The sequence below is a fragment of the Amphiura filiformis genome, chromosome 14 (genome assembly GCF_039555335.1).
Source record: "Amphiura filiformis chromosome 14, Afil_fr2py, whole genome shotgun sequence".
NCBI classification, from domain to species: Eukaryota; Metazoa; Echinodermata; class Ophiuroidea; order Amphilepidida; family Amphiuridae; genus Amphiura; species Amphiura filiformis.
The window spans coordinates 31,045,833-31,190,011 of record NC_092641.1 but is presented as its reverse complement, the minus strand read 5'-3'; the positions used below and the strand labels follow the sequence as shown (position 1 = coordinate 31,190,011).

The following is a 144,179-nucleotide window of genomic DNA, read 5'->3' as shown; positions in this document are numbered from 1 at the left end:
TCGTGGATATATACTGAAAAATGTTATAAAAAGAGGATGTTAGGATCACGAAATACTCCTTTAAGCTATAAAAAATTATTTTAATATCTTCAAGAGAGATGTTATAGGCCTTCTATATCAAAGGCCTTACCAAAAGCAAAGAGAATTTTGTGCTAGAACTTACTTGACAATATACCGTATATGGGATATCGCTATTCAGTTTGAAAACGTATTAAATGAATATGCAATCCCAATAGTTGGGGTCTTTTTGGTTTTAGGTATATAAAATAGGCCCACTTTCTTTTTCTTTGAACAACTAACTGCATGTAGCCTACGCTTGAAACAGTGCCAAATTGACTGTTGCTTTTGCTTGAAAATATAACAATTGAAAAGTTACACACAGTCGCAATATTGTTCTTTGAATTGAAATATGTCATGCTCATGACACCACAAAACATAAAAATGACAACCATATAAAATGTTAATCAATCACGCATATTTTTCTTCCATACAAAAAAGTTACACATTGTCCTTGTTCGTGTGTCACACGTACAGACATACATTAACCTATTCACCATTATTCGTATTGTTATCAATCTTTTCTACTTTGAAATTTTGACTTGTATGTCTAGGTTGAAAAAAGATGAAGCGGAAAATAATAGAAATGATAAAATATGATACTCAAAAGGGCGAAAAGAATACTGAAGAATATTGTTGCTTTATTGCACAAAGGAAGCGTCCGTCCCATTACATTGGCATACTGATACTCCGTGTATATAATCTTTATGATTGAACTTATACAAAAATTACAAAATTGGCAAATATAATGACTATTCTACTTAGCATTTGAAATCTACGTGGTGATTGCAATCAAGTGAGTACAAACATGCCCAGTAGTGGTATATTGTTTCTTGACACAAACTACGAAAAAAGACTGAGAGCAAAGGGTAAAGAATACACTAACTATGTGGTTCAAAAACGCATACAAAAAGTCCGGCATACAGAATGACCCCCACCCACAAAGCCCCCGAAATGCTAATCGGCATACTTAATACAGTTTAACCCGTCACACTCATTTCCATGTACAACTTAATTATCATCACTTTTCATGGACTTGGGTGGGTTTTGTATTCATGCATTCAAATTGATATGACTTGGGGGAACAAAGTCGCATCGTGCCGAATGAAGTATCAAAATAACAAAATTATCCATCTATTGATTACTTTATTTGGTAATTTAGGTTTAGTGTCTTCAAGATACTGCTTTTGCTCTAGGATGATTTAAGGAAGCCCCATCATGCACTGCAAAATTGTTATCACTAGAGTCTCAACCGCCACTTTACTTTTCAAATCCCATTGAATTCTGTGCAAAAGATGTTGTTTTAGAATTGCGTGTGTGTCATTATTACTTGGTCGATTTCAGAACAAAAGTGATGTATGCATAAAGTATGATTCACACCTTCTGTAGATAACATAAAATATGAAATCGACCAGCATTTTGAATGCGTTTTTATTGTAAATATATCTGTCCAATTTCAAATTTAACCATGCACGTCTATGCAGTGGGCAAGCAGTGGTGTCATGTTTACTCACACATAAGCTAACCGCAAGTAGTGTTGGGTAGTACTTAAATCATCCTCTGGCTTTTGCTTAAGTGTCCGGATATTTTTTGTGCTCAGTTTATTTGCGGCACACAAGGAATTAGTCAACAGAATGTATTCACGGAAACCGGCGATTCAATCGTGAAGTTAATTTACGCTACAACTCCATAGCTAGACATTCTTTTTAATTCCACACAATGTACAACTCACACTACCTGTATTACAATACTATGACTTGTGTTAGTCCATTGTAAAATAAAATAACACCATCACTCGTACTTTGTTAACTAAAATTGGAAAAAGGAAGGCTTACGGCAAAGTTAGAGGGTTGACATTGAATTTGAATGAATAGCAACAAATAGTTACTGTTGTAAATTGATACATGTGATCAAGACATGAAATGGAAGTTAATCAATAACTATGCCAATGGTGTTGACCCGTAGTGACTTTGGGGATAATTTCATTCAGTTTGGAGAGAGCGAAAAATGTTAAGCAAGAAGGTAGGCGAGAGGGAAATATAGAGGATATAATGGGGACTACGGAGGTTATTTTATTTGTGTGGAATTAGTTGTGGCAGAGGTTTAATATTGAATTAAATATCTTCGCCTCGTCAAGTTTAGTTTTTCTGATTTTCGTGCAGATAAAAATGTCATCTCTATTACAAATACTGACTTCATGTGAGTATGAATACCACCTTATGCATAAAAGCCTACAGATCTGAGATCTGAACATTCACTTTCATCACTTTAATTTTGTATTATACTTCTATACGTTTGTTAAAAAAAGTATGTGGCATACGCAAACGTGGAAACTTGTGAAAGTCAAGCATGCTTTATCAAAGACTATTATGATATTTCAACAAAAATAACATAATACATGGTGTGTTCAAGTTAGGTTTATTTTTCCGGGTTTTATCTTTTCAGAAGCATTGAAGACAACCGTCTTACTTTAATGTTGCTCTTCCGGAAGTACTATAAATACTTGCAGGAAACGCTCAACACCAATCCACATCAGCCGGAGCTAATCGGCATACGCCCAAACTTATTTTACCTTTATGATATAGACATCACATATATACTTGTCTAGACCAATGTCGGACCAGGGATTTCGACGAGCTAGCTGGATGAATGGCGGCTATATGCAAATTAGGAGATTGATGTTTACATCCGTGACGTCATTTTTGTCAAAATTATTCGTTGTGCCGAAAAATGACGAACATTTGCACTTTTCTTTATTTTTAATACTGTTATATTGTGAAGTGTCATATATAGCTGTTGTGTTAGTCCAATATGTTAGGAAAAGTTTTACCTGATGACCCCATGTTGACATTGGCTAAACATGCTAAATAAGCCGTATTTTTGCTCGAAATGGTGACCATTCTTATCACCATTTCGCCATTTGATCATCTTCTACTCTTCCCAAGAAAAATCATTATAATACCAAATCTACACACCATGGAATTCACCATATCACGTCCAAGCTCACATTGGGCGCCCCATTCCTTTTTTAAAGGGATTTTTATTTATTTTCACAGACGACTTGGCATTTGAGGTCAGTTGGTAGACTTTCTTACCAGTCGTTTATGTCACTATAGTGCGAAACTTCTTGCCACCATCGGTGATCGTTTTTGTTTTTGTTTATTTGTTGTTGTTTTTTGGGGGTTCCCAATTTTTTGCTTGCTGATCGTGTGGTTCGGTGGCTTCTAAAATCCGGAGGGTAATGACACCGGGCACTACCTTAACATTATCTGAAATATTACATACTAGCGGGATACCCGCGCTTCGCGCGGGTCCCCGCTAGATGAGTAAATGGGAGCGATCACTAAAACAGGAGGAATTACTGAAAAGGTAGAATCATTGAAAAGGTAAATTTTATTTTTCTAAATCTGTTCCTTCTTGCATTTCCATTTAGCTTCTTTCTTTCTTTCTTTCTTTTCAGTTTCTTCTACATGGGTCTAGTTTGTTCCCATTAAAAAATTGCTATTTAGCTTGGGATTTTCCGTTTCCATGTTATTTATTTATTTAGGCCTAACCGCATTCCCATTATTTTCTAAATCTGTCCTTTCTTACGTTTCCCTTTTAGCTTCTTTGTTATGCTGCTTAGCTTGTGATTTCCCGTTTCCATGTTATTTATTTAATTCTGTTTTCATTATTTTGGCTTCATTTTTCTTATATTTCCTGATTAGTTTTTAATTTTAGCTTTTTTTCTTACGTTTCCTGATTAGTTTCTTTCCTTCCTTCTTTATTTTGCTCCCGTTTCATTTAGTAACCCGTATAATACCCGTATCTGTTTTTTGTCTTCCCTTTCTTTTCTTTTTTATTCATTTTATTCTTTCTTTCTTTTCAGTTTCTATTACATAAATCTATTTTGTTCCAATAGATATATGCTGCTTAGCTTGTGATTCTCCGTTTCCATGTTATTTATTTATTGAACCTCGTTCCCATGCATTATTTTATAAATCTACCCTTACTTACATTTGTCCTTTTAGCTTTAGGTTTTTTTTCTATTATTTTGTTCCCAATTTTCATATTTCCTGCTTATTAAGTTATAGTTTGTGATTTCCCGTTTGTATTTAATTCTGTTCTCATTATTTTAGCTTCCTGTTAAGTTCATGAATTATTTATTTACGATTTTTATCATTTTGGTAATCTCTTAACCAAACCCAGTACCCCTTTTTGTCCTACTTTCTTTTCTTTTCTGGCACGGAAAGTTGGCCTATAGGCATATGCGTCTTCCTTTTATTCATATAGATTTATTTATTTATTTACTCTCATCCACAACCCTGTACCCATAACCCATCCATAGTAGGCCTACCTTTTCAGTTTTGTCCTACTTTCTTTTCTTTTCTATTTCTCTGGCACGGAAAGTTGGCCTATGCATATGCGCCCCGTACGTGCGAGTCACATCCCTTGTACGCCAACGCACTAACACCAACGCGCTGCCAGTTAGTTACGGTACGCGCTACCACTGAGTTTTGACAATAAGTGATGACGCAAAAAGACCAGATTCACGCGTCGTAGCCTTAATTTCTTGGCTGCCAACCTTGATGCAGTGGCAGAAAATGGGGCGCGTAGCTCTGCGTAGGGACGAAAAGCTCGTAAGATCATTATTAAATTATGCGCTGTTGTGCATCTAGATAGCCTGAATCATTTCTTGGCCACCTCGCAGTTGGCAGAAAACGGGGCAATGTTGCTCTGCGTATGGTTTTGTAATGGAAATATTATTACGCGGTTCACACTGTCCTTATTACCCACAATGCCACTGCGATCGATTTTGCATAGCAACACGACAGTTTTTTATGTTATTCTCTTAGTTACCACCAATTTTTGCAAAAACGAATGTCCGATGGAAAAATGGCAATATGTACCCGATCAATATACCACTAAATCAAAGCCGAAAGTCTAGGCAATTCGGGAGAACACTCGCGCACAAGATGGGCAACCTTCCTTTTATTTATATAGATTAATTAATACAATATTTTAAGCCATACCACATATAAATAGCTGAGACATAACTCTTACATGAGTCAATGAAACACCCTTTAAGTTATATGGCCACACCATTGTCCATGAGAGTAAAAACAACAGAGCTATTGTCAAAGCAATTAGCCTGTATTATCACTTCTATTAAATGTACGATACAGTTTCATACATCAGTGTGTTCATTTTGTCATCCTATCTCAAATTACAGTCGGTACATTGTCCTCACGTCAGACCACACTAAAAGCTTTGGGTTTTGATATGCCCGCTGCGTCCCATTTACTCAGCAACCATTTGGAATTTGACTGAATAAAGTTTAAGATTTTTAAAGAATTTTTCCATATTTTTACATTTTAGTAGCCGTACATAAAATGCGCTCATATAAATTTGTTTTCTGGCCAATCAAACTACGTACACGGTACAACCACGCCTGCATTTCGGTCAGTAGTTCTTTGCGACTATTTCTTCATTAATCTTACTATAAATAGGGAAATGTTGTATGTATCTATGTATGTATCTATGTATCATGGAAAGGCTCCGTCAGTTTCGATCCAAATGTCGCCAAATTCATACGGGAGATCGATGAATATACGGGAACGTGTTTAAACTTTATTTGGTTGAAAACGGTCAAGAATTGGCCTCAAAATCAGTGAAAATGTGGTACGTTGCTATGCTGGGTAAACAAAAAAGGGAGTCAGTTGTCAAGCTAGCCCGTGCGCGTATCTAATGCCAAGCCGCCCGCGTAGCGCAGCGATAGCGCGCGGGTAACGCAGCACTACGCCATGTCGCGAGTAAAAGACGCAGAGTCGCGCAATGAATGATAATACGGGTGAACGACCGACCGTAGGCGTAATAAATACGGGGAAAAGATGTGTGTTAAAAAGTACAAACAACATGAAGAGGTAGGCCTACTGTAATTAAAAAAAGAAAACAAAATGAGGACAAACAGGTAGGCCTACGAGTATGTGGGTTAGCCTATAGTTAGTCACAGTAAGAAAATGAAAACGGGAATAAACTAGGCTAAAGAAGGAAAGAATAATAAAATTTAATAAAATTAGATGATTTAAATAAAAAAAGCTATTAAACTGAGGACAGAACTAAATAAATAACATGAAAACGGGAAATCACAAGCTAAGCAGCAAATAAAAAATGAAGTCAACAGGGAAATGTAAAGGACAGATTTACAAAATAATGGGAACGGGATTGAGTAAATAAAAAACATGGTAAGGGAAATTTGCAAGCTTAGCAGCAAAATGTTTTTAAAAGATGGAACAAAATTGGCCCATGTAGAAGAAACTAAAAAGAAAGAAAGAAGCTAAAATGGAAACTTAGGCTTAACGAGGGTCAGACTCAGATAAATGAAATTTACCGTTTCAATGATTCTACCTGTTCAGTAATTCCTCCCGTTTTAGTGAACGCTCCCATTTACTCACCTAGCGGGGACCCGCGCGTAGCGCGGGTGTCCCGCTAGTCATGTTAATTATCATCGCTGAAACATTAAGACCGTTTTGTCGCACGCCATTAATGAAGCGGCGACAGTGAAGTCCGATTGTGTCTCTCACACTCAGTTCGTGTTACAAGCGGTGTATTTCCTTTATGAGGTTTCAAAAAAATCTCATGAAAGAGACAAACTTTTGTATAATTTGCATTTTTAAAAGTCAAAGTTCAATTAGGAGCTTTAGTTAATGAAGTACTATGCAAAATACATGAGTACAGCAACGGAGTAGCCTACTTTAAAATAGTGCATTATCACTGATTATCGACAATATAAGTGTGGGTTGTAAATAGATTCAGGCTCAAGCTTCTTCATCTTTTATTTCCATGTCATTAGACGGTTTTATCGTCAGAAGAAATATGCTTTAATTAATGTATAGATGCGCATACTTAAAATGATCCACGATTCAACTACGCGACTTTATATTTGTAAAGCTATTTCAGAACTCTAATAAGATGTAAAAAAGTTGTAAAAAGAAACTCCAAGATCACACCATTGCCAAATTATCAGATTATGTTGTTTTCATTAAATTCATGTCTCTTTAACGCATTTTAAAATTCAATTGCTTTTCCTGATAAAGCTTTTAAAATTGAATAAAAACAATAAGAAAGCTGAAACAAGCAAGTAACTAAAGAATAATTAAGAATACACGTCTGAAATAATAAGATAATAATTTATCTGACTTAGATTTTGTTTTTTAATTGAAAAACGAAGAAAAGTAGACTAATTCTTGTTTTATAATTCTGTTTTTGGAACATTTGCAAAGAAATTTGACAATTAGGTATCAATTTAATTAAAATGTCGCTAAATTAAGACACAAATAATACGTCAATGTAAGTTCAGCTGTGAAATGCCTCGTTGTGATGCTCGAGATCGTATGCGACCCAGTCAATCAAAAGGAGTACAAAGTCGTCACAGTTGTTTCTAAGTTATGAGCCAATTTACTATTCAAAATTTTATGTTTTTTATTGTTTAAATACCCAATGTATTCACCTATTACTTGGTCTACTTACGTCACATTTTGATGAAATTTACATCAAATCAAAACTGATTAAAAGTTCTTTACTGTGATGCAAAATCTGAAAATTTACTATTTGCGCCTTTAACCTCATTTTGCCTGATCGGATCGTATAATACCTCTGAGGCGTTTCTGTTTCAGGGCACGTGGGACTACGCACCTGCCAAAACTTACGTGTATTTTCTATCTTGATCAAGAGTATCAAGCAAAGGAATACTGTTTTGATAACTTCTTCAAAATAATGGCTGTAAGATATATGAACGATTTGCAAAAGCTGGGTGCACAGAACTTTCTTTGATTATCTTCGCGCATTTATTTTCAGAGTAAATAGGAGTGATGTTGGAATATTAACAATATGTAAATTTGATTGAAATGTGATATCACTATACCTTAATAAGAGATAGATATGATGTAAGATTCTGGTATAAAAATTCTATAATAGATGTATAGTCTATATTGGCTGTACAATAGACTCGTCAAGTTATGAAAAACACTGACTTAACCCACCACTAATTGCAACAGAAGGCATTGGAAAAACAGAAAATAAATGTACACCAACTATAGTTTGCCCACTCCGAAATACAAAGTGACAACGCGCGCGTATACAGCGCGTAAACAGCGTGCAGTGCTGCGTCTCTGCTGCAGGTATGCGTGCCTTCAAAGTCGGCACAATTTTGCGTCCGCGTCGGTACTTTGTACTTCAGACTAGACTGACTATACTTAGAGGAGTTCCAATTTCCAGACTTTTTGACCACTTACGATTGCTGGAAATCCAGACTGTCAAAGTGTCTTAATACGAACAAATCCTGCAAAAAATAGTTCACAATCGAAAATTCCGTGACTTTTTATACATTGCATTTCCAAGCTTTTCCAGTAACATTGGCAACTGGAATTCCGGTCGTTTTTAGGAAGCAAACCTCGAATTCGTCTGTGGCGTTGTCTTTTTTAAAGACAATTCTTGTTAAATATTCACTAAGATCGCAAATATGCTCATCTGAAAGGACACAGTTATTTAATCCCATATGTTTGTACACGCATAAAATGACCTTTGAATGTCTTTGGTACGATACATTGGCACAGAAACTCATACCCTACAACTTGAGGTGGAATTTTTAGCAATGGTTAAAAAGGGTATCGAACGATGCTACTGGAAAGGAGGTCGTTTTGCTAGAGCTGCACAGATCGCCTCCTGAAGTATATTCATAACAAAAGAACATTTTGTGTATAATTTTAACTCTTTAAACCCTATGCTATAGTAGTAGAACAACAAAGGTAGTATTGAAACAAAATATTAATTAACATGATTAACTATAAGGAAATTTCTCCATTCGACCATACAACAAAGGTGGCATTAAAACAAAGTATTAACAAATTATCCTTTTCTATGCAGCTTAATTTGTAAGTACTTGTATTTTACACCAAAAGTAGCGACAAATCTGAAATAAAATCATATCAAACAAATCTAATCTCCATTGTAGGTGTATTTATGAAACGCTTAATTAAGCTATCATAAAACCCCGACAGTAAAGAAAAATGGCATGGCTAGCCTAAGTACCTCTCCTTTAAAGTACGGTATACATATGAATCAATTAAGCCACCAATTGCTGATGATGGAAACACAGCTTTGCCCAAAATATTTATTATAAATTTTTCTTTTTTTGTAAAATTTTGAAAATTCATGACCATATTTGAAATCAGAATGGAAAATGGATTAAAATGAGTACAAACAAGCCTGTTATTGGTGCAGTGGTTCTTGAGATATTGTCTTAAGGTTTGGTGATATGATTGAACGAAACCTATGTTGGCATACGCGTCATACCTACTTTATAAGTTGCTATCATTTTAATCGGTCGCACCTGGTATTGCCTGCGATTAATATCAATTTTTAATCCTCATATTCCTCTGGCACGCGCCGAAAACAAACACAAGCATGATAATCTTTAACATTTTTGTCTTAAGGGTGAGTTTTCAGGGTTATCAGATATCGAGCTGCAAGGTATGGATACTGTTATAGGTGGTGCTGAGGTGTCAAAAGGGAACAATGCACATACGTGGTTGATGACGGTAAGACGCTTTTGAATAGGAAATTGTCATGAAATTACTTGACACAGTGTGAGTATACATAGTAAATTCATGCGGAGAACAGTTTCAAGATCAGAAATACCACTCATTTTTATGTAAGTCGTGAGGTCAAAACTAAGAATCATGGTAGCTAGACATGCACATGAAACCAAATTCAAACGATTTATTTTCTTTTTCTTATAATCAGGTCGGTTGGGAAGAAGGAGGTATAACAATAGTTTTATTGTTCTAAATTTGTAATAATCTCTAATCAGTAAAATATTAAGCAAGTTAGATCATCCTGAACAGAATTATTCCACAACTCATAATCACATGTAATGCACAAAATTAAGTCAACGCTAAGTTTCAAATACTGTTTTGATTTATATCAAAGACACTTTTGATAAAATTTTGATTTAATATCAAATGTGAATTTCTTTAACCAAATATTTTTCATACCTTTGCTTTTGTAGTTTATTATTGGCACTATTGTAATTAAGATAAAATTGATTCAAAATATTGCACTTGAGATCAAATCAGTCAAATCTATATTCGTCATTATTGGATCCATGTAATATTTGTCAGCATTAAGTTATTTTATAAAACAATGTAATATTTGTCAAAACGTTTGGTTTGGTAAATTAAATTTGACATTTCATTGTAACAATATTTGTCATTCAAAATGAAGTCATATATGAATGATATTGATTCATATAATATAATCACAACAAAAGTCCTTATGTATACCACACACTATGGACCACAATGGCCTCATCCCAATGCCATAGTTCAATAACCTCAATTAAACAATCGTAGTGCAAAATTTGACCTCAAGTTGCAGAGTATGAGTTTTTGTACCCAAATTTTCAAAAGGTCATTCAATGAATATGCAACTGTATTGGGGTTAAAGAACTGTGCCCTGATAGATGAGTATGTTGTGGATCCTTACCGCATACCTTGAAATAACACACCATATTTGGAGGTTAAACCACTTTTGTCCTACCAGAAACCAAAGAATGCAAACTTTGAAAAGATACATGCACTATTGTTCCTATTCTACCAGTAAACAATAATACAATAGGTTTATAGTGTAGATAAATAGAGCCTGCTATTATTTACATGATCAAAGGACAACTTTCATTACAATCAAACACGATTCAATTTCAACTTGTGAGAATTCTCGATTTGCTGAACGCTTTGGTTCATGTATCAAAGGAGAGCGGTTGTTGAAATTTCCACTTAAAAGAAGTGTCCAATTTGAAGTTGGAATTTTACGAGTTAATCATGCATGGAGTAGAATTTTACTGATTGAATCGGAGGTTTTCGTATCACAAAGTTGGATGCTTGTGAAAACGTTTCTATAAATGTGTTTGTAGAGTGAAAAGTGATTAATGAAAAACATAACGTTATATCGGTGCAGAGATCATTTTCTTTAATTTCATAGCTAAAGTGCTTTAAGGGAAGGGGTATGAACGTTTGGACAGTATTTATTTTGGGACATTAGAGCACATCAGACATATCGAATTGCATTCTGAATACGAAGCATGTCATTCTGATATCAAATAATTTTGATTTTTTGAAATTCGCAATTTAATACACATTTTATGGCAAATCATTAAAACTTGATATTTTTGATATTTAACAGTACTCGAAATAAACTTTATAAATCTGATGATTTATACTTAAAGTGTATGTAGGTGGGATGAAAAGCCGACGATCAATTGAAAATTTTGACCTTTCGTATTGAATATATGGATTTTTTTTTTTAAAACACCAAAAAAATTAGGTCTTTTTGGGAAAATATCCATATCTTCAATATGAAAGGTCAAAATTTTCAATTGACCGTCGGCTTTTCCTCCCAGCTACATACACTTTAAGAATATATCATTAGATTTATATAATGTACTTCGAGGACTGTTATAAATAAAAAATTAGAAAAATATCAAATTTTTATAATTTGTCATAAAATTTGTATTATATTGTGATTTTCAAAAAATGCAAATTATTTGATATCAGAAAGACATGCTTCGTATTCAGAATGCAATTCGATAGGTCTGAGGTGCTCTCATGTCCCACAAAAAATACTGTCGAAACGCAATAAACGCTCATTCTAGCATTATTTTCATGCCTTTGTGGCTGCAAAAGGTAACATTAAGAGTGTCATCGATTTAGTAAATAATTCAACGTTGTTATTTTTTAATTGATAACGTGACAAATCTCAGCATTCAACTCTACATTTGAATTAAATATTTTGAATGAGAAAGACAATCAAGAAATTCCAATAAACAATGATAAAACAATTGAAATTTATTTTTTACCTGAGAGTTTATTATTATTGTTACAATTAATATCAAATATCATCATGATCATTATTATCATCATCATCATTATTATTATTATTCGTTATTTCAAGGATAAGGATTTTACTTTTAATTCAATAGCATTTCATTTCAACTCCAGTTATTCTTTGTCCGTATTATCATTCAGTGACGTGACTATAAAATTCCTCCGGACACTGCACTGCGAGTAACGAATTCATGTATTCAACACGGTCAATGTCATGTAATATAGCAAAGTGCTTTCTTTCCGACTAAATAACTTCCTCTGAATCCTCTCTAGATAATAATTACAAAATCCGTAGATCATACTAAATAAAAGAAGTACAATACAAAATATTTAAAAAAATTGTAAGCCTACTAATCTATAATTGTGCTCATTTAAATAAATTTTTGCACAAAAAAAATGTGTAATTCCGGGGTAAATGGAAGTATGCGTTGTAGAACATTAGCCATTAGCGAAAAATGTTCGCATATTGATGGCAAATTCGCTAACCTCCATGCCACAAGAGTAGCTGAAAAATGACCTTATACAATGTCGTGTATGAGTTTTTATAGCCAATTCATTCAAAGGTCATTAGGGTTAAAGAACTGAGCCCTCTGAAGATTGGGTTGTGATAGCTTCAAAGGTCTTACACAATGATATCCCCAAACGAAAAAAAATGTGACCCGATGAAGTCAATTGAGGAACATGTCGTGAATTTGTCGTTTTGCAACCAAGATGACGAATGTATTATCAGATTTTATTTGATGTAAATTCTATCCAAATATGTCGTAAGAAGACGAAGTTATATATAGTTGAAAACATTTGGTATTTAATTCTTTTCGCGCGGATGTCGATTGTAGAGGACAAGTTCAAAAAAATTCTAAAAATTCAAAAATTTCAGAGTTGCACATTTTCATGGCCATATTTGGAATCAGCATGAAAAATGCATTAAAATGAGTACAAACAAGCCTAGAATTGGTTCGGTGGTTCTTCAGAAAGCTCGTGATATTTTGAAAAAATATCTCAAACTTTTTATGTTGAAGCCTATGGCTAGTACGCATAGAACATACAGTTTTGAATAGTAGGCCTATATCAGCTTTATAACACAAAAGCAACTTTGACGACTTTGTTCTTATTTGGTTTGATCGGGTCACAGATGTCTGTAGCGAGCATGATATGATGTAACATGATAGCAAAGAGACATTGACAATAACCAAGAAAATAATAATATATATCGACACAACAACTCTCATGTTTCTTGTGGACATCGAAGGCTAGGTTCTTATATGGATTTTTGAAAATGAGAAATACGTTTGTTGTATGTAGCCTACTGAGAATACGATATAACATGGTTACATATTATGTGGTTTTTACAGTAGGGAAGAGAGAAATGCGTAATAATCAGGTTTTTTTAATGATTTGTTGTTTCTTCCTTTGTTTCCTTAATTTCTGTTATTTTTTACACGGGCATGAGCCTGCTATATAAAGAAAACAGAGAAAGAGACATTTGACTGCATATATCTCTATTTAGATTTCGATGCAGACTATCATGGCTATAAAAAATAGCGAAACCATCAAATATTTTCATATTATGCATGACTACGTATATACATTGTTTTGTCTCGTGAATTTGTTTAATTGTAACCATTACCATAATATTTAGGTACTAAAATAACAGATAAATCATGCTTTACATTTGCTTTGTTTTATATCTAATCCATCATTTCGACATGCATTTAATTTATGTCTTTCCCATCCCATTGTGAGCAGAGTAGCATTGTTATTATACTATTGTTGTTATAATCATGATAATAAAGAATCTTCTAGTTCGTTTATTTTTTGGTCAATCACTTTTATCTGTATTATACAGGCCCTGACACCTGGCCAAATCCCCTTAAATTCAACTTTCATTAATCATAAAAAGGCAAATGCCACTAGGCAAATTCACTACATTATGAGCGACATAATGTAAACTGATGGAAAGTACATTTTCTGTCAAACAATTATTTTACACCATATCCCGACACACCCCAATTAATATTTAGCCCGTGCCGTTTATGCAGACCTCTACCATACCAGTCCTGGAATTTTGCGAAAAAGTATTCCATATTAAATGTCAAGTCTGTATTATCAGACTTTCCACCACTACAGTTCCAATGCTTTTTATAGCATGTAAATTAAGTCTTAAGCTTACCACTATGTAAATAATTATGACAACCAATACATATGTGTTACAACTGATAATAAATTTCAAATCAAAATTCACAAGTTCGTTGTTTGTGTTCTTCATCAACATTCTACATGTGTATATAAACCACTAATTTAAAAGTCCGTACAATAAATAAAATTTATATAGGCCTATCACCCTTCCCCAATCTAAACAATTTTCAAACACATTTCAGCACAGCCTACTACCATAAAGTTTCCACTCAAACCTGTTACAAGACCACTTCTGCATCGAGGCTGGCTTTCCCTTTTAGAGGGAATTTTATTATGTATAGTATATCTATATTTCAATATGGCTAGCAAACACAAGTATATAATAGTTTAGCCGATCTTCGCACGGAAAGACATCGCAAACAAAGTCGTTATCATGAGGAACATCGGTAACAAAGCAAGATTGTTTTAAACAGTCCGACACGGGCGACACTGCAGATTTGCCCTTTTTGCTATTTATAAACTTCATCGTTTCAAATTCATGTCACGCCCCTAATAACACACCTACTAACCCAGCAATAGATCGTATTATACTCCTGAACATGATGTTGAAGGAGCAGCATGTATGCCTCTATTGTGATGGCAATGTGTACCAAATGCATGCTAAAAATCGACAAAATTGCCCCCTTTTAAAAAATTGTTTATACACCATGTAGACAAATCAAAGCGGTTAGCTATTGTGAAATTACGTAATTAACATATTAATAATGTAAAATGTAAAATTTGAAAGAACACAAGCTTTATATACTGGTCCACATGCAGTTATATAGATAATTTTTCGATATTCTATTTGTTTTAAAGCCGACAAATGTTCTATATTCTGGCTTATTGTTTAAACACATAGCTTATGTATAGGAAGCGACCTAGATCTCGAGATCCACGCAATCGAGAAGAGATGTATTTAGATAAACTGAGGTAAATGGTGAAAAGCTCTTTAAGTCACGCGGAGAATATAGTTTTAACCCTTTCTCTGCTTGATATTTAACATCGCTAAATGCATAATCAAATTTTAAACAATACATTGTTCTTGGGTGAATTTTATAGATTTATGAACGTATATGGAATCTACATGAAAAATGCATTAAAACGAGTACAAACATGCCGAGTATTGTGTCACAGCTTTAAAGATATAATTTAGTATATTGAAAGTATCAGTGTATCAACATATAAACTGGGTTTTAGTGATCTACATATAGCCGCGGAGGACAGCTTAAAGGCCATAGCCAATAATAGACGTCTTCTTGACAACTTACACTAACATGCTCATCTATCAGGGGCACAGTTCTTTAACCCCAATACATTTGTACATTCATTGAATGCCCTTTGAATATTTGGGTACTAAAACTCATACTCTGCAACTTGAGGTCAAATTTTGCACTATGGTTGTTTAATTGAGGTTATTGAACTATGCCATTGGGATGAGGCCATTGTGGTCCATGTGTAAGATGGTTTGCAGTATTGCAGTGCTTGTATATTTTCGTGCTGATGGTAGTATTGGAGTTCACTCGGCATGGAGTTGATGGGTTATAGGGTCTATATGTTGACTTGTGGATATTCTACTTAACATGATCATTTAAACATCGCTAAGTATATGCCTAGACATAAGAACAAACACATGAAATGCCTATTGCATGCATTTGAAAAGTATGCCGAAAAGGTGAAAAAGTTTTTTTGCATTTAACTTATATCTTGTGATACAGATGTCAAAGCGAGTTGCACATTGTGACAGGATGTACATAATGGTTATCATGAAAGCGTGCTTAACATGATAATAATATATCGAAATGTATAGGATTTGTTGTTGTTGAAAATTTGAGGCACCTGAATTGTGCGATGACTCTCATCACACACATGTATCCACGCAAAGTGACCGGTTAATATCTATGCTATAAAACAATCGACACAAAATTTCGTGTTTCCCCTCGCGCGCGTCCGCATAATTTCGGACCCCCCCCTTGTTGTCAGACAGAAGTTCGTGGTAAAATTTCGACCGGTATAAATCGTAATGCCCGGGCTTCGAATTCCCGCCTTTTTTCACTATCTCAATTTATTATAAGTCAATTTGCCCGAGCCTCAGTTCATAAAATCAAAAAATTTAAATCAGTAGAGATCCCTAAATGTCAAGCATAACTCGCAGCGTTTATAAATGGGGTAACAAGTCGTTATAAGTATTTAATAATAATTGTGTTGATAACGTATTCTGCACTTGTAACCATGTTCACCTCTCAATTTCTGCGTCTTTTGTTTCTCTTAATGGCAGATGCTAATTGGTACCTTATAGGCTAATTGTCTTACAGTTTATAACATATATTTTCATTCCCTCAGTCCTTCCCTAGTGTATTAATTACGATTTTAAGGCGCAAAATCAAATTAAGAGACTAAATCAATTACTTCGTCATACTTTTCTACTAGGCAATTTAATCTCTATAATTTATGCCTAAAATAATAATCTTGAACATATAATGTTAAAGAAACCTTAAAGTATACTTTTTGATAGAAGCAAGGCATCTTGTATCAGCAATATTTAATCGAGTAAAATATCTTGTAATTTGAAATCAAGTAGAACATTATAATACCGGTTTCGGTTGAAAATACAAGACGCAGAAAATCCGTAACTGGTAGTACAAATACTCCTGGTGCTTGCCGAGTATTGTGACAGTCTACATTGCGTTAAGGGATCTGGAATGAACGTTTTGAGCGTTTCGACAGTATTTTTTGTGGGACATGAGAGCACATCAGACATATCGAATTGCATTCTGAATACGAAGAATGTCTTTCTGATATCAAATAATTTTCATTTTTGAAATTCACGATATAATACAAATTTTATGACAAATTATTAAAATTTGATATTTTTCACATTTTTGATATATAACAGTCCTCGAAGTAAATTTTATAAATCTAATGATATATTCTTAAAGTGTATGTAGCTGGGAGGAAAAGCCGACGATCAATTGAAAATTTTGACCTTTCATATTGAAGATATGGATTTTTTCCCAAAAGACCTTTTTTTTTTTGGTGTTTTGGGAAAAAAAATCCATATCTTCAATACGAAAGGTCAAAATTTTTAATTGATCGTCGGCTTTTCGTCCCACCTACATACACTTTAAGTATAAATCATCAGATTTATAAAGTTTACTTCAAGTACTGTTAAATATCAAAAATATCAATTTTAATGATTTGCCATAAAATGTGTATTACATTGCGAATTTCAAAAATCTAAATTATTTGATATCAGGAGGACATTCTTCGTATTCAGAATGCAATTCGATATGTCTGATGTGCTCTAATGTCCCACAATAAATACTGTCCAAACATTCATACCCTATCCCTTAATGATAACGATGTTATCCACGATTTTTTACCTCTAAGCTATGACGTAATATAAAAAGCGATATCAAATAAAGACAAAACATTTTTATTTCCTGTCGGCAAAATCTCACTCAGATTTGAAAATAAAGTCAGTTATAATAAAATACCTTTATACAACAGTTATGGAAACCCCGAGCGAGTAGTAGATATATTCGTAGGTTTCTTTATATGAGCACGGCTGGTTTTATGTTCCGTAAACTGCATGCTTAACACTTTATAACTATATGTGCCGATTTTGTCTGCTTAAAGCGAATAATGTTAACAAAATTTGATATGTTCATGTTCATTTATGAAATCAACATGAAAAATGCATTCAAATGAGTACAAAGATCCCTAGTATTGGTGCAGTGGTTCTTGAGATCGTCATAATATTTGATGACATACAACTAAAAATATTTTCAAATTTTGTATGGTAAACTGGTTAGCAATTGTATGCATTGTGTCAATCATATCTGGAGCGAATTGCACTGTATCTGTGCCTTGAGTATCGTACAAATGTCATAACCATGATAACACGATCCAACTGCTATTGCCTGTCAGCCGATTTGAAGTGTCTATGTGTGTGGAAAGATGAGCCTTGTCGTGGTATCTTTCTTTTGCTAATGAAGACAATACTTGAACTTAAAGTCAGAGGAGGGTTTTCAAGAACTCTTCGTGCTGCATGAATGTGAACGTAAGATATTTTCCCATAAAAAGAACACAAGGTTTTTTTTATTTCCTTTTATGATACAACACTTACAACAATATATTGTTAATGCTTAGCCTTTACCCGTCTTAAAACCCCTACAAAATATGAAGAAAAGATTAATTTTATACGGCGATGAAATTTCTGGATTGTTTTCGAAAGGTTAACCATAAACAGGAAAAAGGACATTGGTATTGTGCCCTATTTACTTACGCACGTTTAAATATTTACCCGTGCTCACCCCCACACATCCCATACCCCACAATCGGCATTTATCAATATTTTAGACTTTCCATAGTTGGTTCACCTCGCAAAAATACACTATCATCCACACCCACCCCCACCCATCATACACACACCCCACACCCACCCCTACCCCAACATACCTCTTCCCACCGACACCTATCAACATGACATGCTTATACGAGTACAATTATGATACTAATGTCGACTTTCTATACTTTGGATCACCTTGCAAAATTGCACCACATCCTTTAAAATATGATACCAATGTAGACTTTCCATATTTTTGCTCACCTCGCAGAAATACACTACATGTACAAAACATGATGACAAGACCCACACCCAACACCCACCACACCACCCCACACCACCCTCACACACACACCGACGCTTAATAACATTAAAAGTCAGCTTACACAAATAATGTCGACTTTCCATACTTTGGATCACTTGCAAAATTGCACCACATGCTTAAAAATATGATATTAATGTAAACTTTCCATAGTTTGGTTCACCTCGCAGAAATACACTACGTTTAACAAACCATGATGACAATACCCACACCAAACACCCACCACACCACTCTCACACACCCACCGACACTTAATAACATGACAAATCAGCTTATTCAAGTATGGTAGTAATGTCGACTTTCCATACTCTGGATAACCTTGCAAAATTGCACATGCTTGTAATATGATACCAATGTAGACTTTCCATAGTTTGGTTCACCTCACAGAAATACACTACCGGGTACATATTCAAAGATACAAAACACGATGACAGCACATTACCCATACCACATACCGCACATCCACCACACCCGCCCGGCATATTCCAACCAACACATACTAACATTTGACATGCTTATACAAGTATGATATTAATGTCGACTTTCCATACTTTGGCTCACCTTGCAAAATTGCTCCACATGACTTACAAGCCATGCATGACACAAGTCCATTGAATTTACAAACACACCACCCCCACACCCCACCCACCCAACACCAACATCTAACTCCACTCGTCTACACACAAAACGAACTACAACCAATCTTCATCAAAGTCATCTCCAGAACGGATAGTACAACATTATGATGTAGTTCACACTAACAGGGCACAAAGTTAACAAATCAAAGATAAACCCTGGCATACAGGGCAAAGACACACTCACAACACACACACGGGAGACAAAAACCAGGCACACAAACAATCAAACAAACATTTTTGCCAGTAGCAATACTTGTCTATACCCCAAGACACATAAAAAGTCAATATGACTGATACAATGTGCCTCAAATATCTCTACAGAGGCGTCATCAGTAGGAACATTTCAAGGAGTTCTCGCCCTGCTAAGGTACTTTAAACATCTCTATGCGGATATTGAATCTATAGACATGCAAAAAATTACAAACTTTTTCAAAAATTTCAATATTTTTAATTGTCATGGTCATATTCAAAATCTCCATGAAAAATGCATTTAAATGAGTACAAACAAGCCTAGTATTGGTTCGGTATTAGTTAAGTAATTCTTCAGATCAACCTAATATATTGAGAAAGATCGACAAAATATGGCGGATTTTCATTTTGAATCCTATGGCAAAGCTTTACTTTCAACCTATATTTATAGTGACGGAAGGCGGATGTGAAGCATTGATGATGATTTTATTTGGCATAGATCAAATCATAAAGTGGAATACAGGATGATAGTCAAGATATAAGATGGAGCGTGTACTGGCAACATGCATGACATTTGAAGGATTGGATACGAGTGACGTTGATATCATGTGTGTATGGGGATTGTGAAGTATGTATAAGGAGCAACAAGGATTTATGGATTGTACTTGGAGCTTCTGATATATGGTGTCTCAATCATAGGTTATAATTACCAGTATTTGTCATCGTGGGAATCTTGGAGCGGCTTTAAATTAACCTCCCACTTGATGTTCATTACATTGGGTTATTCCATTTAAAATCCACACTACCCCTGTGGAAGATTTAGTTAAAGTCTTCCACAGGGGGAGTGTGAGTTTTTAACGCAATAGACAATAGGGTAACTTCCATTTGAAAAACGCACTCCAGTTGTGGAAGATATAGGTAAAGACTTAATACAGGGGGAGTATGGGTTTCAAAATGATTACCTCTGACTAATTACATTTGAAAAACATACTCCCCCTGTGGGAGATATTTCCAAAATCTTCCACAGGGGTAGTGTGGATTTCAATTGGAATAACCCATTAATGCAATTCAAAGTTATCATATGAACGCTGACATTATGCGAGGGAACTTTGTTGTATAGCCATTTGCTATATAGCTTTATACGATCTTATTTCATCTTCTGAAATTGTCTATCCTGATCATGGTGGTGCATATTTGGAGTGGCTTTATTGACTATTCTTATAACGTAAACAATATTTTTGATTAAATTGAAAAATACAATTATGTACCGAATATATATGTTGTCTGTGACAACTTTTATGTTCAGGTATACTTCATGAAAAGTCACGTGAGCATTTGTAGCATGTGTACGATTTCTGCTTAACAAATTTAGTCACTTCTTTATTTATCTTACAGAGATGTCTGAGGACTAGCATAATAATTCGAGGATTATACCCAGAAAGCCTTTAACTCACAATGTTTTTCTTATGAGTTAAGGCTTTCTGGATCTCAACCCTCGATATTATTGTCATCGCTTATTTGAATATGAAAGTACCGAACATAATTATAATTAACATAATCATATACCAGACTGAAACAAAAAGTTTAAAACTCATAAATTGTAACATCTTTGAAACAATGTGTCACAACTTTCAATCATTCCTCAATAGAAGCTATTCAATCGCTAAACACGACACAAAACTTTAGGTTCTATATACTTGTATAGAAATATGTTGCCAAATACTGAGTGTTTGGAAAAGAGCTAAAATCTCAACACTTTTGCAGTGGATTCCCAAAATAAAACGGTCATTGCATTATTAGGAGCAACATCTAATATATCCGTATAATTGCTTTCAGATACATGCAAGCAAATACAATTTCTACTAATGTAAACTAAGCTGTGCAAAGTTCAGAATTTATCACAAGATATATACCGTGTACTTGAAAGAAGAATTCTTAAAAAAAATAATGAATAACAAAAGAGATACAAGTGATGAACAACCCAATTTATCTAAAAAATACAATTTTGTGTTGCTGGAAGGAGTATTGGATACATGGACTGTATGTGTACAAAACCATTCTTTCAATTACCGTCATCATTTTGCAGAAAAAAATATTAATTTGTCAAATTGCACTAAGCTATTCCAGTTGAAATCCATACACCCCCTATGGAAGACATTACCCTGATCTAAAAATGATCTTCCACACAGGGAGTGTGAATTTCAAATGGGGTTTATACCTGCATGTGTGACTCTATTAGACATCAACACCCCCTGTGTGGAAGATTAAGGTCATGTCTTCCATAGGGGTGTATGGATTTAAACCGGAATAGCCCAATTTCTTGATAGCAAGAACACAAGAAATTACACAAAATCGTATTTTTAATGGTGAAATGTGATCTGTTTTAAGTCGTAAAAGATCATATTGTAAACACAGTGGATATAAGTTCTTCCTCTAAAAAGCAAATACAGAGGAAATAGATTCTTCCTCTAAAAAGCTCCAAAACATCGTCTGCTCAGTGCAAGAAGTTGGTAAGTACAATAGCTGCCATGTGTAGATGAGTACAATGTACTGTGTGCATAAATTGGCAAATGTTCACAGGGCAGCTATTGCACTTACCCACTTCTGGCACTGAACAGTCGATATAGTGAAATAGATATACACTATATCACTAATTAATTGCACGTGAAATATATTTACTTATACCTGGTATCCCAAGTAAGAACGCAGGATCTGCAATGAGATACCAAAACTGGTACTGTCTTTAACTTGGGCATGCTGTGAGACAGGCAGATACCTTTGAATCAATGTGTTCCTATTGGGCTATTCCGTTTAAAATCCACACACCCCTGTGGAAGATTTTGAAAAAAAATTTCACAGAGGGAGTATGAATTTCAAATAGAATGAACACATATATTAGGTAGCTCCATTTCAATTTCATACACCCTCTGGGAAAGATTCAACCTGAATCTTCCACTAAGGGAGGGTGAATTACAAATGGAGCTGCTAAATTGTGTTCATTCCATTTGAAATTGAGCTCCTTCTGTGAAAGATATTTACAGGGGTAGTGTGAATTTCAAATGGATACGCCAAATTGTAGAATATCTACAAGTAAATACCGAAACATATGCTGCAGATAGTTTTAAATCAATGTGCTTCTAAATAATGTAAGCTTTAGTGTCTGCATGTCAATTCCAAGTAGATACCGTGTCATTACTTGGCACGCAGATATGTTATAGAATCAATGTGCTCCTAATTATACGTCAAATTATCTACAATTAAATACCAAGGCAGATAATGTAAGCTAATGTATTTAAAGTGAGAGGTAGATACTTTTGACTCAATGTGATAAACTTCCAAAGCAGATGTTGTGTCGTTACTTGGCACGCGGATATGTTTGAATCAGTGTGCTCCTAATTTATATGTAAAATTGTTGAATACAAGTAAATACTTTTTTTTTATTTTTTTATTTTTTTTTTTTTTTTTTTTATTTTTTTAAATTTTTTTATTTATTTATTTATTTATTTATTTATTTATTTATTTATTTATTTATTTATTTATTTATTTATTTATTTATTTATTTATTTATTTATTTATTTATTTATTTATTTATTTATTTATTTATTTATTTAATCAATATGTTCCGAATTACGTCAAATTGTAGTATCTACAATCAAATACCAAAGCATTTACTGTTTATTTACTTGGGATCTAGGCATACTAAGTACCTTTGAATCAATGTCATTCTTCAAAAAATCTAATTACATCAAATTGTAAAGTATCTCCATATAATCGTGACATAAAAATGTTACTACAGATTTGTGTAAATTATAAATGATTTGTTCTATTCTAAAATGACGTGCAAATTTCGCATGTTTGTTAAGGAGTCTGATGTCACATAGGATCGGTAAATGTAAAAATGAAAGCTGTATCATTTGTTGGAACGTGGAATACTTGTTTCTTTATATGCACACATACATAAACCTCTATTTCCGTATGATGTCTAGAAATTGTTCAGAAATATTTGGGTTGCCTTGGAGGCTAAAAGTGTAATAGATTGTCTGAAGTGGAGATGGCAGTGTATGTACCCAAGTCTTTCCATTATAGGGCATTAATGTTCCCCCTTCCTTTCAGCATGTTCAATTTAAACTCTTTCAGGACTTGTAACCATATACACTGTTAAAATCACGGTGTCTAACAAATAGTATCAAAAACCCAAGAATCTATTATTTCAAGATGACGTTTAAACAATATGTATGACGTATTATAATACGAATATGCATGACAACATGTACAGCCAAATTACGCCTTTAGGTATAATACAGAGCCAGCAATTAATTTCTAGATATTTTTATACCAGTGCCGGAACCCCTCTCCACGTTGAGAACAATTCGCAGCCCCCTATTCCTCCCCCTTATACCGCCCAGGGAACGGGAATGACGACACTGAATATTATTGTAATTGAAAGTAAAAACTAGTTATTATTTCCTGTAAAGGTATGTGGAGACGTGCTAATCATGCAGGAGTTGGCCACCAATGGGCTATTCCAGTTGAAATCCATACACCCCCTATGGAAGACATGCCTTTTATCTTCCACGGGAGTGTGAATTTCAAATAGGGTTCCCTGAATGGGTGACTATATTTAAAATCTACACACCCTGTGTGGGAGATTAAGGATATGTCTTCCATAGGGGGTGTATGGATTTCAACTGGAATAGCCCAATATCGCACCATCTCTCACGTTCACTGTGTGAGCATACTCCTTCATCTTATAAACTCACTCCCCCTAAAATGCCCCTTCCCTCAAGGGAACAGATCAGTAGACTCCTTTTATTTAAGGATATCAAATTGGCAAACAACATGCTCCTATCATAGGTATTTGATTTGAGCAAATACCCATCCCTGCTCCTATACAAAGTGTATTCCTTCTTACGTATAATCGTTATAAATATTCCAGTGAAGCTACCAAGAGGCATGGACATCCTTCAATCTTGGGCTCCCATCCAGTCAATATAAGAAATTGGGAAATTTCACATTTTCAATTTGTTGGGATTTTGCACCCGTCCCCCATTCACTTCCCCCTTGTCCGCCTCTCCCCCACAAAGCAAACATTCTGGTACCGATACCTGTAAGAATCCAACTTTAAAACATAGCCTTCTTCCCCTCTTAAATTTGGCTTTCCTCCTCTCGGGAATTTCCACATACTATACATCTTTCTATACCTGAGGGTTTATGAGACATCAAGTTCTCTTTAATAAACAGTTAGACCTTCTTACATTGTCTTAGATAAGAAGGGTAAAACGCTTTATACCCTCTTAACTCTAAGGGTGTTGATATTCTGCAGACGACACCTCTGGGTTCAAATTTTTATAAAAGTTTTCAAACAATTGCAGAATTTGACATTTTTATCGTCAAATTTTGCTTATCAGGAAATTTCCACTTTTGGCCAAAAAGTGGCAAATTATAGGCACATTTACAGATTTCGCCCCTCCTCTTTCCCCAGAAAATTGTAGTGTCGCCCCAAAGGTAAACGAAAACTCCTCTATGGAATGCACAATTATTATTATTATACAACTTCTATTCCTGAGGATTTATGAGACATCAAGTTCTCTTTAATAAACAGTTAGACGTGCTTACCTTGCAGGTAAAGTGCCAGTAATATTAGTTGTTTCTCTGGTGAGAGAACCTCCATTATGACCCTATCATCTGCGTCTTGAAGGAGTTAAATTAGTTTCACTTTAGGCATATGACAGTCTGACCTTCTTAGATAAGAAGGGTAAAACGCTTTATACCCTCTTAACTCTAAGGGTGTCGATATTCTGCAGACGACACCTCTGGGTTCAAATTTTTATAAAAGTTTTCAAACAATTGCAGAATTTGACATTTTTATCGTCAAATTTTGCTTATCAGGAAATTCCCACTTTTTGGCAAAAAGCGGCAAATTATAGACACATTTACAGATTTCGTCCCTCCTCTTTTCCCAGAAAAAATTGTAGTATCACCCCATTAGTAAAAATATTACTCCTCTGTGGAATGTACAATTATTGTTATGCAACTTCTACTCCTGAGGATTTATGAGACATCAAGTTCTCTTTAATAAACAGTTAGACGTGCTTACCTTGCAGGGAAAGTGCCAGTAATATTAGTTGTTTCTCTGGTGAGAGCACCTCCATTATGACCCTATCATCTGCGTCTTGAAGGAGTTAAATTGGTTTTCCTTTAGGCACACGACAGTCTGACCTTCTTAGATAAGAAGGGTGAAACGTTCCTATACCCTCTTAACTCTAAGGGTATCGATAAGCTGCAGATGACACCTCTGGGTTCAAATTTTTATAAAAGTTTTCAAAATATTTCACAAGTTGACATTTTTATCGGAATTTTTTTGCTTCAGCATCAAAAGATACATCGACGACAGTACAAACATAACAAGTCTTGGTCTTAAAACAGCCTTTTTGAAATATTCCGGGAATGTAGTGCAGATTCTGTTCAGACGATCAAAATGTAATTAAGGTTGTTTCGCAAATTGCCGAATTAGCATTTTGTACCAGTAAATCATTCTTTAGCATCACAACTGTAATTCACATAAGTACAAACATTTCCAGTACTGTTCCAGATGTAAAATGTCAAATCTTAAATCCACTGACCATAAACTTCAGTCTCATACTAGACCTTACAGCGATCCTATGAAAGCCTTGTGTTAACGTAATGAAGTGACATACTCCATTTAGATAAGGCTTTTAAGATGCCAAATTGATGCGATACAAAATACAGGTTTCGTATCGTTTTCATCCAAGAGGTTTAACAGCTATTTCGCGATGAAGTGAGATAATATTCCCGCAAGCGAAGAATCATTCTCCAATAATATAAACCTGCGTATCATCCAATGTGTTGTATATATCACTAGTTGCGTACATTTCCATCCATGCATTCCATCCAATTTTAATTGAATGCAAAATGAACTTACTCCAAGTTAGAAATATATGACTTTGTTTTTAATCCATTAGTAGAGTCTCGCTATAAGCATTTATGAATAATCCAAGTTATACATTGCTATGTACAGAGAGCAATGTTATCACCAACTGCTTAGTCCAAACCTTCAGTGCCATATGAACATTTGGCGATATATGAACGTTATTCAGGAACGGCGATATGCGGGCGCTCTCCTTAACTTCGAACAGTGTTAAAATGAACTTGGCTTTGCGTTCGTTCATGTGTGAACGACATGCCTCGTAGATCATACTGATCCATGACTGGTCGTTGCCATGAGGTCGATTTCATGGTATCCCACAATGCAGTAGTAAATGAGCTATTTTTCAACACCCATGCATTTGCATTCTGTTTTATATGTCAAACCCTGTGATCAAAAAGCTATGGTCGTTTACAAGTAACATCTTCAGGTTGAAGTGGTACGTGCTGAATGATTGATGAAAACACGAAAACTTGAAAATATTGTAGACTATAGAGCACATCTTTACACGCACCCTTGAATCTGCTTTTTATCCAATTCGACAAAAAAAAGGGGGTCAAATTTGGACACGGGGAGTCAAACAACAAGTTGGAAACCAACCCCAAACAGAGAGGTAGGCCTACGTAACCAAGAAATCAAGCGCATAATTAAGAAAGCCTCTATAAGGAACGAAATTCCATTCAAATACAAGCAGAGATTTTAATCTGAATACATGGAGTTCCCACACAAACGTGATTAAAACGTGATAAAACATTTTCACCAAAAAAGTTTTATAAAGTTTTAATGATATAAACTATCGAGTTTCTATGAAAGATTAGGAAAACATTTTAAGATAAGTTTTATCATAAAACAATGTTGTTTAAATGTTATTGTATAACATTTTCTGCCAAACATTAATAAAAAAAATGTGTTTTTGATTTTAAAAAGATATGTTTTGCCAACATAACATTAGAAAAAAAGGAATAATGCAAAACAAACTACAAAGATAGATGGATAAAACCGACTCAAATATTTTCGAAGACCATTTATGGTACTATCTTTTATCAAAAAAAAATGTTCCTTTTATCTAAACTCATCATTTCGTTTAGATTTGCTCTATACAAGAGGTTAAATCAACGTCAATCTTTTTATCCTTTTTACAAAATACAAAATATAAGTGACATTGTCTTTGGACAAGGAAATTGCCTGTCTCTGGTTTGTTTACATTGCATTTTTCAAACAAACACCTAAGGGCCTATATGTCCTTATGTAATTTATTATTGACGTGTGTCTATTTCGCGCAAGCACACGCGTGCATAACCCGAAACCAAAATTATAGGGTGTATTTTGTCACTGAGATAACTCACGGTATCGCATTTCGTTCCCGGATTTCGTTAGCCCGTTCAATGCTGTATAATTAATAGTAATTTCGGACTGCATGGTGAAAAGGAGTTTTTTCTACTCATATATATTCAAAGTGAACGTATATTACATGATGAAATAATAAATTATGATGCAGTAAGTAGGCCTACCGCGTATGATTTTACGAAACAACACATTTTGAGAGTGAAATTTCGTGTAAAGAAATGGCATTTCTAGAAAGATATTCTACTGGGAAAATATTTCATGAAAAAAGAAAACGAGGATGGATGAGCCTCTAAAAAATATAAATTCACATATTTTAATTTCTTGAGACTTCTCAAAGTGTTGGTTTACTTAAATGATTGCTTCTATGGATGATGGTAAAAAACACTGTAATGTCGCTAGTACCAGCTGAATAGATGTACGCGAGGCATTAAACAAATAAACGCAGCTCAACTTCGGCAAATAACACGGACCATTTCAAACCCAGTATGTGTGTTTGCCAAAAGAAACATCATCAGTCACTCGTATCTAATGAAGACAACAATTAATTTGACAAAAAGAAATGTGTGAGATTGTGCAACTATCACGTCTATATCTTTGTCAGTACATTTTGTAGGAACCATTTATAAGGTTCATCACCAACTAACAAAGATTGTATCTACCTTTGATCGAATACAGTTTCACCTGGTTATTTTACTGTAATACATTTTATTGTCAAAGTTTTTGACTCGCCGCTGTGCAAGAGCAGATGGTATTCGAAAGGTGTTTTGCAGAAAACAAAACTGCAGTCAACTCTTTAGTTTGCAAGAGTGGTTGTGTATGTCTATTTTGTTCAGTTGATTTCATTCATATCTGAAAAGATTTGGCTGGACAAATCTGAAGCTGAAATCTTTAGTTTGCAAAAGTGTCGGGCTATTTTGTTAAGTCGAAGTGTGACTAATTTGTTACATCGAACAGAAAGATGTGTAAAAATTATTATATTATTTACGTGGTGTGCGACTAATTTATTTGTTTGAATAAAATAATCAGGAAATATATTGTTGCTATGCCACAGATGTGTTCGTGCCACTTTCTCTCCCAAACGCATACGTTAAGTTGCATTGCGATAAACCATTATGTCAGTACCGGGTGTATGGTACACTGGGCAAATTCTATAGCAATGTTGTCTTTCCTGTTTTTGCATTAACTTTGACATGAAGATTTTCAATACAAACTATACGCGTTTTCTTTGTGTATGTGTACAAGATGTCGCGTGGCTGGGTTACTTGTGTGGGGTGGATGTGCTGGGGGTAAGTAGGGGTGAGGGGTGTGGTGTAAGGGTTATTTGTACGTTATACTACTTTGGGGTGTGTGGGGGGGGGGGCACTGATCAGTGATCGGATTATAACAATTGTCCTGCATCTAAAGGTAGGACTGTTACCCGGCCAGAAATTAACAACCATGGATGCTGCTATGGGTGGGGTGTCGGGGATGTACGCATTATATACCTATAGGTGTGTGGTGGGGGTGGGGTGCAGCCACATCGGATTACCAAGTATACAGATATATAAATTCAGAATAATTTACTGCAGTTTAATTCTGAATTCCTCCAACAATTGCCGACCAATTAAAAAAAAGGTGTCGGTTTCAACTAATTGTTCCAGGCTCGTGCGTGTCGCGTGCGACGTCGTGTGCGGCGGAAATAATAAAACCAAAATTACAAAGTCTCCTGAAGAGTTGCAAATTATTCCCATTTATTAGCTACACGAGTTCTTTTAGCTATTAAAACACAATGAGGCGTCATGTTTCATGTTAATTTGCAAAACAAAAAGACACATTTGCATGCATGTTTGTCAAATGAACCACCATAGGGAGAAACAACAGTGAATGATACTAGCTGTAATAACAAGGTAATTCATGGGTGATTTGTGATCCTGTCGTGCTCGGGCATTTAACCGTCTCGCACGCGCCCAAAGGTCACAAAAGTTCGAGTAAACTTTTATCGTCCCACTAAATATTCTTCTTTATTTCTTGCAATTGCACCAAATGTAGATTGTTTAACCTTTGCAAAGCAACGTTTGAATGACATTTCAACTCAAAATGAAACAGTTTTTCTAAAAGAAGTGCTGAAACAATTATTATAATATTATTATAAGCCCTCTGTAACGTTCTGGCAACACATGACGTACATGCCATATGAGTTGATTGCGCCTTAAAAATTACCCATGCACTGTCAACACATATCAACCAAAAGGGAAAAAAGTTATCCCAAAATTCCGCAAAATGTCTTCAGAAACACCAATACGGTTTTATATTACGGTATTCGTACTTTTCATGAATTGATTTTCAAGAATTGCCTTATAATTATGATGATGGTTGTAAAAATGATTTCGCTTTTAATTTGTGCATTATTTTGTCTCATGGTGGAAACGGCATATCTTTCCCCCTATATTTCCCTGAAAAAAAGTAACGACATGCGGTATTGAACAAAGACATGCCTGTTGCACGCCGCAGTCGCGCGCCCTGCGTATCGCCAACAATTAAAAACTCACACTCTTCAAATATGCTTAATTAAGCAACCTTGGTCAGTAGAAGATGAATGGGAATTTAATTGGGCATGATATGACGACAATTGACGGGGTAAACAAGAAGCCAACAGTTGAAGAACTATATAGCTTTACCCTTTTTTTTACAAAAAATATAAATTATTAATGGTCTCCTAATTTGGTAGTTTATGCAGCTTGCGGTCGGAGTCAATAGTTTCGGATCGTGGCTCGTCTTTGACAGAGTAAATTGAGCGTAGCTGACAGTGACGAGAGCGTTGGTATACAGCGATAAAATTGACAACTAATTCTAAGACAAGTCAATACCCCTCAACCATGTTTCACGTCAAGCATATACTCTTCAATATCAAAAGAGTAGATTTTATTTTGAAATTTTTTCTCGTTATCGGCAATGATATTATATGAGGCATTTGAAAATCTTGAACTTAACTTGTTTTATTGTGTGCACTAAAAAATCAGCGCTCACTAAAAAATTTCATAACGCAAATTCACAACTTCTCATATAGATAGAGTACATGTCATTAGATTTTTAAAGTTTACTTCGAGGACTGTTAAATGTCAAAAATATCAAACTCTCCTTAACATTTGTATTAGGCTATATCGCGAATCTAAAAAAAAAATCAAAATTATTTGATATCAAAAGGACATTCCTCGTATCCGGAATGCAATTTGATGTGTTTGATGTGCTCTCAAGTCCCACAAAAAATACGTAAAGACGTCGCTATCCGAGCCCTTAAAAGTAAAAACAAATTATTATTTAAAAAATGTTCGGCATGTTATTTTGATTTCGCTATATATCATTGGGCTATTCCATTTAAAACCCACACTACCCTGTGGAAGATTTTGCCAATATCTTCCACAGGCGGAGTATGAATTTCAAATAGAATAAACACATTTGCAGCTCCATTTGAAATTCACCTTCCCACTATGGAAGATTCAGGTTGAATCTCTCTCAGGATGTATGAAATTAAAATGGAGCTGCCTAATGTGCTCATTCCATTTAAAATTCATACTCTCCCTGTGGAAGATATTTTGCAAATCTGTGCAGGGGTAGTGTGGATTTTTAATGGAATTGCCCAAAGACTATACACTAATCAAAGGAATGAGATTTGGAAACCCAATTTGACCGTTTTACACTTCTACTCCATCTCTCTATCGGAAATCCACCAAAAGCGTATGTTAAGGGCTGGGGTATGAACGTTTGGACAGTATTTATTTTGGGACATTAGAGCACATCAGACATATCGAATTGCATTCTGAATATGAAGAATGTCATTCTGATATCAAATAATTTTGATTTTTGAAATTCGCAATTTAATACACATTTTATGGCAAATCATTAAAATTGATATTTTTGATATTTAACAGTACTTGAAGTAAACTTTATAAATCTGATGATTTATACTTAAAGTGTATGTAGGTGGGATGAAAAGCCGACGATCAATTGAAAATTTTGACCTTTCGTATTGAAGATATGGATTTTTTTTCCCAAAACACCAAAAAAAAAATTAGGTCTTTTTGGGAAAAAATCCATATCTTCAATATGAAAGGTCAAAATTTTCAATTGACCATCGGCTTTTCCTCCCTGCTACATACACTTTAAGAATATATCATTAGATTTATATAATTTACTTCGAGGACTGTTATATATCAAAAATTTGAAAAATATCAAATTTTTATAATTTGTCATAAAATTTGTATTATATTGTGATTTTAAAAAATGAAAATTATTTGATATCAGAAAGACATGCTTCGTATTCAGAATGCAATTCGATAGGTCTGAGGTGCTCTCATGTCCCACAAAAAATACTGTCGAAACGCAATAAACGCTCATTTTGGATCCCTTAATCGTGCAAAATCTTTTTTATATCAATTTAAATTGTTTGTCCGTTATTCTTTATTATTAGTTATAACCCCTGTCAACACAAATTTCCCTTCTCTGAATACTAAGGGTACAAACCAAAAGATCGATGACGTCCTATAAACGAAACTAGTTTCATTTAGGGGGAGGGGGTAAAAATACTCGATTACGTTTGTACAAAAACATCGGTCTGAAGTATGTGTTGTTATTATTATTATGTCAAAATTTTCAACATTTCATTATTACGTTTCTGGCAGGGAGGGAGGGGGTCGGCTGAGAAACGAAACTACTTACGTTTATAGGACGTCATCGATCTTAAATAAATAAATAAATGTCGGTGATTTAACGTGCGCTACACCTAAGTACCAGCACACTTCAACAATTATTCCGCTGCCATTAGGATATATCAGAATCATTTCCGCTTCCACAAGTCCGCAACTGATGCGCAGGTACTCTCAGCTGACTTAGATTGTGATTACCCCAGCAGCTCCCATTTTACACCTGGGTGGAGTGAAGCAATTGGGAATTAAGCCATCTTGCCCAAGGACGCAACACACTGGCCGCGGTGGGGGTTCGAACCCACAACCTTTCGATTATGAAGCTCGCGCCCTAACCATTGGACCACCGTGCTTCCCTTTTGGTTTGTTCCCTAAGACACCTATCGATAATTGTCATTGTCCTACCCCACCTGCCGTATTTTCCGTGGTTGCAAACTTTCAACGTACCCATGCTTTAACAAACGATCCATTAAACATGTTGAGGGCGGACTCTCACAACAAGTGGATATTTTTATGTGAATTTGTTGTGATGATCTGCCTAGAGATCCGCTCAAAAAAATTTGACATGTCCCATCAACCATCATACGTGTATATCTTTACTTTAAGCTACAATATAGCCTGAATTACATTATTAAATTTAACTAGCCCAAAATGTAATATTTTCACCATTTTCTGATACAACTTTCATGGAAAAGAAAAATCACAACAAACTTCGGTAAAAGTGGCAATTTACAAGCAATTCCATCACTCAAACGGTTTTCAGCCTTGCACAAATTTTAGCTCTTATCTCAATAAAAATTCCTTTAAAAAAGGAATGGGGCGCCCAAATTATGTGAGCTTGGACGTGATATGGTGAATTCCATGGCATGGTGTTTAGATTTGGTCCCGGGGATTTGGTATCATAATGATTTTTTCTAGGGAAGAGTAGAAGATGATCAAATGCAAGAGAAATGTGTTTGATTGGGGAAGGTGTATCACAGGACCGTTTTGGATGAAATAAATTGAATCAAGAAGCTGTCGTGTCAATTTGCGATTATGTGGGGTGGGGGAGTTCAATTTTGGGGCATATTGTAGTGATGATATTGCTTTGGATATTGAATATTGTTGAATTTCGTTATGCAGGGGGTATATGATGGATAGTATAGAAGACACAAATAAGTAAGCTCCCCCTGGCAAAATATTGGGGGGGTTATCCCCCACCCGGGATCTACCCCTATGTTGACCAAAAGAAAAGTTTTTATGAATGTATAACGTCCGTGATACATATACATCATAACGTCTGTGATACATATACATCATCTACTTGCTAATACACTGAAAATCTAATAGAGATGAAGGATAAAAGACAATTACAGAACATTCATTCTTCATAAAAGTACGTAGCTATATGGGTATACAATGTTTACAAGATAAGAACGTTAATGTTTTGTACATGAACATAACATCCTCGACACATCTAGGATCCGCATAATTTGTTGATTAATGTCATAAACAGTCACAAAAGATTTATGGTCTGATCATATTATCATTTTAAGGGGGACCCGATATTGCATTTGGAAGAACCAGGCTTTTCAATTACTATCAAAACTGCTGGGTACCAAACTTTTTGATACAGCTTGTATAGTAATTTGTTCTAATTTCCATGCAAAACGAGCCAGTTGTTTCATCCTTAAAACAAATAGGCTACACCATAATTTCCAATTACCCCATGCAGATAGATAAGACCTTGGTAAGATAAGCATGTTAATTGTTATGTCACTATCACTATCTTGATCTTGATAAAATGCCTGACTTTGAAACTTTGGGTACAAAAACTCATACTCTGCAAGTTAGGTCAAATTTTGCACTATGATTGTTTATTTGAGGTTATTGGACTATGCCATTCAGATTAGGCTATTGTAGTCCATAGTGTTGGTCACCGTCTATCGGGTTCTAAGAGGCGGTAAACTGGTTACAAAGGTCAAAGTGGTTACAAAGGTCAAAGGTCTCGATTTATTTGGTGTTTTTACAAATCCATTAATTTTGTCTTTTAAACAAAGAATATACGCACACCATTTCATCCTGTGCATAACAGAAAACAATAATAAAATAAAATCCAAGCATATTGTGGTTTTATTTCTGAGCAAGGGCATAATTTTAGCAAAACAATTGCGGAGTAAATCTAGTAAGAGTGAAATTAGAAGCTTCTCACAAACTCATGCCTATATTGTGGGCCGCCTCCGTAGAGGGCGCCCCAAAAAGCACATCAGAATTTTTAAATCCACGTGAAGCCACGACAAAAAAGTTCAGTACTTTCATGTTACAAATAGCATGCATCCTTTTGTCCTGATATGAAAACATGGTCGGACTAGCTGGTAGTTCTATAGTATCAGATATATTAATTTTACAGGTGCGAGTGATCAGCATATGGTACAATGCATATATAGGTACCGCGTGAACGTTTTCATGGTTGTAGTGCAGGGCGATTTATATAGTCAAAAATTGTAGTCAATCTATTGCTATGGTAATTAATCCGATTATTACGTCATATCTACAGCGAATACAGCGATCGAGCCGTGGCGTTTGGTCAATTTTGTGCGTATTCCATTAGTTGAGAAAACAAAAACTGAACGCGGTAAAGAAGTTTTGTGGTACAAGCTTGCTGACGCTGGAAACAGATTCTGAACCATCGTGCGGTTTAACTGTAGAAGAAAATTGGAGAAACACATAATAAATTAGGCTGGATGTCATTTACAAATGCAGATGGGAATGTTGCCAAGAGTAACATCGCGTGATATTTTTTCTTGATTTTGCTATTGTTTTGTACCAAAAAAAACATTCATATCTTACTTGTCACCAATGTGCTATAATTTTTGAGAAAAATGCAAAAATAGGCACAAAATTGGCCAGGGGTAGGGTGTAGTACCCCCTTAAGCCAATAGTCAATTAAAATATGACATTAAATCCAAACCGGACGTGATCCATTCTGCATACTTTTTATATTATCATTATGGAACGTCTGTAAAGATCTGCATCAATTAGTACTCATAACTAACTAATTAACTAATTAAGGGGGTACTACACCCCTGCCCAATTTTGTGCCTATTTTTGCATTTTCTCAAAAATTATAGCGTATTGGGGACAAGTAAGATATGTATATTATAGGGGCAAGGACTACAATTACTGTACTGGACATTTTATTTAAGCACAGACAACAGTTGTGGAGTTACAGTCAAAAATGAGGGAAACCAATATTTGATCAATAAATCAATAACTACTTGCTTTGAGTTGCTGAATTTTCAGTACAGTAGTTGTAGTCCTTGCCCCTATAATATACATATCTTACTTGTCACCAATGTGCTATAATTTTTGAGAAAAATACAAAAATAGGCACAAAATTGGCCAGGGGTGTAGTACCCCCTTAAGGTTAATTAGTGGTTAATTATTCAACTTACTTTTATTTAACCTGTTCTGCTTCTTCGAATACATTGTACGATGTTCACACTTAACATTAAGAAAACGAGCTGTCCCAAGATAGCGAGCAGTATATAGGTGGTTATGTTATCATCTGCTAGCACATAAAAGGAACACATACGAGGGTCAATCAAACAGTTCTACCTCCATCATCATCATTACCCATGCTTATAATCTTATATATAAGCTACAAAATAAAAGTTACTTGATGAAAATGTGATTTTTGGTTGTTTAAAATATGTTGGTTAACGTAAATACAGATTTGGTACGTCGGAAACGGTTAAAAACTGAAGCTAGCAGTTTAGTTAGCATCGTACTGTAGCTTTGGATAATCTGCATTAAATGTTTTAAGATGTTGTCCTGATTGCTAATACTCAGGATAAACATTTTTTCATATTTGAGCTCCCTGACATGCCTTGGGTCATCAAAATAAACAGTCCAAAATGGCATTTTAGTATGTGCTTGAAGCCATGGGCGTCAATCGGGGTGGGGGGTGCAGGGGGACCACCTTTTGGCAAATTGACCCATTTTTTGTTCTTTTCAGCCACTTTTAACAATTTTAACCGGATGCCCCCACCCCATATTTTAAGCCGGATTGGCGCTAATGCTTGATCGAAGCAATACCTTTTAACCTAGGAACGATGAAATTAGATTCACTTCAAATACTTACGTATGCCAAATAGAGGAGAGAAAGAGGGGAAATAAGATAGACAAGTACAAGAGCTAGAGGACTAAGAATGGTGAAAGGGAAAGAGAGTGCAAAAACAGAAAGGATCAGAGAAAAAACACTTGAAGGAAGTGACCTTTCCATATGACCATTTATTTACATTTTGAACTTCAGAAATATTGAACAGGGCGAATATTTAGAAAACATTTCTTACCTTCTATTCTCACAACGGTATACACAGATGCCGCATCAATACGGTTTCTTGCCTCACATGAGATGACGGAGTCGTCCATACTAAGAGATGCTAAGGTTATGGTAAGCACAGAGTGATGGGATGAACATGTGTCGATCACAAACCTGTTGAGCGATAAATATAAACGGGTTTATAGTTGATTAAACCTAGCAAATGGTATGAATAAACTTCCTAAACCAAGTTTATAGACTATACAAACATGTTTAAAAGTAACAATGAAAGCAAGTTAACCTCTATTAATACTTTAATGACATGAATAATTATTATGCATTAGCTTACCTTGGATCAGATTCAACGATCTCGACACCATTGTAGTACCAGGTATATCCAAGAATGGTAGGGTCTCCAGTAGCAGAACAGTTGACACTACCAGCCTCCTTCTCTATAATCTTCAGGATTTCTGTGTCTAATTCCACATTTATTGTTGAGACCACTGAAACAACGAAAAGAAAGTTACTTACACTTATGATAAAAAATTACAAACGAAACGATATAGAGCACTTTGTATCTTTTAAAATTAATTCTTTTTATCATTAAACATGTTGAAGGGTAAAAATATTATATTCACTTGGCAGCACCACTCAAATCTTTTGTTTGTATTATTCATACAGTAGAGTACGCAGGAATTTTTCAAGGGGTGTGATGATAAAAAAAGTAAGAAGTAAGAAACTTTTGTAAAAATGAAATAATTGAAGTGATTTGGTGGACCATTTTGGCACTATTAATGTGCAAAATTTTAGACTGAAAAAGCCGAAAATTTGTGAAATGACCGTCCATGATGCCTTTCGTGAACAAGTTTTCCCTTTAATTGTAGACCTATAAATTGTGTTTAACACAAATTGGTAAATGTCGAAAGCATAAGCAAAAATTGCCACTTGTTTATCCACTATGCAGGGGGTGTCTGAGGGTGGATGTGCCCCCTCAGAAGCAAGAAACTTTTGCAAAATGAAGACCTAATTGAAGCGACTTGGTGGACCATTTTGGCAGTATTAGTGTGTAAAATTTTAGTTTCGAAAAGCCGAAAACTTGTGAAATGACGGTCTATGAAGCCTTTCGTGAACAAGTTTTCCCTCCTCGGAATTTTTGTAAAATGAAGGTCAAATTGAAGCCATTTGGTGCATAATTTTTACACTATTTCAATGCAAAATATTGTCTAAATATGCTTTATTTTAACATATTCTTTTGAAAAGCGATTAGATTTAGATTACAAAGTAAAAATCATCTGAAGTACATTATAATATGAGCTTGCGTACTTGCACCATGCATGTTTTGACAGACAAAAATTTGCAAACGATTTTCAGCTGATAACATGGCGCAATGCGGTGAAAAGATGCAGGATATGCGGTTGAACTTTTAAGTACGTTGCTGGGGTAGGGGTGTGGGGTGTGATGATTGGGGTGGGGTGGGGGTTGACATGTGTCAACAATTAACACATTTACGTATGTTGCCGGTCAATCCCGGGTATAGGGGTGAGATAATTTGTGTGGGGGTTGTTAAGGCCTATGATATTATTGTGATAATACATGTATGTCCCTATGCCTTGCTCGTCTCCCACACTTCTTGTCCCCCCCCCCCTCGCTCTCTCTCTATCAATAAAAAATTGATGTTTTATTTTATTTTACAGTCCTCGAAGTAAGATTTATAAAATATACTGATATGGACTTAAAGTGTATGCAGTTGGGAGAAAAAGCCGACGATCATTTGAGAATTTTGACGTTTCATATTGAAGATATACTTTCCCAAAAAGACCTAATCCCCCAAAGACCTAAATTATTACGGTCTTTTTGGAAAAAAAATGCATTATCTTTAATACGAAAGTCAAAATTTTAAAATGATCGTCGGCTTTTCCTCCTAGCTACATTCACTTTAAATAAATATCATTAGATTTATAAATTTTTTCGAGGACTGTTAAATATCAAAATATCAATTTTTAATATTTTGCCATAAAATTATATCGCGAATTTCAAATAATCAGAAGGATATTCTTCGTATTCAGAATACAATTCGATATGTCGGATGTGCTCTCATGTCCCACAGAAATACTTTGCAAAGATGGGTGACCGACCCCTTAAAGGCCAATAATAAAAACTTACATTCAAAGATTAATGGATCCAAAGTGCACACTTTAGTTGAGCTGTAAGCTGGATGCGTAGCATGACATTCAAAAACTGTCCCAATAAGATCATTGTTAAGTACTATGTTGATCCTGGTGTATGAGGAGAACTGTTCCATGTTATTGGTGAAGTCATAGACCCTGGAAATATTTCCAGGGTCTATGGTGAAGTCATGCCCGTCTTTCAACCAAAAGAGTTCTGGCTGGGGTTCCCCGCCACGGGAGAGACATGAGAGGGTGACGTTATCACCTACTTGAAGATCTCCTGATGGCGTCATGAAGCAGTGGGGGTAGATGGCTCCTGGGGATTCGGCCGCTGTAGGAGGAAGAAAAATAAAGATATTTATCGTGTTTGCATTCATTATGATTTTATATAATCATTTCACACTTTGATCAAATTGTTATTTAATTTTGGTCTTGTTTTTGGTGACGCATAAAAAAGAATGTAATCATATGTGCTGAGACCAGTATGTAAGACCAGTAAATTGTGCTTAACATTTCTACAAGTTTTGGAAAGAACCATTTTAAACCTTGTAACACATAAGAAAAAAATACATTAATACTTACGTCTTATAATGAGCTTGGCTCCACTGGAAGAAATAGCATCATTATTGCCTTCAGCATTCACTATGCAATGGTACGTGCCTTGGTCATTTTCACCCAGATCGGAAATTTGGAGATAGAATTCCCCTTCTGTATTGTCGCCTACAATTGAATATCTATCATGTTTGTGATGAAAATTAAGTAGAGATTTTGGATAATTTAATCACATTTGTATGCACGTATCTTCTTTATGTGATAATAAAGCATAAGTTATAAGCAAGTGTATCCTGCAATTGGCTTGCAATTGAAACCATAAACCTCATATGGAAGACACTGCCTTAATCTTACACACAGGGAGTGTGAATTTCAAATGGGGTTGCCTGAATAGGTAACTCCATTTGAAATTTACACTCCCTATGTGGGAGATTAAGGTCATGTCTTCCACAGGAGATTATGTACCGGTATGGATTTGAACTGGATTATCCCCAATAAAGTACACACTTAAATATTTTCCACGCTATATCTTGTCAGATAGCCACACATTCACTGACATAGCTTTCACAAGAGCATCTATCTCTTCTACCATAACTTCTTACCATTTTATGTGTGGCAGCATTGAAGCACTGTGCATATTAAGATATCCAAAGAATACCAAACTTACCTTTCATCTGCAAGAGACACTGCACTATCAAAGCTGATTGCTTGATCATTCTGTAACCACGACAAGACACCAGCTTTATCTGCTACTTTGCATCTCATTTGCGTCGTTGTTCCTTCTGTTGCAATTGTATCTGATGGCACAATGGTAAGACGTTGGCTTCCTGAACCTGGAGATGTCAAAGAGGTCAAACAAGATGTTAATGATTGGAAGGTCAATACAAAGCTGTATGACGTCATGTTGCAATTGATACATTGATGATTCCATAGTTTTCAAGCCGTTGATCTTATTCTCCTGAAACCTATTCATCACAAGTTACTATTGTAATTTTTCAAGACTTTGTTTATTTCCCAAATCGATGTAAATGATACTTACTAATAACACTGAGAAAAGCAGATCTGGATTCAATGTATCTACTAGACCCACTGGCTGTCACGAGGCACTCATAGATCCCTTCATCTGACTCTTGCGCCGCGATAATCTGAAGATTGTATTCTCCAGCAGCTCTGTCTCCAACAATGGAGTATCTTGGATTGCTGTTGGTAATCCTGGTCTCGTTGCTAATGACGAAACCGTCACGACGCCAGGAGAGGAAGCCTTCTTTGTTGCTGACTTGACACATGAAAGTGACCGTGCTGTCACCTGCGCCTGTGGTATCTGTGGGTTCATTGGTGAACTTCTGTACATCTGGAGGGAAGAGCAACATTATAGTGTGGTTATAGATGACGAATAAATAGATAAGTTTTATATACTGTTAAAGAAGCTTTGCGAAGTTATTTTATCACGAGAATCATCTATATATATATATAGTTCAGATTCTAAAACGCGGTGTGTCTGATTTGTATTTAATTGACAGACTTTTAAATGTTTTTTCTTATTATTTAGAAGGGCAGAGCTAGAAAGTCTCAAAGTGCTGAGACCATATGTTAATTTGTTTGTTTGTTGTCTTTAGATTTACTTACTCAATATAGTGACTGTTGCAGGTTGTGATACAATTTCCGAACTAGAACCAGCAGCAGAAACTTGGCAAGTATATGCTCCAGCATCGGTTAAATTAGCGTCGGTTATCCGAAGGTTAAACTCGCTTGTGAGGTCACCAATAATACTAAACCGGATATTAGAAGTATCAATAATTCGGTCATTGACACTAATGGGCGTACTGGCACCTTTAATCCAGGTTACAATACCGGCGCTGTCTGAGACTGCACAAAACAGGGTTAGGGTGGATCCTTCGGTGGCGGTGGTATCTGAGGGTTCGAGGGAGAATGCTTGTTGTTGCGCATCGACTATAGGGGAAAAGGAAAGAAAGATGATTATATTTCTATGTAGTAAAATACATACGATTAAGTTGACGCAAAATTCTTCAAAGCTGATGATCATTGGTAAAAATAAAACAACACGAACAATTGACACGATCTGCAACAAAAATGAACAGTTATATTTCGTCGTTGGTTTGACATAGTGGCCTATAGCGATTTTTTGACAAAATGAGTTATATGAACTTTCAAAATCTATTAATGAAACTCTATTCACAATATTCACAAAGTTTTGAGACCTAAATGTAATTAGTTAATGAGATATGGCACTAATTAGTGTGATACGTAATGTTTTTATGTACCGCCTGGATTATCACATTTTATTTTCTGTCTGTCCGACGATTGTTAAACAATTAGAACATTTTCAGTCACGAATATCTCAGAAGTGCATTTTACCTGATACGCCACTATGTCAAATCAGCGATGATTTATAGTCTTACCTGTTAAAATAAACTGAAGGAGAAGAACCGCGAAAGCGGCGTAGAAGAAACGGCAGGTCATTCCCGCGGAAACAGTTTTGTTTACAATACGCTTTATATACAAAATGCAAAAACAATGTCGGATTGATGCATGGAAAGAGTCACGGAATTGAACTTCTGTTGCAAAATGAGCATTGATTATTGGTTCACAGCCACGATCGAGCTCATGAAATGTCCTCTTGCATTGTTAAACTTTGAATGCGGTCGTTAAAGCTGAATCATATAGGTTTAAACACTAACGTTGTCATGGTTGTGATTATACAGATATACAACATGGTAAATGGTGACAATAGTTTGAACTTAGTGGGAGATCATGTCATGTTTTCGGCTTAAAATATCACGGGAAGTTATTTCAAACTACCAAATTCACTTAAGGGTAGACGAGGTATTGTTGGTCGAAGCAACCTAAAATAGATTTCCATTATCTAGATCAATATATTATTGAAAATTAACACCTTGATGTTTTGCAAAAGTTCATTCTACAAATCTACAAAAGTACATCTGTGATATTTTAATTCTTCTACACGCTCGCTATGAATTGAGCAATGCAGTTTTTGCCAAAGCTTACTACCATTCGTAAGATGCTGTGAACTACCAAATCACAACAGTTTAAAATAATTAATAACCTTAAAACATGCATTTTATGCCTACTTATTATTTTCAAGAGGTCACTGAGTTAAAACAAAAATCCCTCAAATAAATATTATATTCAGGATCTTTGGTTAAAAGCAATATGTTTGATTGTAATTAACTTTTTATGGATCTACGACGCGTAAGTAATTTTTCAAAAAATTTCCCACGTAAAATTACTTTTGGCATTTTTACCCATAAATCAAATGTATTGAATTAAGTGATGATTTTGTTCATAGATATTTCAGTAAAAACATTATGAGTCATGTGTTCTACACACCAAATATGATGTTTCTGCCTCCTTTAGTTTGAAAGAAATAGCTAGTTAAAATGTGACATTTTGGGTAAAAAATGACAAAAATACTTAAAGAGCGTAACCGTTGCCACGGAAACAGAATGGAACAAGTTTGCCAACATGGCAGAAAATTAAGATTCTCCTGACTCTTCTGAACATTCTGATGATTTGTCTATATATTTGAAACATCTGTCCAACGACGCGAAAATTGCATGACCCCTGTACTGTGAATTTGCACTGTGATGGAACACTGGGCAAAGTGTATAGTAATGTTGTCTTTCCTGGAATTGCATTAACTTTGATGAAGATTGTTCAATGTAACAAGCGTATAATTCTTTGTGCCGCATTGTTAACAAAACAGTGTATACGGGTTAGACAGATGATAGTTGGGTGCGTGCATTATTAGGTGTGGGCCGGGTGGGTTTGCGTGGGGGGTGTGTAGGGGTGTAAGTATAGGGTGGGGTGCGTGTGTGCTGTAAGAATTATTTTGTATAATACCAATCTGGGAAGGTGTGTGATGCACACTGCAGTTTAAATCTGAATTCCGCCAACTTGCTGACCACTTTAAAATAAGAGTGTCGGTTTCAACTAATTGTTTCAAGCTCGTGCATGTCGCGTGCGACTCGTGTGCGGCAGAAAGAATAAAGTCTCTTGAAGAGTTGCAACTTATGCCCATTTAGCTACACAAGTTCTTTTAACTATTAAAATACAATGAGGCGTCATGTTTCATGTTAATTTGCGAGACAAAAAAGACACATTTGCATGCATGTTTTTCAAATGAACTACCACTTTTAGGGAGCAAAAGTGAATGACACTGGAGTAATAGCAAGTTAATTCATGGTTCGGGATCCTGTCGTGCTCGGGCATTTAACTGTCTCACACGCGCCCAAAGGTCACAAAAGTTCGAGTAAAAAATACATCGTCTCACTAAAATGATTACTTCTACTCTTCTGAGTACATTTTCAAGATAAGACCTGATTTTGTTTCTGTTATAGATCCCGGTGTCACCCGGGAGTGTCACTCACATATGGGCGTACAAATTGCAACTTTTTGACCCTATATACCGCTTCTCGCGTTTAACAATAATAAAACATTGACCCCCCCGGCCCTGTTTCACGAGTTTTGGTCACGCGCATGTGTATACATCACTTTAGTGGTCTCAGGTTAAAGATGGGCATCACAGAGCATATATTGCAAAGATGATGAAAATACAATTTCTTTAAAAATAAATTGTATGTGCATTTGTCTCATGATGGAGATGTCAACGAAATCCCACTTTTGAACCAGTAATTTATTTTAATGCTATCACAAAACAACAACAACAAAGGTGCAAATGCGTTTTTCGTGATTTTATCCAAAAATTGTTGTCAGTGACAACAACTATAATTATTTGCTTGTATTTAGAATCCTTGACTCTTTGCCTTTCCAAAAATGTAATTTTTGTGTGTCATGCGTGAATAAGTTGTGACACTTTTACTACATGCACATACAATTAAGGCGATATAATACCCTGATTTTCATCAGTACCCATCTTCTTTTTTTTGTTGCAAATTTATCAAGTATATAAATATGTTCATCATCTCATGTCCTGAACTTATAAAATATCTCTACATACAAAGTGGTTTTAAACCATTTTAGAAAATCATTTTAGCCCTATATATTTTTTTTGTTTACTGTATCCTGGTAACTGAGATGTGTGTTTCATAACAAACCATAATTTATTCTATTGAACATGTCCAAGTAGAATACATGAATAGAATACATTAAATCCTTTGTTATACTATCTATAGAAATGTACTCACTGATTATAACACTGAATAAATTAAATAGGCCTAATCTCTTCCACATAGACAATTTAATACTACACCATGTATGTATCTTCTATAACGTGTTGTTAGGAAAAGAGATTAAAAAAAAAGGCTATAAGGGCATCAAAGGTCAGGTTATAGGTCAATTGGTTCAGGTCAAATTCAGGCATCAATTTTGAATACATGTGATAGTCTGTGATATCATACATGTCATAATGAGGCATCAATTTTGATATTTTGTATGTTACTGGATATATAATGGAAATGTGTAAGGTGGATATACTAAAATACCTTGGGATGTAAATGGTGAGTACAATTTAGATTGCCTAGTTGAGATGGATTGGGCAAATAAATATAAAATAGTTAAAAAAAAAACAAAAATGAAGCTTACGGAAAACTACCTAATATGGTGGTATAGGTGACAAAAATACAATCTTTTTCAACATTGCTGTAGTGTGGTTGTGGTAACCTGTTACCTATGGCTTAATTAAGTTTCAGTGACATAGTGTCGCAAGTTCAAAATACAAAATATAGCTCAACATTGAAAATAGAAGCATTTTAACCGGTTCGTTTTTTTGATAGTTGTGGAGCACCAAGTTCATGAAGTCATAAAAGAAATCAGGGACCACTTATTCCCATTTTACATATCAACATTATTTCCTATGTGTTAGCAACACAATTATATCCAAAATTTTAACGAAATCCGTTGATAGTAAGCTTTCCAAAATGAAGTGAATTTAAAACATCAGTGATGTACCACTTTTTGGCTTATACCATTAGAAGCATGTACGCGTCATTGATACTGATGCCACCAATTGAACGAGAAGATTTGCAACATTTTGCATACCACTTTGTCCAATTTCTTTTTCTCATTCTTCACAAAATGCAAAAAAATGCAAAAAAAAATGCAATGGGTGTATTACCCCCTTAAACACTTTAGAAATAGTGCAGTCTCTTCCATATTCTTGCCTTAAAAATCCTTTAGCATGTTATTTTGATTTCGCTATTATAAAATACTTCATTTAATATCTATCAATCAAATAAATGATATTTACGTAACTCGTGAAAATCTTATTTATATCAATTTAAAATGTTGTAAAATTTGTTACCCCCTGTCAACATAAATTTCCCTTCTCATACTGTGACAGTTATCGATAAATGGTATTGTACTGCGCCACCAGCCTTATTTTCCTTAGTTACCAACTTTCGCCGTTGTTAGGAGACCCATGCAACTCTTGGCCCATGCCTTGGTAATCGATTCATTAAATAATGTGAGGGCGGACTCTCATAACATTGTGTTTAAAGTGTTTTATGTTGTTCATTTTTCATGTTGTTTAAACAAAGAAGGTATGCATTTTGGCTGCTGTCTAATGCCGGTCTAATGGCAAAAATAGTTTTATTGATTGATTATGAATAATAAGAAACAGGTATGTGTTTAATTATATTTATGTCTATACCTAAATAAATCAATCCGAATGTCTCATTTATAACCGGCTTTCAATACTAGTGGGAACTATTCAAATCGGGCAAGGTTGAGACTAAAACGTAATTTTCTACTAAGAGAACTGAAGATCATTGATGAGAATGAGAGTTTTCCAATCCGGTGAAAGGGTCAAGATAGGCCTACCGCTATCTTTTCAAAATTACTGCAGGTTCTGCAGCTAAAAAAGGCCACTGGCCATTTGTGCAGATTCAAGGATCCCAGCTACGGTGTAAAAAAAATAAAATTATTTATAAATTGCCTAAGAGTGAAGGGTGTTTTATGTCATGTATAAAATGTCTTGTCTATAAAACACGGCTTTCGGCTTAAAACCACTAGCATGCTATGTTAGATGGGCCAAAATCTGAATTTTGAATGAATTTTACAATCCGTCGGATGAGCAAATCACTGCTATAGGCTAGGAACACAATTCTGGGACATGCATGGATAGAAATGTGAGCTCGTAAAAATAGTCTCTGGGAACAATGTATTTTTGACGACGTGTGGGTCCCGGTTGTGGGTACAGGGATATGTCCGGGGTAAACATGGTAAAGTGGCATAACAAAAGGGGATAACATTTTAAGGCTCTGGGTCAAAAATCTATATTCCAACTTTGGTAAACTTTGAATAAAAATGCAATCAATACAACAATATTCTGTAGTCATAATTATCATTTTTTAATTCATCTTCAAGAGTGTTCTTTTGTGTGTACAAAATATACATAATACAAAATAATAAAGATAAATAATAATTCCATGCAATTAATACAAAAACATTGCGTACACGACCGAGTTTCCATAACTTAGTGAAAAGAATTTGTTAAACAAAACCAAGTAAACATACAAAAATTATGAAAATTTCAGATCCTGCAGCATTGGTCTGTTCCAATTAAAATTCACTCTACCCCTTTGGAAGATTTTGAAAATATCTTCCACACATTAGTCAGTTCCATTTGAAACTCAACCGTCCTCTGTGTAAGAAGCATGTTGAATCTTTCTCAGAGGGTGTATGAAATTCAAATAGAGCTGTATAATAATTATGTTCATTCTATTTGAAATTCATACTCCCCCTTATAGAAGATATTTCCAAAATCTTCCACAGGGGTATAAATTTGAAATGAAATAGCCAATTGCATGTGAATTGTGAAGCAAAAGAGCTGTATCTACAGTATCTTATACTTGCAGATACGCGCTTTACTTGTCACCACTATGAATGATTTACTTGGTATTTGGGCAACATTTGTAAAATTTTACATATTGAAACTCATCTTTTAAGATTTGATTGTACATTGCATAAAACACCCCCCCCCCCCCAAATAAGTGACATTTATAAATCCCTGATTGCCAAAATTACAGACCATTTACACGTATATACCACAAAAAGTTTATCGCTTGAATAAAACCAAAACATCTTGTGTAAATTTGGAAGACGCTTGAAATTTAACATCAAATATCCTAAAACCCAAATATCTAATAAACTACTTAATTTTCTCATGAACTGATAATGTACAAATGAAATGTAATTTTATAAACGGCTAAAAATGATATTCCAGTTGAATTCCATACACTTGAGGCATGACCTTAATCTTACACGCAGGGAGTGTGAATTTCAGATGGAGTTATCTAAATGTGTGACTCCGTTCTACATCCTTGTGTGGAAGATTAAAGTCATGTCTTCCACGGGGGGTGTATGGATTTCAACTGGAATAGCACAAATAGTCTTAAATATCAGAACTGAAACACTACTTATAAACCTATTTTGAGTCTACCTGAACAATTCTTTTTAAAATGTAATAATATTGATCAAATCTTTGGTATGAAATCTAGCTGTATATATGCTTTTAAAAAGCATCCTTAAACATTACAGTGACTAAATTGTTTCAAACCCCAAAATATGCATAAATTCAGCTCAATTAATTGTTCATTAACGGATATTCATTACTGTTCATTACTTTTATGCAACAATCCTAAACTATCAAACGATATTTCGCTCACGTGATCTTCTAAATGGTATTCATCTATATGTATACTAGCCAAAAATGAATATGGATGAAATGATGGAACCTAAATTTTATCACACATTTCACACAGGAAGACTCCTTTGTTACCATGGCAACAAACAATAATATGCATAATGAGTTTCATATTACAGTCGAGTATTTTACTGTAAAATTCAACTGTTTACATGTACAAGAGTTGTATAAAATCGAGTGAGCACAAACAACAAAATAACTGCGATTTTAAGACAAATTTGGATATGAAAAACTTTCTCAAACTATAGTGCAATTTGTAAGGAAACTAAAATGGAACTGCATCAAAGATAATACAAACTCAATGTTGTCTTAATCTTTGAATGACATTATCAGATGTTTTAAATGCTTTAAAAGTCAAAATTATTTTAATATTTAAACAACAATTTGTTAGCACAATAATTTGTAATCAAATTGTTTGTTTTGAAAGTGAAAAGTATAATTATCAATCTAAATTAAATCAAATTTGAATAATGGCTCCAAGCTATAGTGTCCATCCTTTGCCATACATTCCAGCCAGAAGTCGCCAGCAACTTTTGGAGTTTGAGATAAGTTTATCATCATCCAATATTATATCCAATTGTCTTTTATATAATACTTGAAGAAAATCCCCACAAGTTGCTCATTCAGTGCTTGTCTTTCCTATGCTTGCTCTTCTTGTCTTTGTGGTCTTTTGATTTCTGTAACATAAAAGATAGAAAAGTAGAAAATATTAAGTATAATACAAAGACATGTCAGCTTTTGAATAATAAAAATGTAGTGCAATCAAGTGCCAAAACCTACCACTGTCATGATAAACTATGTTGGATGTTGTTAAAGTTTAACACTTTTGATCCAAACGCAAGAAATTATTATATACCTCGGAATTTTCTGATGGCTACCATCTTTCTTCAGACTGAAATATTTTTGCATTTGGTTTAAAAGTTTAGAACTATAGTCATTGAACAAAGGAATTTTGCTATGTTGAATGTTTCTACTTCAGAGTTCTATCATGTTTGAAGACCATTTAGAAACAGTCAAAATACATGCAATATCTTCAAAATATAAAGGTATTCCATCCATTCTTGAAATTAAGTGTATACATTTTGGTTTTTTAAAAGCTAAACCTCTTTTCCTACTGTTCACTCCAAAGAAATTATTTGTTATGATATGAATGCAAAGGCCTTCGAAATAAGATGTGAAAAAGAGATTTAATATTATAATTCTTTAAAGAATCATATTGAGCTAATCCAGTTGAAATCCTTACATCCCCAATGGAAGACATGACCTTAATCTCCCACACAGGGGGGTGTAAATTTCAAATAAGAGTCACCTATTCAGGTTACCCCATTTGAAATTCACACTCCCTTTGTCGGAGGTTAAGGCAATGTCTTCAATGTATGGATTTCAACTGGAATAACCCAATACTGAAATGGTTTAGAAACTCACCTTATCATGCTTATGCTCCCTATGCTTGTGCTTGTGTTTCTTCTCATCTTTCGATCTATGTTTCTTAGTCCTTCTTTCCTTATTTATATCAAATCCAGCATTAATGTTAGCGAGACTTCTCATATTTTCAAGTTCTCTTGCTTTCCTCTCATCAATTTGTTTTCCTGGGGGCGCACCATTTGCCAATGAGGGCGCAAATGAAGTTCTTCTACTTCCATAAGAGTTATTGGCATACGCCAAACTTTTACTGCTTAAAATACTTCCATTTCGCATTAACTTTCCAGTCGTGACATCATAACTTGCTTTTTTACCATTCATCATGACAGGAGACATTGCCGGTTCTGGAGGATACAGATCTTGGAAAGCAGACACCCGTCTTGCGCTGCCAGGTTTTGAGCTGCGTATACTACCGCGTTTTCCACCACGGAGCACCACTGTTGGGGGAACACCCATCTTGCCTTCCGATTCGTGAGAGATGACCGTGGATCCTTTTTTGGGCTTCTTCTTGGCGCTGCCGTTGGGCATGGCTCGCGTCTCTTCCTCGGTGAAGTAGTTTTGTTGTACAAGCTTGCTGACGCTGGAAACAGATTCGGAATCATCATGCGGTCGAACTGTAGAAAGAAAATGGAGAGACAAATAATAAATTAGGCTGGATGTCATTTAAATACGAAATATTTATTTATATAGGATATTTACTTAAATATGAAATTAAACCCAAACCTACTATTTTTGGCACATCGTGCATACTTTTTTTCATTACGTTTTTCTTTCCATGTATTATTTAAGTAGAAATAAAGCTATCAAGATCCGCGTCAATTCTTAATACTCATAATTAACTAATTAAGGTTAATTAATGATTAATTATTCAACTTACTTTTGTTTAACTTGTTCTGTTTCTTCCAGCAGTAGTAGAATATACACGGGATGATGATCACACATAACACAAAGAAACCGACGAGTGCCAGAACAGCAAGAATATAGGTGAAAAGGTTATCCTCTGTAAAACATAAAATAAACACATAAAAACAGCATTAATGTCATGTTCTCCATTCTATAAATAATATTGTTATACTTTCAATTAACTAACTCAGATTAAAATAGTTTTTAATTCTCCTGATATATAATAAAAATTCCTTTAAAAAGGAATGTGGCGCCCAATGTGAACTTGGACGTGATATGGTGAATTCCATGGTGTGTAGATCTGGTATTATAATGATTTTTCTAAAAAAGAATAGAAGATGATCAAATGCAAGAGAAATGTGTTTGATTGGGGAAGGTGTTCTGACAATCCAAATATAAACTTAGTCCACCTCAAATGACCTGTAACAATTTGTGATTGACATTACTTAATTCACCTCGGATGACTTTGATCTGACATTCAACATTTTCGCGCTTACACCAATCATATCCATAACAATTTAACTCTTACAACTTCCTGTCAACTCTCTAATTTAAAACTCTAAATTTCTCTCTGTTTGCCTTTTCTGTCTTCATTGGTCTTGTACCATTTTATATTACACTACAGTTTGTTACAATTATTAAGATAAGCAAACATTGCTGGGTAGATAACAGGATTTAGTTATTTACTTAATCCCAATCATGGAGGTAGTAGCTAGTACTACCTCCATGTCAATAACTTCGCTATATAGATTCTATGGTAATTAGCAAACAAAATCCATCAGTTTATTGAGGCCTCGTTAATTGATCTTATCACTATGGACCACAAGAGTCTCATCCCAATGGCATAGTCCAATAACCTCAATTACATAATCATAGTGCAAAATTTGACCTCAAGTTGCAGAGTATGAGTTTGTGTACCCAAATTTTCAAGGACTGTTCCCATGATAGATGAGCATGTTGTGGATCCTAGTGTATGTGTATCCTAGTGTATGTCAAATGTCACCGTCTATCGGGTTTTAAGGCACACGGTAAACTGGTTGAACGCATACAAAGGTCAGGATTTATTTGGTGTTTTTATAAATCCTAATTTTGTATTTTAAACAAAGAATATACGCTCACCATTTTATCCCGTGCATATCAGAAAACAATAATAAAATAAAATCCAAGCAAATTGTGGTTTTATTTATGAGCTGGCTGCTGGACATAATTTTAGCAAAACAATTGCGAAGTAAATCTAGCAAGAGTGAAATTAGAAGCGTTTCACAAAGTCATGCCTATATTGTGGCGCCTCCGTAGAGGGCGCCACAAAAACATAAACAAGCGAGCAATCAACATAGTTTTACCGTTTTAAGCACTAACACAGTAACACACAAAAAACACGCACGTGCATGCTAAGCGAGGGAGAGAAAATTAGGATGCATAGGAAAGAGGGAGATGACTGAGAAAGGAGAAAGAGGAGTGGATGGGGTGGGCCGGGGGGGAGGAGGACGGGAGAGAAAACAGAAAGAAGCAGAGAGAAACTTGAAGGAAGTGAGCGAGAGAAATTTATTTTGGAATCTCTCCATACGGCCATCTATTTATATTTTGAACTTCATTGAACTACATTGAAAACAGCGACATTTTAATTCGAATTAGATATGTTGGAAGGAAGCATTCCTTACCTTCTATTCTCACAACGGTATACACAGATGCCGCATCAATACGGTTTCTTGCCTCACATGAGATGACTGACTCATCCATACTAAGAGATGCTGATGTTATGGTAAGCGTTGACTGGGATGAACCTGATGTCTCGATCACAAACCTGTTCAATGATAAATATAAACGGGTTAATAGTAAATAAACCTATAGCAAATGGTGTGAATAAACTTCCGAAACTAAGTTTATAGACAAACATGTTTAAAAGAAAAATCGAAAGCAAGTTAACCTCTATACATTAATGACATGAATAATTATTATACATAAATGATGATAAATTACCTTTGATCAGAGTCAATGATCTCGACACCATTGTAGTACCAAGCATATCCAAGAATGGTAGGGTCTCCAGTAGCCGAACAGATAACACTACCAGCCTCCTTCTCTAAAATCTTCAGGATATCCGTGTCTAATTCAACATTTATTGTTGGAACCACTGAAACAGCGAAAACAAAAGAAAATTACTTACAAATATGTTTTAAATAACACTTTCTTACAAACAATAGTGGTCATTTTCTCAGCTTCGAAATTAAGGCAGCAAGTCAATTCTGTTTATTATTGAAGAATTATTGAAAGTAATCACATGAATCTGGAGTTCTTCTCTGTTTTTGTATTATGGTAATTTCAGAATTTATCCTGTGGTTGAAAAAGTTTTCTTGGCCAAACAACCGCCTAAAAACAATTATTAGGATTTAAAGTAAATTCCGGACACTTACATTCAAAGATTAATGGATCCAAAGTGCACACTTTAGTTGAGCTGTAAGCTGGATGCGTAGCCTGACATTCAAAAACTGTACCAATAAGATCATTGTTAAGTACTATGTTGACGTCATTCCTGGTGTACGAGGAGAACTGCACCATGTTACTGGTGAAGTCTTGACCGTCTTTTAACCAAAAGAGTTCTGGCTGGGGTGCCCCGCCACGGGAGAGACATGAGAGTGTGACGTTATCACCTTCTTGGAGATCTCCTGATGGCGTCATAAAGCATTGGGGGTAGATGGCATCTGGGGATTCGGCCGCTGTAGATGGAAAGGAAATAGAGATGTTATGGTGTCTTATTTATTAAATCATTTACACTTTGTTCAAGTTGTTGATGAATTAAAAAAGAATCTAATCATTATGTGCTAAGACCAATATGTAAGACCAGTAAATTTTGCATAACATTTTTATCAGTTTGGGAAAGAACAATTGAAAAACTTGTCACACATAAGAAAAAATAAAGGCATTAATACTTACGTCTTATAATGAGATTGGCTCCACTGGAAGAAATAGCATCATTATTGCCTTCAGCGTTCACAATGCAATGGTAAGTTCCCTGATCGTCTTCACTCAAGTCGGATATTTGAAGATAGAATTCCCCTTCTGTATTGTTGCCTACAATAGAATATCTGTAATGAAAAAAAAAACAGTATAGAGATGTGTGATTATTCATTTGTTATATTTCAATCACATTTATACATATACCTCCTTTATTAGATCGTTCCTTCTCTCTTCCCCAATCTTTCTCTCATGTCAGATAGTCACACATTAGCCTTCACAAGAGCTTCTCTTCCACCATAACCCCTTGCTAAAATGACGAGTGACAGCGTTAAAGCCTTTGACATATTAAGATCTTAAAATACTTACCTTTCATCTGCAAGAGACACTGCACTATCAAAGCTGATTGCTTGACCATTCTGTAACCACGATAAGACACCAGCTTTATCTGCTACTTTGCATCTCATTTGCGTCGTTGTTCCTTCTGTTGCAATTGTATCTGATGGCACAATGGTAAGACGTTGGCTTCCTGAACCTGGAGTGAATAGAGGTCAAAGATGGTAATGAGGTTAATACAAAGCTGTATGACGTTATGTTGTAATTGATACTGATATGGGTCTACAGTTTCAAACCGATGTTCTTATTCTCCTGGAGAAGTATTCACTGCAAGTTCCAATTGTAAACATTCAAGACTTTATTAATTTCCCAAATCGATGTAAATGATACTTACTAATAACACTGAGAAATGCAGATCTGGATTCAATGTATCTACTAGACCCATGGGCCGTCACGAAGCACTCGTAGATCCCTTCATCTGACTCTTGTGCTGCGATGATCTGAAGATTGTATTCACCAGCAGCCCTGTCTCCAACAACGGAGAATCTTGGATTGCTGTTGGTAATCCTGGTCTCGTTGCTAATGACCGTGCCGTCACGACGCCAGGAGAGGAAACCTTCTTTGTTGCTGACTTGACACATGAGAGTCACCGTGCTGTCACCTGCGCCTGTGGTATCTGCGGGTTCATTGGTGAACTTCTGTACATCTGGAGGGAAGAGGAATAAATATTGTGGTTATAGATGATGAATAAAGAAATAATGATACTGGTAGAAGCATTGCTAAGTTATTTTGTCACAAGAATTATGCAGTTCATGTTCTAAAACGCATGCTGACTGTCCGATGTTTTTTTTATATTTAATTTACATATTTTTTATGGTTTTTATTGTCTTGGAAGGACAAAGCTAGAAAGCCGAGACTCAAAGTGGTGAAACTATATGTTTGCTTGTTTATTTGTTGTATTTTGTTTTACTTACTCAATATAGTGACTGTTGCAGGTGATGAAACAATCTCCGAACTAGAACCAGCAGCAGAAACTTGGCAAGTATACGCTCCAGCATCGGTCAAATTAGCGTTGGTTATCCGAAGATTAAACTCGCTTGTGAGGTCACCAGTAATACTAAACCGGGTATTAGAAGTGTCAATAATTCGGTCATTGACACTAATGGGGGTACTGGCACCTTTAATCCAGGTTACAATACCGGCGCGGTCTGAGACGGTACAAAATAGGGTTAGGGCGGATCCTTCGGTGGCGGTGGTATCTGAGGGTTCGAGGGAGAAAGCTTGTTGTTGTGCATCGACTGTGTAGAAAAAAAAAAGAACAAAAGATATGATTAAACATTTTTAGATTTCTTTAATATTTTCTATATTCGTAAGTAAGAAGAAGTTGACGGGAAATTTTTCGTCAGAATTGTTTCATATAAAGTCATGATCATTGGTAAACTTAACAACACGAAGCGCCGATAATTTACTTTTTGAATGTATCAAGATAGGACAATTTTGCAATAGTATGCCCTAATAATTTGTGTTGAATAAAATTAGCAAGATCTTTCACAAAAACAAAAACACACTTTCTAATATATTCTTACCTGTTGTTGATATAATTTGAAGAAGAAGAACCGCGAAAGCGGCATAGAAGAATCTGCAGGCCATTCCTGCGGGAATAGTCAAACACAATCTGCAATAAGATGAACAAAAATTAATGTAATTTGCTGTTTTCAATACGCTTTTTAAATACGAAATGCAAAAATAATGTTGGTTCGGTACGTGGAAAGTGTCACGGATTTTAACTTCTATTGTAAAGAGCATTGATTATTTTGTTCATAAACATAGCCACGATCCGGACTACTGAAGTATCGTCTTCCATTGTTAAACTTGAAATGCGATCGTTAAGGCATTGAAATTGAATCATTTAGGTTTAAACATTGACGTTGTGATTATACAAACATGTATACAACATGGTAAATGATACAATATAGATTGAACTTAGTGGGAGATCTGAGATCAATTTTTGTTTTTTGGGTTAAAATGTCCGATGAAGTTAAAACAGCTAGCATGCATGCGTGGTTCGTCATTATTTAAATTAGCTTTATTTTATAATATACCGGTATTTGTTCCATCTGATGTTCAATTGTGCACTTTTTAATTTTTGTTTGTTAAATTAAATTTGGATCTTTCCTTACAATTACTGGTTTTGCTAATTTTGTCATTTTAATGAATTGCTTTAGTTTTAAAATCAATTGATTATACTAAACTATAGTATATATTATACTATGCTATACTATACTATGCTATAGTATACTATGCTATAGTATACATGTCGTAACAACAAAACCGACAGTTTAACAATAGAGCATTATAAGTACATATTCTCAATTAACTAATCAATGCAGCATGATTGTGTCATGTATTACAATCTTAATTTAAGAACAAACATTACAATAATTCTCAGTAGCAACATCATTAATTAAAGACTATTGTAATTTGTATTGAGAAACAACATTACATAATTGTAATTTATATACGCCTATCTACATCGATCTAATTCGGATGGATCGCGCTTGTTTAATAATTCCTCAACAAAGGCACCCTAAATGGCACGTATGTCTGTTTTGACATAATACGGTAGGCTCTTTGTTTTTTATTTTCTTGGTTTAAATGGTGACAGAAACATTTAAGTCAAATATTTTAACATATACTTTTTATGAGAAAATGCGCATTCATGATAAACCCCAAATCAAACGATAATCAATTGTCAATGTCTGAGATGAGTCAATGTTCTAATCAAATTGTCTCAAAAATATGAAAATCTGTTATGACTACTATCAGAGAAGATGATCTTCTTTGCTACTATAATAATAAAATAACAATTCACCATAGAAATTCCACTTTTGCATTGTTAAAGCAGGAACACAATACATTTGTGGATTCCCCGCTGCGACAAGCACTTGGGTTTGCATTAAGCTTTAAGCACTTAATCATACACAAGTCCTTAGCTACGGATATTTACATCAATGTTATTGTATAGACTGGATAACACGTGGCTAAAAAGTGAAATATGTGCGACAAACATATGATAAAAATTAAGAGAGATGTTAAAATTAAAAAACTAAAAGTGAGAGAGAAATTATTTATTGTTATTAATAGTATCTTCCTAACATTTATTTCTGTTTATGAAATATGTTTTGAGTAGACACTCAAACTTTAAGGTTACATTAAACTGATGTAGGGCCTATTTTATTTGTTAACCATCCCACATTGAAAAAACAAGTTAAATATATATGAGTAAAAACTTCATGTAATTGGGAAAGATTTTGACAGAATCACTTTCAAAATCACATTTTGTATTTTCTTGATCCAACTTCTAAGTAAATCCGTATCAATTTTTCCCAGGTGTGGCATTAGGCATTCCTAGTAACATACGTAATACAATTCATGTGTATCTCAAATTAACGTCAATGATTGGGTAAAATCTATGCTTTTGAATAGAAAGTTTAACACTTGAATTATTTCTTCAAAGAAACTTGTTTATTGATAAAATAACAACAAATGGTGTTAATTGTTGATATCGATTTGTATTGATACCAATGTTGAAGTGACCATGTCTGTTGAGTTGGTTTCAATGTCAGTGATACGTCAACAACACACATAAACAAAGTGATGAGTTCAATTCACGAGTAGATATGGTATACATGTATTAGCTATGACATAATGACATATGACTTATTATTTTTTAATATTCAGAAATCTGTTAGATGTTGCTTAAAGAATATCAGTAAAAACAATTACTTAGCAATAGTATACTGTTGTTTTCAGTTGTTAAGGTTGTTGTTTGAACTTGTTTGGAAGGGCATGGTACCATCAAAGATCTTTGGTACCATGCAAATTTTGATAACTACATTGTATGTAGGTTTAACATCCCTTAATGTGTTTTACATTTAAATGCATGTATATAAAATTGAATATTGTTTGTTTTCAGTAGTTTTTGGTTATGTGTAACTGTTGTTTGGAAACTTGTTTGATACCAACCTTGATAACAACCAAAATGGAACCGAATTTGGAAACAATGTGGTATAAAAAGTAGTAGAATTAAGTGTATATTTGGCCAATAAAGTGTTTAAAATATAGGATGAAAGTAAAACTTATATTAAAAGTGACCACTAACGAATAAAAACACCAAACTCCAGTAAACCTATATCACCATAATACTAAAAGTTGACACAACATGTTCGACTCGTGGAAGGATTTGATACCATGGAATACCCAAAACATGTTGATAGCACACGCGATAAATTGTTAAATTTACCGTCATTTTAGCATCGAAACCCGAGGAAATGAATCTTACAATCACATCTATTTTATTGTACAAATCGGTAAGAAAAATAACGAATTTGTACAAGAAAATGTTAATACTTACCTAAGTTGTTGTTGCACAAATCTAAAATGGAGTCGCAAATAATATCCTGAGTAGATAGAAAATCACTGGTACAATTTTACGATAATAAAATCACCTCAGCAATGAATAGCAGCTTTGGAAGACATAATCAACTTTCATCATCATCAAAATTGTATAAAATTAACGAAATATTTCCAAGTTTTTGGCCCAAGATGTGTATAATACAAGAGAAGTTGTGGCCTGCGATGTGTGTGTATGACTCAATGAAATAACAATGGTGTGTCCAGACCAGGTCATGCTTTTACTACCATTGGTGTAAACAATTTACCCTTAGCTACGGTTGGTAAGGGCCATAACATCTCTAAAGCATAATCATCATCAATTCATCGTCAGGATACCCCGCTACCGCATTTATTAAAGTTTCACGCATGCGTGTAAACTAATCAATAACCAATATATTGAGTTTACTATCGCTTGTTGCGATTGGTTGGTTAGTGGAGTTAATGGAAGTATTGTCCACTTAGGCAAGTTGTTACGGAAATATAATAATCAGTGAGAGTATTGACCTTTACAAAACTGTGTAGCACTTATCGTGATGAAAATAATGATAATCGAATCGAACTCACCTAGCGGAACATGAGGGAGGGCCTATGTATTAAATATTCAGTTTATGAACAGCATGCAAATGCACTTTTTGTCAGAATATAATTTTCCTTTTCTGGACCATGGTGTAGCTACTAAAATGGTAACTTTACAATTTGTAAAATTTATCGAAACAAAAGTATTTAATTATCAAATGACTTTCACCTGAGCTGTACTTTTATCATGTTTATTGAGCAGGATGATGAAGAAAATGAAAATAAAAATGTTTTCATATCATGTGTGCACCATAAACATAACATTATTTTAAACGGTCTTGATTCATCGGGTGTACTTTTCTCGGCCCGCCCAAAGTATTTCACATCTTTGAAAGTTAAAATGCATTTGATGATGACTAAACATTCGCTATTCATGCTATTGTGGCAATTACTGAATCAAAACCTTCTTACAAGGGCGGGGTAAAACAAGGGGCGTAGCATTATTAAGACGCGTTTCTTATATTATTTATATAATCATCTTTTCTGGGCTTTTCTGGTAGATGGTCTGAAAAATTAGTTTCTATTCGCCATGACCATATCTATATCAGATATACCGTTGATCAGAGATCTATTTGCATTTCTCTTGTATTGTTGATCTATTTCTATTTTTTGTGTGTAATTTTTCACGTGAACTCCAGAGCTGATACAGCTCTCTGCTTTTCTTAAGTATGCTGTATTGAGATCTTAAAATAATAATAATAACATTGGTGCTTATATTATGTATTTTCAAATTATTTTTTAATGGATTTATAGGCGCAATACAAAAACAAGTTAAGAAAAACAAACTTAAAGAAAATATATGACGTGTCATGTTAAAAGAAAACACTTTTGGGCAGCATCATAAATGGAGAAAAAGCCAAAAATCTGCCCGGGGGTGATTTTTTTTTCACAATTTGGGTTTGTTGCGAATTTGTGATGTTATTAATGTTTAACATATTGTTTGATAGTTTCAGACCGGAATATAACCGGCATCTTGTATTTTTTGAGACATTTTTCAAGGTAATTCCTACTCTCAACATTGTCAATAATATTTTTAAAGGCCGATATCTCAATTTCCAATTTTATGATACCATAACTTACGAATATCTTCGCTTAGGAATGTCCGATTTCATTGGGGAAAACGGCATTGTGGAACAAAAAGATATGTAAAGATCTTATAATTGATAACCTGCTTAAAAGTGTCTCCTTTTGACATGACACGTCACATATGATGATATACAATGATGAACACCAATATACATAAAAACCAAAAATATTGTCGTTTATATAATAAAAAGAAAAGAGACAAAAAAGAAAAAAAGAACAGACCCCCCAAAAAAAAAAAACAACACCAGAAATAATATATAAAAACGTGTCACCTCTTTTTATCAACAATTCATGGAAGCTGAGAAAAAAGCCAAAGAAAATAAAGGGAAAGAGATGAGAGAGTGAGAAGCAAAACAATTAAAAAGCAGATAAAAACTTAAAATCATTACATGTCATACAGATAAACTTGTATAAATAGTACGCTTGCATGAACTTTATAAATCAATCAATCAATGAAAGTACTTATATATAAAGTTGTGTAGTTGATAAAATGTAATAAAATAGAAAAATTGATACAGTGGTTTCCGTAGTGTAGTGGTTATCACGTGCGCCTAACACGCGCAAGGTCCCTGGTTCGAGCCCAGGCGGAAACAATTATATTTTTTGTTAGGCCAAACAATAATAGTTTTGTCTCATGTCCCATGGGAGTTTGAAATCTAATGCTGTATATGCGGTTTTTATTTTATTTTTATAAATTGAAAAACTCCAATTTTGGGCATTTTATATATCATCAAAATATAGGTAAATACAATTCTAATGGCTATGTTTAGCTGAAATAAGGCTACATCTTGCATTACAATTTTGGAGTTGCGAAGCGAACAGAAACAAAATTGAAATTTCGTTAAAATATAAAAAGCCGGGTTAAAAAGAAATACAAAATAAAATTCAACTGCAATTTTGCTTGAGCAAACGCGCATCATAAATTAAATGCACGCGGGGAACGTGCAGAGACAAAACTATTATTTTCTTTGGCCTTTTTCGCTTCCAATTCCATGATTTACACATGAAAAATATAATCAGTTCCCATCTTAGGCTACAATAAAATGTACATCCTAACTAAAAATAAGAAACTTATCTATTGTACCTTTCATCAGAGATTTTTTTTGCATTTCTCTTGTATTGTTGATCTATTTCAATTTTTTTTGTAAATTTTCACGTTACTGATCTCCAGAGCTGATACATATTGATAACATTGGTGTTTATATTATGTATTTTCAAGTTATTAATTATCTTAAGGGGTAGGGGTATGAACGTTTGGACAGTATTTATTATGGGACATTAGAAAACATCAGACATATATGTCGTATTGCATTCTGAATACGAAAAATGTCCTTCTGATATCAAATAATTTTGATTTTTTGAAACTCGCAATGTAATACACATTTTATGGCAAATGATTAAAAAATATTTTTGATAAATAACAGTACTCGAAGTAAACTTTTTAAATGTGATGATTTATACTTAAAGTGTATGTAGGTGGGATGAAAAGCCGAGGATCAATTGAAAATTTTGACCTTTCGTATTGAAGATATGGATTTTTCCCCAGACACCAAAAAAAAAAATTATTAGGTCTTTTGGGGAAAAAATCCATATCTTCAATATGAAAGGTCAAAATTTTCAATTGATCATCGGCTTTTCCTCCCAGCTACATACACTTTAAGAATATGTCATTAGATTTATAAAATTTACTTCGAGGACTGTTATATATCAAAAATGTGAAAAATATCAAATTTTAATTATTTATCATAAAATTTGTATTACAGCGTGAATTTCAAAGAATGAAAATTATTTGATATCAGAAAGACATTCTTCGTATTCAGAATGCAATTCGATATGTCTGATGTCTGAAAACGCTCATTCCAGATCCCTTAACTTAATGGATTTATAACGCGTACAACACGCGCAAATTCCCTGGTTCGAAAAAAAAAATAAAGAAGAAAGAAAAAAGATCAGACCCCCAAAAAATAGAAATACATAAAAACGTGTCACCTCTTTTTATCAATAACTACTATGAGTTTTGACGATATCCGATTCATTTCGCTCAGTAGTTGAAACTATAGTTTACCTTTGGGTTAGCTCCATAAAACGCTTGTGATCTGTACACAATGTTCAGCAATTTCCAAACTTTTGAGCGTGTTTTCAGCAACTTTAGGCAATTTTGAGAAAGTTTCAAGCAACTGTGTGAAAAGTTGGTAACTTTTAAGTGAGAAAGAAATTAAGTGCGAGAGAGAGAGGGGGAGGAGAGCTGCAGGGGGAGAGGGAGAGGGGAGGAAAGGGGGCAGAGGGAGAGAGGGAGGGAGAGAGATAAGAGAGTGAGAAGCAAAACAATTAAAACGCAGATAAAAACTTAAATAATTACATGTCATACAGATAAACTTTATAAATCAATCAATATATGTACTGCAGTTTGGGATATAAAAAGTTGTGTAGTTGATGAAATGTAAACAAATAGGAAGCTTGTTACAGTGGTTTCCGTAGTGTAGTGGTTATCACGTGCGCCTAACACGCGCAAGGTCCCTGGTTCGAGCCCAGGCGGAAACAATTCTTTTTTTCTTTTTGGGCCAAACAAAATAACAGTTTTGTCTCATGTCCTGTGGGAGTTTGAAATCTAATGCGAAATGCGGTATGCGATTTTTTATTTTATTTTTATAAATTGAAAAACGCCAATTTCGGAATTGCGAAGCGAACAGAAATAAAATTGAAAGTTGAACATTGAATTTACAGCCGATTTTCGTTAAAATTTCGTTAAAATGTCACAAAAATAATACAAAATAAAATTCAACTTCTGCAATTTTGCTTGAGCAAACTCGCAGCATAAATCAAATGGGCGCGGGGAACATGAGACAAAACTATTATTTTCGTTGGCCCTTTTCTCAGCTTCCATGACTTATGCATGAAAAATATACCGTAATCAGTTCACATCTTAAGCTAAGTACAACTTAACTAAAAATAAAAAACTGATCTATTTTACCAATGATCAGAGATCTATTTGCATTTCTTCAATTGTTGATCTATTTCTATTTTTTTAAAAATTTTCACATAATCTCCAGAGCTGATATTGCTCTCTGCTTTTCTAAAGTATGCTGTATTTTGATGTTTAAAAAATAATAATAACATTGGTGTTTATATAATATATTTTTAAGTTATTAACTTAATGGATTTATAACGCGTACACAAAACAAGATGTTCGAGGTGCAATACAAAAGCAAGTTAAGAAAAACAAAATTCCTTAAAAAGAAAATATGAAGATATATTGCAATTTGATTTGACAATAAAATAAATCACAATGTTTATAATATAAAATAAATCATACACATTTCAACTCTATGTTAGTCGTGTTAAAAACCTTTATAGCCATAGTCTAAGATTTTAATTATGGAAGCTTATGAAAGAGCAATTCTGTAATTTCTTGATAATAATAATGTTAGAAACTTACATTTAATTAGAGCTATGATAGAAAAAATATTTTTCTTTAATAAAAAATCATACCCTGCAGTCTTATCAATATTTTATTATTATTGTTTTCTTTTAAATCGTAATCACAAAGAAAAAATGAAGTCACCCATATAAATCACAATGGTTTAATTCCACGATCATATCTTCATCGATCACTTATCGGATTAAGTATTGGACACAATCAATCAATAAGAACTGCATTTTGGGATAAATTTTGTAGTTGATATAATGTTAACAAATAGTATATGTGGTACAGTTGTTTCCGTAGTGTAGTGGTTATCACGTGCGCCTCACACGCGCAAGGTCCCTGGTTCGAGCCCAGGCGGAAACATTTTTTTGTTAGGTCAAACAAAATAATAGTTTTGTCTCATGTCCCATGGGCGTTGGAAATCTAATGCGTTATGTGGTTTTTTTAATTTTATTTTTATAAATTGAAAAACGCCAATATTGGGTATTTCATCAAATCAAAGTAAATACAATTCTATATATTGGTTATGTTTAGCTGAAATAAGGCTACATCTACTCCCGCATCTACTAGGGTTACAATTTCGGAGTTGCGAAGCAAACAGAAACAAAATTGAAATTTAACATTCATTTTACAGCCGATTTTCGGTCTTATTTCATTAATGTAATCTCTGATCAAAGGTGCAATAGATAAGTTTTTTATGTTTTGTTAAGTTGTACATTTTATTGTAGCCTAAGATGTGAACTGATTATATCTGAGACTATTATAATAGTCTCAGATTATATTTTTCATGTATAAATCACTGAAGCTGAGCAAAAGGTCAAAGAAAATAATAGTTTGGCCCCATGTTCCCCGCGCGCATTTGATTTATGCTGCCCGTTTGCTCAAGTAAAACTTTTTTTATGTTCAATTTCAATTTTGTTTCTGTTTGCTTCACAACTCCAAAATTGTGACGCTAGTAGACGTAGCCTTATTTCAGCTAAACATTATAACCATTTATAGAATTGTATTTATCTATAATAATTTTGATATTATAAAATACCCAAAATTGGCGTTTTTTTAATTATAAAAATAAAACAAAAAAACGCATACCGCATTAGATTTCAAACTCCCATGGGAACATGAGACAAAACTATTATTTTGCATGGCCTAACAAAAAAATGTTTCCGCCTGGGCTCGAATCAGGGACCTTGCGCGTGTGAGGCGCACGTGATAACCACTACACTACGGAAACCACCGTAAAACTCTGTCAATTTCTTAACATTATATTATCTGTACATCTTTATCCCAAAATGCAGTACTTGCATTGATTTCCGGCATTGATTGATTTATTTATAAAGTTCATCCAAACGTACGATATAAGTTTATCTGTATGACATGTAATTATTTTTAAGTTTTTATCTGCTTTCTAATTGTTTTGCTTCTCACTCTCTTTATCCCTCTACCACCCCTCTCCCTCTTTCCTTCCATCTCCCCCTCCATCTCTCCTCCCTCTCTCCAACCATCCCTTGATAACTTGAAACTTAATGGATTTTAACGCGTACACATACCATCAAAACAAGATGTTCATGGCGCAATACAAAAGCAAGTTAAGATTACAAACTTAAACTTAAAATGAGAAGATATACAATGATGAACACCAATACATAAAAACCAAAAATATTGTCGTTTATATAATAAAAAGAAAGTAAAAAGAACAAACTCCCCCGAAAAAAATAAACCCACAGAAATAATACATAAAAACGTATCACTTCTAGGCTAAATGAGTTTTGAGGATATCCGATTCATTTCGCTCAGTATTTGAAACTATAGTTTACCTTTGGGTTAGCTCCAATAAAACACTTGCAAGTGTGATCTGTGCGTAATTTTCAGCCATTTGCAAACTTTTGAGCGTGTTTGCAGCTAATTCAGCAATTTTGAGAAAGTTTCAAGCAACTATATAGTTTGTGAAATGTTTGTAACTTTTAAGTGAGAAAGAAATTAAATGCGAGAGAGAGAGGGATGGTTGGAGAGAGGGAGGAGAAAGGGAGGGGAGATGGGAGTAAATGGGGAGGGGAGAGGGAGAGAGAGAGATAAGCATCGGCGGCGGAACGATTTTGAAAGGGGGGGCAGTCAGGGTGATGTAAAAAATCGAAATTATGGCCATTGTGGCCCCCTCAGAAGTGAGAAACTTTTGTAAAATGAAGGCCCAATTGTAACCATTTGATGGACCATTTTGGTACTATTATTGTGTACAATTTGAATTTGAAAAAGCCGAAAATGAATATAAATAAATAAATAAATAAATAATAAATAAATAAATAACAACAACAATAATAATAATAATAATAATAATAATAATAATAATAATAATAATAATAATAATAATAATAATAATAATAATATTTAAAAAAAATAAATAAAAAAACAAACATTGCCTAGCACGCGTTGTAGATGATGATTCAGTACGGCGCGAAACGGCAAAACTGCTTTAGGCCGACTGCAGAGCTATAAAAAAATGTAAAAATGACGAAGCTGACCAAAATTTAAAATTGCACTTACAAAGCAGAGATTATCATCTGCCTGTTTCTCTATTTTTCCCTCTTTTGTCCCCCTTTTTTCTTATAGCTTGGCATATAGGCCGAATGCCGAGAAAGATATTTTGGTATATTTTTTTTAATATTTCATGTTTGTTTGTCTGTCTGTTTGTTTGTTTGTTTGTTTGTTTGTTTTTTATCTACCCAAGATACCATTTACGGTGCGATTTGCAAATCACCCGTTGCGACATGCATCATCTTCTGTGAACACGCGCGAGCACACTTTACTTACGGCATGCATCATTTACGATCTGCATCATTTTCTCGGAACGCGCCCGCAAACGGCTATCTTCTGAAGATAGCATTGCGGGCCTAATAAATAAATAGCATTTAGAATCTCATCCCGATTCATTGCATCTTTCTACTCTAGAAGTAATGTTTTACATCGTTTTCTCTAAATTTTTACTTCATCATGTAGCGGCGAGTTTTTTCTTTCTAATACATCAGTCCCGATCAGAAAGTTTAAAGCGATATTACAGACTCATCACTTTCCGCATCTACCTGTTTCTCTATTTTTACCCCCCCTTTTTTTTTAACAGCGCGGCATATAGGTTGAATGCCGATTTTTGTTATTCGCGCAGAGTAACCGTGCATGCGCGTTTTAGGATTTTTTTCGCTTTATCTACTGAAGATAGGCCTAGCATTTAGAATCTCATATAGTCCCAAATTAACGCATATAGTCCCAAATTAAACCAAAACAAAATGTCGCAACATTTGCAATTTTAATTTGATTATCAGTAGATCATCACCAGTAGGCCTAATTCGATTCGAAAATATATATCTCGCGCAGGGGACAAAGAAAACATAGGCCTGCATTTTATTTCAGCTACTCTCTAAATTCCTAAGATTTAAAAATAAGTCTAAGAGACTTGTTAGAATGACAAAACCTTTCAGAGACTTAAAATTCAAATCTTTATTAGAGTAAAATTTAAATCCATTAGATTTGAATTTTAAGTCTTTTCAAGGTTTTGTCCTTCTAATAAGTCCCTGGAATTTAGAGAGTATATATACTAGTATTCAGTAGGTAGAAGAAAAAACCACATGCAATTAAAATTATAAACCAAAACAAAATGTAGCAACATTTGAAATTTTAATTTGATCTTCAGAAGATAGCACACCCGTAACATGATTCTATAAAATATCGCTTTAGGGTTCATATACCACTAAATCCGCCTGCGAAGCGGTTTCCGGTAAAAGTTTATCACGCCTATAGTCCCAAACTTTGCATAAAAATTCTACAATATTAACAATTTTAGTGTTGAAAATCGTGTTTTACTAGAACTTGTGAATGTGATCTCTACAAATTTGAAAAGAAAATGCGAAAATTTGAGTGATATTTACGATTATATGCGCATGAACAAACGAGGTCAGAACGCGGTTAGCAGTCGGATGTAAACACAGGAAAATGTGGCCTTTTTATATAGCACTAATTTTTTGAAAAATTAGTTGGACCTAAAATGTGTAGTCATTTTCAAAAATGTTATGCAGAATTTTGTTCTAGTTAAGATGATATCAAATATATATTTCAAAGTTGGACGTAACTCGTCTTATGGCCAAAACGCAACCCTATTTAGCACGTAAAGTCTCTGGAAAGCATTTTTGTGGTATGTACCCTTTATCTCGTTCAGCAGACAAAAACGACAACCAACGGGCATTTAAATTTGAGCTATCTGCAGTTGATAGCAAAATCACACTTATCCGACAAACACCAAAATGACATAAAACAGATAGAGAAATGTAAAAGCTTTATTTCAAAGTTTGTTTCAGTGTCACGATCGATTCATCACAGATCCGACGCACTTGATCATCTTCTCTGATTAGGGTAATCTGCTTTTGGAGATCGATGGTCAATATAATCTCTTATAATCTGTCTAGGATATTAAGTTGTGTAGCTTATAAAATGTAAACAAATATAAAATTGGACACAGTAGTTTCCGTAGTGTAGTGGTTATCACGTGCGCCTAACACGCGCAAGGTCCCTGGTTCGAGCCCAGGCGGAAACATTTTTTTGTTAGGTCAAACAAAATAATAGTTTTGTCTCATGTCCCATGGGCGTTTGAAATCTAATGCGTTATGTGGTTTTTTTATTTTATTTTTTTATAAATTGAAAAACGCCAATATTGGGTATTTCATCAAATCAAAATATAGGTAAATACAATTCTATATAATGGTTATGTTTAGCTGAAATAAGGCTACATCTACTAGCGTTACAATTTCGGAGTTGCAGAAGCAAACAAAAACAAAATTGAAATTTAACATTCATTTTACAGCCGATTTTCGGTCTTATTTCATTAATGTAAAAAAAAATAATTATACAAAATAAAATTCAACTTCTGCAATTTTGCTTGAGCAAACGAGCAGCATAAATCAAATGGGCGCGGGGATCATGAGACAAAACTATTATTTTCTTTGGCCCTTTTCTCAGCTTACATGATTTATACATGAAAAATATAATCAGTTCAAAGGTACAATAGATAAGTTTTTTTATTTTTTGTTAAGTTGTACATTTTATTGTAGCCTAAGGTCAAATGTGTGAACTAATTATATTTTTCATGTATAAAACACGGAAGCTGAGAAAAAGGAAGAAAATAATAGTCTTGCCTCATGTTCCCCGCGCGCATTTGATTTATGCTGCGCGTTTACTCAAGCAAAATTGCAGAAGTTGAATCTTATTTTGTATTTTTTTTATGTTCAATTTCAATTTTGTTTCTGTTTGCTTCTTAACTCCAAAATTGTAACGCTAGTAGACGTAGCCTTATTTCAGCTAAACATAACCATTATATAGAATTGTATTTATCTATAATTAATTTGATATTATAAAATACCCAAAATTGGCGCTTTTCAATTATAAAAATAAAATAAATAAAAACGCATACCGCATTAGATTTCAAACGCCCATGGGATATGAGACAAAACTATTATTTTGTTTGGCCTAACAAGAAAGTGTTTCCGCCTGGGCTCGAACCAGGGACCTTGCGCGTGTTAGGCGCACGTGATAACCACTACACTACGGAAACAACTGTGACAATCTGCGTATTTCTTAACATTATATCATCTATACATCTTTATCTCAAAATGCAGTACTTACATTGACTTCCGGCATTGATTGATTGATTGATTTATAAAGTTCATTCAAACGTACTATATATAAATTTATCTGTATGACATGTAATTATTTGTAAGTTTTTATCTGCTTTCTAATTGTTTTGCTTCTAAGTCTCTTATCTCTCTCCCTTCCTACCTCCCTCTGCCCCTTTCCTCCCATCTCCCTCTCCCCATCCATATCTCATTCCTCTCTCCAACCAACCCTCTCTCTCGCACTTAATTTCTTTCTCACTTAACAGTTTCCAACTTTTCACAAACTTGCTTGAAACTTATTCAAAATTGCCTACAGTTGCTGAAAATACGCTCAAAAGTTTGCAAAATTCAGTTCACATTTGCAAGCGTTTTAAGGACTCGGAGCTAACCAAAGGTAAACTATAGTTGCAACTACTGAGCGAAATGAATCGGATATTGTCAAAACTCATTTAGTTACTGATAAAAAGAGGTGACACGTTTTTATGTATTATTTCTGTGTTTTTTTTCTTTTTTGGAGGGGGATTCTCTTTTTTCATTTTGTATCGGTTTTTTTATTATATAAACTGATAAACGACAATATTTGTGGTTTTTATGTATTGGTCTTCATTATTGTACCGGGTGTCCCAAAAAAAGGTTACATGTAGATTTTTGAAAATAATCTAAGTTAGTGTTAACAAATATAAGTATCCTTTTCATGTCATAATCTATGTACCCTCTACTAGCACCCATGTGAATGTCAAGTTCACACCCTACGTACTTAGCCCGCATTCCAGGCATTCCTGGCCAAGCTTTTTTACGTGACATAATGCAACACGAGGTTCATTATACCACCGTCACAGCCACCGTGCATTTGGCGGGGCACTTGAGTAGTCCCAGCCATAGCATGGCAGATGCAGTATTTTATTCTGATAAACAAAGAACAAAACTTGTTCAGTTTTATTTCAAGAGTAAAAACAAACAGCAGCGATTTCAAGTCAACAAAATCCAAGGAAGGCATAAATGCAAAAGATCGTTATTCATTTCACTATGTTGATGACAGGAGATGCAGCGTGCAGAACTGCTTTCACCAAAAACATGTTCTTCTCTAATGACCATCTTCCTTTATTTGTTACCATCAAGAGTCAAAAAGCTCTAGAACTGATTTATTTTCAGTGTGCAATATTTAATTTTTCAATATGTTTCTTTTGTGCAATAAGTTCAAGTCAACAATATAAAAAATTAGAGAAACATAAAAAGTAATAAAGAAAACATCTGAAAACAAAGCCGTGCTTGTGTTCACCTTTCGTTCATTCGATGCGCGATATTTTGATAGTTATAGCCACTCTTGATACCCCTGTCATCCTGCGTTCATAAGTTAAGTTGCTTTTAAAATATGGAATCGAAACTTAGCAAGCAGTTACAAGAAGGATGAATAAATTATATCTGAGAAAATGACATTGTTTTGTTTTACCATCACAAAATGCGGTTCATTTTCTACATGTAACCTTTTTCTGGGACACCTTGTATATCTTCATATTTTCTTTAAGTTTGTAGCTTTGTTTTTCTTAACAATTGCTTTTGTATTGCGCCTTGAACATCTTGTTTTGGTGGTATGTGTACGCGTTATAAATCCATTAAGTTAATTGATATTAATTTGGAAATATTATAATTACCTTAACTTAATGGATTTATAACGCGTACACATACCATCAAAACAAGATGTTCAAGACGCAATACAAAAGCAAGTTAAGTAAACCAAAATCAAATGTGAAGATATTATACAATGATGTACATGTATACCAATACATAAAGACCGAAAAAAATCGTCGTTTGTATAATTTCAAAAAGATAAAAAGGGGGAAAAGAACAGACCTCCCACAGAAAAAAAAAACAGAAATAATATATAAAAACTTACAACGCTTGCAAGTGTGATCTGTGCACAATTGTCAGCAATTTTGCAAATTTTGAGCGTGTTTTCAGCAACTTTAGGCAATTTTGAGAAAGTTCAAGCAATTTTGTGAAAAGTTTCGCTCAGTAGTTAAAACTTTACCTTTTGGTTAGCTCCATAAAACGCTTGCAAATGTGAACTGTGCGCAATTTTCAGCAATTTTACACACTTTTGAGCGTGTTTTCAGCAACTTTAGGCAATTTGAGAAAGTTTCAAGCAATTTTGTGAAAAGTTGGTAACTTTTAAATAAGAATGAAATTAAGTACGAGAGAGAGAGAGAGGGATTGTTGGAGAGGGGGAGAGAGAGATCTATTTGCATTTCTCTTGTATTGTTGATCTATTTCTATTTTTTGTAAATTTTCACATGATCTCCAGAGCTGATACAGCTCTATGCTTTCCTAAAGTATGCAATAATAATAATAACAACATTGGTGTTTATATTATGTATTTTCAAGTTATTAATGAACTTAATGGTTTATAACGAGTACACATATCATCAAAATAAGATGCTAAATATGTTCAAGGCGCAATATACAAAAGCAAGTTAAGAAAAACAAAATTACAAACTTACGGAAATTTGAAAATACAAAATATAAACACCAATGTTATTATTATTATTTTAAAATCACAATACAGCATAATAATTTAGAAAAGCACAGAGTTATATCAGCTCTGGAGATCACGTGAAAATTTACAAAAAATAGAAATAGATCAACAATACAAGAGAAATGCAAATAGATCTCTGATCAAAGGTACAATAGATAAGTTTTTTTAATTTTTTGTTAAGTTGTACATTTTATTGTAGCCTAAAATGTGAACTGATTATATTTTTCATATATAAATCACTGAAGCTGAGAAAAAGGTCAAAGAAAATAATAGTTTTGCCTCATGTTCCCCGCGCGCATTTGATTTATGCTGCGCGTTTGCTCAAGCAAAATTGCAGAAGTTGAATTTTATTTTGTATTTTTTTTAATGTTCAATTTCAATTTTGTTTCTGTTTGCTTCGCAACTCCAAAATTGTAACGCTAGTAGACGTAGCCTTATTTCAGTTAAACATAACCATTTATAGAATTGTATTTATCTATATTTTGATATTATAAAATACCCAAAATTGGCGTTTTTCAATTATAAAAATAAAATAAAAACCGCATACCGCATTAGATTTCAAACTCCCATGGGAACATGAGACAAAACTATTATTTTGCATGGCCTAACAAAAAAATTGTTTCCGCCTGGGCTCGAACCAGGGACCTTGCGCGTGTGAGGCGCACGTGATAACCACTACACTACGGAAACCACTGTAAAACTCTGCCTATTTCTTAACGTTATATCATCTGTACATCTTTATCCCAAAATGCAGTACTTGCATTGATTTCCGGCATTGATTGATTTATTTATAAAGTTCATCCAAACGTACGATATAAGTTTATCTGTATGACATGTAATTATTTTTAAGTTTTTACCTGCTTTCTAATTGTTTTGCTTCTCACTCTCTTATCCCTCTACCACCCCTCTCCCTCTTTCCTTCCATCTCCCCCTCCATCTCTCCTCCCTCTCTCCAACCATCCCTTGATAACTTGAAAATATTATTACTTAATGGATTTATAACGCGTACACATACCATCAAAACAAGATGTTCATGGCGCAATACAAAAGCAAGTTAAGAAAAACAAAATATTACAAACTTAAAAATGAGAAGATTTACAATGATGAACACCAATACATAAAAACCAATAATATTGTCGTTTATATAATAAAAAAGAAGAAAAAAAGAAAGTAAAAAAGAACAAACTCCCCCCACCCCGAAAACACACAGAAATAATACATAAAAACGTATCACTTGATATAAATGAGTTTTGAGGATATCCGATTCAACCTTTTGAGCGTGTTTTCAGCAAAATTAGCAATTTTGAGAAAGTTTCAAGCAACTAGTTTGTGAAATGTTTGTAACTTTTAAGTGAGAAAGAAATTAAATGCGAGAGAGAGGGATGATTGGAGAGAGGGAGGAGAGAGGGGAGTAAAGGGGGAGGGGAGGGGGGAGAGAGATAAGCAGCGGCGGCGGAACGATTTTGAAAGTGGGGGCCAGTCAGGGTGATGTAAAAAATCGAAATTATGGCCGCGAAGCAGAGGGGTGTCTGAGGGGGGATGTGGCCCCCTGAGAAGTGAGAAACTTTTGCAAAATGAAGGCCCAATTGAAAGCATTTGATGGACCATTTTGGTACTATTATTGTGTACAATTTGAATTTGAAAAAGCCGAAAATTGGTGAAATGAAGCTATTAAAGCCATTCGTGGACAAGTTCTCACTACTATTAAATGTATAAGATCCTGTGTCATATACTGGGGTACCCAAAAAGGTGGTTTTGTTACATTTTGATGTGCAGCTTGGATTTCAAAACACTGTCTCTTGAGAATTCCTTCACTTAGAAGATTCAATTAGGTCTTAAATTGAGGCTAATTTATTCTAGATTACTCATGTTTTAATCCTGTTTTAAAATATTTTTTAATTATTTTCTTATGATGTTTGGCATGAAATGTCACATTGTGCCAAGGGTGGCTGAGGATTAGGGGAGGAGGATTAGGGGGAGGGATTCATATCGTAAATTTGATTTAAAATCCCCATTAAAAATTTGAATCTAGTAAAAAAATGTCTAAATGGACTCCCAGACATCTAAACCAAGTACATAAATACAGAAGTTCATTTAAAAGACCAAAACTTGCTCAGAATGATTGTAAATGTGGAAAAAAGAGGTGGGGTTGCATCCTCCCTACTTTGTGATTGTTTTTGCCTGCACTCTCTCATTTTTTAACCAATTTCCCATGGTCAAAAAAGTGGAGGGGCAACTGGGTGCCCCCCTGCCCCCGGTTCCGCCGCCGATGGAGATAAGAGAGTGAAAAGCAAAACAATTAGAAAGCAGATAAAAACTTCAAATAATTACATTACGTTTGTATGAACTTTATAAATCAATCAATGTAAGTAGGTCTACTGCATTTTGGGATATATAAAGTTTACCTTTTGGGTTATAGCTCCTAAAAACGCTTGCAAATGTGATCTGTGCGCAAGTTTCAGCAATTTTGCAAACATTTCAGCGTGTTTTCAGCCTAGGCAATTTTGAGAAAGTTTCAAGCAACTGTGTGAAAAGTTGGTAACTTCTAAGTGAGAAAGAAATTAAGTGCGAGAGAGAAGGATGGTTGGAGAGAGGGAGGGGATGTGGAGAGGGAGGGAGAGAGAGAGGGTAGGGAGAGTGAGAGAGAGGGTAGGGAGAGAGATCAGATAGTATTTTATTCTGAGACCATAATAGTAATACCATGATACCTATGGTATCAGATTTTATTATTGTTTTCTTTAATATTGTAATCATAAAGAATCAATGAAATTGAAGTCATCCATATGGTTTAATTCCACGATCACATCTTCATCGATCACTTATCGGATTAAGTATTGAACACAACAGATGAAGCATTTCATTGATAAGGTTATTATGCGTCCACACGTCACTTGCAGAACTTTATAAACCAATCAATGTCAGTACTGCATTTTGGTATATATAAAAATGTGTAGTTGATAAGTAAACAAATTGCTATATTGTCACAGTGGTTTCCGTAGTGTAGTGGTTATCACGTCCGCCTAACACGCGGAAGGTCCCTGGTTCGAGCCCAGGCGGAAACAATTTTTTTTGTTAGGTTAAACAAAATAATAGCTTTGTCTCATGTCCCATGGGAGTTTGAAATCTAATGCGGTATGCGGTTTTTATTTTATTTTTTATTATTGAAAATCGCCAATTTTGGGTATTTTATAATATCAAAATATAGGTAAATACAATTCTATATAATGGTTATGTTTAGCTGAAATAAGGCTACATCTACTAGCGTTACAATTTCGGAGTTGCGAAGCAAACAGAAACAAAATTGAAATTGAGCATTGATTTTACAACCGATTTTCGGTCAAATTTCGTTAAAATGTAAAAAAAAAAAAAAAAGAATACAAAATACAACATAAAATTCAATTTCAGTAATTTTGCTTGAGCAAACGCGCAGTATAAATCAAATGCGCACGGGGAACATGAGACAAGACAAAACTATTACCTTCTTTGGTCTTTTTCTCAGCTTCCAATTCCATGATTTACACATGAAAAATATAATCAGTTCCCATCTTAGGCTACAATAAAATGTACAACTTAACTAAAAATAAAAACTTATCTATTGTACCTTTCATCAGAGATTTTTTCTGCATTTCTCTTGTATTGTTGATCTATTTATATTTTTGTGTGTAAATTTTCACATGATCTCCAGAGCTGATACAGCTCTCCGCTTTTCTAAAGGATGCTGTATTGTGATCTTAAAATAATAACAACATATATGTTTTTATAAATTCACTTAACTTAATGGATTTACAACGCGTACACATACCATCAAAACAAGATGTTCAAGGCGCAATACAAAAGCAAATTAAAAAAAAAAAATATCAAAACTTAAAAAGAAAATATGAAGATATACAATGATGAACACCAATATGTAAAAACAAAAATATTGTCGTTCGTTTAATTTCAAGAAAATAATAAGGGGGAAGAACAGACCTCCCCAGAAAAAAAAAAAAACCAGAAATAATATATAAAAACTTAAAACGCTTGCAAGTGTGATCTGTGCGCAATTTTCAGTAATTGTGGAAACTTTTGAGCGTGTTTTCAGCAACTTTAGGAAATTTTAAGAAAGTTTCAAGCAACTTTGTGAAAAGTTGTTGACTTTTAAGTGAGAAAGAAATTTAAGTTCGAGAGAGAAGGAAGTTGGAGAGAGGGAGCAGAGGGCTAGACAAAGGGGGAGAGGGAGAGGGGAGGAAAGGGGAAGACGAGAGGGAGAGAGAGAGGGAGGGAGAGAGATAAGAGAGTGAAAAGTAAAACAATGAGAAAGCAGATAAAACTTAAAATAATTACATGTCATAGGCCTACAGATCATAAAACTTAAATATGTTTGTATGAACTAAAAATTGAACTTTAAAAATCAATGTAAGTACTGCATTTTGGGATCTTATATAAAGTTGTGTAGATGATAAAATGTAAAGAAATAGATAGAGTGTTACAGTGGTTTCTGCCTAACACGCGCAAGGGCCCTGGTTCGAGCTCAGGCGGAAACAATTCTTTTTTTTTTTCCAGCAAAAACAAAAGAATAGTTTTGTCTCATGTCCCATGGGGGTTTGAAATCTAATGCGGAATGCGGTTTTTATTTTATTTTTATAAATTGAAAAAAAGCCAATTTTGGGTATTTTATAATATCAAAATATAGGTAAATACAATTCTATCATATCTGTGATTCTATATAACGGTTATACTACTTCTAAGCGTTACAATTTTGGAGTTGCGAAGCGAACAGAAACAAAACTGAAATTGAACATTGATTTTACAGCCGATTATCTGTCAAATTTTGTTCAAATGTAAAAAAAAAATTCAAAATAAAATTTAACTTCTGCAATTTTGCTTGAGCAAACGCGCAGCATAAATCAAATGCTCGCGGGGATCATGAGACAAAACTATTATTTTCTTTGGCCTTTTTCTTAGCTTCCATGATTTATACCTGAAAAATAAAAAAATAAAATCAGTTCACATCTTAGGCTACAATAAAATGTACAACTTAACTAAAAATAGCACAACGATACATAGCAAAAAGGAGCAGGCCTGTTTTATTTTTTTATATAGGTTAAGCCCCTATACTGATCACAAAACTTTCCTGAAATGCTTCTTATACATTTGTAAGGCTGTAGAAGGCTATAGACCTTCTCAAACATCTTCATTAAAAAGTTATAACTGATATTTCAGAAAATAAAAAGAAAATTTAAGAATCTTTAAAAAAGGAAGCTGGAGGTGACGCTAAACATTTTTGTTATTTTTACTCGGTCCAATGGATTTATAACGCGTACACATACCACCAATACAAGATGTTCGAGGCGCAATACAATAAGCAAGTTAAGAAAAACAAAATCTTAAGATGTATAATGATTAACACCAATATATAAAAATAAAAAAAAGAAGAAAAAAAACAACAGGAAAGGGAAAAAACAAGACACCCGATGTAAAAAAAAGAACCCAGAAATAATACATAAAAACGTGTCATCTCTTTTTATCAAAATAATATAAACTAAACATGCTAAATGAGTTTTGACGCTTGCAAGTGTGAACTGTGCGCAATTTTGCCAACCGTGAGCGTGTTTTCAGCAACTTATGAGAAAGTTTCAAGCAACTTTGTGAAAAGTCAATTACTTTCAAGTGAAAAGAAATTAAGTGCGAGACAGAGGGTGGTTGGAGAGAGGAGGAGATGGATGGGATGGGGGGAGATGGAGAGGGAGGAAAGAGGGAGGAGAGAGATAAGAGTGAGAAGCAAAACAATCATTGAGAGTATCTCTGGTGATGAGAGTGTCACTTCAATCAATACCAACAGGAAGTTAGTGTCAACTAGCAACAACTCAAGCAGATCATCTGGCTGATGAAAACAGCGGACTAGACCTTAGCTCTTGAAACGTCCCATACAGTAAGTGTTTCAATTGGACTTGCATAGAAGAAATGTTTAATTAATTAGAAAGCAGATAAAAACTTAAAATAATTACATGTCATACAGATAAATGTATAATACGTTTGTATGAACTTAATAAATCAATCAATGTAAGTACTGCATATCCATTTTGGGATCTTATATAAAGTAAACAAATAAACAGATTGTTACAGTAGTTTCCGTAGTGTAGTGGTTATCACGTGCGCCTAACACGCGCAAGGTCCCTGGTTCGAGCCCAGGCGGAAACACTTTTTTGTTAGGCCAAACAAAATAACAGTTTGTCATATGTCCCATGGGAGCTTGAAATATAATGCGGTATGCAGATTTTTATTTTATTTTTTATTTAAAAAACGCCAATTTTGTGTATTTTATAATATAAAAATATAGGTACATACAATTCTATATAATGGTTATGTTTAGCTGAAATAAGGCTACGTCTACTAGCGTTACAATTTCGGAGTTGCGAAGTGAACAGAAACAAAATTGAAATTGAACACTGATTTTAAAGCCGATTTTGGGTCAAATTTCGTTAAAATGTAAAAAAAAAGTAATAAAAGAAAATAAGATCCAACTTATGCAATTTTGCTTCAGCAAACTCGCAGCATAAATCAAATGCGCCGGAGAACATGAGACAAAACTTTTCTTTGGCCTTCTTCTCAGCTTCCATTATACATGAAAAATATAATCAATTCACATCTGATTTTAAAATAGCTCACATATGTTACAGGGGAAATTGCCCAAGTTGTTCAAAAACGACTGACACATTCATATTGTACTATCATATTTATAAAATTACGCAAAAGCTGCATCGCATTGCTTGCCGAGTTTGCTTAACTTTAGGCAACTTTGTGACACTGGTAAACGACCTATATACGCTACGGCCTGTACATTTCTGACAAGGTGGCCAATTTTTCAGCAATTTGGCAAACTTTTGAGCGTGTTTTCAGCAACTTTACGCAATTTTGAGAAAGTATTTGTGAGCAGCTTTGTGAAATTTTGAGTAACTTTATATACCTACATGTTGTAACTTTGTGCAACTGAGTAACTTTAGGCAATTTTGTGAAAGTTTTTGAAACTTTGTGAAACTTTGAGCACTTCAGGCAATTTTGAGAATGTTTTAGCAACTTCATGACATTTTGAGTAACTTTATATTTTGACAACTTAGGGAAAAGTGTGACTCGGGGCAGTGTTTAAAATTCGGGTCGGGCATCAGATTCAAAAAGCCGTTATAGGGTTTCTCAAATATCAGTAACATTGGTGATTCGTTTCACCAATTTTGTACACAAAGGCTCTTGAATAATAATTGCATTCATACCAATCTAAATGAGTTACTTTTGATAAAATGTTGATGGTGAGTTAATGCTGATTTCTTTGTAACACCCGATTCGATTTTCATGATAATTTCACAGAGTGAAGTCAGACATGCCAACATTCAAATTCTAAAATCAAAATGGAGCATATTTAATTTTAAAAATTAATTAATATTTAATTAAAAAGTAATTAAAAAGTGTAAGGTGGTCTTGCAATTTAAGGCTCCTTTTATTACCAGCATAATTTCAGAAATATTCACAAACTGACATTTTTGTGGTGGCAGAAATAAACGAGGGTTATTCAGTGGCGTAACCAAGGGGGAAAGTGGGGAAGCTTTCATCTTATGAGAAGTCCCCCCTGTACTTCATATAAATCACTAGTCAATTTTATTCCTAAATATTATATTGTCAGTGGCAGAAAGTTTTGACTCAAAATCCGAAAGTTTTGATTCACACTAAAATGTCACTAATAGGCAATGTAACTTATCAATAAGATAGACAGGACGTTATCTTAAGTGGATCTCTTTTGGGAAAATTGAATCATAACCCTGCAAATCTGAATTTTTAAGGTCTTTGTGGGGGGGGGGGTCTTTGCTTGAACATTTTTATACAAAAGTAGGTTGTGTGAATTTCCTTTTCAAAATGGAACATATTTTGATATCACAAAAAGTGGATTTTTTGTGGTATCTTTTTTGGGAGGGGGATTAAAGAGGATGTATCCCCTGTGGACGCCCCCTGTGAGTCTTTGACATGGTTGTGAGATGTAAAAAGTAAGGACAAAAAGGCCAAAATAGCAAAGATTTCAGTTAAAAATGACTGATTGTTTATTTATTGACTTGCTTTAAACAATCTGAAAACTTGTACACTTTGAATTTTTTTTTTTGTTGGTGGATGCAGAAAAAACAAACTGATCAACACCCTCATGTTTTGAGAGAGTAGCCATTCTGTCCACACTTAGCACTACCGGGTCCGAGCCTAGACTGGTCCCGATGACTTTATGTCATGTGCATTTGGTTTTCAGTCCATTTCTGTCACAGGTTTTCCGGTTTCCTGCTTCTAAAACTGGAATTTTTTCCATGAATATATAAAGTTTCGGACCAATTGCGGTATCGAACACGACTGACGGTACAATGTACCGGTATAGATGATGGCACATATAGCCTGAAAGCGTAGTTTAGGGAGAGCAGGGTAAGATGAGCCACATTTTACATTTTGCACCATTCTGCAGAGATGAAAGGTGGAATCCCAGAACTAAATGTAGTATATAAAACATTTCAGTGCTGACTTAGTAAGTATAACATAAAAGTTGGGCCAATTACTATGGTTTATTCACAGGAAAGAAACAAATGGCAAAGTGGCTCAACTTACATGACATGCGGTTTAAGTTGAGACAGTATATGAAGCCAAGTACACTAAATTAAAAAAAAAAGCCCCAAAATACATTGTCTATATTTCTGTTTAATTACATTTTTAAAGTATACTCAGGTTTATATGGACCCAAACTTTAATTGTGATGCGATAAAGCAAAATCAGTTGGAACTTGGAAATTTTCAGTTTCTTATAGGATAGTAAAAAGCATTTACAACACTGCATTTTGCAGAAAACCCCATTGCAATTGAACAATCAGTTCCAAAGATATAGCACTTAAAAGAGTTTCCAAAACAACAGGAAACAAAAGGAAATATTTCCTTTGTTTGGCTATATCTCAAAATCAATATTCCTGAGTTACGACTGATTTTGCTTGATTGCATCACAATTATTAAGTGATTCTCATCAAATTTGACCAAAAAATGTTATTTTCAGAAAAAAAATACTCTGTTGTGCTTTATGCTTAACTTACCCTTGGCCAGTGGCTCAACTTACCCCATGGATACCATATTGTAAACAAGCCAACCTCCTAATTTAAACTTGTGACAGTTACAATAATTATAGGCCCCTTGACATGTGACGTCATTGCCCGGCAGTATGCACACAAATTATGGCAATTTCCATTGTTCTTTGCCATGCAGCGTGCGTACGCATCGTAGTTTGCTCAGGGCACGTGCATTTTAAATCGCCCACCACATTTCATATAGTACAAGAAAGCCACTGAACAGAGTAGCGGTTCGTTAAGGCATATCGATAGGCCAGTCCCTCGCCTTTGTTGATAAACAATGATGTCAAGTGGTCTATAGTTTCCTAAATCACACCTTCAATACACAAGATATAATTTGGTTCAGCTCAAGTTCGGTAATGACATCAATTCTTTTTCGCGGTTGTGCTGCAAGCATGCCGACAATTCGTGTGATTCGATACTGCGGCAAGTGAAATACGCACATACGTCACTACCGAACTTGAGGTGAACCAAATTATAGCACCATTATATAGTCTATAGTATACCATACCTTTCTATGGAAAAGAAATATTTGTTTTCAAAAATTTACTCATAAGTGAAAAAAAAATGGAACTTATTAATGCAGCTTTCTTACCATGTGTGGGGGTGGGTTGAGTGTAACACTGGAGGAGCTTGAGCAATGTCATATAACAATAGAAAGTGGTCACACAATAGTAAGTTGTTAGTTTCCCTTCTTTGAGGAGTGGCTCAACTTATCTGGTGGCTCAACTTACCCCGCTCTCTCCACTAGAAAATGTTCCAACAGTACATTGTGATTAGGTAAATTGACTGATTGGCAAGTTGGCATTGGAGTTATTTTGAATAAAATGCTGTAAACGTCCGCTATGGGCTCCCTTGACATAACTGGAATTTTAGATACAAGACAAAAGTGCCCTCCCATAAAAATCCCACCAGCAAATAAGGGCACATACCTTTAATTCTTGTTGCGATATTTTGAGAGGGGAGCTCTCTATTTGTACATGAAATTTACCCCAAGGCAAATGAGCCCAGGTGCGCCATTACATGTAGGCGAGTGTTACGGTAGTAACACTAAGGCCTAAACAAAAAATTGTTTGATTGGCGTAACCCGACCGACCCTAAAAATAGGCCTGACCCTAGACTTTTTTTCTTATTTTTTTGCAAAAAATTAATAAAAAAATCAAATAAAGATTAAAATTTAAAAAAAAAGAAAAAATTCACGATTTTCAGCTTAAAATGAAAACAAAAAATTGCCGACTGACCAACCCTAATTTTTTTTCATGTTACGCCAATCAAACAATTTTTTTTAGGCCTAATGGCTATTATTCAAAGTTACTTTGTGAGTACACCAAGAGTTATCAATTATATTTTGCTTGCTGACCACAGAGGGACAAATTCATTTCAAAGATCTGTGTATGAGGGCCACATACACCTTGTCTTGTACATTTCAGCGTTGTTCAAGGATCAACTGCAATTGGTCAACAAGCGAAATCTGTGATGTCTATTGAGTCCCCTGCTTTACAATGTAAATTACATGGTCATCTCAGAACAAGATAAGGTTTGAATAGATAGGGTGAGAGCAGTACCTGGTGTTTATGAAAACAGGTTAGGAACTGGTTTATAGACATACTTGAGTAAACAGCATAATGACCACTTCACTACTCAAAAGTGCGATGCCCTATATTTGATTTCAATACTTCATAGGCCAACATATGGGCCATCAATGTTGCCCACTGGTTATTTGAAGATTGATGTCGCATATCACCAAAAAAACAGCAATTATAAACCATGCGATGGCACATCATCAGTTTTAGTGTTTCTACTGTTCTTAATAATTCTCAGACGCCTTTCCACAATAATTTCATGATTCTTCTATTTGTCTGTCTGTTTGTGCGTCTCCATCATCTTTTGTCTGAAACGGTACCAAATCATAATGGACCTGAAAAAGACAAAAGCAGACAAAATAAAATTAAGATTTTTTTCCAAGGAGTGGCATTTGATACATATGTCATATGCATCCCAGTCCAGGGAAGGTACTCGGTACAAATGACCAATTGACCGTACAGGTATATGCCGCAAACATGGATTTCATTTTCTGCCTTTTGGTTATATCATCAAGGACTCCTTTTTCTAAGCAAATTTTGGTCTATGGATGGGGCAACATTTGGCCAAAATTTTTTTACTTTTGGTACAGCAATGGGTCCAAATGTCTTTAAAAATGTTGATGGGTCCACTTTCAAGTTTCTCTGCAGCACACTCCTACATAAACCAATATGATAGGATTACATGTGGCTATTTGCCAATTTATGGGATTTTCCCCTAAAACAGGGTTGGGATTATTACTAAGCATGAGACATCTGGGCCAGTTTTTACACATGAAACTGACCATATCATACAACACTGAAAATTCATATAAAGTTGTTACCATTTGTTTGTGAATTTGATACAGAAAAACACTGAACAATAAATTACCTGAATGGGTAGTGCCATTTGAAATCTACAACCCCTGTGAGGGAGATGATTGAGGAAATGACTTCAATTAGGGGTTCTACTAACTAAGGATATTCTAAATAAATTTTTTAGCTGCATTCATATAAAATCAGCCGATTGATATGGATTGAAAAAACGGGAGTAAGTGAAGCAAGTGAAAAAAATGTGTTGTGAAAAAAATGTGTTACACTTTTTTTACAGATTTTGGTGATTTTACAGGCTCTTAATTAGGATCATTTGTTCAAAAACAAAAACAAAACAACAAACAAATTAAAAACCTGCCCCACCAACACACCCAAATGAAAAAAAGGTTTGTCCACCTGTAGAACTGGGTTTTTTTTCTGCTAGCTAATTTGTCTACACTACATACCGGTTTCTTGGCACGTTGCAAGATTGGGTCCCATGTCGTGTGATGAGTCTGTAAGAATAAAAGTCAAAATAAAAAGAAGAGGTAAAAATAAGAAATAATAGCAAAGATTTTGTGTCACAAATTTAAAGTAAATTGATTTAAATTCAAAAAATTGGTCATTACTTCCTTTTGCCATGGTAGGGCAGAATAGATGAATGGGTGAATATGGGAACTTGGAAAAGGTCCGGTTTTAGAATGCACCAGGAAAGCTGAATTACCAGGATCATAAACCTTCGAGGATGGTCATGGATTGAAAACCTTGCTCACTTACAGCACTAGCAAGGGAGTCAAACATGGGACACAGTGATGAGTGGTGAGCACTTTGACCACTACACCAAACTGTCCTGTAAAAAATGGGCTATTCCAGTTGAAATCCACACTACCCCTGTGGAAGATTTTGGAAATATCTTCCACAGGGGGAGTATGTTTTTCAAATATAATTGGTCAGGGTTCATCATTTTGAAGCCCATACTGCCTCTGTATTATCATGTATTATATCTTCTAAAACTGGAGTGAGTATTTCAAATCAAAGTTACCCAATTGTCTATTCTATTCGAAACTCATACTCCCTCTGTGGAAGACTTTAGCTAAATCTTCCACAGGGGTAGTGTGGAATTTAAATGGAATAGCCCAATACTGCTGGCTTCATCAGATCCCTTACACCCAGCAAACACAAAAATGTTTTTCAAACATTTCAAAAGATATTTTGTTTTAGTCAGAATATTTTAACCATTTAACCACACTGGATGCTACAAACCCTGCAGGCATCTGTAAAAACCCTGAAAACTTTATTGTTTGTGAACTATTGCTTTGAGGTATAAGATTCATCAAGAGCGACTACACTAAGTGCACCAGTGTTATCAAATTAATGAAGGACTTAGACATGGAGTCACTCGCTGACAGGAGGAAGATTGATAGACTTTCCATACTACAGAAAGCCAGAGAGGGTCATCTGGCCCTGCCAGTACAAAACATACTACAACCAACCCACCATCTTACTTAATGAAGCCACGCAAATTCATACCAAGAAATACAAGTCAACAAGGACGTTTTCAAATACTCCTTTTACCCAAGTACAATCAAAGAGTGGAATTCTCTACCAGCAACACTTACACAGCAACCAGACCCATTAGCATTTAAGAAAAGCATACAAGAGTACATCCTAAAAAGCATCTAAGCAGTCTACACTAGTGCGCACACACTAGATTCCTTTCCGCTTGACTCCACTTGGGATGTTGGAGAGTATAAAAGCAGAAGCAGAAGCATACATACAGGGTGTTTAAAATATGAAAATTGCATTAATTTTTATCAACAAATCTTTAGTATCAAATAAAATACAGTCAAAGTGACTACAACCAAACATTTTACACGATTATTTAATTTCCATGCTAGAATAATATCAAACGTTTTTGAATTGTGCTAATTTCAAGCATGCTTTTTGCACTCATTAAAACCTGCCCTAGGAGTCTGAAAATGTAAAAATTAATGTAGAATAGAAATTTCCACTTTTACATTCTCAATTTAAAAAAATCAAATTAGTTGTAATTTTGTGAGAATATCTACAAAGACCCAGAGGGGACATAACAATATCACATACGTAATAAAGTATCACATACATGTACATATGTAATAAGTATCACGTACATACATAATAAAGTATCACGTACGCAAGTAATAATATCATTGCTATGGGAGTTTCCGGCCTCAGCCCTGCTGGGCTTGCGGCCTTGATATTTTTAAAGTAAATTTTCTTTGGTCACGCACACACACCACCTCCCCCTCACACCAAAAGACCATATTACCGACTTTTTCTATGAAATTGGAGGAAACAGATTTTTGCTTATTAATTTGTCTGCTATCTTCAGTAGACAGCAAGCGATGGTTTAATAAAAGGTGTGAAAATACCAAAATAAACTTGCTCAATCATCCTCCTTTTAGAATTTGAAAGATATTTTTTCTTTCATTTTTTCCTTTTGCCATTCTGAGTAAACAGGAAGCTTCTAAAAGTTTGATGAAAGGTATAAAATAACGAAATAAATTTCCTTTGGTCACACACCCACACACGCACACACTATCTTCAGTAGATAGCATGGGGTTTTCCAAAAGGTGTGAATTCCAAGAAATTGGAGGAACCTGATTTATGTTTTTTATTTGTCTGCTATCTTCAGTATGGGGTTTTCCAATAGGTTTAACTCTAAGAAATTGGAGGAACTTAATTTATGTTTTTTATTTGTCTGCTATCTTCAGTAGATAGCAAGGGGTTTTCTAAAAGGTTTGACAAAAGGTGTGAAAATACCAAATTAAAAAGCTCAATGCAAACCCATTTCTTTTTATGAGAAATCAAAAAAGACAATATTCAAATGGCATGTTCTGAATTTAGTCCAACTGTGAAAAATTTAAAATGGACCTTTCCCCTTTTATAATAGACACTTTATTCATTTCAAAATTTGAAAATCATGATCTTGGTACTAAGTCTGCAGTGTACCCACCCAGCAAACACAAAAACGTTTTAAAAACGTTTCTAATAAGTTCTATTTTGGCTTTTGGTTTACATAAAAAACGTTTCAATAACATTAAAATGTTGGGTTATATAAAGGTCATGAAAACGTTTTGTATGAAAACATACTGCAACAATCATTTAAAAATGTTTTCAAAAATGTTATTGTAAACTATTTTTGCAAACATTTTTTGCCAAATATTTTGTCAACACTTAAATAATATTATGTTAAAATATTTGCACTCATCAAACACAGAAATGTTCTTAAAATGTTTTTTTCAAAACGTTTTAATAACATTTAAATGTCGGGTTATATAAAGGTCATGAAAACGTTTTTAAAACGTTATTGCAAATATTTCGGGCAAACATTTTTCGCAAAATATTTTTTCAACCCCAAAATAACATTCTGTTTAAAATGTTTTGTATCAAGTTTTCAAAAATGTTTTTGGAATGTTATTAAAACGTTTTATACCGTTTATATAACCCGACATTTAAACGTTTTCTCTAAAACATTTTTGTTTGATGAACAGTAGATTATCAAAAATGATTTTTAATGTTATGAAAACGTTTTATACCCTTAATATACCCTTTATATAACCCGACATTTAAACGTTTTCTGACAACTTTTTATAACCTTTTGCGAATGATGTCGAAAACGTTTTGTGTTTGCTGGGCAGTAGCGTACCGTGGCCGCCACAACCCCGGGGGGCTGAAGAAAATTCAATTTTGCCGCCGCTTCCTCAACAGCCCGAAAAGGTTGAACCAATTTTTGTCTCGGTCGTTTGAAAAAGTGAAGAGCAAAAAAAAAAAAAAAAAAAAAAAAGGGTTTCAGATTCTAAAAGTACCATTTAAAATTTTTTTTAATGCTTTATCAAATTTTTCCGCCTTTTTATTCACTTATTCTTTTGCCGCCCCTTCTGCTTTTGCCGCCTTGCTTTTTCTTCCGCCGCCCTTCATTTTGGCCGCTCCTTGCTTTTACCCCGGGGGGGCTGGCGCCCCAAAGCCCCCCCAAAATATGCGCATGGTATCTATTTTTCCTACACCAGAAAATATTTCAACATGGCATAAATGCAATTTTATTCCCCATGAGAATTTGTATAAAGGCAGCCAATAGGTCTACCTTTACACCCCCCCCCCCAAAAGGTATGGTAATACCAAAAAGACTCTATTCCCTGGATCTGTGTCATGCTCAGAATTCCTTGAAAACTATATGCAGTATGTGCGTATTGATGAGAAAGTCTTACTTGGCAAGTTTGAATTTTTATTTTTTTTAAGCGTTACTTACATGATTTTTTGACAGCTCAAAATATCACTGAATTACTAAGGAACAGTTTTTGGCAGTTATATTGGTTGTTTTTTGTGTTTTCTTGACTTTTTCTAGAAACACTAAATTATACCCAAATTCTAGAATTTGTTTAGCCAACAGGGAAGGTGCTATGGTTACCAAACTTTCAGGGTGGTAAATAAGATTAATATCTACACTATATTCAGATATCAAGCTTATATACCACCCCTGATAATTTGGTAAACATAGCACCTTCCATGTGGGCTACAAAAAAACCTCAAAACTGACAAAATTTTCAAAAAATACAGAAAAACATAAGAATTAATAAATAATAAATAAATTTCTGATTTATATAGCGCCTTTTTCCAGATCTTGAACGAATCAAAGCGCTGTAATTTTGCTGCCATGGTGAATCATCACAATCACAAACTAGGCCAGTTGCATCCGAACCTGGCGCAGACCTATCCGCACTTAGATCGTACAATCTACCAATTTATCTGTGCAGCTCCCCAAATTCCATTGGGTGAAGGAAGGTTTTGATAACCAAACAACTAATCACCAATTTTTTGAAAGCAGGAGGAAAAAATTTGCATATTTAAGCGTTTTTGTACTGTTTTCCTAAGCCTTTTTTTGAGCGTTTTATTTAAAAGGCGCCACATGAATGTGTGCCAAAAATGGTTGCCCCCTCTTGGCTTGCCATAAATTATTTACCTCCCCCTTTTGGCTAGCCCAAAATTTCTTTCCCCCCCCCCCCAGCACTAATTTTTTGGGATTAAAAAAATATTATCAACTTCTGCAAAAACATAGCTCAATCCTAATAATTCATTTAGTCCTAACTGACAACAAAAGTTAAATTTCACTATTTGGCCAAATTTATGAATTCAGGGCCAGACAATCAAGTCTAAAGACTTGTACGAAGTCTAATTTCAATTTATGTATTCTTATTTTTGGAAAAGACATGTTTCATTCTTATAGGCCTAACCAATCATTTAATCAAAGCAACACAAAGAACTAGTGAAAATTAGAGCAAAATTTTGACATATAATCAAAATTTTGAATGCTTAGACTTTGGTTTTTGTGACTCGATTGTCAGAAAACATGCTGAAAATGCATGTTTTTGGCTCTTTTTTCAAGAAATTAGTCAAATAGTGAACTTTTTCTTTTATCTCCAGTTAGTACTAAATGAATGATAAGGATTGAGCTGTGTTTCACTTTGCAGAACTTGCTAATATTTTTTAATCCCCAAAAATTAGTGCTATATTTTTCAGGAATGGGGAGTAAATACCAATTAAGTACTCATCACTTTAACCATTCACAGATGCACCAAGGGCACGTTACATGGGAGTCAAGTAACGTGCACAATAAGCAAAATATAACATGGGTGTAACATAATCGCATTTCATCAACACAACAATATATTTTATGTGTATATCATATACTTCAACGTCACATGCATGCAAAGGAACCAGTCAACCATGATATACCATGCAGAGTTGGAATTATTAAACCCTGGAAGTGAACTTTAAGGGTCAAATGTGAACCGGAATAAACAGGCCAATTGTGTTTCTCCAGAGTGGCATGACAGGCAGTGCAATTATTGAACAGGAACAGGAGAGCAGACAGTACACCCGTACACTGTCACAGACACCTATTTGAACTATACCTATGATTTACTGAATACTCTGGTGTTACCCGGAAACCACTTCCTCTTCAAAAGCTACTTGTACATGACTTTTGGATCATCGATCGCCCTGGTTTTGAGACTGAAATTTGTGAACATAGCTTGTTTATTTACTGACATTTACTTGATAGCCTAGAGTGTTTAACAGATATGGCTATGTCCAAGCTGACGCTTGATGAGGAACATGAACATGAACAAGTTGAAGAAAAGGAGATCGACCTGACCCACTGCGGCGTCTGCTTCCGTCCGGTTCAAAATCCAAAAGCGCTGCCGTGTTTGCACACTTTCTGTTTGAGCTGTATATCGGAATGGGCAAAGGAAGACACCTGGAAGGTCAAATGTCCCGTGTGCATGGAATCGTTTCCCTTGCCAAAGGGAGGCGTGGCAGGTATTAGGAGCAACTCCTATGTGGTCAAACTCAAAGAAACGCAAGCTTTGAAAGACAGAATTATGGAGAAGACCATTATGTGTACTTTTTGTGATAAGCCTGATAATCATGCTATAGCCAGATGTCTCGATTGCAAAGAGCACTTGTGCGATGGATGTATCGAAGCTCACAAGACGTACAAGACGTTGAAAGAGCATAAAATGCAATCTTTTGACGACATCAGTTCGGGGAAGGTTGATATCCTGAAAACTTCGGAAAATAAGTACTGCGCTAAACACGAAGGCCAAATCCTTTGGTTTTACTGCGAGACTTGCGGCCTTCTTATCTGCCGAGACTGCACCGTCGTGGACCACCATGCCTCCACGCATAACCTAGTCAACGTGGAAGACATTTCAGGGGATCAGGGCAAAAAACTGAAGAACCTCGTCGAGCGCTGTCAAAAAGTTGCTCAGGAAGTGAAGGAAAAACGCCAAACTGCCGAGGATATCGAGAAACGTATCGACAAGACTGTTGATGATGCGCAAGATGAACTAGAACAAGCAATTGCGCAAGTAGAACACCAGTTTCTGAACAATTTGAAACAACGACAGCAACAAATTTCGGATGAGATTGATCAGATTGGAAGCAAATACAAGTTGCCAATCGATCGCAAGAAAGACACTCTTCAAACGCAGCATCTACAGCTTGAAAGAGCTTTACAAATGACCGCTCATGTGATGGAGCAAGGCTCACCATACGATTTGGCAGCCATGTACACTACATTGACCAGCACTCTTCAGCGACTGAGTGAAATCCGGCCCTGCCGCATAGATACGTCACCGCGTGGTGTTAAGTTTGCACCCAACAAGTCCGCTGAAGTGAGATTACCAACATTTGGCGATGTCATCGACGTATACGAGAAATCGTACGTATCTCGCAGCGTAGTTGACACACAAAAACAGACAAATAGACAGAAGCAGACCGATCAACAGAATCAAATGCCTCGATATGACCTAGGTGGTACTTGGATCAAAGAGCGGCATTTGTGTGAAAACGCAGACATAACATATGCCATAAACTTAGCCTTCTACCCATCTGGAGAAATGGCAACGGCTAATTATGGTTCACCGCAAGTAAAAGTCTTCAACACCGACGGACAATTCCAGCGCAACATTAACGTCAAACACGATTCCGCTGCATCAAGTCCTCGGAGCATCGCAATCGGCAGTGACGGCACCACGTTCGTTACAGACAAGTCCCCCTCGGTCAAAGTATTTGACAGTTCCGCGCAACTTATCCGTCAATTTCCGACTCATCCCCCGGGAGATTCTGATAAACCCTCCAAAACTGCGACACTCGCCGGTCTTGCTATTGCCTATGACAAGAACCTCGTCGTAGGCGATGTCTCCGGGATGTACATCAGCATTCACAAGCCATCTGGTGCGCACATCCACAGTTTTAAAGTCGATATTCAACCTTGGTTTGTGAGCACGGCACAGAATCGTGACGTCATGATTATCAGTAACTGCGGCGGCGAATGTGCCAAGATTGTGACTTGCGCAGGTCATGTTCGCCACACCCTCAGCATGAATCCAGAATCACAAATAGCATGGAGGCCAACGGGTGCATGGTTCAATGGAGACGGAGAATTCCTCATAGCAAGCCAAGCTGGTGGTGGTAAATCAGCGGGTGTCTGCCACTATTCTACTGACGGCAAGTTCCTGCGCTGCATCACTACCGATGTGGAATTCCCGACTGATGTTGCTGTCACAAAAGATGGGAAGCTCTTAGTGCTCGAATGGAAACATGTCAAAGTCTTCAGAAAGATGTGACTTGAAATAAAAGCTTTAGATTTAACCCCCTGAGCACTACCTGCGGATCTAACATTGCCTCTGATTGGTCAATTACATGATATCTTCACTGTAACCACCAATCAGAATGGAGCTTTGCAAATAATTCACCCCAATTTTTTTGTGTGGTGAAATTATTCTAACAATGTTGCTGATTGGTCCAATTGATAATGAAAACTTTTTTTGGCCACTCAGCAGGTAGATCTCATGGGGTTTAGTTATAATGTTCGGGAGAACTTGAATAATCTTGCTCAGTGCTTTTAATTTGATTGGTTACAGGGTTTTCATCTACAGCACAATAATGTAAACATATCACATTGTCACTGAACATGCTTGTTGAGTCGCAGCAGTCATATAATTTCTGAAGATTAGCTACATGTATTATATCCACGGTCTGCAGAATTTTTCACCTTTTCGAATTTCTCATCTTTTTATATCATGTTGTGTTCAAACTTATTTTACCAAATGCAACCAGATTATTACAAACACTAATCTCTTTGGCTAAAAACACTGTGTATGCATGCAAGACCTCTTTGACAAGCAAATATTGCCAAGACTGTTTAGGTAGAGGGGAAAAAGTTTGTGAATTGAGGCAACTGGCTGGGCTCATTGTCTAATCAACATATATCATGTTGTACACAGTTTTGCTCCATATATTCCAGAAAAGTACAACACTATTTTTTTTTTATTAAAAAAAATATTTTCCCGTGTTGCCAAATGAAACATAGCTAATGCAATAACAAATTAGTTCAATCTTTTGATCAGCCATCGATGCTTGGTCGATCCTTATTATTTATCAAATCAACTGACTGACTATAGAGGTTCAAAAGCATGATTGCAATCTACCGCGACAGTTCGTCCCACAGCTCACACACATAACAAATGCACTATGATCAAATAGATTGATGACAACATTTGACTGAATGGACTGCACTGTGCCATGATTACGGTGAAGGACATCGGTTCAAATCCTTTGTTTGGAGCTAATTAATAATATTTCACGCACAACCTATGTTGTTAATTGTGATTACAAGTACATATATGAATATATATGTAATGATATTTGATCAATACAAATTTACCTGTAATTCTAATTAAGGCCTAAAAAATGTTTGTGCACATTGCTATAGTTTGATCAGCTCTTAATAGGCGGGAAATGTTAGGCTTTTAGCACTATGCCAAAAAGTAGACCCATGTTAAGAGTGATATTAGTTGACCTGTCTGGTCTATATTTTGTGTGTTAAAGAAAGCAGATAAAGTATAGGATTTGAATTAATAATTTGTGATGCTTCTGGCAAGATATCACAAGACAATTCACAAAATAAAACATTTTGATATTAATCCGCGATGTTATAAGGCCTGCAGGTTACAAGCTGATCAAAGTATATGTGAACTCCAATTAACCCTTAGCGCTACATATATTCCCCCATGTGTTCATTTTGTTGTTGTTGATATTTTCAGTATTGTATCACAATCCATTTTATTTTTGCAGTTTGTGTTTTTAGAGTGTTTTTAGTATGCTGTGACAATCAAGCCCAAAGACTTGTACTAAATAGACTACTTTCAGGTTATGCGTTCCTATTTTCTGAAAACAAATTTTCGAATATCTTTTAAAACCAATTATCAAAATTAACAACATAAAAAAATATTACGAGCTAACTCATAACCTATACTCCAAATGTTAAATGCTTTTTAGACTTGTGCCAATTCTTTGAATTTTGTGACTGCAATGTTACGCATTAGGCAAAAAAAATTGTTATGTTGCTCTCAAGTGGGAAAAATGGAAAAATTAGGTCGGTCGGTTGATTATCTACTGGATACTTGTTAGATAATTAAATTAAAAGACTAGTCTTTCAATAATATATTAATTTAATTTGTGAAAAACATATTTAAAAAAAATTGCGACCCTGATTTTTCAGGATTTAGGGTCGGTCGCTGAGGACAACACAATAATTTTTTTGGCCTTATGCATGCACAGTCACACACACTGGCGTCCACCGCGTAGTGTACGCAAAAAATCGTCATGCTATGTCAGGCTGTGTTGAAATTTCTACTGTATAAAGCACAACTCCTTTTAAAGAGCACATAAGTACATATTCATGATCACCATTTGCAAACTGGGAAGGACTTTATATACATGTATTTACTGTTCAGTGTTCACGACTATTGGCAGCCAACTAGTGGCATTGTGTAATTACACGCTGGATTACAATTCGCAATTACAATATATTTAACAAAAAATCATATCTTTGCACCTAATAATATTTAATAAGTGCTAGAGACGTGTCATTCTGCTCCTCATATCTGTATTTATTATTCATATATGTGTGACATTTATGACAAAGGATACCTCTGCAGCATAAGAGGCTCATAATAGCACATATCCAATGTTATATAGCTATCACAAATGTCATACAGTCCCAAGGAGACAGTCACAGTCTAATGATTCTTTTGTTGGGGGGTAGGTTAGTGCTTGGCCCTATGTGGTGATATTTGAGTTAGCATTTTGTATCGCTGCATTAGTGGAACCAATGATTTTGGCATCCATTTACACCTCAAATGAAAAAACTAGAATTGATGGAATTTTCCTATACCCCTAGTATGCTTCTCACGAGAGGTCGAAGGCCAAAATGAAAAATCTGTTCTATCATGTTCTAACACCTCAAATTGTTCCTCTCATTGCTAGGGATTAGTAAATAAATAGTTCAGGAATTATAGAATAACTTAGGTCAAATATCTAATGTACAGAGCCCAAATTTTCTCAAATTACTCCTCTCGACAAACAAAACAGGAAAATAATTTGTTCAAGAAATGTATACTCTCCGAATTGGATGTAATCATAAGTCGAAGCTTATGTATGTACCGGTACATATTTCTACTGGACTTAACTGCACGAAAACTGTGAATTAAGTATATATTTGAGATTTCTTATGTCAAAGAGGAGTAATTTGAGACCAGTTTCAATGAAATCAGACCATTTTTTAATTTAACCTCTGTGTATGAAATTTTTGACATTTGACCTAGATTCAAGCTTATAACTCCTGAACTTAAAATATGACAGTGACTTTTTTATTCCCAGCAATGAGAGGAACAAAATATGAGATACATTACAAAAGTTTTGGTCCCACTATGAACTTTGATCACAGGGGGCATAGAAAAAATTTGGAACCAATCAAATTTTTATCATTTCAGGTTTAAGGATGCCAAAAATCATTGGTTGGGTCCACTAATGTACAGTAGCAAAAGAAAATCCCAAACCCATAGCACCATGTACTTGGTATACCATTTAAAAAAATGGTTGGCTCAGACAGTAAATGGAACTTGTTGGTACCTTTTGTTTGTTGTAATGGTTGTTCCAGTTGAAATACATACACACTATGAAAGATATGGGGGGGTGTAGATCTCAAATAAAGTTACCAATTCAGGTAATCCCATTTGAAATTTACACTCCCTGTGTGGGAGATTAAGATCATGCCTGATCATCTCTGCAATCCATACACCCCCCCCCCCTATAACAGGGGGTGTAAGGATTTCAGCTGGAATAGCCCAATCAGCAATACTTATCATATTTCCTTTGTATTATTGCAATGTTTGATATGTTATTTGCATGATCATTTCATCACTGATCTGCAGAAATTTATAAAACACGTAAAATAAAACAGTTCATTTCTGGCTATAAATTATTAGTTTTCATTATTATGTTCTGGCTCAAAATATCAGGCAGACACAAGGGCCTGGTATTGAAACTAATAACTGTTTTGTTTATTTTTGGGTGGGGAGACAATGGGAAAGAACATTTTAGAGAGTACACACCTGAAATTTGCCTAAAATTTTTCATTTTGGGTCTAAAAAAAGTGCAAATTTCCCATTTGAAAATAAATTTGATGAGGGGGGGGCAGAATTCTCAATGTCCCTGAAGCCACCACTGAATTAAATAGCAATGGTTGAACTAAATATGTAATATTGATGATAAAAATAATAAATTTACTATGAGATCATACTTTGAGATCATACTGCATGTGAAACAAAAAGTACCGTATTTGTAGTTGAAGGAATAAAATTTGCTTTTTCTTTTGCAAATGTGCTGCTAAAATATAGCATGCCTGGCCTAGAAAAGGGAATGCTGCATAACTATATAAATATATATAATGAATGTGTGAATAATTATGTAGCAATGCTTATGTGTATTACTCTAGATCTACTGATGTTATACATTTATGAGGGTTATATAAAGGAAAATTGAAAGGTTTGAGTTTTTTCAATTACGTGTCGATAGTACGAAGAATAATTAGTCCGAAAACCCAACAACTTTGCCCTAATCCTAATCTGTAACCTAAGCCCTAATCCTAACCCATCTCTAATCCTAAACATGACCCTGACTCTAATCCTGACTCCAACTCTTAACTTTGACCCCAATCATAGCCTAACCCCAACCCTAATCGTAATGGTAACCTTACCATTATCCCTAACCCAGACCTAAAATACCCTAAACCCTAACTATAACCCTTTTTATACTAATGAACCTTTGGACTAAATGGCCAGTTCCTGTTTTTCAACCTTGGTAAATGCTTAGGCCCATCTTAACTTTTCAAAATTACTCTCCTGTTACGCATGTAATTTTGAATAGTTAGATGGGCACCTTTGGGGGGATGCATCAAGGCATCAGAAATCATAACCTCTCAGGCTAAATAAAGACACAAGTTTGTTTCCAGTAGCACAAGTATTGCTTTCTGGCAAACATTTTTTGTGTGTTGTTTAAAAACAATTGTGTAACGTTGTAGCAATACTGTCACAAGTTCACAATGTTGTGACAGTGTGTTATGTTGTATGAGACTCGGCATCTAGTATTTGTTTTATATCACTCATATTCTATACTCATGGGTCAACATAACAACAAGTTTTGCAGTGACATAATTCATATTCCAATTTCCCCAATAATTTACCTTAAACACATTTGCATGCCATTAAGTCTGGTTGGGGTGGAAAAGACTAGTATATACCACAGAATTAGAGAAAGAGAAGCGGGACTCGACCGCCATCTTGATACAGGCATGGAGCAAAAATTGGGGGTATTCGGTTTCCCTCGGAATGCGAACGAGGCACTCGTTGCCATGCAAACGTGACATCGCATGATGGGCGCATTTGAAAGACGCACTTGATACGACCTGCATGCGATACCAAGACGCTGAAGATGTGACGCAGAATTGTTTTCGTTCATCTCTGCACACCGTCGGCAAGAACCCGATTACATCCAATTTTCTCTCCATAACTGACTACACCATTGTATGTGGCGGTATAGGGAGTCCCGGTTCTCCTTCTCTATCTCTGTGGTATATACTCATAACCTCGCATAAAACACCATATGTGTGTCCCAAACAAATTGCTTGTTAGATGATACATTCAAATATTATATGTGGAGGTTATTGATATCCATCAATGTCCTCCGCATGTGATGTAGCAAAGAATTACACGGTATAAAGACTTCCCCGTTCGCGCAACCTATGTAATGGAACCATTCACGCCACAAACTACAATATTCACACATGCTGTAACTGGTAAGTCCGCTTTAGCCTGTTCAATTCTTCGCAAGGATAAATGTAAGTTTAAATGAATGACCTCTGTCTGCATGTGACGTAGCGAGCAATTACGGTAAGCAATGACTTCCATGTGCATGCATCCTATGCGATGGAACAGTTCATATGCACACAGCTACCCTATTTGCACAAAGCATATTTTGCGCTGCTGTAATTGGTAGTTAGTGGTTAAATTGTTTACTTTTAGACATTTGTGAGAATAAAATCTTGTCATTTTGTCAAGTAATTTTGAAACAGGTTATGAATTAGGTCAATAACTTTTGAATCAGTTACATGTTGGGTATTATGAAAAATCAAAACATTTTGCTTTATACCTTCGAATATCCCAATGGGTGATCCTCGGTTCCAAAGGCAAAATGTTAAGATTTTTCACAATATATATCCTCCAAACAACTGATGCACAGTTATTTATTAACTTCCAACTATGAAAATACCCTTTGAATCCATTTTACTGAAACCTAACACAATTTCAATGTATTGTTGCTGCAATTTTCTTTAAAGTCTTCTTAGGGAGTACAGATTTGAAGGTCTACTGAGCTCAGCCATGCTGCTGTCTTCGATAATGGTTCACGTACGCCAGAGCGTTCGATAGGAACAAGCGAACAGTATACAAGTTTGCTGATATCTATCGGAGCAGTCAGCAAAGCAACAGGATTATAAACGCGGTCGATGGTAAAACCATAATCAATTTCCTTTGTGGTCATTAAATAAGCATGACTGTGGGCGTGTCTGCGGTCAATAGAAAGTCTGGAACTTACTCCAACAAAATGTTTACATAAAGTGGTGTAATTAGGTTTCAAGGGGTTGTTAATTCAAGCATGGTCGTAAAATAGATTCAATCGCTATTTGGTCAACGCGTGGTATCGGAGCGGTGTGTACAATTGAGCGGAGCCTGACGGAGTTTGCTACAGGCTTTTATGGGTTTGGGTTTTGATAAAAGCTAGGTACCTCTTCGATACAATGCGTTATCGAAGACAGCAAAGCATGGCTGAGCTCAGTAGACCTTTAAAGTTGTACTCCCTTAACATTTTTGTCTAAAACACTCATTTATCTATCACACTTACATCAAAATCAGCTGGCAGGGCTACTCCTTGGAATCTTAACAATTTATTCTGTAAAGAGAAACAGCAAAAAATGTACATGAGTTTTTCAACAAGTCTAAAACAACACTTTGGTATAAAAAGGTTGGACTCATAAACTGGCAAGTATAAGTATGCAAAAGCCATCCCAGCGTGTAGCCCTACTACATGCTGGGCTTTAAAAAAAATTAAATGGGTATTTTTTGTTTTGTTTTTAGTCACGCATTAAAAATATGTGACATGATCAAGGGGAATGAGTCACATGTCGACCCTGGTCAAAAATGAGTTTTATATAGGTTTCTAAAGAGGACATTTAGAGCTTTCAGAAACTGAAAACCCCATGTTGATACAACTTTTCTTTGCAAAGTTATATCAATTTATCAATCGCTGAAAACAATATAAAACAAAAGAATTTTAACACCTTCTTTGCCAATATCTCAAAATCAATATTAGCAACATCCGACTCATTTCCCTTGATCGTGTCACATATACTCCAGGGTATGCATATGTTGTCTTACAAAAAAAAACCCATAGTACAACTGTCTGAAAAATGTAGAGCAGGTTTCATGAACAACACTTATTGCATGAATTAAAACATTGTGCATGCTTTAACGAATTATTTCAAATTAAATATCACCAGAGACAAGCACTTACCTTCGGTCTTAAATAATCATCTATACTATGAACCTGTAGAATACAATGCAGACAAAAAAAATATCAATACTAATCACAGTTAGCAGTTAAAGTAAGAAAAATTAACAATACTTACCGTATTCATTCCAATAAGCGCCTAGGGTGCTTAACAAAGTCATTTTGGGTGGGCACTTATTTTTTACATGGTTTAGCTAAATTTTTGGTAAGAGGCGATTATTAGAGACTAATTTCTGTACATTATAAAAGGGTCCTGAGACATTCTAGTAGCTTTTCTTATGCAGAAACTGTATTGCAAGTTTACACAGGACTTCTAATCCCCCAGCTATTTCACTGTATTGGCGTCTATCCATTACTTCTCAACATTAATGGTACCCTCTAGCAAAATGAAAATACCCTGGGTGGGCGCTTATTGGGGCATGGGCGCTTATTGGAACGAATACGGTAATTACCGGGGTTAGTTGCAAAAATAACACAAGTTTTCAATATTAATCTGGGTTCATCAGAATAAATTACAAAAGCTGTCAGTACTATAATCTGGGTTAGCAGTACAAATAAGACACAAGTTATCAATACTAATCAGGGTTAGCAAAAAAAAACCCCAACCAACACCACAATGTATCAATACTAATCAGGGTTAGCATTTTCTGCCCGTAAGCCTGCTACAATCAAGCATGTGGTATGTCTGGTCACTCTGTTGTATGAGATTGATGCAAAATCTGTGTACCAAAAAATGAGGAACATTTGCACTTTTCTTTCAATTACTGTGATATTGTGAAGTACCAAATAGCCGAGGCATTAGTTCAATATGTTAAGAAATTATTTCTGCTGATAACCCCATGTTGTTGATCTGACATTGGCTAAATAAGCTTAATTTTCATCCATAAGGCAAGAAAAAAGAAACCTGCCCGACCGTCCCAGATTTTAAAAATATGGACGGCGGTCTCAGATAGGTCGCTGAAGATATGGGTAGTGAACACCATGCACAGTAAATGTTGCAACTAAGAAAAAAAGCCAGACCGACCAACCCTACTTAAAAGGTCTGTCCGCCAGGGTTATACAAATTTATAGTGACATTTCTTGTCCGCCATTTTTATGTGTGAAATATTTAGAAGTTAAAACCAAGATGCATCATGGGCAATATGTAAATGGGCTATTCCATTTGAAATTCAAACACCCCAAATAGACGACACGACCGTAATCTCCCAAACAGGGAGTGTGAATTTCAAATGGGGTTACCATAATGAGTGACTCCATCTAAAATGTACACCCCCTGTGTGTGTGAGGTTAAGGACATGTTTTCCATAGGGGGTGTATGGAATAACCACCTGATTGGCTGTTAATACTTACACATGTAAATACAAATCTATGAGGTGAGAAGAAGTCTGTGTTAGTCATCATAGGACCCCTGCTGATATCAATGAAGTCACCTAATCTAAATAGTGTTACTCTGTTTAAACCTTTGCCTTGGAGCTGCTCTACAAAATGCTTCTTGTACCTGAAAGAAGGAGGAGAGGAGAAGACAAAGGAAAATGTTACAAGAGTGCTATAACCCAGTGCATGCAAGATGCAACCTGTACGAATACTCATTCTTTTTCGGACAATTCCTACATGGAACAGACTACCTCTGGAAGCTGTGTCAGCAGCATCACTAAACATCTTTCAGTCAGTAACTCTCCCTGCAGTCCGGGCTATGCAGCCCACTGCAGTTCACCAGATCATCTAGTTGGGCATCTACTTTTTACTCGCACCTGTATAGTTTCTGCACATCGCACAACTGCACATCTTTGAGCATCATCAAGAGTCTCCTTGGACAAGCAGTCAAGCACCACACTTTGTTAGGAGTGCAACAATTGAAGATTGAAGTGGTAATTTAATGCTCTGTGTGCCAGCCATACTTAGACTTCAACATAAAAAGTCCCAAGTTTTGAGATTTTCTCAAAATATCAAGAGCTACTTCAAGAACCACTGAACCAATACTAGGCTTGTTTGTACTCATTTTGGTGCATATTTTCATGCCGATTCTAAATATGGTCATGGCAATGTACAATTCTGAAATTTTTGAATTTACATTTTTTTTAAAACTTGTCATCTGCAGTTGACACCAGAATAAAGAGAGTGAATCAGTTTTTACACGTATAGGCCTACATTCATTTCACTGCCTTAGTCCTGATCTTCATTCATGGAAATCCAAAACTGCTTTAAGTCTTACTTTAACTTATTATAAGAATCACTTTACTATATCAAGACACCTCGAGTGCTTCACTAAATCAGAAATTTAAAAAAAAATCATTGAAAATCAGATATTTCATTTTCAACTGTAACACCACAATAATGATACTGTCACAAACTGTTCATCAAAGTATTCTTGGCTATCTTCGAGTCACTTCCGATCCTGTCGGGCCTCAAACCCACGTCTTTGTGGTTAAAATGGCAAGCGTGATAGTGCATAGACCAAAAGAGGACTTCAAGTTCCCAGTCTGGTCTATGACACTACAAACTTATACCTTGGTGACAGAGCTCCCTCTCCTTATAAGGCGCAAGGATACACCTTACTTCCTGGACCCGGCCAGCCAATTTGAATAACTCCTAATGTTCTCTTTCCAATGGATGAGTCTGCCTGGTGTTAAGAAACATCAGGGACCACCTCTGCCACCATTTCTATCACAAACTGCTCATCGAGGTATACCATGCTATGTTTGAGTCACTTCCAGTCCTGCCGGGCCTCAAACTTACTGTGGTTAAAAGGCAAGCGCGTTAGTGAATAGACCAAAAGAGGACTTCCCTATCTGGTCTGTGACACTAACATAGGGCTGCTAAGAATACGCAATTTTGGAGGCAAAAAAACGCACCCTGATTTTCCAAAAAATGCAAAAATCTGTGATTTCCCGCCAAAAATGCAAAATCTATATAAAAAAAAATGGGAGCCAAAATACGCGAATTGCACCGCAAATAGCACAATTGCCTATTCTTAGCAGCCCTACACTAACACACTTACTTTGGTAACAATAAATTGTGTTGTGTTGTCATTGATTACTCACACATTATCTTCAAAGATTTCCATTGCAACATCTGGTCTGACCTCTAACCTCTCAAAGTTGGCCTTTGACTTCATGATGACGTAAGCTTCTCTGGAGAGTATCACAAGTTCTTCTCTGGTTGGTTCCCACTTGAAGGGTATATTAACATCATAGGCAAAGCAACCTGCCGAGACTACAGGGGTAAAAAAGAAATGAACCAAACATTGGGCACTGGAAGATCCCATTAAGTTCTACTAAGAGATGACCATGCAAAGTCAATATGACTACTTTAATGCACAAAGAAAAGGACTATTCCAATTGAAATCCATACACCCCCTACCTAAGACATGACCTTAATCTTCCACACATGGAGTGTGAATTTCAAAAGGGGTTACCTGAATGGGTAACCCCATTTGAAATCTACACCCCCTGTGTGGGAGATTAAGGCCATGTCTTAGGTAGGGGGTGTATGGATTTCAAATGGAATATCCCAATATTGCATAATCGGTTACCTGAATGGGTGTCTCCATTTACCCCCTGTGTAAGAGATTAAGGCCATGTCTTCCACATGTACAGTGTACAGTGTCTGAATTAATTCTGTACATGTCTGACAAACTTTTGAGTTTGAAACATGCGCATGTTTATCTATTCATTTTATTCTATTTATGTACCTAATAACCCTGAATTGAAATTCATGCTCCCTGCTTAAAAGATTAAGGTCATGTCTTCCATTAGGGGGTGTATGGATTTCAACTGGAACGCCCATTATTTTGCTCTCAGTAAGCAACACAAAAAACATGGCAGATTCCAGACTCTTGGTATATAAACTTCTTTGATGATATATCACTTACGTGGTATAAATGGTGTTCTAACAGGCTCAACTATGACTTCCTCTTTAAAAGCTTTCTGTAACACAGCACCCATCAGATGTGAACATGATCGCCAAAATGCCTGCATGGCAGAAAACAATACATCAGTTATTAGGGATGGTTTCAAAACCCAACCGTCAGCATCCTGTCAGAACCAGCGGTTAGGCCTGGTGTCTATTGTTGAGAACAATAGGATGTGGTTAAACCGCTGATTCTGCAACAGCACTGGTGGTTGACTGACGGACCTTATGTTTTGAAGCCATCTCTAACCATAACCACCCACCATCAAATAGGAGATTATTTTAAACACAATAAGACAAGTAACAAACGGTGGACATCTGCAGTCTCCTACCATGTCAGAAAATGCCAAATAACCTAAATATGTCTGTATTTGTAACCTGCTCCCACAAAATGAGCGTAAAATCACAAGTTGGCAGCTTCAAGACGTTCAAACTATTCAGTTGCTGTTCTCTCATTAAACACACCTGTATTGGCAGTGGTATCATTGTATGTCCTTTTTGAATGGGGCAGAATTGAATACAGTGTACAGCATATGTGACACGATCTGGTCAATGGAGGCTAAAGGAGGCATTTGTGAAAATAGAGTTACTATAATTTAATATTACCTTAACAATGTGATGTATACTTTTATATGTATTTTATTGTTGTTTACTCAATATTTGTGCCTTTATCTTACTTTCAAATTTGCTGCCTTTGGCTTTCATGGCCCAGATTGTGTCACATATTATGTTCCCATTCACAAAGGACATACCACTGCCAATACAGGGGTCTTCAAACAAAGAACAGCAAACTCAACAGTTGGAACGTCTCGAAACTCGCAACTTTACACAGGTCACATTTAATACCTATGATGAAGAGCCTGACATATTGGTGTATTCACAGCTGGCTAGTCATAACCCTGTGTAGTGTGTGTTGGGGGTTGAATGGTCCTAGCTAGGAATCTGCATTATACATGGGTGTGTAAGTGTATACAGGGTAAAAAGTTAATTTTTGCTTTTTTTTTTTTTTTAGGGTAACCAGGCAATTCAGCTAAAGTCTGCTTGGTCACCAAGGCAATCACATGCATGCTAAAGAACATTATGGCCAAATTTACACAATTGGTTTTTGAAGGGGGGTACTAAGGCAATGGTATGACCAATTGCCTTCTGTTTTAGAAACATTTAGTACAGAGTGTGCACATTATTTATGGGTTATTCCAGTTGAAATCCATACACCCCCTATGGAAGATATGACCTTAATCTCCCACATAGGGGGTATACAGCTTTCAAATGGAGTCACCCATTTAGGTACCCCAATTGAAATTCACACACCCTGTGTGGAAAATTAAGGTCATGTCTTCTACAGAGGGTGTATGGATTTCAACAGGAAAAGCCGAATTAGACCTTACCTTGTTAACTTCAAATGGTTTATCATCTTTGAACCGTACAAAACTGAGTTCGCTATCTTCCTGTAATGGCTGCAGCATATGCCATAAAGAACCGTTGACTACCGCTATGCCTGAATGCTTACAGTAAGGCTCTCCTAAATCTGAAATGATAAGTGCAAACCTGAGGTCACAATCTTCAGGTAATTGCTGTAGTAGCATGTGCCATTACACTAGCTGTGCCACAATGAACCACTGGCTTCTGCTATATGTTTGTTTGTTGGTTTTATGGTTGGTCCGTAAGGACACATGCTATATAGCAGCTTCGAATCTTTTCTGTGAAAAACACACTTAGCCCATATATACAAGATGCACAAGCCAGGAAAATAATTTACAGTCTCAGCCAAGAAGGCCCTTAAAAAGCAGTTAAGGAAGAAAAAGAAAGAAGCTAAGAAAGCCACCAAAATTTCCATAAAGCAATTAAACATGTATATATGGCTGGATGCTTACAATAGCAAGCTGTCTCCTGACATTTCAAATTACCCAGTTTATGCATTTTAAAACTAGGAAGACTGCAGTCAACACTAGATTGAGTTGAACATCATTGGAGTTGAATCCTAAAATCATTCATTTACATTTGACATTGTGCATAATCAAAGAGAGCATAAACAGAGTGCCAGGGAGTGATGAAGATGGAGGGAGACAGAAAGAAAGAGGAGGGAAAGAGGAAGAGACTATATGTGCCCATCCACCACAAACTGGTCGTAAAGTCGGCATTTTCCATTTTGAGATACAATCAAAAACAGTATTGGATTTCTATGTAAAATATATTATGAATTTGACCTTTGATGCACCATAACTTCACTTCCAGATGTCCGATGAAGCTGGTTGAGGTGTCATTTTAAAGCTGAAAGTGCATTCTTTCAACATCTGCAATAAACAGAAAATGATCTAGAGCCGACTTTACTACCACTTTGTGGTGGATGGTCACATATGATCTGGTCCATACAGGCCAAAGTTGGCAAATTCTAAATTGAGATAAAGACCAAAGTAAAAAACAATAAAATACATTTACATCACAAAACTTCATAACTTTAGTACCAAGTATGCTAGATCGTTGGTGTTTTCAGTACGGTATATGAAGCCTAATGTCAAATGTATTGCAAGAAAATATACCTCATTTGGCCTCCAAGGACCAGATCGCATCATAAGAGAAGGAGGGGGAATAGGGGAGAGAGAGACAGAAAATGAGAGAGAGGGAGGGAGATTAAGGGACAAAACAGACGCATGGAGAGACCGGTCTATAGAGATTAAAGTAGATTTTATAAATCACTTACGCATAGCAACATGATATGGTGTGGAGAGGTATTTATTCATCATCAATGAACATTCATCCTCAGTGCCTAGATGTTTGACGTGTACCTTCTCAATAGCTTTGACCAGTGACAACTGGCGTTCTTTTTCTCTGTCAAACACTTCATTCTGTTTCTGTGTTACGGATATTGTTGAACTGACGGCTGTTTGGTCTGATGAAAAACCTGCAATAAATAGAAAACATAAATTGAATTTCTTTTATAACAGATAACTAAAATATCTGCTCTGTAAACTTCGCACCTCCTTGAGACGGTGCCCACAGCACATGCCCTCCTTGATATGCCACTGACTCCATCGACAAAAATGTCTCCTTTTCTGAGGGGAATGTTAAAATCATACCGCTTTCTGTTACAAAGTTACAACTTACATCTTGTCAAAGATTGACTTTTGTCAAAAATGTTCAGCCAAAACATGACTTGATGCAAACTGTGCAAAACAAATAAAAACATTAACGGTCGCATGTCATAAGTTGGGTATGCTAAAAGGGTGGAGGATTACACTTTTCTGAAAAATGTGATACAAATTTGATCCTACAGCAGTGGTTGATACCTCATTTTAAGCCTAATATTATACTCTTTCAGTCTACTGAAGCATATAATTATACATTATTCAGTAAAAAAATCACATCAGTTGAAATGAAAAATGCCAGGGGTGGAGGAGCAGGCGGATGTGGAGCAGGCGGATGTGGGAGTGTGCAATAGGACCTATATGAAATTTCACACGCCAACATGTCAAAAATACTGGTTACTTTTTCAAATCTAGGGAGAGTATGATGTATTGACAGCTTTGAATGTTGAATTTGTACAACTAAAACAATTAATGTACCTCATTTCTTAACATAATGAACCCCTTGTCTTGAGTTACTGAAATTCCAGTGTAGTAACTGGATTCCTTACCCCTATAATATACATAACTTTTGTTGTGATATTATTTTTTGAGAAAAATGCAAAAATTGTCACAAATTTATCAAGGTGTGTAGTACCACCTTAAAGGGTTATATGTTCCATTTTTTTTTCATTTTTAATGAAATCCTAGTTGAATTTCAGTATTTTCAGCAATATGCTAATGTACATTTCTCTTCTTGATATTCATTTCCTCAATAATAGAATAACCATCTCGTTAATTACTCGTAAAAAGGTCATTGACCTTCACAATGCAATTAACATACGTACAATTATTTTAAATAGTTCATTTGAAGCATTCATGTATTGAGAACATATCCTCCAAATCTGATGACATTCTTGCATAAAATAAAAATTTTAGTCATTTTTGTAATTGAGGTCCGATTTGAGAAAAACACATTTGAAATTTGAGATTTACATAGATGCTTGTAATTAATTAGTAATTAAGCATTATCTCAAAAAATAAGCACATGTTAAGGTTAAAAATGGTGTTAATTATATTTAGAGATTGTCAATATATATACAACATGTTAACATATCAAAAAATACATTTTTTGTCATTTTTGACCATGTAATGGAAATTGTACCCAACTTATGACATGCGACCTATTAACAGATATGAAATATTTAAGGCTATTGAAAATTGATGTTGAGTTTAGTGTCCCATTTTTTTCAGCTCATAATGAGGCAACTATTTCATTATTCATTATTTTCAAAGTTTCATTATCAGCGGCCTTTTACCAATGCTTATGAATGCGCTTTTGTTCATTCTAATTGGGTATCGCCAGTCGCAATATTATAATGTCACAAACACACATAAACATTTATAAAGGTATAATTATCTTGCTTTTTGTTTTTCAAGTTTTAAAACAAACTAAATGTATTCCGAAGTATACCATGCCAGTCTACTTCACTCCAATTTGTACTAACCTCTCCGTATACATTTGAGGATAGGGGAAATGGGGGGATTGACTCATTATTAAATACAAAATAACAATCATGCAGAACATTATGAATTATGAATTTTTGGCACCAATTTGTCAAAACTAGGCCTTTCTTAGTTGAATTATTTACAACATCAACAATCTGGTAAAAACATTTTGGCTAGGTTGATTTCTCTTCTAGTCCAGCCTGGTATCCCAAAGGTATAATTCAAGTTCAAGTTCAAGTTTATTTCACCATCATATCATAATTATATACAGTAATAAAAGGTCGAGAAAACGATGGTAGGACAATCACAAGAGCAAAGCTCGAAAGACGTGATAGCCCTCAGTGACAAAAACAAAAAGACGTCAAAAAGACTAGTGCAGACAGACAAAGACGTTGGCAATGGCAATGACATATAAAAAGTCAATTGAGAAATGTATAAGTAAGTGTCTTAACTTACAGTACAATCAATGATACAATTTTATGATAAATGGCATTTGTACTGTGAATACAATACATTTATAGAGCAAGGGTCAAAAACCTGTATATTTTTAATGCTAAAATATTTAGATGGATTCATCTAATAGTTCTCAAGGCTTTTGAAGTGTACTGTTCAAATACAAAAAAAGGGGTTTAAAATTTTGCAGAACAAATTTTCTTTCTGGTTTAGTAGTAATTTGCAAAATATAAATGAATTATTTTTAGATTTTACATCACAAACGCGGCACAAAATTCATAACACGGGCAGTGGACGCTAAACTCAGAATCAAGTTTCAAGTACCTAATCTAGATAGAGCAGATTTTCAATATGTAGGTATGCCAGGTGAATTCAAATTTGCCATCAAACTGCATCATTTTATATCAAATTAACGCCCTTGAGTAAAGAAGGCCTAAACTGTAAACCTTTTTGTCGTAACACTTCTGTAGCAAAGATGTATCTTGTCAAAGATTTACTTTCATCAAAAAGATTCAGCTAACAAAACAGCATTTCGGTGGTGTTTCTAGATCTTAGTCTCATGATGATAGCAGCTTTTCTATGAGACTATGACTATGTGGAACTGCTATCAAAATCCCTCTAAAATTCCATGTGCGAGTGTCTCATCACCATAAAAAATCATATTGGGTCAAGTGAAGTATAGACAACATATTTATGTAGGTTTCCTTGACCTACCTGTTCTTTTAAATTTCTATGTATTGTGTTCTAGGTGAATTTGGCTGACTAGCAAAAAAAAAAAAAGCGCCAAACGTGTTAAATTTAAGGTTTGCCTACAATAATATCATATAGATCCAACTTTGAGCGTACTAAAGGAACTGTAACAACTTTGCTCAACGACCTTGGATGGCAGTCACTGGAGGAGAGAAAAAAAACAGCCCGCTTGTCCATGATGTAGAAGATCGTCCATGATGAGATAGACATCCCCAGTGACCGTTACCTTACGCCAGTTACCCGGCTTTCTCGCCGCAATAATACAAAAAGTTTCATTCACCACCAAACTCGCATCCAGTGCCACAAAAACTAATTTTTCCCCCGAACCATTACCGACTGGAACTAGACTCGCTTGCCAGTCCTATATACGCCGTACCTATGTATATAAATCGCCGGAGGATCATGTGAATCCATAAGATGTGGCGATCAATTTCACGATTAAAATCTTTCCTTTGGGGCGATTTCCATTTCTTGCTATCATTTAAAGCCTGAAAGCATCAATACTAAAGATGATAGTCGCTTAGTGCAGATATATGTTAACATTGGATTCCATTTCTTGTTTATTGTTCACTGTATGGAAAAGCCTGTTCGGTTGTATCTTGTATTGGTTGTATTTCCCACGTATATACAACAACAATAAGCAGCTTTACCCCCGCACAAGCTTGGCTTCTATACTCTTCCGAGTCCAGCCAATATATGAATTGATGTTGATGTTGATATTATATCTGGTTCCAGACAGCAATACGCAGTATTGCTGTCTGGTTAGCAGGTACGAATAATTCCGCGTGAATTGAGACGTCGGAGCCGGTCAAACACAGAGGACTAGCCTACATCCCGTATCCTACTATCACTCAAACAAGCAAATCTCTTCACAAATTCACTCACCTTGCGATCCTACATCATCAGTTGAAACAAACATCTAAGTTTCCAAAAACAACTTTGTCATTCCTCAAAACTACAAGTAACTTCATTAATAAAAAATTGAAATCCTACTATTACCTGTTATTGAAAATTTTGTTCCGATTTATGTCAACCAAAAGAACGCACAAGTCGAGTTCAGTTGACCAAAATGGTATCTCCTGGCACATTCTCCGATAAAGCGTTCAAAAAGCCAAATTTGTGTCGCCCATAGTTTCAAGTCGTATTCAGACTTATTTCGTCTGAAAGAAATGACTTTTTTAAATATAACTAATACTTAGGAGTTGCTTTCTAAAATGTGTAGGGCTAGATGTTCTAACATGCCTAGAAAGTATAAAACAATAAAGCTGATTATGCATATCCATTGTTTTCCTCCATGTCGCCAGCCAAGGTGCGTTCCGTATAATGTGTCCCTGTTCGCTATACATGCGCCAAGATAATAATGGATTATATGTACTTTTCATTAGCTGGTATCATGCCCTAATTATAAAGTATAAAACATCACAACGCAGGTTATTAAATTTTTCCAACAGGTCTTTGAGACTATGTCGCCAATATTGTTCACAGATACGTTACCATATTTCTAATGGATAGCAATCTGTCAAAATAACTAGCTATATGAATGTTCTCATATGTGATGGATCAAGGAGGCTCCATAGTTATATTATATATGTGGTACATAACACAATGGTTTCAAAGTAAAAAAAATCAGGTCTATTAACGGCAAAAAATCCTGACATTACGTTCATGTCGTCACAGATACGTTACCTAAATTCTACTCCCCTCGGAAAAAACGCTATGATAAATAAAGCCAAATACCATACCAGACTTTAGTACTTTGGGTGATGACTGATCAAGTATAAGTATTAAGTCGGTAAGTTTTTACACTTGCCCGATTAAGACAAAAGTGTGAAAAGGCTTCACAGATACGTTACCACTGATACGTTACCACCAATGCGTACAAGTAATATTGCTCAAAAATTAAGTATTGTTGAAAAATCACCCATGCATTGTTTTGTGCTCTGAAACTATTAAAGTTTACGATTCTGAATGATTTTCATGAATTCTTCGTGGTTGGAATTTTGCAATTTGCGAGACCAAACTTGGATGCTTTATCGGAGAATGGGCCTCCTGCCTCCTGGTCACCTCAGATATGACGTCAGTATCACAATCAGTTTCGGAATTGAGGTCGGCTAAAAAGTAGACCGTTTCGGGGACTGTAATTGGTGTAGATGTCACATTTTGAACAGTGAGCGATAAGTGACCAATTTCACGTTCAGCACAAGTGTTTATCCTTACTCAGGGCATCTACACTTTCTTCAGTGATCATCGAGGATAAGAACTGTACTCCATGCATTTACTGTACTTTTAAGCTCCAACCCCTGAAACCAACATTCAAATGCAAAAGCAACTCCACTCGCTTTTTGATGTTATTGTTACCGGTACTTGCGGGGGATATCGAAGTCAACCCAGGTCCTCGTCCCATAAAGTACCTGTGTCTGGTATGCAAAAAACCGGCTAAATGGGGCCAGCATTGCCTTCAATGCGAAGAGTGTGAGGGCTGGTTTCACACAGACTGCATGGGTATGCCATTGGATACATATCAGTCCTATGCCCAGAGCAGTGTCACTTGGTTTTGCTCTGATTGTGGCCAGCCAAATAATAGCAACTTGCCTTCCATTTTCGATATTTCGCCCAATCTCCTTTCCAACTCCTTCAGCCAGCTTGAGGACACTTTGCTAACTGATGAAGAAATAGGTGAACCTATCGCTGCATCATCACCGACAGGAACCAACAATCCTAGTCGGAGGGTTCCTCCAGTTCAGCGCAGTCACAAACTGAAAGCTGTCGTTGTTAATTGTGATGGTTTATACAACAAAATTCCACTGCTTGAAACAATCATCCAGGAACAGAAACCTGACATAATTGTCGGGACTGAGTCCCACCTGAAAAGTCATATGTTTACGGCCGAAATTACCCCTCCTGGCTTTACAACCTACAGGAAAGACCGGCTCACTAGTAGAAAAGGTGGAATCTTTATCATGACCCGTGATAGTCTCATTGCTACAGAATGTAATGTAACTGTTACCGATGCCGAACTCATGTTTATTGAAATCCATATTCAGGGTCACAAGCCTTTAACTATTGGCTCCTTTTATCGACCCCCGAAGTCTGCTCCATCCAACCTGAACCAACTTGCTGACAGCATCGGAGAGATCCATCAGAAATATAAACATGCTGTCCTGGTAATTGCGTGAGATTTCAACTTAGCCGACATAGATTGGCCTGAGAGAGTGGTCAAGCCGTATGCAAATGAGTCATCAAAATGTGCTAGATTGCTTGACATTTGTAATGACAATTTTCTGGACCAGATGAACCATGAACCTACAAGAATATCAGGTGCAACTAAAAACATTCTTGATTGGTTTTGACTTCACACCCAAATTTCACTGAAAACTGTAAAGTGAGTGGAGGTTTAAGCGACCACCTTATGGTATGCTTTTCTCTAAATTTCAAGCCTAAGATCAGCAAGAAACAGCCTAGGAAGATTTTCATGTACATGTATGGCAGAGGCGACATGACCAGTCTACGTTCTGATTTGAATGCTTTTCAGAGCGCATTCTTTTCTGCCAACCCTGATCAACAAACCGTCCAAGAAAACTGGGACTCGTTTAAATCTAATGTCACTGGTTTAATGGATAGACACATACCATCTAAAATGTCTAGACCCAACTCATCAAAACCTTGGATAACTAGAGACATAAGGCGGCAATCTAAGAAGAAGCAGAAACTGTATAACAAAGCTAAATCCACCGGTAAAGCTTCAGACTGGTCTGAATTCCACAAATACCAGAAACAGCTGCAGAAGAGTTGTAGGAAAAACTACTGGGAATTCCAGAACAGTATGTTCAGTGACCCTGATGATAAGTCGCATAAGTCTTTCTGGAAATTCATTAACTCCAAAAACAAGAACCTGCTAATATTACATCTTTAAAAGCTGGAAATAGGGTCATCTTTGACAGTAAGAGCAAAGCATCGGCTTTCAACACGCAGTTCAGTTCTGTATTCACCAGTGAAGACACCACCAACATTCCCGACCTTGGCGAATCATCTCTTCCTACGATGAAGCACATTACTGTTACTTGTTACTTGTGGCTACTGGGCCTGACACCCTTCCAGCCAGACTGTTGAAGGAATTTGCCACAGAAATTGCACCCATTCTCACCTATATCTTCCAAAAGTCCCTGGACTCAGGCTTTGTTCCATCTGACTGGCGAGTTGCTAATATTTCACCGATCTTCAAGAAGGGAGACAGAAGCACACCGTCAAATTACCGGCCAGTGTCCAACACATCTATTTGCTGCAAACACCTAGAGCACATTATTTTTAGTAACATCATGGACCACTACAATAAGCACAACATTCTTACCGAAGTTCAGCACGGTTTTCGTTCAGGCCGCTCTTGCGAGACACAGTTGATACTTACAGCCAAGACCTAGCCAGATCCATTGATGACCGCGAGCAGGTAGACGCAATAGTCTTAGATTTCTCCAAGGCCTTCGACAGAGTGCCCCACCAAAGGCTTCTGCGGAAACTCCAACATTATGGCATAAGAGGACCCCTACTCCAGTGGACAGATCACTTCCTGACTCAACGCCAGCAACGAGTAGTCATCGACGGCCAAGCCTCTGACTGGGAACGTGTTACATCAGGAGTTCCCCAGGGAACGGTGCTAGGTCCCCTCCTCTTTCTCACATTTATCAACGACATTCCTAATGGCATCACATTGAAGTTGAGACTGTTTGCCGATGATTGCCTTCTGTATCAGTCAATTTCCTCCATCGATGACAGCACCAAACTGCAACAGGATCTGAACCTCCTCCATCAATGGTCAGCTAACTGGCAAATGCAGTTCAATACAGATAAATGCCATCTGATAAGGTTTACACGCAGACAGAAGGTTATTGATGCCCACTGCCATCTTGGAGGCAGCCAACTCTCCTCTGTCAACGAATATCCCTATCTTGGTCTATCATTTTCCACCGATATGTCCTGGCAGAAGCACATTGGTAAAATCACCACCAAAGCCAACAGGATGTTAGGCCTCTTGCGGCGAAACCTAAGGAGCTGTCCTGTGAGGATACATGAGCAGGCATACATCAGTCTTGTCAGACCTCATTTGGAATCCTGCAGCACAATCTGGAGCCCCCACAGTAAAAAAGACATCACCAAAGTGGAAAGCATCCAACGCCAAGCTGCCAGGTTCGTCCTGCAAAGATACCAGCGTAGAGACAGCGTGACCTCCATGTTACAAGAACTTCAGTGGAAATCCCTGGAATGGAGGAGAAATGCTGCCAGCTTGGCCATGCTGTACAAAATTCAACACAACATGGTTGCCATCAATGCATCAGACTACCTCGCACCAATGATCACCAGAAACTATCACCCAAGCAAACTAAAGAAAATCACCAGCCGCACTCAGCTCTATGGGAACTCATTCTTCCTGAGGACAGTTTGCCTAGATGGAACTCCCTCCCAGTTGTGGTACTAACTGCACCTGTAATCATGCTGCTTGGTTTTTACTCGCACTTCATCCAGTTCATCGCACCATTTGAGTTCTCCAGTTGTCTTCATCTCCAGCACCCTCAATTCTCAAGTTTTTTGATGGCTGCACCTGTATGTCTAGTCTGCACGTGATCAACATTTCTGCACCCTTGGCATGATGTCCGGAAAGGATCCTGCTGAGTATCGACAAACGATATTATATCTGGTTCCATACAGCAATACTACACCCATCGAATGTGTGTCATCAGCCCTCAGATCGGCCCTCAGACACACACATACAGGCATAGAGTTCTGCAGTAACATGTTTTGTTGACATTTTGTGTAATGTTTACATCCCTGACAGTTCTAATACCATCATCAGACAACTCAAATACAAAGGATATCAGTTGGCAATCTTAATGTTATGCAATTAAGTTTACAACACTATCACTCTTACAATGAGGAGAAAGTTACTGAGTCACGCAATTCAAGGACCAATATTGATTACTGAAGTGGCCTACTGCAAATGACCAGATATAACCTTTCTGATTTTTATGTTATTTTGCAATAACAAAACCATGTTTTCCTTGATTTTGGTATGAAATTGAGCAAATAGAATTAATTGTCATGTCAATTTGGAGTTATTAGGGGCAACTAAAACTGATATGAGGTAAGTTTTATACGTTTGGATCTGTATTGCCTGTTCTGAAGGAATTATTGCCATGTAAACAAACCATCCCTTGGCCATTGTGGACATGGTGTACAGCTATTCAGTACCCTGTTTTCCATGGGTGACTGTAGGAACCCATGGATTCGATCCATGTACAGCAATACGCAGTATTGCTGTCTGGTTAGCAGGTACGAATAATTCCACGTGAATTGAGACATCGGAGCAAGTCAAACACAGAGGACTAGCCTACATCCCGTATCCTACTATCACTCAAAACAAGCAAATCTATTCACGAATTCACTCTCCTTGCGATCCTACATTATCAGTTGAAACAAACATCTAAGTTTCCAAAAACAACTTTGTCATTCCTCAAAACTACAAGTAACTTCATTAATAAAAAATTGAAATCCTACTATTACCCGTTATTGAAAATTTTGTTCGATTTATGTCAACCAAAAGAACGCACGTGTCGTGTTCAGTTGACCAAAATGGTATCTCCTGCCTCCTGGTCACCTCAGATATGACGTCAGTATCACAATCGGTGGATCGGATTGGTTGAAATCAACGCCACGTTTTTGACCTTACAGGGGTCAGAGATATATGCATTCATGTATATGAAAACAGCGATGCGGATAATAGTATCATCACCGGGACTGAAAAATGCGACATTTTCGATGTTTGTACTGGGGAATTTCAGACACGGATACTCCGCGGAGATTTCTACAAATTCGTCCAAAGGTAACCAAAGGGTTGGGGATCGCATTTTTAACTATCACTAAATGTTTCGGAATTGAGGTCGGCTAAAAAGTTTCGGGGACTGTAATTGGTGTAGATGTCACATTTTGAACAGTGAGCGATAAGTGACCAATTTCACGTTCAGCACAAGTGTTTATCCTTACTCAGGGTAAACGATATGGAATTCAATTGCTATCAAAATCGGACCCTCTAAAATTCCATGTGCGATTTTTGGGCCAATTTGGCTGACTAGGGCAAGGCTAGTGCCGTACTATTACGCTGACTTTCGTATTCGGCGAGGAGGACGATTTCGACCTCCTGGTTTGTTTACAAACAGAGAGGTAGACAAAAAACGCTCCGCTTGTCCAAACACTCAAGTATCAGAAGGATGGTCCACAATAGCGTGATTCACGTAACCTGAATAGGGATTAAAAGCTGTCACGTAGAACCATGTGCTTCTATTGTCCAATTTGCCATCAAGATTTCATATGGAAACAGTTCAGACCCAGTACACGATCATGTCAGAAATTAATATTTTGTTCTGGGTCTGATTATTCGGACTAGGGCAAGGCTAGCAAATGTGTTAACTAAGGTTTGCATGGTTTGTCTTTCATCAAATTCATGATACAATGTCAATACATATATGTACAAATTGTGTGCAAACTGTAAGTGTAATGACTAATGTAATTACTAATTCAGTAATTGTAAGTAAGCTTACGTTACCTACGTCATGTACGTACGACTAAAAACGTCAACAAAAGGGTATACGTATAAAACTACTTAGCCTTTAGTTACTTACAACGGCATGTCCTGCGGATGACCGATTCAGATAACCTTATTAACCTCATGTTCACTATTTAAGTTCGCTAATGGCATAAATTCATGAAAAACTATGTTTTTCTTATCGTGCGCTGCACTCGGTGAAATACTTCCGAATTTTGATACCTCACGTGGGATGACCTTTGACATCATATTCGTGATGTATGATGGGAAGGTTCCGCCCTGGTCGCCAAGGAGACGGGCATGTAAATAATTATGCGCATGCGAGATAGGTCATGTAGGTGATGAAGCGAAAAGCAGTGACAACACGGAGATCAACAGAAGGGAAAGGCGAAAAAAAGAAACAATTTCATGATAACAACGCAATAAACAACTTATAAAAATGGTAAGTTACTTGTTAGTAGACAACCCATTAAATCTACTTGATCTACAAAAGTTTAATTTCTGGCCTAGTTTTGAATTTGAATGATTAAAATCCGATTATTGTTATGTTTCAAATCATGAAATGTATACCTGATCTCATGATCTCATGTACCAATACCTTGTGTATTGGTACATGATTCGGCGGGTATACTTCAGCAATAGCGAATAAGTGGTCGTTTTTTACTCTTTTCAAAACGTCACATGTACACCAAATACAGCCCCCGAAATGGTCTACTTTTAGCGTGCCTTAACTCCGAAACAGTTTAGTCAAAGTTAAAAATGCGATCCCCAACCCTTTGCTTACCTTGGACGAATTTGCAGTATTTTCCGCTAGCTCCGTGTTGAAAAATGTCCGGTACTTGCCCGGTACAAACATAGAAATGGCCACATTTGCTTCAGTCCTGGTATGAATATTTCTTCCGTAATCCAATGGTTCCAACGTGGGCATCACGATGATAGTCTCCTACACAACCAGATTGTGTCGGCCTGACGCTCGTCGATCCTAAAAGTGAGGACAGCGTGAGCTCTTACCTGCGTAAAAGTCTGTTCGACAAAGGCAATAAGGATGATTGACAGCGCCGTTCATTGGGCGGAGCCATTATATTACGCCATGACAGCAGACAGGTTGCGCTGTTCTCTGACCTTGACTGTTCGTCACGTAGACGCATACCGTGACCTGGGTACACGACAAAGCTGGGGGATGCGACTGCGGCCGCCATTTTGACACGCGGTATCTACTCTGGTCGTGCGTCATGAATTGGGGTATAGGAAAAGGTGGAGGCGTTACATTTTTCATTTTATTTGGGACGTTTTGTCCCAGATCTCAAGAATGGAGAGGGGTACTGAACTAGTTTTGGTCTCATTTTGTTGCTTATTTATCTAGCTTAATTTGTGGAAAGAAAAAACTTCACACTTTATTTACTTCTTGAGATATTGCAATTCAAACGATGTGCAGTCAGGGGTGGAGGATCCTACGGTTGAGGATCCTACGGTTGAGGCATGTGTTAAAGTATAGGGAATGTTGATTTTTAGTGCCTCACAAATATATATTTTACTGTAACTTCATAACCCAGCAAGGTATTGAGATGGATTATGTACCATTGTTTTGGTATTTATGTCTAGCTTGAAATGTGACCAGTTTTACAATAAGCTAAGTTAATTTGTTGCAAGTGTGCTGCATTCTGTGTCATGGGTTCTAGGCTTTTCCTATACGTTACTGTGTTAAGTATTCATTTATGCTCCGAAATGTTCTGAAGGTCATATTTCTTGAAGAAATTACCACACTGCTGTAAAAGATAACATTTTTTGGATGGAAATTTGATGAGAAATTCAAATATGCCACTGGTTTTTGTGTGGGGCATGGAGGAAAAAAGTTTTGATTGAAAATGTAATAAAAATCATAAAAATTATGTACAACTTTTGAACACCCTGTATCTCAGGTAGGCAACATAACTCATCATTACAAGTTTGCTTTTTTTGGAAGCCTACAATGTTATTAGCACCTCTAAAAAGGTTTTAGCAGAACAGGTTTCTATGTTAGTAAATAAGAGAGAAACAAAATAGTATACTTTTTGAACCGAAATTCAACTTTTCCACCCTATATGACATTTGTGGCACCCTGTATATTGACCAATTGTTTGTATGTGTGTCTTCCTGGTTCTAAGCTTTACAGTGATATATAATTTTATAGAGTTTTGATGAACAGTTTATGAATTAGATCAGTTCAAGTACAAAAACATGTAAATTGCTCAATTTTTTAGTGTGTAACGCATTTGGCCCCCAATTCATGGCGCACGACCCTCTTCAGAAAAATTACTTTTGGTGACGTTTTATATCAAACAATTTTCGATAACGGATTTCTACTAGGATTTCAATTTTTTATTAATGAAGGTGCATGTAGTTTTGAGGAATAACACGGGATGTTTCGAGTTTTATTTCAACTGGTGGTGTAGGAGGTGAGTGAATTCGTGAATGAGGCCGGGATTGAGGTTTCGTTGTTTCAACGATCCGATAGTAGGATACTAAACGTAGGCTAAAATGTCTAATGACGCCATGTTTACATGAAAACATTAGCTGTTGCGAGGTCAGTGTCGTTGAATTCGTTACCTAAATTCCTTTCAGGATATTCTGATTTCACTTATTTATGATGTGTACGAAAATTCACCATATAAACTCACTTGTGTGAATGCAAGCTGTTATTGCTGACAATAGAAACATTGTTGCAAGGTCATTAAAACAGGTATGTATTACAGACGTAATATGGCCGAAACGAGATACAGGCCAGTTAGGCAGTCTACATGAAATGTTTGTTGTGTGCAAATCTGCAAGAGGTTTTTTCATTTTTAAGCTTACCAAAAATTAATGAATATTTAATGTTTTATACATTGAACTGAGTCCACTTGTGGTTGTGTAAAGTTATTATTTTAATATCTTTTTGGGATCTCATTCCCAAAAATTGGGCAAGGTTCAAGGGGTGGTGGGGGACAAACATGACAAAAGCTGGGGGCAAATTTTGGCACGTTTGATGTTGTGTGGCATTTTGAAATTTTACGGGGGGTGGAAAATGAAGTGCATTTACAGCACACTCATGCATGGCATGTGTGCCCTTATACATAAATGTATTTTTGATCGAGAGATCTATTATTGGGCCTACGTTTAATATATTACTAGTCTATAGGCCTACTCATCAGTCTCATGTACTGACCACGACAACTCTTACTCCAGCGCCGCCCATGGTCCGATAGAGTGAGTGGATTGAGATAATGTGGGACGATATCTACTTCACTAATTTTCCAAATCATTAAAACAATTCTGTGTGAAGTTTAAATTGTTCTTCTTCTTCCTTATAAGTGCCTCCCTCATATGAGTATTGTCGCACTGCGTACAGACAAGCTGTACTTATTTTTTACTCTGGAACCTAGAGTAGATGAGTGTAGTTTGAAGTACAGTCAACATGACCGGGATGATCCCCTGCTCTTTTCGAATAGCCTGTGGCGTTCTTTAACGTGCACACTACATTAATGTGAGAAAATATGCATGTACATCGGGACCGACAGCTTAAAGTGCCCTCCGAAGCACTAAGCAAGTAGAGTGAAGTGTCTTGCTCAAGGACACAAAGAGCCGGACCTGGGATTTGAACCCTTGACCCTTGGGTTCACAGTCCTATGCCTTAACCGCTAGGCCACGCTCTCCTCTACCAAAATTAATTTTGATGACTCACCTGTATATCTTTAGAGTTTTCTATTTAAAACTAGATGCTAACAATTCGCCGACGTGTCATTTGACAGAGCAACTTTTTCGGGTGCTATACCCCGGTACCTGTAGTGATCGGTTTTATTTACCGGTACTTTCCATTGTATGATATAATGCTTGACACTGATTCTGACTCAATTTGAGATAGTTCCAGTGGGGATCCTGACTTTTAGACCATCCGATAAGGTTAAAATTACTAATTTATCAAATTAAACTTTCTCCACAAAAACAAACCTTACATTGGTCCAATGATAGGTAGCCAAAAAAACTCATTAACTGATTGAGGATAGAGCTGTGACTGTGAGGTGACATCATTGACAAAATGGAAAGTAAAACAAAGCTGATCACTCATTAATAGTCTCGTAAAACATCATGAAGATGCTATAATCTAAGCCTACATGTACTTGCATTACATTATTCCCCAACATAATAATGACCATTGCAGTACATGTACGTACTGTCATCATGCCATGGTATTAGTGCTACCGGTACTCACTATCTAAATTAAAATCAGCAAAAAGCCTGGCATTGGTTTTGGTCATGTGTCATACATGTATGGTGGGGCACATTTGCGTTACAGCACTGATTTTGATCATTTGTCCTCATTTTCACTTAAATTGATACATGTCTAAAACTATACATCTCACACCAACAAAACTATACATTTTTGGAAAGCTTATGTTCCAAGGAATCTAACAATGCAAAATTGATGTTGGTATACAGGGTGTGTAAGAAAATATATAGGGTGATATCATGAAAAAAATTAATTTTACTAGAAAATTGATCATTTATTGCATTTGCTACTGGTGTGGAATATCTCTAATGTAATCTAATTTTGTGGCAGGTAACACTATGAGCTTTAATAAAATGTATACTTTTGCTATGTTATGATTGACCAAAGTGGTGATACAGGGTGTAAAAATGTATGTAACTTTACGCACCAAATGTTGATTACATTTTTGAAAATATTTTCTTTGGAGTGTATCCTACATTTATTTTAACTGCATATTTGGATTCCTGAGGTAAAATGCATTCCAAAAATGTATACTTTTCCTATCTTAGGATGTATAATTCTTAAGATAAACAATTTAAAGCCAAAACACGTGTTGTGACTGAAAATCTTGGCATTTGTGTGTAGTGCATAGGGAAAAATTGTGGGTATTGTGACTTGCGGTTCTCAGTGAATACTTGTAAACATGAAATAGATCAAACTAATAGTTGAATATGAATAATGAATAAACAAGCTTTGATTTGAGATACGATTTGCATGTACAGCACAAAATTTGGCATTGATAAAATTTAAAATTCAAAAAGATATCATGTTTCCACAACATTTCTCATAGAGATTGCACATACTCCTCCACCGCTTATCCTCCACCGCTTATCCTCCAGGTTTATCCTCGTTAACATTTTAATATTTTTCACTAATTCAACAAATGATAATTTCAAATTGTGAAACATATTTGAAAAGTAGAATAATCAAGCTGTATAATGAGCCCAAACTTTATGCAATTGGACAAAGAATAGCTCTGTACCAACAAGTTGAATCTGAAAGAGGAGAGAAAAATGTAACGCCTCCCACTATTTTGGGGTCCCACCATATGACACATGACCTTTTACCAACACTCACACTGGCAGTACCAGAAATAACAGGCAAGACAAGGGCATAAATCTGTAAAAAAATTTAGGCAAATTTGTCTAAAATTTGACCTAAAAAGTGGAAATTTTCCCGATTTCGTATTTTGACTGAGACCCTTGGAATTAATGCTTCCCCTGGTGGCGCCAATGTACACAATAAAACACATATTTACACATTGATTCGATTTTTCCCTCTTCTTTCTATAGCCGAGAAGTGTTTTAAGTATGGACTCTGCGGGCAGCAGCACTTCATCAGCCCGCCGTGCCAAGACTAGACAGTACTACACAGTCAGCAAGACGTCCAATGTAGATGAATCTCTATTCGGGGAACCAAATAAAGCAGCTAGGTCTAGAGCGCAGAACTCGCCAACACAAGAAGTTGTCAATACACAGAGAGGGTCGCCCTCATCATCAGCAAAGAATAGCAAAAGGAAAGAGAAGAAAGAAATACAAGTTATTACAAAGGATTTAATTAGAAATTTAATGTAAGTCTGGCTACAATTTTCAAGATTAAAAAATGATTTTGAGTGTAATAAAAGATAAAAACATTCAACTTCAGAAATAACTCTTGGGGATGCATATAAAAACACATAAAAAAAAGACCTCCACTTGTGTGGTACTGGTCGTAAATTTGAGCGCAGTTAATTTAAAATAATTAAAATCTAAATGAACTGGAGCGAATTTTGTTAGTTGCAACATGATATGTTGTGAAGTTAAAAATACAAGTGGACACATTTTTATGCATTTATATCAGTTCTGTACTGGTGAAGCAAGCTTGGAATTTTTGTTTGTGAGGCAATTTTGATTTCAATTAAATGGCAAATTCTATGGTTTGATCTATGGCCAAATCTCCCAAATTAGGCAAAATTCCAACATAGTCCACATCTATGGACTCCCAAATGACCACTGGCTCAGGACTTACATGTGACAATGTGCAAGTTTGACCATAATCTAGGTGAGCTTTATTTTCAGTAAAATGGATTCGATGACACTGTGTACCTGTTTGATGTCACCGGATCCTGACAATGCCCCTATCTGAGAATACACACCCTCAGTCAACCTATAGAATGACCAGGAATGCGGGATATTTCGATCCGTTCTGGTACTTTTAAAGAAACATACATCACAGTTTTTTGTCCCAGTATTTCACTGTTTTAAAAACTATTACTTGTACGAGAAATTCTGACAACTAAGTTAAAAATGTCAAAAAATGTTTTCATTTCAGAGTTCCTCGTGAAGATCCTTCAGGACAGTCAGTCGTCTTACCTACAAATGAATTCCAGAGAATCTTATATGCATCTAGGGTGCTTTCATCAGAAGAACGTGTAGCAGAGATTGCAGAGATGCAAAAGATGAAGAAAGCTGCAGAGGTGAGTTCAAATATTATTTGTACTAAATGTACATGTATAGGGCTCAAAATGCTTTTTTGTTGATTTAATATAGGGTTCAATTTGATAAGAATTTATGAAAAGACATAGCCTTTATCCACAATCTTTTATTGTAATTGTTCGAACACTTTCAAAGCCTTATTGGAAATGGTCCTACCAATGTACAATGTTGGCATGCCCAATATGCTCATCTTCACCGTATCATCTCCCAACATTGTTTGGTGGGGAAAGGGGAGGGAATACGTGTAAGATGAACATTGCGACAACACTATTAGAATTCTTAGTTTCCAGTGACTCATATAGCGTGCGCACTATAGTAAGAAGAACATGGAAATTTAGTAGGAGTTCAAACACATTTTTTTACAGGATTGCAGGTCTGCAAATGCATTTTTCATTGCAATAAACTGTTATCATTTGCTACAGGAAAAGAGTAATGAACTTAAACTACAGATGCAATCACTGGATAGAACTCGACAAAAGAATGAAAAGCTGAATGATCTTGAGGAAGAGGCACGAGAGAAGGCAGAGTATCTCTTACAGAAAGCTAAAGAACAGAGGGAGGAACAGGAGGATGAAATCAAACATCTCAATGAAGTAAGTGTTTTATCTTGCTTCCAAGTAAAAATGTTGTCAGGATGTTTGCTAGCCGCCCACCCACCTGTCATTTTGGACGGACAGTTTGCTCCTGGGACAGGCAAAATCAATGCCTGTGACATATGTGTACATCCATATCAAAACGATGCACTATCAGCTGCTACATAATTATGTCTCTTTTTACATAATAACTAGGAATAAATACCAGACTCATCTCAAGTGGCAGTCACTTCAAATCATCCTAATGTCACATGGTTTAGGAATGATCTCTGTATTCCTAAACCATGTGACTTTGGGATGATATGATGTTAACATCCACTTGAGATGAGTCTGGTATTTATTCCAAGCTATGTTCAATTAAGAGACACATGTAGCAGCCATGAAGTGCATCAGTTTGATATGAATATACACATCTGCTAAATTCTAAAAACAGTGCTTGAATAAGTTCTCTGAACTCAAAGCAAGACCAGACTAATAAATCAAGGCTACATTAATATATGAACTGATTGAACCCCCAGAATCCACAGGTGTGGTTTATGTTTTCAGGGCCAAATTTTGGACATGTAGTTTTGTATTTTATAGTTTTTTATTTATGGGAGCACTGAGACTGTGCTATGTGTATATTTACAGATACAGTGTTTTACTTACCTACTTACCTGGCTACATCGATAGCTATTTGAACTGACTGAACAAACCCCCAGACTTACCTCTTTACCTGCACATGCCTCGCCACACCTAGGTGTAACTGGGGAGTTGTTAGAAAATAACCACCAGGGATGCAATTTCATCAAACTTTACTGAATCATAATTGATTCTCAACTATCTTGCTCAAAGCCATAGGAGGTATCAGGTATGCAACCCTCCTCCTGTAAAAACTGTTGACATTCAGCCATTTTTTGAAAGGGAAAATAAAAAAGGTCCATGTAACCATGTTAAAATCAGCCAGCCCTTTTTTGAAGGAAAATTCATTAAAGGTCCACTTTTTAGCTCCAACATGTCCCAAATAATCCTGACTAGATACAAGCCTGAGTTTACTAGAATCAGGTTGACTTGCTGCATGATGAATATGCATAATCTGAGGAAAGTCTCTCATTCTCTGTGGACTATGAGTATAATGACATGTTCAGTATGCTGAGACAACCTTTTATGATGTCATTATAACCTTTTGTTTTTACTTCTTTTGTACACAGCTCATGTTAAATGCTAAATGTCATGCCATCCGTGATGCTCAAATGTTAGAGAAAGGCATGATCAAGGATGAATATCAAGAAGAAGAGAAAAGATTAGACATCATGATGGAACTAGAAAGGCAGAGGGCGCTGGAATTACAGGAAGAAATTGAAAATGAAAGGAAAAGAGAAAGATATGAGTAAGTCAAGTTTTTTCTTGTAGACTGTTCGTTTTTGGAGCAATTTTACTGCACACACACACAAAGATAGTTTCAAGCAAATATTTGAATGACAACATATTTCAACCCTGTTTAGACTAAAGTGAGTCCTGGTCCTGACTAAATTCATGTGAACCGGGACTTACTTTTTCCCAAACTTAAAAACTTAAACATCAGAAAGTCCATCATTGAGAGGAAATTGCAATACTTTGGCCACATTGTAAGAAAGGATGGTGGAGTTGAGAGGCAAATTCTTCATGGAGCCGTGGGAGGGGATGTCCATCAACATCTTGGACAAATGATGTGAAGAATGTTTCATCACACGGAATGTATGGTGCAACACGTTTAGCTTTTGATAGAAGTAGATGGCGTACTCTTGTGAAGACCACAGCAGCGCAAACCTGCGCCATCTGACCCAGGGAGAGAGAGAAAGTCCTGTTAGAAAAGCTTTTATTTTCACCCTTGGTTAGGATGGTAGGGTTCAGTGACCGCTAGTCTAATTGCTCCCTGGTTACAAAGAACAATCAAGATTTTAAAATTTAGTTTTGTCTGTTTTTGCTTGTACTTAGAGAATAACGATAGGAATTTTTATTTTGCCTATCCTCTACCGTGTGATAGAGCGACAGGCAGGTCCAATATTTTGAGTAGTGGATGCCGGCGCAGCCGGTATCCACTACGATAAAAATATTGGACCTGCCTGTCGCTCATCATAGGTAGAGGATAGGCAAAATAAAAATTCTATCGCTTATTCTCATTCTTAGTCAGTTAAATATTATTTTAATAACTGTAAACAATTTTTTTAAGCAAAGACTAAGTTACCGTCATAAAAACTCCCCTCATTATAAAATAAACGAAACTTGTTTACAACTTCACGTATTCTGTTATGCGGCGTACTGCTAAGCGGCGTCGCGTATTCCGCACTAGTTTACGCATCCAGCGCGATACATACTCGCACCTCTACACGCGTGTTACGCATTATCAAGACGCATGATGACGTGGGGTCGCTCTACGGCCTGATAGACGGCACCGAAATCATGCGATTGTCCAATCAGAAATGTGTCTACGAACTAGACCACTCCCACTGACTAAGAATTTAACATGGTCCAGCTCAACATGGAAAAATAGTGATTGAAATCATTTTGAAATCATTTTACAGTTTCCATGCATATCTTGGTGGCAAGGGCTGTTTGGATCATGCAATATGGGCTATTCCAGTTTAAATCCACACATCACATATGGCAGACATGACCTTAATCTTCGACAGGGAGTGTGAATTTCAAATGGGATTACTTGAATGTGTGATTCCATCTACACCCACTGTGTGGGAGATTAAGGAAATGTCTTCCATAGGAGGTGTATGGATTTCAACTGGAATAACCTAATATCTTTTACTTTTCATTTACAGAGGTGCATCCAAGGTTCTCAATCAAATTGCTCAGCGTGAAGAAGAGAGGGCGCTAGATCAAGAACGCAAAGATCAGGAAGCTTTACAGAGGCTGAAATATTTAGAAAAATTACAAAGAGAAGATCTTGAGGTTAGTATCATATTTATTTGTTGTTATCATAAAGACTGAAGCATATACAGGGTGCTTCTGAAAGATTGGTAAATAATTTTAATACTTCCGTGGTCTGCGTACATGATGGTGATGATTGATCGCGTAAAAGAGGAGCAGTCTCCTCCCTTTCTATGAACTGATGACCAATGAAACAACTGTATTGTTGTCACGACCGTTCATCAGCCAATCTGCATGATTGTTTATCACTTCTATGTGTACGCTCAACGCACACGTCGCACACAACAGACAGGATAGAAGTCATTTCAAATCATCCCAAGTCACATGGGTTAGGAATACTGAGAACATTCCTAAACCATGCGACATGGGGATGATTTGAAGTGACCTCCAATAGAGGCCGTCAGCGTGACGTCATATGACGCCATCTTGTGGGTACACGCTGCGATGATAGTTCGATCTCCATGCGTGAACAGCAAAATCACTGCGTCGATGCGTGAAAACAGCTGCGTGGCAAGCTGCGCGCAGTGTCTGGCGCATGAACACGCGTATCATTTGTACCCACAAGATGGCGAAAGGCTGACTGCCTCTATTGCGATGAGTCTGGTATTTATTCCTAGCTATTATGTAAAAAGAGAAACAAGTGTCAGCTGACAAGTGCATTCTTTTGATATGGATATATACACTCAGCATACACATATGTCTATGAATGATCAATTGTTACATACATACACGACTAACTCAAATAACAGTAATTAAACCTAAATTACCTGACTTACCTGATTTTTGTTATCTATCTCAAATACAAACAACAGGACTTGAAGAAAAAGCATATCATGACCCTGGAAGCACAAGCTGAGATTGCCCGTGCCAACGAGGAAGCGGAACATATGAAGAAACGTAAAGAAGAACAAGAGCAGCTTGCCGATTTAAAAGTGAACGAGTACATGAAGCAGAAGGCTTCCAGAGAAGCCGCCTTTGAAGCCGAACAAGAGAAGATCAAAATTGAAAAGGAAAAAGAAATTGCTCGACTCAGGGCACAACAGGTTAGTAATGCAACATACAATTTTTTTGTTATTTTTTTTGGTTTTCGTCCGAAGGATTTTCATGAATTGATCAGGGAGGGAGTTTTTTTTTCAATGTAAAATTGGCATTGTTAGCAGTTTTTGGTCTTTGTCAAAAAGCTTGAGGAAAATGAGGAGACCCTTTTTCTTTTTTACCAATGTGAAATTCTGAGGGATAAAACCCCTAGAGTACCACGAAAAGACACAAAAGTGATCTGTGTTCTCTAATGAACATATTTATCTGTATAAAGTTTTCAAGTATTCCAAAGTCTTAATTTTTTTGAAAAATCTAAATAAACAATCTGACTAGTCCCAGAAATTCAGTTAGGAGGGGACAAGAACCAAAAGGTATTTTTTTACAGCCTAATGTTGATTGAAAAATGTTAAAGAGGCATGCATAGATTTTGAGTTGAACACATTGGGGTTATTCCAGTTGAAATCCATAAACCCCCTATATATGGGAGACATGTACTTAATCTCCCACACAGGTGGTTCAGATATCCTGTGTGGGAGATTAAGGTCAAATCTTCCATAGGGGGTGTGTATGGATTTCAACTGGAAGAGCTCAAAATTTCAAATCACTATCCCTAACTTTAAAAGTGATATTAAAAGAGTGTCAAGAAGATAAAACAAGTCTAGTCAAAAGAAAAGGAAAGAAACAAGGGATCAAATGGAAACAATGCTGATGAATTTTACAACAATTTATATTTTTACCAATGTATGTGACAGGAAAGAGCAAAGGATTACCAAGCCGAGAAAGACGCCCTCCGAGCCAAGCGTAACCAGGAGCAACGAGAACGTGAATGGAGACAGAAAGAGAAGGAAGATGCCGTCAAGAAAGCGGAGACAGAGCAGATGTTGAAGATCGCACGTGAGGTCCAAGTCCGCAACAAGGAACACTTCATGTCTGTGGAGGCTCAGAGGGAGAGAGCAGAGTTTGAACGAGTCTTGGAGTAAGTCATGTTTCAATTCGTTTTGCGTTTATTACCTATTCTGAAAGCGCTACTGTTTATGGTGGATATCAGAATTAGGTCACTTCCTCCACGATCTTCCATCCATCCATTCATTCATAAAATGTTTTTTAGAAATTGTCAGCAGTACGCAACACTGAATTGCAATAATTTTACAATAATTCACATATAATTTAAGATTAAAATACATGAAAATCATTTTACAAGATAAAATCAAATTTCATAATTACATCCAAACACTCTTTTTCAACTATTCAACCACATGCATCATACACACCCCACATCCGCATATCAACTATCAATCTCACTGCACTGACCTTTACACACTGGTTCTCACCCAAACTCCACACCTCACCACACACCCTCAGTGTCCTACTCCACCCATGCAAAACACACCCAACCTTACCCCTGACACACACACAACACACCCAACCTCATTCCTGATACACACACCCTACACTGCCACCAGAATAAGATGAAAAATTTGATAAAGAACAGAAAATCTGTTAAAAATAGCTTTAAAAATGTATTTTAGTGTGATGGCTGTTGGTACTGTCCAGGTCTACACTGGGTTTCAGAGTCCCTTGCACAGATTGACGCAAACGCCCTGTTAATGAGCGACATACGCGGAGCTTTGTGTTTAATTCAAGGGCGCCGATCTGCACCAACCAACAATTTGATGCACAATCATCCAATCAGATTATCGGTCTGTTGCTATGATTGTTAGACGAATGATTCAGCCAATCAGAACCCCACTTCCGTATTTACGCTCTGCACGCTCTCGAAATGTAAAACTGTAGAATTGAAAGTTATATGTTTTGTTAGAAAATTTAATAAATGATCACATCAAACAACCGTGCCCTCTCAACTTTAAAGGGCAGGTCTATTGCAAAAACAAGTTTTATCTCTATTCGAAGAGAAAATTATTACTTTACAAGTTGACACTTGTTGCAATTTTTTTATGCGTATTTCTCCTGAAAAAAGAGAAATTGTGTGGGTAAAGTTCGGGCTCGTACGTGTTCTTCCCCTGTTTGAAGCAAAATTAATTTTCAAGGCAGCGAGCTGATGACGTAAGTAAATGAAGCGGACACTATATCATGCTCTCATTTACTTGTGTGCTACAATCACAATCACTTTGACAAGTTTGATGTTAGCAACAATGAGTTGTACTATTATTTACCATAACAATGCTGCATAACAATATGCAGACTATTGTTCTCATTTGGGAAACAAAGCCTTACACAGTATTGTTACTATGCATTTGCTTTGTAATATTTCATCTAACTGAAACTCTAATACACAGGTTGAACAGATTCATCAGGATCGGTATAGTAAACTGGTTAACAAAGTTCCTTGTATCTGATCCAGAAAGTTCACTTACTTGTGTACGTTTCAACAACACCTGTTGTCTTTATCAACACTTGATTGGTAGTGACTGCTACTGACAACCAACGCTAGAAGTAGTGGCTCGCTGATATTTTAGGTGCTTTGGTCGGCAATACTCAACACCATGTTAAGAATTCTAAGCAATTGTCGGAAGATCTTGCAAAAGTGGTTATTGATGAGGAAGACATTCTCAACTCCCACGATGTGGTGAGCTTATTCACTAACACACCCATCGACCAAGTGTTAGACATTGTTCAAAGTAGACTGGAGAAAGAAAACGTGTTGTGAGTTTACAACAAAGAGACAGGGTTTAAGTTAACAAGTGAGGATGTGGTAGAACTTCTTGAGTTCATACTAACTACCACATATTTTACCTTTAGAGGTAAAATTTACCGCCAGCTGTTTGGTACTGCGATGGGCAGCCCGGTATCTCCGATTGCGGCTAACATATTCATGGAAGCTCTTGAACAGCAGGCGATCGCTACGGCACCCTTAGATTGTAGACCAAAGCTATGGTTGCTATGTGGATGATGTGTTAGAAGTTATCAACAAAGATTGGCCCAACAGCTTACCGACCACATCAACCAAGTTGACAAATCGGGTCAATAAAGTTTACTTTTGAACAAGAATCCCAAGGTAGCCTCCCGTTCCTAGACACGCTGATAGTGAAAAAAGACGACGGCACTGTAAAGCTACTGGTCTATCGTAAGCCAACACATACAGACCAATACCTGAACTATCAGTCTCATCACCCGTTACATCAAAAACTTGGTGTGATACGCACATTGTACAACCGGAAAGACAGCGTTGTGACTGAAGAGGAAGACAAAGTGGAAGAAGAAGAGAAAGTCAACGAAGCCCTTAGAACATGCGGGTATCCTGATTGGACCTTTAAGAAGGTCAAAGACCAATTACAGTGTGTCAAACCCAAGAAAGTTAACAAAAAGACTGATGACAAGACCAGAAGTAAAGGCATGGTTGTGCTTCCCTATGTTAAAGGTGTTACTGAAAGAATTTCTAGAGTCATGAAGAGTTACAACATTTCTACTGCGATGAAACCGCACGACACTCTCAGAAAACAGCTGGTACATCCTAAAGACAAACGCGATCCTAACAACACCACGGATGCGGTATACAAGATACCCTGCAAGAACTGCGAATTGTCCTACATAGGCTAAACAGGTAGGAAGTTTGGCACGAGACTTGAAGAGCACAGAAGTGAGGCAGAGAAAATGAGCAAAACGGTTACCACCAGAGCAGGTAGAAAGGAATCGCTGTCAACTATACACAAGTCGGCCATCACTGACCATGTCGTCGACAAGAATCACATCATTGGATGGGGGGAAGCTGAGGTCATCGGCACGGAGCAAAATAGATACACTCGCTGGATAAAGGAGGCTATAGAAATAAGAAAGAGGAGGGGCACCACCATGAACAGAGATGAAGGACAGTACCAACTATCTCACATATATGATGACTTTCTGAAACAGGGACCTAAAAATCCCTTGGAGGAAAATCAACTGGCAACTCTAAGATCAACGCTGGAACTACTTCTAGCGTCGGTTGTCAGTAGCAGTCACTACCAATCAAGTGTTGATAAAGACAACAGGTGTTGTTGAAACGTACACAAGTAAGTGAACTTTCTGGATCAGATACAAGGAACTTTGTTAACCAGTCTAATACACAGGGAAATCAGATACATGAGTTTGTGGAGTTAAGGGCAGAGTAATGGGAGAGAACATGGACCTTTTCGAGCATCATTATTTCTGAATTGTATCTCCAAAGTATATAAAACTATACATTTTGGAAAGGAAATGAGTCAAGGAATCCCATGGTGACGCCAGATTTTTTCAAAAATCTCGAAGTTTTCGATAAAATCACAAAAATCACTTTTTACCCCAATTTTTTGTGACAACTTAAAAAAAAATCAGTTCGGAGTGAAAAAAAAAATCAGTTAGCTTTTAATGAAGAAGAGACATGAACTTAGGGAAGGTTTTTTTATTTTTTGAAATTTGTCTCTTTTTTTTTTTTTTTTTAAAAAAACATCTGAAAAAAGCAATTTTGTCATTCTATTCAGCTAAAAATTGCACATAATGGTGTATATTTTTGTTTAAAACAAACATTTTGAAAAAATGAGAAAACCTTCCCTAGACTTTGATGTACTCTAAACGATAGTGCAAAAAGTTTACCTTTTGCTTGCATATTTTTTCGAGTTATCTTGTCACAAAAATCGTGCAATATTGTCAAAAGTGAACTATGAGAAATCGACGTTTTAGTAAAAAAATGTCAAAATTATGCACAAAATGTCCTTATAAGTTATATTTTAAAACGACAAGATTTTCACGTTTGTAAAAGCTGTACCTGGTGCCTGGTCTTAATATGCATCTTTTTGCAACAATGAATTTATAATGTCTGCTTTTAGTCCGCCAAAATTCAACATAATTAAAAAATGTAAGTGGCATTTTGACTGCAAATTTATGTTTTGTTTACACCGCATTTGCCGGCGTTAAAAACATACCGAATGCGCCTTGACTGCGTTGGACATACGCTGCGCAGAGTTGCGCTGCGTCACGCGCGCCGCGAATCGCTAGCGTAATCACAATATTTCGCATTCGCGCATTTCTGACTCATTATTTCCCGCCAATTTACTAAGCTGTCTTGAGCCATGTGACTTTTTAGAGTTGAAAAGAGTGAATTAAATCAAGCAAAAATACGTGTAAATATTAACAAGTTGTATTTTATCAGTTTCAAGTGAAAGAATACATCTTAGTGTTGATAAAAATCAAGAAATCTCAAATTCGGGCGTGGACGAATGTGTTTTCCATTACTCTGGCCTTGACACGGTTTATATGCTAGTCTCAGATTGATCACGCTGAAATTCTAAGCTCAAATTATTATTTTTATTTTTTAGTCCAAATATTTCTCATGATATTGATATACATATGAATTGTAATATCACAATTTACTAATCTTACTATAAATAGGCTAATGTTGTATCTATGTATCTATCTATGTATCTATCTATGTATGCCTATAAAGGCTCCGTCAGTTTCGATCCAAATGTCGCCAAATTCATACGGGAGATCGATGAATATACGGGAACGTGTTTAAACTTTATTTGGTTGAAAACGGTCAAGAATTGGCTGCAAAAACAGTGAAAATATAGGTAAAAACAGGTTTTTGTTATGAAAATCGGTTGTCAGCCTCACGCGTCACTGCAGCTGGCCGGCAGCGGCGTCGGGCGCCTCGTGCGTAATGCGACTACGCCAATGGGCGCCAGAACGGCGCGCAGAGCCACGCAACTGCGAGCCAGAGACCAGTGGACATGATCATGTGGGACATGATAATACGGAAAGAAGGAAAAATAAAGGACAAAAAGGTACATGGACGGGTCACGGGATTATGATAACGGGTGAACACGTCCGCAGACACGCTATGAGAGGAATAAATACGGGAAAAAGATGTTTGTTGTATAAACAACATGAAGCGGTACTATGAAGAAAAATAAAATTAAAATGAGGACAAAAAAGTATGAGTTAAAGTAACTAAATGAAACGGGAACGAAACAAAGAAGGAAAGAAACTAATCAGGAAATGTAAGAAAAAAGAAGCTAAAATAATAAGAACAGAATCAAATAAAAAACATGGAAACGGGAAATCACAAGCAGCAAATAAACAAAGAAGCTAAAGGGAAATGTAAGAGAGAACAGATTTAGAAAATAATGGGAACGAGGTTAAATAAATAAATAACATGGAAACGGAAAATCACAAGCTAAGCAAAAGAAGCTAAAGGGAAATGTAAGAGAGAACAGATTTAGAAAATAATGGGAACGAGGTTAAATAAATAAATAACATGGAAACGGAAAATCACAAGCTAAGCTAAGAAAGTGTAAGAAGAGACAGGTTTAGAAAAATAAAATGTACCTTTTCAATGATTCTACCTGTTCAGTAATTATTCCTGTTATGGTGAACGCTCCCATCTGGCGGGGACCCGCGCAAAGCGCGGGTATCCCGCTAGTATATAAAAAAAAAGAGAAGCAGTTTTTTCTGTGAACAACAACAGTATACGTTCTGTGCATTGAGAATCTTTATAGTCCCTCCTTGCAAAGCAGGCACATCTCATTTAATGACGTCAACTTTTTTCTAGGTCAAATCTGTCTCGTTCGAAGGAACTCATCTCTTAAGTTGGTTTTTGCAGAATATCAATTTTAAACGTCTTATTTTCTCCAAAAAAGAGTCATTTTCATTGTCCTCGTTATATTAGCTTGCCAATGATATGATGTTGTCCGAGCAATATATATGACCTTTAATTCTAATCATCTCCTACATTTGACATTAATCACAGAGCGCAGCTAGAAGCCATGGACAAAGAAAAAGGAGAGGAAGCGGATCAGCACTACAAGCGTCTTGACCATGCTGAAGATGTGCGCAAGCAGATACGTCAGAAGGAACAGCTGAAGGTCGGCGAGAGGAATGCTTTCTTCGAGGAGGGTGTGAAGATTAAAGAAGAGGCTAATGCAAGGAGAGCTAGATTGGATAACATCAAGGGCAAGAAATTAAAAGAACTCAGGTAAGATAAATGTAAAAGAGAAATGTTTTTATTGACTATTCTTATCGATGACTCACTTAGCAGCAGAAAGACGTATCTCCATTACGTACATGAATGATTGCATATAGATAGCCCACGGTACAGCAGCACAAAGACATGTCCATTTAGGTTGTATATGAATGATTGCATCAATAGTCTATATATCTACCTCGAGTCACCGGCACTAGCTTTGAAGTTCAGCATGTGCTGCGTTGGCTTAGCGTGGTTTTGTGCTTGTACATATGCAGCACGTTGATCGCGCGAGTAAAAGTATGTATATGCACCAAGTAACACTAAGCTAACACAGAACATGTTGAACTTCAAAGCTAGTGCCGGCGACTCGAGGTAGATACTATACATAACCCAGGGCTCATTGGCACGAAGACACATGTCCATGAGCTGCCCTATAAATGACTGCATCTAGATCGTTGAAAGCTCAGTGGTACAAAGACTTATGTCCATTACAAGTGAATGACTGCATCGCATCTTTATAGATAGCCTAGTACTCAGCCCCAGCAGCACAAAGACACAATGTTCATCAGCCACAGAGACCAGTGTCCATGAACTGCCCTGTAAATGACTGCATCTAGATCACTCAGGGCTCAGTGGCACAAAGACTTATGTCCTTGACAAATTAATGACTGCATCTAGATGGCAATTAGAACTCAGCCCCTGCAGCACAAAGACACAGTGTTCATCAGCCACAAATACATTATGTCCACGAGCTGCCCTATGAATGACTGCATCTAGATCGTTCAGGGGTCAGTGGCACAAAGACTTATGTCCTTGACAAATTAATGACTGCATCTAGATAGCAATTAGAATTCAGCCCCTGCAGCACAAAGACACAGTGTTCATCAGCCACAAAGACATTATGTCCACAAGCTGCCCTATGAATGACTGCATCTAGATCACTCAGGGCACAGTGGCACAAAGACTTATGTCCATGACAAATGAATGACTGCATCTAGATAGCCTAGGGCTCAGCCCCAGAAGCACAAAGACACAATGTTCATCATTCACAAAGACATGAGCTGCCCTATGAATGACTGCATCTAGATCGTTCAGGGCTCAGTGGCACAAAGACTTATGTCCATGACAAATGAATGACTGCATCTAGATAACCTAAGGTTCAGCCTCAGCGGCACAAAGACACAATGGTCATCAGCCACAAAGACATATATGTCCATGAGCAGCCCTATGAATGACTGAATTTAGATCGCTCAGGTCTCAGTAGCACAAAGACTTATGTCCATGACAAATGAATGACTGCATCTAGATAGCCTAGGGGTCATTGGCACAAAGACACATGTCCATGAGCTGCCCTATGAATGATTGCACATAGGTCATTCAGGTCTCAGTAGCACAAAGACTTACAATACATGTATGTCCATAACAAATGATTAACTGCATCTAGATAACCTGTGACTCGGTCTCAGCAGTACAAAGACGCAATGTTTGGGCTTATCCGGCTGTTATCCATACACCCCTTACGAAAGTCATAACTTTAATATCCCACATAGGGGGTGTAGATTTCAAATGGAGTCAATCATTCAGGCAATCTCATTTGAAATTGACCAATGGCTAAAATAAATTTAGATTTGTTTGCCTAATAATGTTTCCACAAGTGCATATCCATATAAACAAGGTACTTTTGCAAAAAAAATCTTCTAAATCTTCCTTATCCTCTTTTTCATTCTTAATACAGGGAAGCCGGTGTACCAGAGAAGTACTGTGCCGAGGTCGAGAGAAGAATAAACGCTCCTGTCATAACCTTGCAAAACTAGCTCCAAAACTGTTATGTATAGATGTATATTATGGATATTATTTTGTAAATATAAACTGATATAATCTGAGTAAATACCATGGCATCTGGGCAGCGAGGGGACATAACTCACATGGGCTGTTGATGTGAACAGAAAAGCTGCAGATGTGAAAAAGGTACTTCCTGCAGTGAAAAAGCATACTTTCTGCAGTTTGTCTAAAGATGCTTTTGTTTTGCTGTATTTCCATCAAGGGGAGGGGGGGTGTCATAGGAAATAAATTTAAGGAAGATTAATTTATAGTCCTGAAAAATCTTGTTATTTTGTACAGCGTGTATTTATTAGCAAAGGTTTTAGACCAGGTAAGCTCTAAAGTGCTTAGCAATAGTTTTAGCATATAAGTATATGCTAATTAAGCAAAGTTTTTAGACCCAAGTAAGTGCTTAGCAAGTCTTAGGCATATAGTTTCACTACCAATTGCTGCCGCCCCCAGAGGTACACTGCCATGCAGCTACTTCATTGGTACTCTAGAGTACCTGTGTGGGTACTCTAGAGTACACACATCAGAATCACACACTGCTATTGGACTGTTACTCGAGAGAAGCCACAAAGTACCTGCATAGCATTGTACCCCTAAGGGTGGTAGCATTAGGAATCTGGTAGTGTTGTAATTAATGGCTAGGTTTTAGCTCGGAAAGCTTCTGACCAAGTTAGTCCCAGAAGTGCTCAGCACAGATTTTGTATCCGGGGATACTTAGCCCAGGATACCTAGTTTTAGTACCAAATGCATACACATTTTCTCACTTGTCTGTCTTTTTGGCCAATGAGTATTATAATTATTCCCCTTTTTTTATCCGGATGAAACAAATAATTGGCAAACCTGGCAACTGTCCCTATTTAATAGGGACTGTAAAACAAAAAGCATAAAAGGGAGCGATTTTACCATGTGTCCCTATTTTTGCAAAAATACCACTATAGAAATGTATAGGAAATTTAGGAATGTCCCGATTTTCAGATTTTTTCTTCCATTTGTCCCTATTTGTGAGGTTTTAGGTTGGCAGGTATGAATTGATATATTTTTTTTTGAAAGTAGAGGTCAGAGGTAATTTGTTTATGTGTATGGTGTTGTGGGCAACTCAGCATATCATAAGCCTGTATCATAAGCTTACTTTTGGGACACCCTGTACACATAGTATAAGTATATTTGTGAATATTCTCAATCATCCAGGTAGATAAACATAATACAATTAATCTGTTCCTCAGGACTTACTGTTTTTGATAGCGACATTATCACGTCTCATCCAAGACGCATCGTCAGGCTGACTGATCAGGCACTGAGCTATTGACCTGTGACATTCAGCTTGATGATGCGTCTTGGATGAGATGCAATACTGTTGCTATCAAAAATATTAAGTCTAGATGAACAGATTTAATATTCATTATATAGTATAAGTATTTAATGACCTACTGCTGTAAATAGAAATTAACTGATAACTTTTACATCTTGTTCTATTACCATATAAAAGTACACATATATCTATTTCACCATTATGTATTCACCAGAATTTTCCCCATTCCATCAAAATATCCGTCCAGTGAACTCTTATGAATTTGTTCACAACATTAAATGTAGTATACATGCTTGTGATAATATTGTCAACTAAAAGTGTGCTAGATTTTGTTATAGTTATAAATTTTCCGTCCAAATCAGTAACATTAAATAATTTATAAGCCGTCCATTACAACCGTCCATCTCTCAATTCTTCTATTTCTTATAAAAACTTCTGTAAATTTGATATTTTGTAAAATACATTTGCTCATCAGTTGTAGTACAATTTACATAGTTTATAAAATAATAATAATACCCTTTTGAATGTGAAAAATCCAAACATAATATAGATCCGTCCAGTTTTCATTCATGCAATAATGTGTTTGTTTCCAATATTTCTTCCATTTCTCCTGAAAAGCAATAATATTGTATTGATACTTTGTGTATATTAATATGTGAACCTGTAAGTAGATATAATTACTATAAAGTAATAAAAAACTGTAATTTGAAAGTGATTTGTTTTCATGTGCCATTGCTTATGTTTGTGCCCTTAAGGTAGTATTATCGGCTACGGTGTCATGCACAGATTTGGTTGAAAATGATACAGGATGTGTAGTTGGGTGAGACAAACTTGCCTGCCAATTTTTAATTTTTGCCAACAAAGCATTTTTGAGTTATGCAATTTTTTATCATTTAAAAACCCCATTGACTTTGTACATAAAGTGGTTTTGACATGAAGCCTCGTTCACTAAAATTGGTAAATATTGGAAAATGGATACTATGTTTGAATATTATTTTTTCTCCTTTATAACCCATTTATAGAACTGCTTTTTGGATCTTTTTATTACAAAAATGTTACCAAATAATTTTAGCGACTTTTTATCAATATATTGGCCAGTTATAAAGGGGATATTTGAAGGTAATGTTAGTACTTGCTCAAATTTTCTTGATTTAATCTAGAAACACTGAATGACCCAATTTCATAATTATTGTCTGAGCTAACCATAGGGCCAATTTTAACAAACAAGGTGTCATATGAAAGGTTATTAAATTTAGAAACTTTTCTCGCCAGCTTTTTTTAATAAAGTATTTCTATTTTAAGTTATGGGTGTTTCTAGATTTCCCTAATTTAAAAATGGAAAAAATGATTTTTCTCAAAAAATAAACACTTTATCAAAAAAATCTGGCGAGAGAATTTAGATATTAGGCTTATTAACCACCCCTCAAACTTTGGAAACCATATCACATTCCCTCTTGGCTAGCAATAATTATTTGTAGAAAAAATTAGGGAATTTTCACAAAATAAAGAAAAACATAAGAAATGTTTCAATTTTCATGAAACATTAAAAATAAGTGGAGTAAAGACTTATCTTAAATTGGTTATACATTTGATGTGGATACATAATTCTGATTTGATATAGTGGCTATTTTCCTGCATGGGCCTATTATCCGAGGCTCCTACCTTAAAGCTGTATGCAGACTTTTTATTAGACGTACAATATTGTATAATGTAACATATCTACGTTATTTAATCTATTGCCATTCTATTTCAAGTAATGTTTAAGTTCTAACAAATGTTTGATGACGTAAAATCGATAATATATTTCTACCAGATATTATACGTAACATATCGATTTTACGTCATCAAACATTCGTTAGAACTTAAGAGGCATTATCTGTTATTTTGGAGGATTTTTTAAAAATGTTTGCCACGGTCAAAAAATGGATTTCCTTTAAACTTTCATATTTGATGGACCTTGACCTGAAACAAACACACATGAAATAAATTTCGGAAAAATATCCCCGTTGCCATGGTAACAGCCAAATTTCCATTTCAGGCATATTTTCATAATTTTTGCATTTTTCAGCAGTCAAATTGTCATGTTTTGAAGCCAGTGTTACTAATATACACAATATGGATATAATGTTTTCTTTATAAGGTATGAATAGGTCAAACCTTAGATGCCGCATTGAAAGTATAAAAATAATCACCAGATGTTTGGGTGGGTTATACCATTTATTTGAAATAGGGGTGTTTTTCAATTTTTTCAAAGTATGAAAATATACCAACTTTGTATAGCTCATAAACCATATGGTAGTGCTCCAAGTTCAACGTCAACCACAGCATGTTGAGATGATACATTGGTCTTATGAAAAATTTACATTTGAGCTTGGGGAAAACACATCTCTTTATACAGTGTTGCCAGACATTTTCCTATTTTTTCGAAATTCAGCTCTAGTCTCACCTTAAGTTAAATGGTGTGAAAATGAAACTTCACCCTTTCAAGGAACATATTTTAGAAAGGAAGCTAATTTCATATCAAATTTGATCAGTTATAATGGCCAGTGTTGCTCTAAACCATATGGGTGTTGCCACAATTGGGGTTAAAATGTGAGATGTGGATATTTTCAACTTTTTACAAGTTTTAAAAATACCAAAATACCATGGCATGCATTCCTATAATAAAGATGTAAAAATGAAACATGTTGAGATGATACATTGGCCTTATGAAAAAGTTATTTTGATCTTGGGGGGGAACATCAGTTTATACAGTGTTGCCAGATATTTTCCTATTTTTTTCAAATTCAACACAAGTCTCACCTTAAGTTAAATGGTGTGAAAATGAAACTTCACCCTCTCAAGGAACATATTTTAGAAAGGAAGTTAATTTCATATCAAATTTGATCAGTTATAATGGTCAGTGTTGTTCTAAATCACACGGGTGTTGCCATAGCTGGCGTTTATTGTAAGATGGAATATTTCCAGCTTTTTACAAGTCTTAAAATACCAAAATACAATGGCATGCATTCCTATAATAAAGATGTGAAAATGAAACATCGACCTCATCATGTTGAGATGATACATTGGTCTTATGAAAAATTTACATTTGAGCTTGGGGAAAAACATCTGTTTATACAGTGTTGCCAGATATTTTCCTATTTTTTCGAAATTTAGCACTAGTCTCACCTTAAGTTGAAAATGAAAGTTTATTAGAAAGAAATTTATTTTCATATTAAATTTGATAAGTTGCATAAAATGGTCAGTGTTGTTCCAAACCACATGGGTGTTGACATAATTAGGGTTATTGTGCATATTTTCAACTTTTTACAAGTTAAAAAAAACATGTGAAAATGAAACATCAACTTTACCATGTTGAATGATACATATTTGGTCTTACGAAAAATTTACACTTTTAAAAGCTTGGGGAAAACATATGTTTATACAGTGTTGCCAGATATTTTCCTATTTTTTCGAAATTTAACACAAGTCTCCCCTAAAGTTAAATGATGCGAAAATGAAACTTCACTTTCACAAGGAAAGTATATTAGTATGAAATTTACTTTCATATTAAATTTGATCAGTTGTATAAATGGTCAGTGTTGTTCCAAACCACATGGGAATTGCCATAATTAGGGTTTAATAGTGAGATGTGGATATTTTCACATTTTTATAAGTCTTAAGGGCTCAAATAGTGACGTTTAAACATATTTTTGTGGACCTGAGAGCACGTCAGACATTATTTTGAAATTTGCGATATAATACAAATTTTATGGCAAATGATTAAAATGATATTTTGAAATTTAACAGATCTCAAAAGTAAGTTGTATAAATCTAGTGATATGTACTTTTAAGTAGTGATATGTACTTTTATCTAATGATATGTACTTTAAAACGTGTATGTAGCTGGAATGAAAGCCGTCCATCATATGAAAATTTGACCTTTCGTATTGAAGATATTGATTTTTTCACCAAAATTTCGTATTCAAAATGCAATTCGAAATGTCTGATGTGCTCTCAGGTCCGACAAAAAATACTGTGCAAAGGTGGGTGACCAACCCCTTAAAATACAGCACAGAAAACAACAAACATGTATATTTTGAAATATACATAAAAGGCATTTTTACCAATATACACATACTAGCAAGGCTAAAAGAAATTAAAATGACATAAGATTATTACATTAAAGATGCATATAAGAGTAAGATGTTTAAATTAGGCCTACCCACTACACCCCTGCCCAATTTTGTACCTATTTTTGCATTTTTCTCAAAAAATATAGCGCATTGGTGACAAGTAAGATATGTATATTATAGGGGCAAGGACTACAACTACTGCACTGGAAATTTTTATTTCAACACAGACAACAGTTGTGGAGTAACAGTCAAAAATGAGGGAAACCAATATTTGATCAATAAATCAATAACTACTTTCCTTGAGTTGCTGAATTTTCAGTGCAGTAGTTGTAGTCCTTGGCCATATAATATACATATCTTACTTGTCACCAATGCTATAATTTTGAGAAAAATGCAAAATAGGCACAAAATTGGGATGTAGTACCCCTTAAAGCACACAAACCAACTATACTTGCCAAAAAGATATGGGGAAGAAATGGGCAACAAACTAGATCCAGCAAAAGTCTCAAAAGATATGAGAGAGGTCAAAGACAATAATGCACAGAACCTTTTCACAGCCAGACATATTAATGTCCAGTTACTTTTCCCGAGAAGAGCTCGCAGGAGAGTCAAAAGTATGACATTTCAAGTCATACTGAAGAAGAAATGACCATTGAAATGTTGCATGATATTGTTGCTAATTCTCTGTCATTCAAGCATCCCCTGCTCATTGATAACATGAATTTATGTAAGCTTGTGAAAAGGAAGCAACTAACTAAAATTAAGCTTTCAAGACTGAAGAAGATGTATATGAACACTTTTGTAGATACACCAAATGTTGATAAAAGTTGTCTGAGGAAATATTTGTTTCAAGTAGAATAAAAATTCCTTTAAAAACGGAATGGGGTGCCCAATAGGAGCTATGATATGATGTGCTGAAATCCGGGGGGGGGGGGCACTCCCACGTTGGAGGTGACGCATATGTAGGGCTATTAAGACCCCCCCTTTTCACCATCGCTGTCACCCAAAGACCCCATTACCAGCTCATGCTCTGTCTCCCTGGTTAAAGGTATACGGGGATGTGCCACGATTTTTGGGGTACCTTAACAATTTTGGTATTTCGATTGGTGGGTTTTCAGTGGAGACAATACGCCAAATTGGGCGCATTTGGTCAAAAGTGCCCATAAAAGGGCCGGATTGGGACAAATTTGGGTGCTTTGGGGTTTTTTGTGATAAATTGAATACAATAGCTGTAAAGGTGTCATTTTGAAGTTGAAAATGTATCCACATTTCACTATTAACTCCATTTATAGTGGCATCATCCATGTGGTTTATTCATTGCAGCGATCTAAACAATATAAAACCTAAAGTGAGACATGCGTTGAATTTTGAATATATGTGATAATATCTGGCAATACTGCATAGAAGGAAATATTTTCCAAACTCAAATTTAAAAATTCACATGCTAGTGTTCTTAGGTTAATTTTTAACCTTAATATTGTTCATTCCACAACAATTTAGGGATGTGTACTATTTTTAAGACTTGTAAAAGGCTGGAAATATCTAAATTAACCGCCAGCTATGGCAACACCCATATGGCTTAGAATAACACTGACCATCCTAGTTGGTCAAATTGAATATGAAATTAACTTTATTTTTAATAAGATATGTTCCGTATGAAGGTGAAGTTTCAATTTAATATCATTTAACTTAGGGTGAGACTTGTGTTGAATTTCGAAAAAATAGGAACTATTTCTGGCAACACTGTATAAACTGATGTTTTTCCCGCACCCACCCCAAGATCAAAATAACTTTTTCATAAGGCCAATGTATCATCTCAACATGTTTCATTTTTACATCTTTATTATAGGAATGCATGCCCCCGGTGCATGCCATGGTATTTTGGTATTTTTAAGACTTGTAAAAAGTTGAAAATATCCACATCTCACAATTAAACCCCAATTATGGCAACACCCATGTGGTTTAGAACAACACTGGCTATTATAGCTGATCAAATTTGATATGAAAAAAACTCTCTTTCTAATAAATGTTCCTTGAAAGGGTGAAGTTTCAATTTCACATTATTTAACTTAAGGTGAGACTTGTGTTGAATTTCGAAAAAATAGGAAAATGTCTGGCAACACTGTATATACAAATGTACTTTCCCCAAGCTCAAATGTAACTTTTTCATAAGACCAATGTATCATCTCAACATGCTGTGGTCGATGTTGAAATCGGAGCACTACCATATGGTTTATGAGCTATACAAAGTTGGTATATTTTCATACTTTGAAAAAATTGAAAAACACCCCTATTTCAAATAAATGGTATAACCCACCCTGACATTTGGTGATTATTTTTATACTTTCAATGCGGCATCTAAGGCTTGACCTATTCATACCATAAAGAAAACATTATATATATATTGTGTATATAAGTAACATTGGCTTCAAAACTTGACAATTTGACTGCTAAAAAATGCAAAAATTGTGAAAATAGTCCTAAAATAGAAATTTGGCTGTTACCATGGCAACGGGATATTTTTCCGAGATTTATCCCATGTGTGTTTGTTTGAGGTCAAGGTCCATCAAATATGAAAGTATAAAGAAAATTCATTTTTGACCGTGGCAACTCTATTCTCGAAAATAACAGATAGTTCCTCTTAAACATTAATACTGGAAATAGAATGGCAATAGGTTAAATAACGTAGATATGTTACATACAATATTGTACGTCTAATACTCGGAGTCTGCA

The 144,179-nt window shown here is 35.8% G+C and overlaps 5 protein-coding genes and 9 non-coding genes across 14 annotated transcripts; 8 read left to right on the top strand and 6 right to left on the bottom strand.

Moving 5' to 3' along the window:
- Positions 1–36,376: 36,376 nt before the first annotated feature.
- Positions 36,377–41,015, bottom strand: LOC140169357 (kin of IRRE-like protein 1). The gene is made up of 7 exons (XM_072192613.1): positions 40,685–41,015; positions 40,313–40,478; positions 39,676–39,827; positions 39,089–39,424; positions 37,275–37,428; positions 36,957–37,099; positions 36,377–36,408 (listed from the first exon to the last, which is right to left on the bottom strand). Exons 1-7 carry the CDS (start codon positions 41,013–41,015, stop codon positions 36,377–36,379), a joined length of 1,314 nt encoding a protein of 437 aa, XP_072048714.1.
- Positions 41,016–48,820: 7,805 nt separating this feature from the next.
- On the bottom strand, positions 48,821–58,716 carry LOC140169955 (protein sax-3-like). Its single transcript, XM_072193265.1, has 12 exons — positions 58,380–58,716; positions 55,552–55,640; positions 54,940–55,263; positions 54,360–54,671; positions 53,999–54,164; positions 53,609–53,760; positions 53,089–53,391; positions 52,655–52,808; positions 52,336–52,478; positions 50,649–50,771; positions 49,775–50,385; positions 48,821–49,026 (listed from the first exon to the last, which is right to left on the bottom strand). Exons 2-12 carry the CDS (start codon positions 55,613–55,615, stop codon positions 48,973–48,975), a joined length of 2,406 nt encoding a protein of 801 aa, XP_072049366.1. The 5' UTR covers positions 55,616–55,640; positions 58,380–58,716; the 3' UTR covers positions 48,821–48,972.
- Positions 58,717–60,602: 1,886 nt separating this feature from the next.
- On the top strand, positions 60,603–60,675 carry Trnav-aac (transfer RNA valine (anticodon AAC)). Its single transcript has one exon. It is a non-coding gene; the product is annotated as a tRNA-Val (tRNA).
- A 1,875-nt stretch (positions 60,676–62,550) lies between these two features.
- Trnav-aac (transfer RNA valine (anticodon AAC)) lies at positions 62,551–62,623 on the top strand. Its single transcript has one exon. It is a non-coding gene; the product is annotated as a tRNA-Val (tRNA).
- A 1,173-nt stretch (positions 62,624–63,796) lies between these two features.
- Trnav-cac (transfer RNA valine (anticodon CAC)) lies at positions 63,797–63,869 on the top strand. The gene has a single exon. It is a non-coding gene; the product is annotated as a tRNA-Val (tRNA).
- A 795-nt stretch (positions 63,870–64,664) lies between these two features.
- Trnav-cac (transfer RNA valine (anticodon CAC)) lies at positions 64,665–64,737 on the bottom strand. Its single transcript has one exon. It is a non-coding gene; the product is annotated as a tRNA-Val (tRNA).
- Positions 64,738–68,009: 3,272 nt separating this feature from the next.
- Positions 68,010–68,082, top strand: Trnav-aac (transfer RNA valine (anticodon AAC)). Its single transcript has one exon. It is a non-coding gene; the product is annotated as a tRNA-Val (tRNA).
- A 941-nt stretch (positions 68,083–69,023) lies between these two features.
- Positions 69,024–69,096, bottom strand: Trnav-aac (transfer RNA valine (anticodon AAC)). Its single transcript has one exon. It is a non-coding gene; the product is annotated as a tRNA-Val (tRNA).
- Positions 69,097–72,307: 3,211 nt separating this feature from the next.
- Positions 72,308–72,380, bottom strand: Trnav-cac (transfer RNA valine (anticodon CAC)). Its single transcript has one exon. It is a non-coding gene; the product is annotated as a tRNA-Val (tRNA).
- Positions 72,381–74,679: 2,299 nt separating this feature from the next.
- Positions 74,680–74,752, top strand: Trnav-aac (transfer RNA valine (anticodon AAC)). Its single transcript has one exon. It is a non-coding gene; the product is annotated as a tRNA-Val (tRNA).
- A 3,045-nt stretch (positions 74,753–77,797) lies between these two features.
- Positions 77,798–77,870, top strand: Trnav-aac (transfer RNA valine (anticodon AAC)). The gene has a single exon. It is a non-coding gene; the product is annotated as a tRNA-Val (tRNA).
- A 4,719-nt stretch (positions 77,871–82,589) lies between these two features.
- LOC140169954 (large ribosomal subunit protein mL39-like) lies at positions 82,590–116,204 on the bottom strand. The gene is made up of 10 exons (XM_072193264.1): positions 116,038–116,204; positions 105,298–105,498; positions 103,985–104,124; positions 102,559–102,658; positions 101,729–101,900; positions 100,038–100,185; positions 98,691–98,723; positions 98,022–98,069; positions 83,645–83,692; positions 82,590–82,723 (listed from the first exon to the last, which is right to left on the bottom strand). Exons 1-10 carry the CDS (start codon positions 116,084–116,086, stop codon positions 82,646–82,648), a joined length of 1,017 nt encoding a protein of 338 aa, XP_072049365.1. The 5' UTR covers positions 116,087–116,204; the 3' UTR covers positions 82,590–82,645.
- LOC140169952 (uncharacterized) lies at positions 89,054–92,032 on the top strand. Its single transcript, XM_072193261.1, has one exon. It carries the CDS (start codon positions 89,297–89,299, stop codon positions 91,343–91,345), a length of 2,049 nt encoding a protein of 682 aa, XP_072049362.1. The 5' UTR covers positions 89,054–89,296; the 3' UTR covers positions 91,346–92,032.
- Positions 116,205–116,280: 76 nt separating the features above from the next.
- Positions 116,281–137,904, top strand: LOC140169953 (cilia- and flagella-associated protein 45-like). Its single transcript, XM_072193262.1, has 10 exons — positions 116,281–116,403; positions 121,539–121,816; positions 122,557–122,701; positions 123,143–123,313; positions 124,504–124,682; positions 126,106–126,235; positions 127,027–127,257; positions 128,005–128,228; positions 133,977–134,201; positions 135,928–137,904. The coding sequence occupies exons 1-10, from the start codon at positions 116,401–116,403 to the stop codon at positions 136,004–136,006; spliced, it is 1,665 nt and encodes a 554-aa protein (XP_072049363.1). The 5' UTR covers positions 116,281–116,400; the 3' UTR covers positions 136,007–137,904.
- Positions 137,905–144,179: the final 6,275 nt, after the last annotated feature.

What these genes read in the sequence shown, in the direction of transcription:
- LOC140169357 (XM_072192613.1), bottom strand. Translation starts at nt 41,015, where the DNA reads ATGTTGCTCTTCCCTCCAGATGTACAGAAGTTCACCAATGAACCCACA. An exon ending in GTGTCTCTTGCAGATGAAAG is followed by an intron (nt 39,828 to 40,312) that starts GTAAGTTTGGTA and finishes CAAACATGATAG; the next exon opens with ATATTCAATTGTAGGCGACA. An exon ending in ATCGTTGAATCTGATCCAAG is followed by an intron (nt 37,100 to 37,274) that starts GTAAGCTAATGC and finishes ATCGCTCAACAG; the next exon opens with GTTTGTGATCGACACATGTT.
- LOC140169955 (XM_072193265.1), bottom strand. Translation starts at nt 55,615, where the DNA reads ATGGCCTGCAGATTCTTCTATGCCGCTTTCGCGGTTCTTCTTCTTCAA. An exon ending in TGCAACAGTCACTATATTGA is followed by an intron (nt 54,672 to 54,939) that starts GTAAGTAAAACA and finishes TCTTCCCTCCAG; the next exon opens with ATGTACAGAAGTTCACCAAT. An exon ending in GGATCCATTAATCTTTGAAT is followed by an intron (nt 52,809 to 53,088) that starts GTAAGTGTCCGG and finishes TCGCTGTTTCAG; the next exon opens with TGGTTCCAACAATAAATGTT.
- LOC140169952 (XM_072193261.1), top strand. Translation starts at nt 89,297, where the DNA reads ATGGCTATGTCCAAGCTGACGCTTGATGAGGAACATGAACATGAACAA.
- LOC140169954 (XM_072193264.1), bottom strand. Translation starts at nt 116,086, where the DNA reads ATGAGGTTAATAAGGTTATCTGAATCGGTCATCCGCAGGACATGCCGT. An exon ending in ACCATATCATGTTGCTATGC is followed by an intron (nt 104,125 to 105,297) that starts GTAAGTGATTTA and finishes TTATCATTTCAG; the next exon opens with ATTTAGGAGAGCCTTACTGT. An exon ending in TAGAACACCATTTATACCAC is followed by an intron (nt 101,901 to 102,558) that starts GTAAGTGATATA and finishes TTACCCCTGTAG; the next exon opens with TCTCGGCAGGTTGCTTTGCC.
- LOC140169953 (XM_072193262.1), top strand. An exon ending in AAATCAAACATCTCAATGAA is followed by an intron (nt 123,314 to 124,503) that starts GTAAGTGTTTTA and finishes TTTTGTACACAG; the next exon opens with CTCATGTTAAATGCTAAATG. An exon ending in CTCGACTCAGGGCACAACAG is followed by an intron (nt 127,258 to 128,004) that starts GTTAGTAATGCA and finishes TGTATGTGACAG; the next exon opens with GAAAGAGCAAAGGATTACCA.